Source organism: Chionomys nivalis, chromosome 2 (genome assembly GCF_950005125.1).
Source record: "Chionomys nivalis chromosome 2, mChiNiv1.1, whole genome shotgun sequence".
In the NCBI taxonomy this organism is placed as follows: Eukaryota; Metazoa; Chordata; class Mammalia; order Rodentia; family Cricetidae; genus Chionomys; species Chionomys nivalis.
Window position 1 is genome coordinate 26,887,495 of NC_080087.1, and position 144,179 is coordinate 27,031,673.

Consider the following 144,179-nt stretch of genomic DNA (forward strand, 5'->3'; position numbering starts at 1 on the left):
AGTTACCTTGGTTCATAGTTATTTAGATAGAGATCTTAAAATATGCTTTTTATAGGCTTTCCTTTTTAAACTTCTTGATGAGAGATTTTAGGTTATTTTATTTTGCCTTTTGAATGAATAGATATTTCTTTTGCAACTTTTAATATTGTTTTATTTTTTGTAGAACTCCTAAAATTTTAATTGTATATTTTTAATTTGGACATGTCTATTTGTGGTTCTGCATTCCTACACCTGGGTGCCTATAATTTCAAAGATTTCAAGATTTTTCTGGTATAATTTCCCCAAACCCATTATCAATATTTGACAGTCTTTCTATTCAGGCTAGTGTTCTAGTGTAGACTGAAATTTGGGGCAGTTAAGGGTAAGTTGTCCCCTGCTTTTCTGTTTTTAAACTTGAAACAGCCTGTCTTTGACTACCTGTAGTTAAGACTAGTCACAAAAGATTTTGTAGTCTGTTGAGACAGACATGTTTTTCACTCCTGGCACTTAGGGATGCCAATGGGTACCCCCATTTTTGTCATAGAACAAGGAAAGCAGACAGAGCACAGAGATAAGTACTGAAGTGAAGAATACCTGGTACTCTGCCTTCAAGTTTCTGATATTTCCACATCCTTACTAGCAGTGAACCACTGCATGAGATAAGAGAAGCTATCCAGAATCAAGTACTACACTTGGTTTGGACTCAGGTTGTTGGGCACATCTGGCTGCAAGGCTTACAGCTCAGGGGAGGCTGAGAAAACTGTGGGAATTATATTAATGGATTTCAGATGTTGTGGTTAGTCATCTTTCTGTGTCTGGACTGACTAAAAACCACAGAGTGCACAGCACTTGATAACCATACCCTTCACAGCTCAGATTCCTGTTGTTAATTTTTGTAGCATGCATCCTATCTGGTCCTCTGTCATCAGGGACCACCTCTAACCCAGACACTGTAGCAAGGTTTCCTCAGTCTCCTTGAACTGTGTTTGTTCCCTGTTTTCAGGTTTATTAGAGCAGCTCAGTCTCAAACAACACAAAACTTCTAGCTATGTTACTCTAAGTTATAGGGTGAAAAATTCAATTTCTACTCTAATGCTGACTTTCCACCTAGGAGAAGTCATTTTCCCCATTAACTCCATCATTGAATTCAAGGCTTGTAGGAAGAGCAGGTTAGTCTTTTAGTGTGATCCTACAGTCTGATTTTTCCAGAGACGTACTTTCTGGTGGTGATGTGTCCCACCTCACAGAGCTTCTACCTCTTTCTGTCTATGCTCTCAATCTCTTCATGCTGTTAAGCTGTTCTATAAACTCTTTTGAGAATCCCAAGGCTCTTTTCTCACTTTGGGATTTTATTCTTTGTTTCCCTGTTTCTTCTGAATCACAGAATCACAGGGAGGCAACTTCTAAATCATCCCTATCTTACCCTCCAAACCTGTCTCTAGCTGTTATGTGTGGATCCTTTGCAATATTATGGCAACTTTTCTGGAAATCCAAAGCTATTTTAATTAAAACAGGTATTAATTTTCTTTCCAAAAGTGATACACAAATAGAGACCAGAACACACACTCCAAGTAACATGTAAAACAAGATTTTTCAGTCATTCTAATTGGGAAGCACAGCATGATGGTTAGTGACTTGGTGACTATGGGAAGATAGTCACTATGGAGAGCAAATATCATTGAAAGTTTTTTTTTTTTAATTTTTTTTTAAATATTTATTTATTTATTATGTATACAATATTCTGTCTGTGTGTATGCCTGAAGGCCAGAAGAGGGCGCCAGACCTCTTTACAGATGGTTGTGAGCCACCATGTGGTTGCTGGGAATTGAACTCAGGACCTTTGGAAGAGCAGGCAATGCTCTTAACCACTGAGCCATCTCTCCAGCCCCCTCATTGAAAGTTTTTGTTGTTGTTGATAGAGTTTTGGGCATTAGCCATATGAAAATGGAAAACAACAGTGCTTCGAAGAATGAAGAAGTAAAACTTACGGCTTGAGGTATTTGGGAAACATTTTTATAGTAAATGATTTTACTTTGTGACAGAAGAGATAAAATTATACAGAAAATCCAGAGGCAATTCCATGTTCCTCCAAACTGGAATGCATCAAATATGTAGAATGATTTTTCAAACCATTAGGAATGATTTTCTAAGTAGTGAAGTCTTCCACTGGATTTTAGAACTCACAATTTAGAAGATACTCGCGTTCCACTAAACTACACCATAGCTTTCTGTCTGTAAGAAACAGAGGAGAGACATGAAAGAATTCATGCTTTAGCAGGAGGGATTAAAGGTATCTCATGTAGAAACTCTAAAGGCCTCCCAGGAATTATTACAAAACAGTCCTGAAAAGAACCAAATTCATGTTCCAAACATTGCTTGTCAAACTATCCTTAACAAACTCTATTGAAAGCCATTGGGAAAAAAAGAAGACAATCAGCAATACAATTTTTCACACAGTTCAGTGAAAAACTCAAAGCATACAAAGAAATAAGAAATTGTAATTCAAAGTCATTTATTTTTTTTAACGCCAATAGAAACTGACCACAAATGTCAAAGATGTTGATGGAACAAGTGAATAGAATTTTAACAGGTGTAATACTTTTGCCCAGATATTTAAATAAAAGATTTAAAATAGGAACAAGGAAAATGGGATTTGGAAAGAAAGAACTATTTTGTTCTTCAATTCTCATGAAAAAGGCCAGCACTTTTATTCTTTTTATTTCAATTCAATGTTGAACTGAATGTTCTAGCTAGTAAAATAGAAATATGGGTATAAAGTTGAAGCAGAAAGAAAAATATTACTTTCATTTTCAAAGTGCATCATTGCATTTGTAGATATTCTAAAGAATCTAACATACAATAGTAAATTCAAGACTGATGAGAAAAACCAGAAAAAAATAAAAGGTAAAATCAGGATGAGGGACAAATAATGCATACATAAAATATTTACAGAAATAATTTCTAAATGTCTTCATTAACCAATAATATAGAGTGATTTCTATCATAAAAATGTTTCTTTTTTATCTTTTGGATAGTATTTTAAATTTCAAATTCTACTTGCTCATTGTTGAAACAGAAAGCTATGATTTTCTTTACTATACTTGGGTGTCATTCCAAAGCTCTCTTAAGCACACTTGCTAGGTCTATGTATGGTGTGTGTGTGTGTGTGTGTGTGTGTGTTATCCTAAATCTTAAATACAATTAATAGGTATAGGCATGCTATGTGTGCATGTTTGTGTGCATATGTATGTAATCATGTATGTATGTATGTATATGTATGTTTGTGTGCATGTGTATCAGTGCATCTTGGCCTAAGTGTGTATTTGTTCATGTGTATTGATATATATATACACACATGTGTGTAGAGGCCACTGGCTCACTTGGGTGCCTTCTATTATGCCATATTTTGTTTTTATAAGAGAGCGTTTCTTTCTAAACCTTGAGTGCACTGATTGACTAGACTGACTTGTAAATGAACCCTAGGAAGCCTGTTGTATCCACCTCCTGAATGAAGGGGTTATATTTCTGTACCACCATGCCCATCTTTTTATTTATTTTATTTTATTTTATTTTATTTTATTTTATTTTATTTGGTTTTTCGAGACAGGGTTTCTCTGTGGTTTTGGAGCCTGTCCTGGAACTAGCTCTTGTAGACCAGGCTGGTCTCGAACTCACAGAGATCCGCCTGCCTCTGCCTCCCGAGTGCTGGGATTAAAGGCGTGTGCCACCATCGCCCGGCTCATGCCCATCTTTTTAGATAGATGCTAGGGCTCTCACCACAGGTATTTATTCTTTCATGGAAAGTGTTTTACAAATTCAGCTGTACCAGCTTCTATTTCAAGAACCCTTCCAATAGATTCCCAGTGATGTTCCACCTTAAAAAAAAAAAATCACATTTTGTCAGAGATATTTTATTGCTCCCATTTCAACCTAAATGCATTTCATTTCTTTTTCTTTCCTTAATTCCACTATGATTCCCAGCACAATATTGAATAAAATATCTGATGATGCACTATTGTGAGATCCAGAAAGAAAAAAAAACTCCTTCTTTTGTTCATGTTTAGTTTAAATCATTTTCTCTCACCATTTATGGCCACGTTGTTTTGATGCTAGCTGCTATGTTAACAGCTGTCTCATTTAAGTTAAAGAAATTCTTTATTCTTCCGGGCTTTGAAGAATGCTTTTAAATTATGAATACTGGATATTGTTGGGTACTTTTCTTCGATCTATTGAGGTAATCATGGTCCTTTTCATAACATTTTAATTTTAGATGCTTTTTCCTTTTGATATTTTCAATAAGATATTTTATATATAATGTTGTTAATGATGAATAGTATTGATTTTTCAAGTGGTGGTCTGTTTTGTGATCTTGTTTTCCCAAATCAAACTCATATGGACATAATTTATTCAAATATTACTTTTGTATATTGATGGGCTAACTTCAGTCACATTTTCTTCATCTTCATAAAGTTCATGAAGGCTATTAAAGTTTAGTGTGGTTGTGCTATTTCAAACATTTTACCCTAAACACATGTATGCAAGTGCTTGAGAACAAATGTCTCAACCTTTTTGGTAGACCTACAGTAGCTCAGCTGTGATTAGGCATGCTAATACCTTCAGCAAATCACAATCTTCATTTTGCTTTAGTGATCTTTTGTGTTTTGGCTTGAGACCTGGTTGTCAAAGGTAATTTTCTCAACATGAATTCCCTTCCTATGTTCAGGTCTTTTCCTTCTCCTAAAGACTAACTTTTCCCACTCCATGCTTATTAACTAGATGGTAGCAGGTCTTATAGTCTGATTAGGCCTCATCTTTAATCTCTGTATATCTGAATCTCAAAACATAAACACATCACCTTTCTTGCTATTGCTCTAAGAATATTGAAAATTCCTGTAACTCCTCCAGGGGAAAGAGATTTAACACTAATACTTTTCACATAAGTTGTTTCTACCCTTGACTTAGTGGGATTAGTTAGATAAATGGTACAGATACGTGTCTTTCTTGACATGTAAATGTGTGTGTGTGTATATGCACTTACAGACACAAAAACACATATATTAAACAGTCTTTTTCTTACAAATGAAACATCTGGTCTTTTTATGAAATAAAAAAGATTTGTAATGAATCTTGGTGGTGTTTGCCCTTCTCTCTGTTAACTAACAACACAGGAGATAATTTTTAAAGGTTGTTTCTCATTAACTGGTGGCACAAGCCCATAATCTTAGTACATCAGAGATGGAGGCAGGAGGATCAGGAGTCTGAGATGATTCTTAGCTACATAATGACTTTGACATCAGCCTGAACTATATGAGGTCTTGTCACTCTGCTCTCTCAACAAAATAAATATCCTTCCTCACATTTTTCTTTGAGTATTTGGCAAGACTCATGGGTACAAGTGGTGTGGGATAATTGTCTGTATTCTGCCAATCACGTTTTAAATAAAGGCTGATTGGCCAGGCAGCAAGTATAGGCAGGAAAACCAGACAGAAAGTAGAGATGGAGCAAAGAGAACAGGAGAATTCTGGGAAGAAGGAAGCTCTTCCAGCAGTCCAGCACTGACCACCGAAGAAGCAAGATGTGAGCTGTCCTGCTGAGAAAGGTACTGAGCCATGTGGCTAACATTGATAAGAATAATGGGTTAATATAAGATATAAGAGCTAATAAGTAGCCTGAGCTAATGGGCCAATCAGTTTTATAACTTATGGAGATCCCTGTGTGATTTTCTTTGGAACTGGGCAGGACAGAAATCCCCAAAAAGCCCGGCCCTCAATTTATATAAAAGTGTAAACCTCCTCTTATGTGAAATTTCTAGGACAAATATACTTGATTTTTGACCAGTTTTTACAAATCAGATGTATCTTCTTAGGAACTTATATAAAGTAAATTGATGTATATATGCTTGAAGTAAATTAAGTTCCGTTTCTTCATGCAAATGGATCTTTATTTATATTTATGGTCAGTGTTTGAACCAAAACCTCATTCTCTGGTGGCTTTGAAAGATTACTCATTTTCAATTTCTTTTCTTATTACAAGAGTGTGCTAACATGGTCCAGACTACTTCACTTTCATCTCTTCATTGTGTTTTGTTTTTGGATCTGTTCATGAACTGTTTGTCAAAATATACAGTAACAGGTAAGCCAATATATTAATTGTATTAATATTACTTATAGAACCAAATAAGTGAAAGAGCTGTAGAAAGGAAGAGTAACTATGATGCATTGTCAAATCTGATAAGAGAAATAAAGATTAAATAAAATTCAATATTTATTATCATTTGAATGAATAGAAATGCAGCAAGAGTGTATAAAATGCTTTGTTCTATTCTTGTTACTTTGAGTTAAAATAATTGTTTGCTCTATGGCTATTTATTAATGATAACCTTGCAAGGGCAGTAAAGGTTAGCTTATGTTTGTTCTCTTTGAAGTTAAGAAAGGAACTGACTGAGTCATGAACAGGAGATAAATCCCTCACCCACATGGCTCACTTAACAGCATTCTTCTCTCAGAACATCCTGCATTTAGAAATAGAGACCCTGGTAACCTTGAAAGACAGTGCTGAATGCTTTTATTACTTTCCTAAGGCAGTTTCTATTTTTATAATTTTACCCAACATTCATCTGACTTTAAACTGGGACACTGGCCCTCTGATTGTCTTGCTCAGCATCCAAATTTCCTTCTCTTAAGTAACAAAGGACAATCACAAATTTAACTGTCTCCTGACCACACACTAGCATTCCATTAAGTAATGAAATACACAAATACAGAAGTTAAATATTGTCCAGTTTAGCTTCTAAAAATGTAAAATTACTACTAATCAGCATCTAAGATAAACCTTGTTTATGTAATTTCTTATGCACAATTTACCATCAAATTTAGAACTAAACAACTTGATGTAGCATTTAGTGCACTTTGGTGATATATTGGAAGTTGGCTCATATTCCAATTTCTTTATTCATTTTAGTTGTGAATGACTTTGATATTTTATTGTCTTTGAAATAAGTTCTGAAATTCAGGATCTTTATACTTCAACTTCCTGAATGCTGGTGTTAGAAGATTATGCAACCATGACTGGCTTAAAGTACAACAATAATAATAAATTCCATATTGTAAAAGTTATCACTATAATATACCGTAAATAGTAAATTTGTTTCAAGACAAATGAATCTAGGAAATTTTTCAATGTATGCATATTTATTAAGGATTTGCCTGAGATTCCTTCCCACAGTGTTGTGTGTTCTTGACACTAGTTTCACTAGTGATCAAATGGAAAGTATATTCAAATGAAGAAACATGTAAGAAGAGAAGCCAAAGCCTTTAAATACATTATTGAGTATTTTGTTTATACTAGTTTTTAAGAAGCATTCTCAATCAGTTAACTATATTTAATATGACTTTTAGGTGTGGATTATAATGAGACAAAATTATGCTATACTTAATATCAGAAGCTTTTCATTTACCTATCTGCTTATTCTGTTTCTATGTGATTTTGATAATCTTATTTTTCAAGATATTTAGTTTTTTTTTACTTGCAAAAAGACTAGTAATTATTTTCCTCACTCTTACTAGCATTTCATAAGAATTACTTTAAATAATACACATATAATTAACAACATATTAACCTTAAATAATTTCCTTAGTTAAATTCTTGCTTTGTATTGTACAATAATATAAGATACCCATATTTTTGTTTTGAATGAGTGAGTTTGTTAAGTATAGGCCAAGTCAAAGTATAAAGAAATAACAGGTAATAAATAGATGGATGAATGAATAGATAGCCATATAGATAAATGATATATTAAATAGATATAGATAGAATTCAAAACATTATCTAATCACATACTAAAAACTTCTAGCAGAAATATACAGGGGAAGTCCCTTTATAGCAGTCAGTTGGAGCCAATGTAGAGTCCAAGGAAAAGCAGAGTTCTTGGCAGTGAGTTTCCAAAGTAATAGAGCAATAAAAAGTAAATTCCAAACAATTCCAAAGTAAAAAGAACACCAGATAAAGATGATGTTGTCAAACAAGGTATTAATGAAATCTATGAGAAACAGACTAGGGAAAGTGAGGCAATCATCTTTCTATGAATGAGCTTCAAAAAGATGAGCATTTCATTGCTAAACTTTCTATGGTTGAACTACCAACTGCTTTTCTACTGCAGACAGTTTAATAGCATGTCATACACATTGGGATACTGATGAGAATAACTTATAGCAATTCTCAAAAACATGATATATTTACTTTTGGATCATTTCTTTTTTTCTCTTCTCTATACTTGTTCCAGAGGAAGAGGGACCAGCCCATCGTTGGAGAAGACACTTTGGAAGAAAGATTGAGAATAATATGCTTATGCCAAAATAAATGGTGGAAGAAAAAAACACCTTACTTTTCAAGTAAACTTCTAAGTGAGTTCACATGATAATTTACCAATATAGCACACATTATAATTATATACATAAGTAACACAATGCATAGAACTGACAAATAAGTATGCTATAAACATTGTAACTATGGGCAAAGTTTTCCTGAGTGACCTTCTCTGCAAAGGAGTCAAGCATATTGCAGATATTTTAATTTTCATAAAATTTACTCTACTATATTTAACATGTTATTAATATTATACCCCCAAAATATAATTGAACATGGGAAAATCAAGGTAAAGTGAAAGCTAATGATTGGAAGTGGAGGATATGCTAGATATGGTAAACAAAAAGCTTCTGCACAGGGTCTAACATCTGTTTAAAGAATTCTAAGAGAAGAAGTCATAAAACAAAGAGCGGAGAAAATATGTGACCCAATTGAAAAGTGGGCTAAGGAACTGAACAGAAGGTTTTCAGTAGAAGAAATAAAAATGATTAGGCAATATTTCAAAAAGTATTCAACAGCCTTGCCAAAGAGGGAACTGCAAATTAAAACTATTTTGAAATTTATTCCATGCCTGTCAGAATGAACAAAATCAACCAAACATTGACCACAAATGCTGGCAAGTATGTATGCAGGGAATGGAAAACATAATTCACTGTTGGTGAGAATGCAAACTTGATGTGGGATGTTCTCCCATATATATGTTATTTTTATTTATTGATGAATAAAGCTGTTTTGACCAATGGCTTAGCAGAGTAAAGCAAGGTAGAAATCTGAATATATATATATATATATATATATATATATATATATATATATATAGAGAGAGAGAGAAGGTAAAGTCAGACAGATGCCATGTTGCTGCCAAAGGAGAAAGATACCTGAACCTTTCCAGTAGGCCACAGTCTTTTGGTGATATATATCTTAAATTAACATGTGTATATGTATATATATATATACATATATATATATGGGTTTAGATAGCTAATAGCCTAGATAGATTGCAGTACATCCTGTAAATGAGGTCATGCAAGTTGCCAGCTCTCCAGTCTCTCCTGTGTAATGAGCTGCTCAGAATATATGTAAATATATATATATATATATATATATATTAAATTAACCATATATATGCTAACTAGGAAGCATATAAAAGCTAACTAGGAAGACTCTGGAGTCATTGCTCAAACAGTGTTGCAATTAATATAGTTTCTGTTTGATTATTCCTGTTTGGGCACCCAGAAATGAATGAGCAGTCTCTGCTTACAAATGGTGCCCCACATGGGGCTTGAACCCGCAAACTTGAGGTTAAGAATCTCATGCTCTACTGACTGAGCTAGCTGGTCTTAGACTTTTCTCAACTGTGAGACATCTCTGCTTCTGACAGCACCATTTACTTCAGAGAATGAATTGATGGGTGCTGAAGAAATTCATGGAACTTGTCTTCAGTGTGGCAAGGCTAGCCATTTGGGTAAGAAACTGCTCTTGCCCAAAGTGCTTGATGGTACACTGTATGAACTGGATATAAAGTACCCACAGAAAAGTAACTGATGAACCTTCCAAAAGACAGGATGGCCATTCATGGTTTCTGCTTCACAGAAGAAACAGCAAGACATTCTGTAAGACACAGAAGAAAGTGACCAATAAACTGCCATATATAGGCAAAATAGTCTTTCAAATTTCTTGCTTCATGTAAAAGTCTGCCAGATACTATGGGCCTGTAGGCTATGGATGGATGTGTCAACATTGCAGAAGAACTTTGAATGATTGTGCAAGCAGTGAGACATGTCTGTCAATTCTATAGTTTGGAAAACTGCTTACAATGAATTTCCCAATTACTTAGGTAATATTATATCCTCTGGGGACTTTAATGAAGTTGAAATCAGATAGTTATAGCTGTAGACTTCCCTTGTTATGATAAAAGATAAATTGGATATGAAGCTTTAGACTCAGAAAGAACTATTGTAAGTGTAATTCTTCCTTGACTGTTTTGTATATATAATTTTACTATGTTAAAGTTGAAACTTTTCTTTTTAATTAGACATAAAGAGGAGATGATGTGGGATATCTTTCAGTATATGTGTTGCTTTTGTTGGTTGATGAATAAAGCTGTTTGGCTAAAGGCTTAGCAGAATAAAGCCAGGCAGAAATCTGAACACTTTCTATCTGTCTATCTCTATCTATCTATCTATCTATCTATCTATCTATCTATCTATCTATCTCTCTCTCTCTCTCTCTCTCTCTCTCTCTATATATATATATATATATATATATATATATATATATATATATGTATATTGAGGAGGTAGAGTCAAAGAGATGCCAGGTAACTGCTGAAAAAGAAAGATGCTAGAAACTTAGGAGTAGGCTATGCTCTTGTGCTGATAAGTAGATTAATAGAAATGGGTTAATTTAAGATATAGGAGCTAGCTAGGAAGACATTTGAGAAAGTGGCCAAACAGTGTTGCAATTAGGATAGTTTCTATGTAATTATTTGAGTCTGGATGGGCAAGAAATTTATTAGCAGTCTCTGTTTACACAAACTAATACAGTCACCACAGAAATCAGAGTGGTGAACCCTCTTAAAGTAAATCTACCACATGACTCTTCTGTATCATTCCTTGGTTTATGTGCATGACACTTGACATTCAACTACACAGAAATTGTTCACACATGTTTATTGCTCCTATATTCTCAATAGCTAGGAAATAGAATCAACTTAAATATCCTTAAATGTATGGGTGAATAATGGAAAGGTGGAACATATATAAAAATGAATGCTATTAAATTGTAAAGAAAATTGAAATCATGAAATGATTAGGTAAATGGATAGAATTGGAATATATTATATTAAGTGAGTACATCAGAACAAGAAATGCAAATTTTGAATTTTCTCACTCATCTGTGGTTCCCAGTTCTAAATATTCATATGTGAGTAAATTACTGGGAGTAATTGCAAAAATTACATGCAGTTAGTGAGGTCATGCATTGTAAAGGGTGTTCCTTCTACTAACACTTCACTGGGGTAGCATTATTTTTAATTACATGTGAAAAAATATTCTTGCATCCACAGCTGATATTAAAGACAAATCCCTTTTTAGCACATGAAGATGATTACAGAAAACTATATAATAGTGAAGAAATAAACTGATTTTGTGAAGCCAAGCCACAATAGATTCATCAATAACACAACTCTTATACCTAAGACATAGAAAACATCAAGAAGGGAAGCCAGAAATCTTGCAATTATGGGAAAATAAAGATATCTATTGTATGATTTAGAAATTGAGGGAGGTTACACCCATGATATTTCAACAATATGGCTACCTAAATAAGACCTGGATAATAGCAATGTCAATATATATGCTAATAGGAAATTGTTAAACCTCATTGATACTACCACTAGACAAAAAGAAACCCTAAAGAGTACTAAAGACTGATAAGAGAGGAAGAATTTGCCCTTTGTCCTTCTTAACTATCCCATTCCCTCAGAGATAAAAGCAAGGAAAGAGATATCTTGATTGAGGAAGCCATTATAAGGTTAGCAAAAAACTTGGCTCTAGAGAGATTCTCAGGCATCCACAAGGAGATCCCAGCTAAGACCCTAAGCAATGGAGGAGAGGGGGCCAGATCTTGACTTGCCCTGTAGTCCGACAATGAATATCTTAAATATCACCACAGAACCTTCAAACAGCAACTGATGGAAACAGAGGCAGAGACCCACATTGGAGCACTGGACTGAGCTCCCAAAAGTCCAGCTGAAGAGTGTGAAGAATAAGAATATGAGCAAAGAGGTCAAGACCATGATGGAGACACCCACTGAAATAATTTACCCGAGCTAATCAGAGTTTACTAACTCCAGATGAACAGGGAAGGAACTAGCATAGGACCAAGCTAGACCCTCTGAATGTGGCTGACAGTTGTATGGTTGGGGCAGACTGGGGAGCCACTGGAAGTGGCACCAGGATGTAGCCCTACTTTTTGGAAATCTATTTTCTTTGGATGATACCTTGCCAAGCCTATGTATTGTAGGGAGGGCCTTGGACCTTCCCCAAAGCAATGTGCCTTACCCTTTCAGAGGAGTGGATGGGGGTGGGATGAGAAGGTATATGGGGGGAATGGGAGGAGGGGAGGGAGCAGGGACTTGAATTGATATGTATAATAAAAAAATATATATTTCTTTTTAAAAGAGGAATAATTTGTTTCACATGGATAAATTCTCTAATTGGTTATTCAGTACAAAGTAGATTAGCTCCGAATCATATACACACAAGAAATGTTAAAAGCACTCAACAAGTTGTATTTGTATGTATGTACACACACACATATGCACAAAATAGAGGCTGTCAATTTGAGAGTAATCAAGAGGATATGGGACAGGAGGGAAAACAATGAAAGAGAAAAGTAAGGAAAACAAACAGGGGAAGTAATGTAATTATATTTTAATTAAAATATAAAATAGAAAAAACATAACATTTAGTGCTCAGAGTATAAGCACAGTCCAAAGACACAAATAGTTTAAAGTTTTAAAATAAAAATGTATATCTTTTATGAATGCAACTCCCCAGTAAAATAAGTGAAATTTCCACTGAATCTTCAATGATTATAAAGAAGTTAAATTTTGCAAGGTCCAGAGACCAATTACAATCATCTTAGGCTCTGCAAATTTGCCAACATCTGTATTTGACCTAAGATTAACAGGGAAAAGTGTAGGAGGAGGGCCCACCTGTTCATCTAGGCCACCCTGTAAGCTTATCCCTGAAATAATCACAAAGAAACTGTATTAATTAAAACACTGTTTGGCCCATTAGCTCTAGCTTCTTATTGGCTAAATCTTACATCTTAATTTAACCCATTTCTCTTAATCTATATATTGCCATGTGACAGTGGTTTACCAGCAAAAAGATTCAGCATGTCTGACTCTGGTGGGAGTTCTATAGCATCTCTCTGACTTGCACTTCTTTCTCCCAGAATTCATTTCCATCTTCCCTGCCTAAGTTTTGTCCTATCAACAGGCCAAGATAGTTTCTTTATTCATTAACCAAGAAAAGAAACACACAGACAGAAGAAACTCCCACACCAGTAAAGCCTTTCAGAATGTTCTCAATAAAAACCCATTTACCACCAATCCAAAAGCAGATTCCATTTGCCCTTGCAGAATCAGGTAGTTTAGATCCTACCCTGATGACTTAGTGATTCCATCAATGTATTTGAAAAGTACTTTGATTTAGAACTTTGTTTTTCCAATATAAAATTTTTACCAAAATGTTCCATTCTGGACCATAGAATTTTTGGGTAACCTAAGTCTGTTTTTCTTGATCATGGACACACATATTAGATTCAGAGTTAATATCTCTTATTATCTATGAGAAAAGAATTCTTTTATGGCTCAATAATATTATCTCTTTATAATAAAGGCAGAATGGTTTTCTAAATACCAGAATTATCAAAGTAAATTTTAGGTCAGAGCAATGTATCATTAGTTATGCATCATTTTATAATGAGTTCAGTTTATCTAGAAGACTTTATAATTCTGAAATTTATTCTCATAATAATGTAACTTGAAATTACATGACAGAAAATTAATGGAACCAAAAGAATAATAATATTAATGAGTGAATTCAACTGTTTCTTCACAATAATTGATAGAATGGAAGATACAGAAAAAAGAAAAATATATAGAAAAGTCAGATAATGTTTTCACTCACTTAATGGATTGCTACAAAAAATCTTAATAGCAATAGAGCATATATGTTCACACACACACATATATATATATCTTATGTGCATATGGTATATGTTGGTAATACAATAAGTTGAGTGAATGTTTGACACTCTAAAATATATAATTCCAAATAGAAATAAAAAGAATTACAAGTAAATAAAATAGAACCAGGTAGAGTGTTTTATGCTCAAAATCCCAACATTTGTGAGGGAGGGGAGAGAGGTTCAGGTGTTCAAGGTCAGACTGGTCTACAGGAGACTCTATCTCTGAATAAACAAGCAAAATATTCAATAACATAAAGCAAATAAGAAAACCATCTATATATTCCAAATTTTATAATGCATTTTAAAATAGTTCATGGTTCATAAATATTATTTTTATATTTATTTATTTATTTATTTATTAAAGATTTCTGCCTTCTCCCCGCCACCACCTCCCATTTCCCTCCCCCTCCACCATCAAGTCTCCCTCCCTCATCATCCCTAAGAGTAATCCGGGTTCCCTGCCCTGTGGGAAGTCCAAGGACCAACCAGCTCCATCCAGGTCTAGTAAGGTGAGCATCCAAACTGCCTAGGCTCCCACAAAGCCAGTACGTGCTGTAGGATCAAAAACCCATTGCCATTGTTCTTGAGTTCTCAGTAGTCCTCATTGTCTATTATGTTCAACAAGTCCGGTTTTATCGCATGCTTTTTCAGACCCAGGCCAGCTGGCCTTGGTGAGTTCCTGATAGAACATCTCCATTGTCTCAGTGTGTGGGTGCACCCCTCGCGGTCCTGAGTTCCTTGCTCGTGCTCTGTCTCCTGCTCTTGATTTGGACCTTGAGATTTCAGTCCGGTGCTCCAATGTGGGTCTTTGTCTCTGTCTCCTTTCATCGCCTAAATGGTTCATAAATATTGACATGGTTCATAAATATTGACATGCATGTATTTGTCAAATTAAATATAACCATGTCATAAACTTTGCCCAGTTAAAAGGAAAATAAATTAGATACTAAAAACAATTCCATCAATAAGTAGCTCTCTAAGTATTTTTAACTATTCTTTTTTAAAAAATTATTTGAAAAATAACATATTCACTTCTCCCAACATGTAAAGGCATCCATGGGGAATCGACACAGTTTCACAGCAGTCCATGCAGAGTTCATGACTTTTTCACAAGCTTGGTTCAGCTATCTCTGTAGATTTTTCCACCATGATCTTGATCTCATTTGTTCATGTATTCCCTCCTTTCTCTGTTTGACTGGATTCCTGGAATTTGGCCTGGTGCTAGGATGTGAATCTTTGCATCTGGTTCTATCAGTCATACCACAAGAATGCTTGCTTTACAATATTCATAGCAGCATTATTTGTAACAGCCAGAACCTAGAAACAACCTAGATGCTCATCAACTGGTAATAGAAAAAAATGGATATAGAAAATGTGATACATTTGTACATTGGAGTATTATTTAGATGTAGAAAACAAAAATCATATAATTTACAGGCAAATGGATGGAACTAGAAAAACCATCTTGAGTGAGGTAACTTAGACACAGAAAGCCAAATAGAGTATTTACTCATTCTTAAGTGGATATTAGATGTAAAGCAAAGGATAACCAGACTAGAGTCCACAGCTCCACAGAAGTCAGAAATGATTGAATGTTCCACAGGAGCTGTTTTAAATGGCAGAACACCCTTGAAGTAATAAAAACAAGGAAATAAAATCAACAACAGCAACAAAAAATGGCACAAGGAAAAAGCTGTGATTTAAACAATCTTTTTCTTATTTTGTGTCTTTGCAGTTCACATACTTACTATTTGCTTTATGTATGTTTGGGCCATTAGTTTATTATCAGATACATTGTCCTTTCATTTTTGTATGTTGTTTTCTACCAATCAGTTCTTAGGACAATTGTAGATTATCCCTTTTTCCAGGATTCGAAAGATTCTACTTGTCCCCACTGGCCATTGAAACCTTCAACACTGGCAATGTAATGACTAATTTATGTATGACCATACCCAGCATCTGATGTCACTGGGGAATGTGAAACCTGTAAAGTGAAAGGAAGTCCCTACACTTACTTCTATTAGTTCAGGTAAAACCTGAAGAACTGAACATATCAAATGCTGGTGAGTTCACAGAGTCAATAAAGCTCTTACTCGAACTGGTAGGGTCATTTCTTCTGAAGGTGTTTCATACTTTCTGGACATATCTAATCTTTTATTTTGATATATATATATATCATATAATTATATAGTATACCATTATATAATACACAAATATATATTATATCTGCTTATTTAATTGTGAGTCTCACAATATCACTAAGTATGCCTGGATCTTGCCTGAAAGCTGCTTTGTTGCAGCCCACACCCTCTTTGAATTCAAAGCTGTCCTTTTGCCTCAGTCTTCCCACTGTTGAAACTAGACATTCCTTTGATTTCCTACTCACCTAAATATACTTATACTATATAATACAGACCATCCCTTGGTATTGGCTTAAAGGTTTAGACTTTTGACATTCACACAAAACCTACACATGGATATTAGTGGGCATTCATGCCTGAAAATTAATATGAAAACTACCAAAATATGAAAGCAACCAAAATTACTTTTAAGTACATGGAAAAATATGGAATGTGTAATAGAGAGGTGGGTCGGATGGAAGAGTAAAGTGGGATTTTAGCATTGATTTATTTTTTGTTTATGTTTGTATCCTGACCATAGTTTCCCCTCCCTCCTCTTCACTCACTATCATTTCCCAATATTCCTTCCACCCCATTTACTCCTCCTTCTCAGAAAAGGGCAGGTCTTCCATGTTATTATAATTTTTCATTTTCTTTTGTGCAGGAGACTACAAAGATGGAGGTCAGAGGTACAAGGAGTGGGAAATGAGTGAAATTGGGGTGGATGATGTAAATTTCCCAAAGAATAAATAGGAGAATACGTTTAAATAAGCAAATAAATAAATGAACCCTCTGGAAAAACAGGAGATTTGTTAATGCTTTTGCTATATTTTCAACTCATTTTCTTTAGTCTAGCAAGGCTCTTTTCCACAAAAGAAATCAACTAGGTATTATGACTTGTAAACATACTAATTTTTCTATGTATTTTATGTGTTTGAGCATTTCTCCTACACGTATGTGAACCTTTGACATCCTTAGTAACTTTAGAGTTCAAAAGGCATTAGACACTTTAGAATTGGAGTTACACAGAGTTATGAGGCAACATGTGGGTGCTGGCAGCTAAACTTGTGTCCTATGCAAGAGTGGCAGGGACCTGTTAACTGTTGAGACAATTCTATAGATCCTAAAAAATCTATTGTTCATCCTGGAAACTTGCCTAGGGTGGTGACATACAACTTTATTCCCAATACTTGAGAAACCAGAGGCAGGTAAACATCTGGAAGTTCAAATTCAATTTTGTCTACATAACGAATTCTAGGAGAGCAAGAGCTACAAGGTCGTAATCTATCGTAGGAGGATAAAAGTAAATAAATGCATTTAAAAAATTTAAGTGTTTTATTTCCCATTGGTCATCTCACGGCTTTAAGTAGCCCTGGGTGTAATATTGTGATTAAATTAAAAAAAATATTTGATAACAGATTAATTCACTGTATAGCCATAAAATAGTTTATTGAAAGAGCCATTTTTAGGTATACTGACAGATGCTAATGACAAGAAAAAGTACACTGCTGGTCAGGATACAGGGAGCAGAGAAAGTACAGGCATTTATGAGTGTCGGGTATGCCTATTCAAGAGAGGCTTGGGGATCAGGTAAGAGTGCATCTCAAGTGAGACCTACAGAAGCCAAAAGAATTTGGAAGAGGATGGCATGATCATAATTTCTTTTTTTAGTTGAAAAAATGTTTGTCATAGAATATGTTTTGATTATGCTCCCCCCTGCCCAAATTCTTCCCATATCATCTAGATATACCCAACTTTCTGCCTGTTTTATCATTTTATCTTCAAAGAAAAAAATTAGAAAACCTAGAAACAGATAAAAAATACCCACAAAAAGCATAAACCAAACTTTACAGCAAAAGAACAACTAAGACCCCCCCCAAAAGCCCAAAGAAAGCAAAGTGAGACAAAATGTCTACAAAAAATACCACTGAGTTCATTTTGTGTTGACTAAGTCCTCCTACGCATGGGACTCATCCCAAAATATGGTCAATACACACATTGATATGCCTATGGATAAACTTAATGTTTCTTTTGCAAGTGGATATCAATTATGGATAGCTTCTTGATTAAGGGTAAAGGCTAGTTTTTGTTACTTTCTCACAATGTTGAGACCACATCTGCCTTCAACCTGTTCAGGCCTTCTGAATGTTGCCACAGTCTCTGTAATTTCATGTGCATCAATCTTGTTTTGCATGGAATGCACTGTTTCCTTAGAGTCATTCATCCTCTCCGGCACTTACACATAGATCCCCGAGTTTTGGGAGGACTTCAATGAAAACGTTCAGGACTGAATGCTCTAAAATCTCTCATTCTCTGCACATTATCAAGATATAGGTCTCCCATCTACTGAAGTGTAAGTTTCTCTGATGATGGCTGGATGAGGCACTGATCTAGGCACATAGAAAAATGTTATTAGGAGTCATTTTATTGCTATATTTATTTAGCAGAATATGGTGGGTTGAATATAAATGGCCCTCATAGATTTATATCTTTGGATGTTTAGTCAATAGCTAGTAGCACTATTTCAGAAAGATCAGAAGGATTAGGTGGTATGGCTTTGTTGGAGTATGTGTGGCTTTGAAGGAACTGTGCCACTGGGAGTGGGCTTTGAGGTTTAAAAAGTTCACACTAGGCCCAGTGTCTTTCTTTCCCTCTGCTACAGATCAGGATGGAGCTTTCAACAACTGCTCCAGAGCATGCCTGCATCCCGTCCACCATGATGCTAAAGACTAAACCTCTGAATCTGCAAGCAAGTCTCAAGTTAAATGTGTTGTCTTATAAGATGTGTCTTGTTCATGGTGTCTCTTTGTAACAGTAGAATAATGACAAGAAATGGTCATATCTTATTTTCTCCTAGGCCCATGCTTATAGTTTGAGGTTCTGGGCTCCTGTGGCAGTGTCAGGTATGGGTTTCATCTCATTGATCTAAAATTTACAAGAAAAATGGTTGGTTATTCCTATGACATATGTTATATTATTTCATAAATATATCTTATAGGCATATCACCATGTAGGTGCCAGGATTTATAGTTGAGCTAACTATTACCTTTCTCCTCTAGTAGCATGCAGAGTACCTTCCAGTACCATGAATGCTAGTCAGTAGGGGTAAACCTTCTAGTTAGACACCATTTCAACTCCCCTGTGTTCGTGAGACATTTAAGTGTTGTCTTCAGCAATAAAGCTTTTGCCATCAAAATTTGGAGAGTAACCAATAGCCTTGTCAATAGCCTGTGATGTTTGAGAGGTTCCCATGGAGAATTTTTGGCCAAGCATAAACAATATGTACCCCTGTGGCGATATTTTGTTTGTGGATCTAATAAATAAAGCTTGCCTGAAGATCAGAGTGCAGAGCTAGGCCACTAGTTAGTAATAGAGGATAGGCAGTGCTGGCACACACTTTTAATTTCAACACTCAGGAGGCAGAGGGGTCTCTGTGAGTTCAAGGCCCCCTCTGGGCTACGTAAGGTTGATCCTGTCAAAAAGAGAAACAGTTTCAGATGGTGGTGGCTCATACCTTTAATCCCAGTACTTGGGAGTCACACAACTTAAATCCCAGGAAGGGATATGGCTGAGAAGAGAGAGTAATACTGATGTGGGAGGGTCATCTGGCTATTGTTATTTTCATTGGTTAATAAAGAAACTGCCTTGGTCCTTTGATAGGACAGAAAATTAGGTAGGCGGAGTAAACAGAACAGAATGCTGGGAGAAAGAGGGAAATGAGATAATCGCCATGCCTCTCCTCTCTGGGCAGATGCAATGGAGCCAGCTGCCAGTTCAGACGTGCTGAATCTTTCCCGGTAAGACACCACCTCATGGTGCTACACAGATTATTAGAAATTGGTTAAGCAAGATATGAGAGTTAGCCAAGAAGAGGCTAGATATAATGGGCCAGGCAGTGTTTAGATGAATACAATTTGTGTGTTGTTATTTCAGGTGTAAAGCTAACCATGCGGGGAGCTGGGCAGGACAAAAAGCAGGCCTGCCCTCAGCTCCATCTACTTAATACAAGGTGGGAAAAGACAGGAGTTCAAGGCATTCAGCCTGAGGATTTGTGGAGATAGGATGTTGCCACTTTTGTCTGAAGATTCAGTAGCGGTGGAAGGTCTCTCAAGTGACTGCTTCCTTTATACTTCTCCAATCTTTTAGCATTTGCCCTGACATTTGACTTCAAGTTTCTATTAAGGATAATTAGAATTTGCTCTACATACCCTATTGAAGAAATATAATTTGAGCCAGTTTAAAATAACCATTCAGCTGAAATTCAAATAATGTAAATAGAGAGAAGGTATCACAATTTTCCTACAGAAATTTTTGCTGACGATAACAGAACAACACAGATGGCATTTAAAATGTGGTGATGATTCAGAAAGATTATTATTTTCTTGAAAAAAAACAGATCTTAGCTATACAAAATGTTTCATTTTCCAAGACAATAACATAAAACATGGATTGGGTTCTTAAAGGATTAGACAAAGTATATTTAGCAAGAAAGTAGCAATTACTTGGGATTGTAAATATGTGTGAAAAAAACCCAGTTATTTCTTTCTTTGATAAATAAATAAAAGAATCAACCACTTCTAATCTAAATATAATTCAGAACAGTTGTAAACTTGGAGATGTCAGCGATATTTGCATAATGATAGAAGAGAACATCAATATACCTTTTTCTGAGACTTACCAATTAACATTTTCATTTTCTGCTCTCTGAAACATACTCACAAATATGCATTTTTAACTAAATTGCATATATTCTGACATTTCATTCCTGAATATTTCAACATATATGTCATAAAGCACGGTTTAACAAAGAAATAAAAATTTTAATTTATTCAAGAAGTGTAATACTGGTCAATACATTTATACAGTATTAAATTTAGCCAGTTATCCTAATTATGCCTGTTACATCTGTTTAATTGCTCTTATATTTGTGTATATCTAGAAACACATACAAAAGTTATTTTTTCAGTGTTATAAAGAATATTTCGATATATTTCTTGCTTTAGAAATTGTACATGTAGGTGTAGTCCTCACCCCTTGCTGACTGAGTTTTCTGTACTACCCAGTCCTGCAGTCACTCTGCCCCAAAGAAATACACAGAAGTCTACATTAATTATAAACTGATTGGCCTATTAGCCCATGCTTCAAATTAACTCATATTAACCCATAATTCTTGTCTGTTAGGCACGTGGCTTGGTACCTGCTATTGCGAGGCAGTCACACTTTGCTTCTTCTGTGTCTGGGTGACAACTGCAGACTGAGTCTTTCCTCTTCCCAGAATTCTCCTGCTCAGAGAATTGCCCCACCTCTACTTCCTGCCTGCTTGCCCTGCCTATACTTCCTGCCTGGCTACTGGCCAATCAGAGTTTTATTAAAAAATAATACAAGTGACAAGATAAAAGACCATTGTTCCACAACATCCCTCATCAAGGAAACTTCTTTTATGGCAACATACAGAAACTGTTACAAAAAACCACACCCAATCAAAATGAAATTTGTGTTGCCCAGTTGCATGAATACATCTACAACTTAACTCCTGAACCCGAGGCTTAGGGTTCATTGCAGAGTGTGTGGAATGATTGTAAGAGCCAGAAGATCTGGCCATTTCCTGTAAAATTATGTCTTCTGCACTGCCAGAAAGCTCTAGCATGCAGTTTCATCATGACTGGCTATCTGTGACTTGAATAAGGACCACGTCTATAGACATGTTAACATAAGATCTCAACCATAGACAAAAAAAAAAATTCAGGCAACTAGAGACTGCTAAGAGAGAGAGAAATAGTTTTCCCAATGTAAAAGTGTATTAATTGGTTATACTATTATGCTTTGTAATTCTATCCTTCCTGGCCATGCATTTTTGATCAGATTTATAATACCATAAATTTAGCACATGTGTGTGCAGACACACATATTATATATACATGTATATTATATATATAATAAATTTAGCATTTAGCATATACCTTCTTGCAATATAAAAGATAGACTGCAAAGAGCAAACTTTTAGCTCAGGTGTGCTCTTCAAAAATAGTGTCTTCTTATAAAGTAATGGTGGATAACCTTGAAAAATAGCAATAGCTTTTTTGTTTGGGGAGCTTTTGGGTCCTCCCTGAGTAATGATGCCTAGACAGGTGTTTCACACTTGACACTTGAGTTTTCATTCAATAAGCAATGGCTTGTAAGAGCACTATCATTCTACCTTGCAGGGCACTTCCACTAAAACTCTTATAAAATTTTAATTACCCTAAAACTAATACAGCTCTCTATCTTTTTCATATAACTTAACTTTTATTTACTGCCCACCCTGAGCTAGTTCTTTTCCTATCACCCTAGTCCCATTTCCCACTAATCTTTTCCACCCCCTTATTACTCCCTCTACATGAACTTTACATGTGCTCTAATATCAACATGCTTTTAATGGTCCTCACCTTGCTAAAATCCTGTTTCTTTCTCCTTGGCCTCTAGAGACCCTCCAAGTAAACATAAAACAGAAAGTTTGAAATCACTAATAAGAAAAAAAGCATGCAACATCTGTCTTTCTGAGATTGGGTTTTCTCACTGAATAATATTTTCTAGTTTCGTTAATTTTCCTACAAATTTCATGTTTCTTTACAGATGAATAAAATTCCCTTGTGGATATGTACCACATTTTCATTATCCATTAATAAGTTGGTGGGCAGATAAGCAGATTCCATTTTCAATTACTGTGACGAGAGCATCATGGATGAGCCAGCCAAGAGTAAGTACTAGAGCTGTAAGATGGTAGGGTGGTGGAGAAGTATGGCCCAGAGTTACACAATTGGAATGTACAGTGGCTATTCTTTTAGCCTGTGAGAAATATCTGTACAGATTTGCACAGTGACTTCAGCACTGATAATCCCAATAAATATGTTGGTAATTCTCTTTTCCCCAGATTCTCACTAGAATTTTTGTCCCCATACCAAGACCCCTTCAATGCCTTTAAAAAACAATAGTTGTGATGACTTGAATGAGACTGAATCAAAGTGATTTTAATATTCATTTTTGACAGATAATGATGTTGAAAACATTTTAATATATTATTAACTATTTGTATTTTTCTTTTGAAAATACTCTGCTGAGTTTCATTGTCCTGTTTTTTCATTTATTGCTTATTTTTGAAAGGTTTTTGATATTTTTATTTGATATTACAGTTATTAATCCATCAGATGTATATACATAAATTCTTATACATATATGGCAAATAAAATTTCTTGCAATACTATAATGTTATATGGAGTGCTTCTTGTTGGTTCCCAACTGCCCAGCTAGCTTAGACCCAAGATAATCACACAGAAACTGTATTAATTAAATCACTGCTTGGCTCATTAGCTCCAGCTTCTTATTGACTAATGCTTACATATTTATGCAACCCATTTCTATTAATCAGTATATCACCACGAGGTCATGGCCTACCTACAAATATTAGCATGTCTATCTCTGGCAGCGGCTCCATGGCATCTCCCTGACTCTGCCCTTCTTTCTCCCAGCATTCACTTTAGTTTCCCCTGCTTACCTAACTTCTGTCTTGCTATAGGTTTCAAAGCAGTTTCTTTATTCATTAATGGTAATCACAGCACACAGAGGTGACTCCTACAACACTCTAACCCATGTGAAATACAAAATTTTCTTTGGAAATAAATTAATCCACATTTAGAAGGGAAGGATAATGGTGTAATTTGTAACGAGTATGAGCAACATGATTCAGATCCAAGCGTTCAACTGAAATATTAAAATTACAAAAAATCCACAAAAGTATTTTAAGGTTTCTTTTGCTTAGACTCATTTGTAGACATTTGCATATTCTTTATGTTTGATATCAAGGTAGACAGGGTCTTTTTCATGACTTTCTGCCCCCAACATAATCCTTTCAGCTTCTAGAATATAAATTATAGAGTATTCAACTTATTTTTATTTCTTCTGCTTAAATGGTCAGATTTCTATACTCATTATTTTCAGACATATACATGCATATATACACATACATACAGAGGTAAATATATGTCTACACACAGACACTCCCAGTATTTAGCAGTTAATGAAAATTGGTGATTAAAAAAATAATGATGTTTGAGTTTATGTGGGAATTACAAGCTGTGACTATTCAAGTGCTGGGGTTACAGGCACACAAAATTCATGCCTTTCTGTATTGTGTTTTAAACAAAGATCTTTGAAATGTGTGTTTAGGAGTTTCTTATGTATTAAATATATCTTACATGATTCACAAATTAAAAATTAATTCTATAAATATTTTCATTACTTATATTTATTTTATTTTAATTTTTTAAAAAATATTTATTTATTTATTATGTATATAATATTCTGTCTGTGTGTATGTCTGCAGGCCAGAAGAGGGCACCAGATCTCATTACAGATTGTTGTGAGCCACCATGTGGTTGCTGGGAATTGAACTCAGGACCTTTGGAAGAGCAGGAAATGCTCTTAACCACTGAGCCATCTCTCCAGCCCCACTTATATTTATTTTAATTACTTTTTCCTTTTAAATATTGTTCATGTTTGGCAATTTCATATGACATTTCTTTTGATTCATGAAGTCAGAAAGTTTTAACATGTATAATCACTTATCCTCAAATAGTTTATTAATAAGTCACTCTTGCTAATTTAATCCTGACCTGAGGGTACACAAGCTAAATTTCTGGTTCCCCTAAATGTAAAATGATACATGTCTTAATCTACTTGTCAGAATTCATCAAAATGTACATTATAGATAATTAACTTTATGTAATATTGTGTGCAAGTTTTATATTCGGTTAAGTTGGCCTAAAATATCCATAGGATACTATTGCACAATCACAATGACTACAAGTTCAAAATAATTGCTTTAAGAAATGGGACTTTTATTGACTCTTAAACATAATCATAATTACAAGGTATGTACCTCTACAGAAACTCACTACTACTTTATTAAAGATGAAACCATTCAATTAAATAACATATATTTCCCAGCACTGCTGATTTTTTTTCACGCAACTTGATAGAACTTTTCTACTCTCTAAATATATTCCTTTGTTTCTTAAGCCTTAGGATGTCTTTCTCTTTCTAGATACTTGTTAAATAGCATACCGCTTACTACCTTGAAATTAAATTCTAATTTTTATTATTCTCATATTTCTTTTGTGTGGGTGTATGCATGCACCATGTGCATGATGTATACCTGTGTCTGTGTGTATATGTTTGACTATGGTCAACATGGCACAAAGGTGCCGATAGAGGACAACAGTGACTGTAAGGCCTTACCTTCTCCTTTTTTTAGACAAGGTCCATTTTGTTATTTTCCTGCTGCTTATATTGAGTTAGTTGGCCCCCAAGCTTCTTGGGATTCTTCTGTTTCAACCTTCCATGTCTCCATATGGGTGCTGAAGTTACAGATACACAAATCATGATTTTAACATGGGTTTTGAGTTCTTTGAATCCAGATTCTTATTTTTGCATGAAAGACACTTTTACCCACTGAATCTTTTTTCAAGTCTGACTCTCACATTTACATAGGTTAACTGGTTTGGGTGCTTACTGAAGTGTTTTGCTGATGAAGCCACCCAGAGAACTCTGAAGACTGTAGCCACAATAGCTTATCCTTATACAGCTGGACAAGTTAACTCCTATATGGAGGGTTACCTATATTCCATTTCTTTCCACAAATCAAGAAAATCTATGTACATACTTAAAAACATAGACTAAGGGCAAAGGAAATTCTCAATTGATAAAGTACTTGCATAAAATTTGAGAATCAGAGTTCGATTTCCCAGAACTCACATAAAAAGCCAACAGAGATCCTGCTCCTATAATCCTACTTCTGAGGGAGCAGAGAAAGGAGGCTCCCTGGAATTCTGTTCAATGAGTCTATAGCTAGACCTATTCAGCCATTGAATCAGTAATTCATGGGTTCAATGAAAGACCCTGTTGTTGATGTCTGGTCTCCATATACATGTGATATATATGCACATGTATGAACTTCTAAACACACATAGTATAAAGTAAGTCCTTGGATGATTCTTTGCCTCCAAATAATAAGAGTAATAGAAGGTTTGTGGTCACATTTAACTGGACAGAGTCTTTTCTTTGCCTCTATTACACAGTACCTTCATCTGTAGGAACAGATTAAAACCTGCATAGACAGAATATGTTTGGGATTCTTCAAAATTTGCTGTTTTTATTAGGACAAATATACCTGCTCTTTTCATCTCTTCATCCATGCTCCTGTGCCTCACACCTCAGTCAGTTCTATGAGATAATGAGGTATCACATAGTTTTGTCTTCTCTTAGGATTTACAAATGGGATACTGCAAAAACACTCTGGAGCACATCTTATTTTGAGAGCATACTGCTGTCTAGAGATTGTTAAAGATCAGTCAAGCAGCTCTTTTCCAACCCAGCAAATTCTGTATTGTTTGGGCTTTCTAAATTATGCTTAGAAAGACACTTAGAGGTCATTCTTAGATTTAATGGCTTTTGTTACTGAAAAGGCAGATCTTTTTTGACTCAAATACTTATTAGGTGAACTTTTTATCTAAAAATCCTCATGTGATAATTTACAAAATATTATTACCTTGTAGAATATGTGACTTCAATCTTTTATTCTCTTATAATGGTTCTGGTGATGTTTTATCTTCCTCTCCTAATTATGTCCTCAGGGTCTAAAGCTTGTTGCAATGGCAGTGCCAGCCAACTCTGCCTCTTAATAATGACAGCACCCTTGTCTTGATGTCATTTCTATTGTAAGGTAGTCATTGTTTAGCTTCTGTATCTGCAGGTCAGCAAGGTATTGGTGCAACTCAGCTGGATCTGATCCTTGAACCAGTGAGTTTGTCATGCCTTCCCTGGTGCACATGGCTACATGCCCGTTTTTATATTCTATCACATTATCACATTAACATGTCATCATATAAAATGTTTTGATGTAAATATAAGGCCCCAAACAACAGCCCATTGAAATGTGAAAGAGCAAAACATCACATCGCTCCATGAGTGTAAATATAAAAATTAATGCGGTTAAAACAACAGCCAGTTTCCCTTTTGACTGCAGAGGCATGTTTAATATAGACATTGAAAGGGTAGAGATAGAGCAAGCATTTCTTCTCTTTGGAGAGATGATCTCTGTAAATAATAGAAATCACATGGGAAATGTGTGACTAAGGTAAATTTATGGAGTTGTGCACAGTAAGATACTTCAGATGAGGGTTAGCGTACACTGATTAACAAATTTATAGCTAATAACGTCAGCTAACACAGAAACCGCTTTAGTCCTTTTATTTTCAGTTATTGGGGTTATGCTTTTGAAAATTATTTTTTCTCAAAGTAAAATATAATAGTAGTTAGTCCATAGGGTTTGTATCATTATCAAATTAATGTATATAAAATCCATAAGTGCTTTGTATTGTGATGTACCATGTTCTGCAGAGATCACTCTGAGCAGGTGATGTTTCAGTCTAGTGGAATTATAGAAGGCACTGCCTAAGGAGATGCAGTCAAGAACTCTCTCCATAGTTAAGTCAATAGTGTAAATGTCTGTTAATGAAAAAAGACCTAGACATCACAGAATAACAAGAAATCAGTAGAGTATTCATTTATTCACATAATACCTTGAAGACCAATGCTGCGTTAACATAGTTAACATCTTAGCATTAAATCTACCTTGGGATTTAATTAATTCCTGCCATACACTTTCTTTCTTTCTTTTTTTTTTTTTTTTGGTTTTTCGAGACAGGGTTTCTCAGTGGTTTTGGAGCCTGTCCTGGAACTAGCTCTTGTAGACCAGGCTGGTCTCGAACTCACAGAGATCCGCCTGCCTCTGCCTCCCAAGTGCTGGGATTAAAGGCGTGCGCCACCACCGCCCGGCTCCTGCCATACACTTTCATGTTACTGTCTTTACTCTCTTTAAAACCCAGAATGTTGAACATTGAAGTTATCATAATTTCCTTATCATACCCCTTTATTTTTCCCATAACCAAGATGGGAATAATGTTCTTCTATTTCCATCACCTTACTCTGTTCAGGCAGCTGTATAGAATGTCTTGAGACAGGAAAACTGGTAAGCAATAGAACTGCATTGCTCATTGTTCTGGTGTCCTAGACATCCTTGTAGATTTGATGTTGAGGGCTCCATCTTCCTGTCTAACATTTGGCCCTCTATGTGCCACAAGGATGAAGGGGTAAATAAACTTCATTGGATACTTAATTTTTATTTTTTAATATTTATTTACTAAATACTATCTTGTATATGTGTATATGATGTATGTGTGAAAAGGAGATGGAGGATTTTCTCAAGGTATTGTGTGTATAGAGGTCAAAGGACCACTCTGCAAAGCCAGTTCTTCCAATGTGCATTTCCAGAGTTGAACTCAGCTTGCCAGGCCTTCTTAGGAATCACCTTTACTTGCTGAGCCATCATTCTGTTTTTTCTTATAAAGGATCCTTGTCAAGAATTAGATTCCAAATATATTTTTTTCTTTTTGAACTATCGTATTAGAGATTAGGCAGCAGAACCTAAGTTCTAGAAGGGCATAAATGTTTTCTACCTCATTTGCAAAAATTAGTTCTTCAGATTTCCTTTAGTTTTGAGATTTATCTGATTTATCTCTTTGTTCACCATATCACATAAATTTACCTTCTATCTCACTGACTCTTACCTGGCTTTGAGTCTTCATTTACCACTATGATTCAGTAGTGTTTTCATGAATTGTCTGCTGTCTTTGATTTTAAGATCGTTAGAGTGAATATTTATGGAGATAGTGAGCTACAATTCTTCCTATTGTATCATTCCTCTAAATTCTATCTCTACAGTTCGTATGTACTTAAGCTATTTATTCTATGAGATATTTGCTAGAGTGAGACCATTAGCTTCAATCTTTCCAACAGTCACAATTAAGAAAGTTAATGCCTTAAGGCTTAATGTTTCCTTTTTTCAAAGGAAGAAGAAATATTTTATTCATTTAATATTTCATTTATTCATTTTTTAAGATGTTTTTTCTGTTCGCTTATAAATATTTGTTAAGTATTTACCTATTGTACAATCATGAATAAGATATGAAAAATGAAGAAAATGTGTACATAGGAGTGCAACAATCAGGAAATATTTACCAAGGCTTCAAGTTTTTCCAATTGAGTGAAAATCCAACAAAAAGCAAATGATTGAAAATATATGAGTCAAAGTAATGTTTGTTCCTGTTATAAAATACAAAACCTAAAAGGAATTATTTAAAAAAATACATTCTCAAGACATGCCTTCAGAATTTTATTTTTGACTGGCTAAAAACTTAGTGTTTTCTGAAGTACTTGATTAAAGTTTCTTTTTATTGAATTAAATCATTAAGAAATGTACTATCTATGTGGTTTCCTAATTTTGTTCCATGGAATGTTCTTGTAGGAAACTAAAGACAGGCTAGTTTGGAGCATGTTTAAGCTTTAGGTCTGGCTGTGAGTAAGTAGAGCTCTGTTTAAATAATTAAGTAATTTGGTCTTTGCCAATTCATACTTTAATTAAATTTATATCAATAAAGATAATGCAGCATAAAATAATATTACAGTGGATTTAATGTTCACTCTCTCCTATACTATTTAGATTGGGATAATTAAACTTGGCATATTTATTAAAGAAAAAACATCACTTTAAGATTCATCTTTAATGAATCCATTTGATGGTAAAATCTCTTGCATTAAAAATTTAAAACCGCTTATGAATATATTTTATTCCCTCAAATATACTAATGAATATTTAATATAAAACAAATGTTCAGTTTTAATTCTTTTTGAAGTGTGTGTGTGTGTGTGTGATATGTAAATGTGTTAGTACACCCTCTAAAACTGTCCTTCATATACAATATAAATAAGTGAATTCATTCAAGTGATTGGTATTGATGGACATCAAAAGTTTAAGACTTTTTCCATTTAGGTAAAATATGGAATATCAAATTTATAAACTTAAAGAAAAATCAGATGAATTTGAAAAGTTTCATTATAATGTAAAGTTCAGGAAACCTATATCTTCAAATATTCTGCCTTCTTCAAAGAGAAGCCTTTATGTTTTAAGTATTGAAACAGTCATATGAAATCCTCATTTCCCTTAGATTAACTTAAGTTTATGCTTTAAAATAGCATTGAGTAAAAGAGTCCTTAAGGTATTTCGCCAAAATGTAAAAGACACTTTAAATACAATCATGAGTTAATCTGTTTCTAAACAAATTTGTTTACATAGCATAGACTGGTCTCCTCCCTCTCAACACACTTTGGAGAGTCATTCAGATATCTGGAGCCTGCTCTTCATTATGACACCTCTCTATGACTATATTGACTCTGCTTCTCCTTTCTTGTCCCCTTGTTCTTAGGCCAAGTAATTTATATATATTTTTTATTTCTATTAGTTATGTTAAACTATGTGATTACTTCTCAAATTACATATTTGTTTCCAGAATAAAAATTATCTTTTCTTTAATTAGGACTCAAATTCTATTCTGCTAAGTAGAGACATTAAAGAGAAAAAATACTAAAAGTCATATGGCACACTTGGCATGTACCAGGTACCCAATTTACCAAGCTTAACATTCCTTGTTTTTATTTATGCTGTCCTTCAGTATAGTGAATTTTAATCAATCTCTATCAATTTGTGGCCTGATAGATAATTAAATCACTCATCTTAATTCATTTTTAAAACTTAATTGTTTTATTTAGAAAATAAAACATCTGAACTTATCTAGCAAATCACAAGACACTGTGTTGCCAATTTCCCATCCTCTGCTGATCTGCATAACTTATCACATTTGAAAATTTGTGATGTATCTGTCAGCTTTTCAGGTAAAGAGCTGAACTTCAACTAATATATAGGACATATTCTGAATACAAGGGCACTGATGGGTTTATCTTGCCACAAACTTGGGTTTCAAATTGACTTTACTTAGGTCATTTTGGGAATTGGTTATAATTATTCTCACAGTTTAACAGCCCTTTGTATTTAGCCTGCTTTGAGTATGTAGGAAGTGCCATCAAGCAGCTTCCAAAATGAGCAGTAGATGACAGAGACAACTGGCTACTGGGGCAATCTCCCAAAGTCTCATTTGCAATGTTGGAGCAACCAGCATTGGCTAAGGCCTAGAGTAACTGACAGACCATTTCAGAGGCAGGAATTTTTTTCAAAAGTGTCTTACCCTTTGTTGGCAAAGTTTGGCAGTCTTTTTGCTTGTATCCTGCTTGTCCAGTATAGACAATGTGCATTTTGTCTGTGATCAATAAATGGGCAGTTCCTTGCCCAAAGGCCAGTTTTGCCGAGAAGAAAACAAACTCCAAGTAAAGTATCTATGGTGCTCAACATTCTCTTGGGAATAGATCATTGATGCTAGGAGCCATTTTGTCTCACATCAACAGAACACTAACTTATTTAAATTCCATGTTCTACAGTTATTTGAAGTGGTTGAATTTTACCTATCTATGCAGAATATAATCTCTATGTATCAAAAGAACCTGATTAGTTTAACTGTAAGTATGACAAACATAAATGACTATTGACCTATAATACTTAACACCTGTATAACTAAAGAGTAAGAATTCATATTAGACTATTAAACAATCTTTAAACAATTGTGCAGCAGTTGAGGACAATGACCTCAAAATGTAAACAGTGTACAATTATTATTATTATAAGTTTGAGTAGGCTCACACTAATATACCTATTATCCCATTCAATTTCCCCCTTTTTTTCCAAAGAGATCTCTGAGCCTACAAAATTTCTACCCCAAGCCCCAACCCTATACCAGTAATAATCAATACCTAAATGATGTTCTTAATCCTGAGTACAAACTTTGTTGAGAGAGGAGGGCAACATCTTCTAGAATTACTTCCAGGTATTATAGAGGTGATATTTTTTCCTATGGGATCTTGTAAAAGTAAAATGATAGTTAAATCTCAAAATTACAGACTTGGAAAATTGCAAATAGTTTCTGCACAGTCAATAGTTTTTTTGGGGTTTTTTTTGGTTCATATTTGGAGTTCTGGCCAGAACATTGTGAGAAGGTACACCATTTCAGCTAACCAAGTTGGAAACATCTTGAGCAGTTGGTACCCAAAACTGGTCTTATAGTACGTTTATCAGCATCATGAAGCCATTTCAAACAGCTAGAGTCATTGTGTTGGGGCCCCATTTTCTTCCTGGAAACTTAAAAGATATAAAGTACATAGAGGCCACTTGTTTGTCCCACTGCCCACTTCCTGGCTGCCTGGCTAGGTTAGCCCCAAAATAACCACACAGAACCTGTATTAATTAAAACATTGCTTGTCCCATTCACTCTAGCTTCTTACTGGCTAACTCTTACATCTTAATTTAACCCATTTCTATTAATCTATATATCACCACATGACACTGATTTACTGGCAAAGATTTGGCATGTCTAACTCTGGCGGCCTTCCCATAGCATCTCTTGACTCTGCTTCCTTTCTTGCAGCATGCTATTTAGTTTTTCCCACCTAGCTCTGTTCCCCTACTGTAGTGAGAAGGCAAGGGGCTGCGGTCCTGCCACCCGGCTCCTGGCTGCATGGCTTATGCCCCGAAATAACAACACACAAATTGTATTCTTTTAAACACTGCTTGGCCCATTAGCTCTAGCCTCTTCTTGGTTAACTCTCATATCTTGCCTAACCCATATTTAATAATCTGTGTAGCACCAGTCTAACTAGGAAAGATTCAGCATGTCTGATCTGGTGGCTTGCTTCATAGCGTCTGCCCTGGAGAGGAGAGGCATGGCGTCTGCCTAACTTCCCTTCTTCCCAGCATTCTGTTCTGTTTACTCCATCCACCTATGTTCTAACCTACCAGGCCAAGCAGTTTCTTTATTAATTAACCAATGAAATCAACAGATTAATATATGACACTCCCACATCACCCTACACCTTTGCTATAGGCCCAAACAGTACCTTTATTAACCAATGAAAGCAACACATAGACAGAAGGACCTCCTACACCATTTCCCTTTTTCTGTTTAAACAAAAAGGAAGGCTTTTACATAGTAAAATTATATATAGCAAAACAGGTATCAAGCAAGAACTACAGTTACAATATTTATATCAACTTTATCTTTTATCATAACTAAGGAAAACTATATAACTATAAATTCTTCAACTCCATCAAAGACTCTAGAAAGATATATTACCTAAGTAAACAGGAAGTACATTGTAAGCAGCTTCCAAAACTCTAATAATGACATAGACATCTCACTGTCTAGACAGTCATCCAAAGTTTTTTTGTATCATTGGAGCATCCATCCTCAGCCTACAGCCCATAGTATCCAACAGATTTTTCCACAAAGCAGGAAATTTCAAAGACAGTTCCACCTATATTGCCAGTTTTCCAGCCACTTTCATTTTTATCCTGCAGAACATATAGCAGACTCTTTCATGAAGCAAAAACCCCAAAGGATCATCCACATTTAGACAAGTTCAACAGTCACTTCACCGTGGATCCTGCATGTCCAGTTCATCTAACAAAGTCCATAAGGAGCCTCTTTGATGTCATCTTCTTCTTGAAGTAGATTGGTGCTGCTAGGAGCAAATGTGTCTCACTGGCATGAAAAGTCCTAAATTTTTAAAACATTTAAATACCATATTCTCTGAAAAGATTTGAAAGATTTAAAGATTTGAATTTGGTCTCTAAAAGATTTGAAGAATACCTAACTGAAATATATCTCTATATATCTAGAAAAACTAACATGATTACAATCTTGACTATTACAGATGATTATTTGTTAACCTATATGTCTTAATTATACATTACATTTTTAAATGACCTACATGATCACAATACCTTAATCAAGAGTAGATATGTATATATATACATATAACAAAATTGACCTTAAATTTGTATAAATAAACCAAGATCCATACCAATTCAATTATTCATATTTATATCATATCCCCCTATAAATGTAAAAAAAACCATTTTACACAATTTAGGAATATGGGTGTAGTTATTTCTCTTCAAACTTCTTCCTTCTGTTTGGGGGGCACTGTTAATCAAATCTTTCATGGTGTATCCTATGTGCTAGGTTCATCTCAGTCAGCAGTTGGGCAAAATAATATTTTGAGGGTATTCACATCAACCTTTCAGAAAAAAAAATTTTGAGGTCTTCAGCACATTTTCAACCAGTAAGTGATCAATTTCTGCATTATCTTGTGCTAGAGGACCTGGCATACCTGTATGAGATCAGATGTGTGTTAATTATATGGAACAAAGCCTATTCCTGATTGTATCTTGACTCTGAATGAATAATGAAGCCAATTCTGTAACATCTGGTTTCAATTCATTGGTTTCAATATGCAAGAAACTCTTTCTGCATATTGTAAATCAATAACCATATTGAGTTCTTTAAAATACCTTATTACCATCTAAATAGCAAATAGCTCTGCCTTTTGGACAGAATTATAAGTATTTTGTTGCCTCTTATTTAAATCTTCTGATTTACAACCTTCCTTTCCTGATTTATCTTCATCAGTATCAAATTTATGGGCTCCAATTATTGGTGCATCATGTACAATTAAGGGAAGAACCCAAGTAGTTTTTTTTTATAAGATTAATTCTACCACATTGGGGATAATTACTATTAATCTCTCCTTAAAAATTAGCACAAGATTTTTGCCATGTGCCATGTGCCATGGTTCATTGTCTTCCAATAATTTTTTGGAAATTATTGGTAAAATGCACTATCATCTCTGCTGAATCTATACCTGCTAGTTGGCAAAGTCTCAATTTTCCTTTTATAATTAATTCAGAGACCTTTTCCACATAAGTTTTTAATTTTTTACTCTGTTTATGTGGTGTAAAGATCGATTCTAAGATAATATCTTTCCTCTGCATTAAAATTCCTTAAGGTAAATTCTGGAAGGCAATATGATTAGAATGCATTTAATATTTGGATCTATCCTACCAACATGAGCTTCCTGTAATTTCTCTTCAACAACTTTTAATTCTTTCTCAACTTCTTCTGTTAATTCTCTGGGACTATTTAAGTATTTGTCACCATCTAAGGTTTTGTGAAATGAAATATTAGATTAGGTGTTATGCTGACAGTAGCCAGAAACTAGAAATGTCTCCCAAAAATCTTTGAAAGTCATTAAAATCTATAGTAAGTCTCTCCTAATTTGTGCCTTTTTTGTTTTCATTTCCTGCACACTTATTTTATAACCTAAGTAATTGACTGACATTTCTCTCTCTATTTTTTCAGGAACAATTTTATAATCCTTGTCTAGGCAAAACTTTCTTTACTTCTTCAAACATTTTTTCTAAAGTATCTGAATTTGAATCAGATAGCAAAATGCCATCCATGTAATGGTAAATTAGATTTAGGAAATTGCTTATGTATTATTTCCAATGGCTGACTTACAAAATATTGGCACAGGGTCAGGCTATTTAGCATTCCCTGTGTAAGAATAGTCCAGTGGTATTTTCTAGTAGATTGAGAATTATTGTAAGTAGGCACCGTGAAGGCAATTTTTTCTATGTCCTTTTCTTGTAAAGGTATAGTGAAGAAACAATCTTTTAAATCAATAACTATGAGAGGCCATTATTTAGGTAATAGAAAAGGAAAACAATTCCAGATTGTAGAGGGCCCAAAGGTTGAATTACCTTATTGACAGCTCTTTGATCTTTCACCATTCTCCATTTTTCAGATTTCTTTTTAACAACAAATACAGGATAATTCCATGGGCTGGTTGATTCTTTAATATGGTAAGCATCTAGTTGCTCCTGTACCAGATGTCTAAAGCCTGCAGTTTCTCTTCTGTTAAAGGCCATTGTTTAACCCATATTGGTTTCTCAGCTAAACATTTTTAAGGTAGGGCCATTAGTACCTCTGAAGTTTTGCTAGTTGTTTTGTGTTCTTGTAGAGCCTAAATGGCTGGTGACTTTTGTTTGTAATACCTTATAATATCCTTCCAAGAAATATGAGTTTTGGGGAACTGTAGGAATGTTAATCTGGGTATTCCATTGCTGGAACCTGTCACGGCCCCATAAATTTACTGCAATATTAGCTACATATGGCCTCAGCCTTCCTTTCTGTCCTTCTGACCTTATGCATTTAATCCATCTCTTGCTTTGTTTCACTTGAAATAGGGTTACAATTCCTAGGAATTGAACATCTGCCTCTTGAAGAGGCCAGTACAGATGCCAAGATTCTAGAGTAATGATAGTCATGTCCACACCTGTTTCTAGTAATTCCTCCATTAGAATGTGATTTATGTGCACTCTTAGCTTTGGTCTTTGATTATTTATCTAAGTCTTCCAAAATATACATTTCCTATTTCCTACTGAAGTTTTTGATTTGTCCTCCAAGTCTATTCCATCATAACAGTATGGTTATTTTATAATAGGCATTGGATATTTTTTTAATGTTCCTGGTGAGACATGTTCTCCACAGTGACTGGGAATGACTGGACCATGTTTGACATGGGGCCTGTGAGAGGCCCCCCAAGGAGTTTCCCGATGTCATCACATTAACTTGTCTATCTTTTGTTGACCTTCATTGTCCCAATGTCAGCCTTTGCCACAAATCCTATATATTTCAGAAGGTTGAGACCACCTATTCTTGCTATTCTCAGAGAAGACATTATGGTATTTTGTGCTAGATGGCTTCTCAGAGGATATTACTGGATAGGCAGCTAAAACTCTGGATAAGTCATCCTTATCCAGAACTCTGATATGTACTGATGAGGCTAAATCCTGTCTTTGTACCTTCTCTTCTTACTCATCAGTTTTGATAATTACCTCAATCTTTTCAAATCTTTTTACCACTGCCTTTTGTAAAGTCTGAATCTCCTGTCCAGTGTTCCACTCTAATGCCCTCACTGATGATTCTAAGTATGAAATTTGTCCAGTAAAGATAACATCTCATCCTTGGACATAATTTTGATGGCATGCAATTACCTTCCTGGAGAAATATACCTAATCCACTAACATGTCAAAACTTTTCAATAAATTCTGATTGTTAAATTCAACAGCATGAATTCTTTCAGATAATGTCTCAGCACCCTTCAACAATGATTGAATTTTGACTTTCAAATTAATGTTATTCTTTTCAATAGTATTAATTTTTTCAACCAGTTGTTCATTATTAGTCTATAAAGACTGTATCATTTTTTATTTTTTAAGTGCCTCATTCTTGGCTCTGTTATCAAACCAATTTCTTAACAATATAATATGAAAAAGAAAACTAATTTTCAAAATCAAATAAATGGATGTATATGGAGAATCACATAAGCCTTGCAGAATACCATACATAGGGTAAGCAAAATGGGTATTAAATTACTGAATGGTAATATTTTCAGCAATCTTATAGCTTTCAAATTTATCAGTTCACTTACCTTCCTTAGGCAATTTCAGTGAATTGGAGTAGGTGTGATAATATTTTATGCCTAGCACATGTTGCAGTTACAGCCTCATGGTGGAGGGATATGGAGATTGTTTGTTCTCGTTCGCTCTGGTTCTGCACTTGTCATCACCAACTTAGATACTGATAAATATGCTTTGTTTAACAAATTAAGAGCAGTTATTAAAAACAATCAAAGTGGGTTGTAGGTTGGTGATAGTTGAAAAGGGTCAAATTGAGTCTTGTCATGTTGACTGTTTCTTGCAGTTATACAAACCTAATACTTTCTGTCAGGGTACTCAATGTCACTCTCCAAGTAAAAGTGAATAAATAAGCACGTTATTTTGAATGTAATAAAAGATGTTTTATTTTATTTGTAATGGCTTCACTTTTATTAATATGTATTGTGCATGCCCATGATTATGCATGCTACATGTATGTAGGTGCCTCTGAAGATCAGAAAAAGTCACCAGATCTTCTAGAGCTTGAGTTATAGCCAGTTGTGAACTCTCTAATGTGGATGCTGGGAAGTAAACTCTGATCCTCTAAAAGAGCAGCAAGTGCCCTTAGCCACAGAATCATCTTTCTAGCCCTACATTGTGAGTTTTTATGAGGCGTTTTTTATCAAACATTTAGTCATACTTTTATGTGTAAGCAGAATCTGAACAAAATATTGTAAGCAGTAGGGATTTAAGGAGTCCATATGAATAATAATGAATTATTTGTTATTTGTCACCTTTGCTAGATTTAATAATATAATAATCCATAGGCATGATGTTAAAGATGGCTACCATAAGTTAAATTACTGTAAATGATCATTTCACTTTGAATTCTTTATTGAAATACGTGTCTTTGTGATTCTTATTGTCTCCTTTCATGATCCCAGAATTAGCTGCACTCTGTACCAAAAGATTTCTTTTGCTTTATGCATGGGAGGTTTTTGTAAATGATGGTTTTCTTGCTAGATGATGCTGATAGGAAGACCACGGCTGCCTTAAGGCACTGGTAGAGGAATAGTCAGGCTACCCCGGTGCTTATGGGCAGGAGTGCCTTTTATTTTCCTTCCCTTCCCTGGTATTAATTAGCATTGGTGATTCAGGCTGGTTACATTTTTCATCCAAGTTTTTCTTTTAAGTTACTAATCAATAACTCGTTAATGAAGCCAGAAAAGGAGAACGAAGCATTCTTAAATGTCCACTCCCACTTCCAGAAACAAACAAACAAGCCTGGAGCTTCACAGAAGAAATCATTCAGTTGGCAAAATTGTGTGGTTGATAGGAGGGAGGGCAGTTGATTTAGTGAGGAGGTTTGTAAGATCTTTAAGTATTCAATTCCACATATAGTATATCAAATGCTGCTTTAAGTAGTATTAATATTTGCGTCATGATTTTCAAATTCATCTTCATGAAATGTCACATAATGAAGTCTTAATAAAACGCTTCTGAAGCAATCGTTCATCCTAGGAGCCATTTATTCAATTTTCTTTGGATTGAGTTCTTCAAATGAATATTAGACTTTGGACCATCAAAGGGAGCAGAGCCATGCGGGATGCTGATCTTTAGTATTCATGCAGATACTAGAGAAGGTCATTTCTACTTCTGTTCCAGACATTTCAAAAATACAGAAAAAAAAAAAAGAGGTCTCAGTGGATAGTTCAGAGCAGTAACCACTAGGTGGCAGAAGCGCTCCTTCCGCCAACTCGGCTTCGCCTGGTGTGGGCTGTAATTAGGTCAGTGTAAGTTAAAGTAGGGCTGAGAGAGGAATAAAGTAGATTTTCTCCTCTGGAACACACTGCAGTTTAATTTCACTTCTTTCTACAATGTGCGATGAAGGTGGACTTAACTTTTAAAGGCAAAGAGACAAACCACTGCCAGGATAAATGAAAAGACGCAGAGGGGCCAGCTGGCACCACACAGGCAATGAAATGCTTTCTGGCTGTTTCCTAATTTTCATATCCGGGTCATCTTCAGAAATCATTTTCAGAGGTAAGGTGATGAATGTTTTATGTAAGAAAGAGGTGACTTCCGAAGCAAGGGGTGGGCTTGCTGGTTGCTTTTGAAAATTAATTCCCTTTATCCATGCAATAAACGTATTTTATCCTTGATGCTGTTTTTTATTTATTTGTGTTTTTTTTTTATTTTTCCTAATTTTGGCAGCATCCAGAAACACGTTAATCTGAGGGAAAGCTCCACACACCCACACAGACTTCCCTTTCCTGCTGAGTGAGCCAAGGAGGAGGAAGTGGCACTGAAGGGGAAAGTTGAAACCTTCTGTTCTGCAGTCTTGGAGGCTCTGAGAAGGGCAGAAATGCCTTGACACAGGGATCCAGCTCTAGTGTTAAAAATGCAGCAGGCCAACATGAGAGGCCTCCCTCTCCAAAAGCATCAAGGGCCACTGAAGTCACTTACATGAAGGATAGTAGGAAATGAGGACAATCACAAGAAAAATAGACCTGTTACCAGGCATTATATGTCCAAGATTTTTGTTGTTGTTGTTGCTTGTTTGTATTTGTTTACTTGTTTGTTTTGTTTTTTTCTCAAGCAAATAGGAGCAAATAAGATTTAATTTAGACATACTCTAAGTAGAAACATTTCCTGATTTTAAATTCTCTAGAGTTTGAGAGTATCTAACTGAATTCAATGTTGTTTCTTTAAATTACAGATCATGCCATAGGTAATGCCAAACTCAGAGAGAGGAGGGACAGATGTCAGTATGATGATGATGATGATGATGATAATAATAATAATAATGTATAAACTATTGTGATTCTGAGAGAGAAGACCAGCTAAGCACAAAGAGGTGTTTCAGGCAGGCTAAGATTCCTCCAAATCATTTCTAGGTTTTCAGATAAACTAGGAGCTGAGTGTCTTGCACAGGTCTCTACCATTGCCCAGTTGATAATGTCTGGGTTACCCCCAAATTTCTTCCGCCTTTTTGTCATTACCTCATGTTCGTTCAGACTACTTTCCATCTGTAGCCACATATGACACAATGGCAGAATCGCTGTGCTATTCTGTGTTCGTGTTTGCATCCAGAATCACAATCACATTAAATCCACATGCAAGCATGACATATGAATGAATTCTGTATACTGTAAATGATGTCTTCCACATCTCTCAATAGTGTAAAAAAAAAAGAAAAGAAAAAGAAAAAAAAATGAACGAAGACTGACAGAGACTAGACTAAAAAACAAGTGATAAAAAATCTAAGAAAACATCTTGAACTCCTGTTTTAAAAGTATAACAAGTATTCTGTAGCCGCCCCTTTCTAATTATCCTAACAGCTTGATTTGCTGATAGACAGTAGATAGATATGAGACAGGTCCTGTACTGTTGAAGACATTAGAAGCAGAAGGCACTCAACAAATTATAATTTACAAAAACACTGGACTGATCTCTGAAATTCATACCTCAGAGATCAGATATAGTCTTAACCTGAAATATCATTGCCAGTTAATCAGAAGTTGATGAAAAAAAATGGAGTATAACCGATGGAGTATACAGAGACAACCTTAATTCTAATGTTTTATTAGAAACCATTAAACCATTATTTCTTTGAGAAACATATCATGTCCACTTTTTCATTTGTTTGTTTTACAAAGAAATATCAAATAGAATTTAAGGCCATAAACACTTTGGTCATTGTGAAGTGCATAATGCATTCATTGCTTTTGAAATTACAAGCATATTTTAACCAAGTCTGTAATATAGAGCTAGAAATGCATGGATTATTCTTGAAAGTATGATATACAAGAATGAGTGATTTTGTAAGAGAGTAAGGTACAGGTAGTCTTTGCTGGCCCTCTGGCAGCTTGTTCTCAGGTTTCTTTGATAGTTATTATATGGATTCCTTGTTTCTTACCGCCTCCATTTTTAATGTATGTGTCACATGCCTTCCATTGTTGTTTCTAGTTGTACTTTGTTCATGACTAACCCTGAATTTCATTTTATCAAGTGATTCTGGCTGTACTTTCACATATAGAAAGATTCTGAAGGACATACTGGGTAACAACTGTATATTTCAAGTTTTTAATACAGAGAGAAAGTATAAATTGGATTCATAGGCTATCATCTTTAATAGTGTTTTATAAGCACCATAATTGATCCTTACCCATGTTATCTTTTTCATTTTTAACTATTCTATCTTTATAGAAATACCAGTTAGATGTTTAAGATGATACAGATGGTAGAGTCAGTTAGTTAGCTCAAAGTAGCTTACTTGTTTTCTTTCAAAGAATTGGTCAACTTTGTTTTGTCTGATCACATACTGTCTACAAAAGAGTGTTAGTTTTTTATCTTAAATAACAGTAAAATTGAAATTTTTAAAGGAAGTGAATGGCCTTGTATTCTAGTATGCTTTCCAGTTGGTTTGAAAAGCCATCTGACTAAAATCAAGTTGGGGTAAGAACGAGTTTTTTCATTCATATTTCCAGGCCAAAAGGTATTATTGAGGGACAAAGAACAAGATCTCAAACAGTAATTCAAGTGGAGACCATGAAGGAATGCTGCTTACTCTTGTGCTCACTGGTTTATGGTCAGTTAGTATAATAGGAGCTGTGGGCTGCGTTCCTGCCCCCCCCCCCCCAGGCTCCTGGCTGCCTGGATAGCTTATGCCCCGAAATAATTACACGGAAACTGTATTCTTTTAAACACTGCTTGGCCCATTAGTTTCAGCCTCTTACTGGCTAACTCTCATATCTTGATTAACCCATTTCTAATAATCTGTGTAGCACCATGAGGTGGTGCCTTACCAGGAAGGATCTTAACATGCATCCATCTCGGAGAGGAGAGCTACAGTGACTGTCTAACTTCCCTTCTTCCCAGCATTCTGTTCTGTCTACTCCACCCACCTATGTTCTAACCTATCAGGCCAAGCAGTTTTCTTTATTAACCAATAGACAGATGACCCTCCTCCATCAAGTTAGTTTACTTCTACAGACTAGTCCTACCTGAAAGGGGATGTTGCCAATCACAATGGGATAGGCCCTCCCACATCAATCATTCAACACATTTGGCCACAGACAAAAGAGGTCTAGGGATCCGTCAACTGAGAGTTCTTTAGATGACTCTAGACTGTGTAAATTTGACAGCTAAAGTCAACTAGGACTACTTAGTTTTGTTTTTAAAATAAATGATAGATTTCCTTTGCTATCTAGTCAGAAATGACAATAAAGCTGGTTAGAAGATAAAATTTAAAAATAAAGTTCATTATGTCTCTACAACTCATTCTAATTAAATTGAATGCCAAGAAAGAAGTGAGTCTCAAAGATCAAGAAACAATTTTTGTTCTATGAGACTCACTTGAATTCTTTTTATTCCTTTGTTATATATTCGTAAACAGAGGTGAGGGGTGCATAAGATGGAAATGTCTGTGGGCAAAGCAATATATATTCAATACACGTGTTGATTCTCTACATAGAACTAGCACATAATGTGTGTGCTGATCAATACACACCAACATGGCAGATATAAAACTGTGAGATTTAATTCTAGTTCTTTTTGTAGAACTGAGGTTTCCGTGATGGAACAGGCTATTTCTTTGTTTGAAAACATATTCAGCATAGTTTTTCAAAGGTCTTCCATGTGACCACTGGTGTCTCCTGGCAAGAAAATATTAAGTAGACAGTGGCAACATTCATCACCACTATCAGAGTCTTGTTCACGAGTTCGTGACATAACACTTCATGGTGGGCAGGAAAAATCCCCAGAAAGACACATGTGTCTATCTGGAGTGAAGGGCAAAGCCCAGGTGTGACTTACTTATCCCTCTGTGTCACCTGTACCAACATACTCTGACTCACAGAAGACATTTAAGGACAGTAAAAGATAAATGCTTAGAGTACACTTAAGGAAGAATTTTTAAAAGACACCTTTAGAATTTGCACTCTTTTTCATGAGGAATGATGACCTTAACCTCAAAAGATCATAGAACATTTAATCTAATTTCTTGAGAAGTCACAATGGGAATTTTCATGCTATAATAGAAATATTCCATTTATTTCTTATTGTGATCAGAATTTTATGTGATGAATACTTTACATATTCCTACATACAATTTTGACATATATAAAGTCATTAAACTAGCCCTGGAGTAATTTGATGCTGAATTACATTAGTTATAAATGACATAAATTACATATTTTCTCTTTTAAAGCCTAAGTAGTTCATAAATAACATTTAACTTATTATACTATAAATAGTTAGAGTAAACATAAAATAGATATGTGGAGATCCTAAGAAGAAATTATTTTAGATGAAATATTTATATACACATATATGAAGAAAATTTGATGTTTTTATAAAAACTCTTTCTATATCTATGTTGCTCTATTGCATATTATACAGAGATAAACACAATATTTGAATAATTAATTAAGTCTTAAATATTCTATGTGCCTTAATATGAAATTTAGCAAGAATTTATTGTGTTATATTCAAAGCACAGTGTTGGCCATATAAACCCATGATTTATTGAGATCATATTACTGTGAATAATTTGTAATGCTCCTGAAACAATTGTCATTTTAGATATCTAAAGTCTATTTATTCCTGTGTCTCCTATAAGAAATTTGATTTATATCATTTGACTCTTCAAAATATTTAAATATGCCAAGTACTTTTTATTCAGTTATTTCATATTCATTAAAGATTGAACCTTACACTGAAGACTCACAGATAGAGAATGAGCACATAGACAGCTGTGCTTCAAAGCTATGGAGAGAGGTATTATTCTTTTATGGCAAAGAATTCAATCAAGTTTCAAGTACTAGGAGGTATTTTATTAGCCCTTATAGGCTTAATCAAGGAGTCAATGTCAAGTGCTAAATGAAGGACATAGCAATTCAGTCTTTTCCTTATTGCTGTGTCTCAACTTACCATTAAAAATCATCTCAATGTTAATACTTTCTAAAATTAGATTAATAAAAAAATTTGAAAGTGAATCAGCATACTTCATTCAAATCTTCAAAATAAATGAGGAGTGTGTAGACAATTTTTGTACTTTTTTGCCTGTATTTGCAATTTCTGTCTGGAACCAGAATTTCTCATTGCTGAGTAAGCACATTAGTGAAAATTACATGTAACTAAAATTACAAAGTCTTTTAATTGACAACAGTCATTCCACAACTTATTACCCTTTAAATGGTATGTGTTTGTGTTTGTGAAAAAGGTAAAAGTGTGAATTTAAAGCCTCTTCTTGAGGAACCATGTCAGTAGTTTTAGGATTAGCAACCCTCTTCTTAAAAGGCAAAGAAAGCTTTCTGCTTTTATTATTCATTGCCTTTCATCTAATTACTTAAGATTTTCATAAATAAGACATCACAGTTTAAAATTACTGATTGAAGGAACATGCTATTGACAACTGGGATTTTCAAAATTTGATGCTCCGATTTTGATGAAACATGATCAGTACAACAAACATGTCCTCACGTGCAGCCTTCAGCATTCTCTGGAGATTAAAATGACGCTCTGAAAGATAAACATCAAACTGAAATCTGATCTCCAGGCAGGCTGAATTGTTTCTGTCCTCTACTCCCATATGGTCATGATAATTGTTACAGAATAAAGACTTTATTATTTTACAACAAACATTTTACTTACAGATGTAAACTCATTGCACCTATGTATTGGTCTTATTTTTAACTATTTTACAAAAGATACTTTACTGTTAACATATTTGAGGAATGCTTCTATTCTCTCATCTGCATAAATCTCTTTTCTTTTGCTTGTCTTCCATCTGCAGACATTAGTAGTAAATTACTTTGTTGATATTCTTTTTCAAGTCCAAGAGACTGAATCTTGTATCCATATGCTCAGTGTAATTATAGGGTGATTCAAAAATATAAGTTCAAAAAGTCAGCCCTGTTAACTCAGTTGGGAAATCATTCACCCGTGTTCTGAAACGTTAAGTTGTATTTTTTAAATCATAAAATTTCATATGGACAAAAGAATATAAAGTAGATCTGTGTAACGACAAACCAATTGACATGCTAGTGCAAATGTGCCTCACCCAGGGTTAGACTACAAATAATTAATGGTTATTGAGAGAATCTGTCCTCTCCATTGATAAGATCCTCATAGGCTATCCAATTCCATGCAGTCAGTCTGAAACACATACAAATATGAGCAACACTAAATTTGTATGTGTGCATTTGAGAGTGTAAAAGTTACGAAGAAGTGGTCATGAAGGAATGGAGGAGATAATGAAGGGAGGGATGGGGTAGGAAGTGCTGACCACAAAACTTCTATGTTATATTTCCCCAAGATAATTAAACTGATTTTAAAAGAATATTATATTTTGGATAAACATTAATACAGAAAGTATAAATGACAGCTAAATAAGGAAGACACAATGTAATCATAAAATTCTCAATAAAAACAGGAGTTAGGAAAATAAAATTGAGACAAATTCACAGAACAGAAAACAGCAAGCCAGCTGGCACATTTTGATCTATGTTCATAATTACTTTAGATGTAAACACATCACTTGGAAAATAGGACACAAAAGCAAGACTAAAGTATGTCCTGTCACAGAAGAGTAAAGATGCGTGAACGCTGAACACAATGCAGTATTTTGGATTTAACCCTGAAAGGAGACATTAGCTGAAAAGGATTATTGCTTGCTGGAGAAAACCTAAACTAAAAGACAAAAAAAGTTGTTTTCTTTCTCAGATGAAAATTACAGAGTAGTTCAGAAGATTTGCTTTGTTTTATGTCATTACTTTCAAACAGGGTTGTTTTTTTTTTTTTTTTTTTTTTGCAAATAGTTCATTTGAATAAAGCTTTGCTTAAATACTTATTTTAGAACAGGAATTTATTAATGCCTAATTAAGGAACTCATCAGGTGTCTCTCCTCTAAAGTTATTAAACTGAATAAAACTCAGCAACTGATAACCAATATAGTCTGAGACACTGATGTGTGAAGTGTAATACAGAAAAAGGTAAACAACAACCTAGCTACAAAGTCTCCAGTCTACAAAGTCTACAAGGATAACATACCTGCAAGATGCACCGATCCAAGAGTGACGCAAACGTTGTGGGATTAACCAATCAATATGTGGTTGGATTTAAAACCCAGTCCATGGGATGGAACCTGTCCTTAACACTGCTTGGGTGGACAATAACTAGAGACCAAATAGGGATCTGGAATAAAATCAAATACTACTGTTCTGCTAAAGGAATGTAGCAATTGGATGTCTCTTAACAATGTTCTGTTATAGATCCGAGTCTTGCCCAGTCATCATCAGAGAAGCTTCCTCTTCAGTAGATGGGAACAAAGGCCCATAGCTGGACATTGTGGGGAGGAAGAGAGAGAGAGAGAGAGAGAGAGAGAGAGAGAGAGAGAGAGAGAGAGAGAGAGAGTTCAACATTCAATCTTAAGTGGGATGTCTATCAAATTCCTCTCCTCAGAGATCAGGGAACACTGAGGCAGAGGAGGCAGGAAGATTGTTACAGCCAGAGGGGATTGAGAAGAGCAGGAAAACAAGTCTGTCTAAACACAGCAGTGTTGACACACATAAGAAATCACAGAGACTGTAGCAGCATTTATAGGGTGTGCTTGAGTCTCTGCCAGACAGAGTACCTGTTTTGAGAAAAAAGGACACAGGATACCATCTGTAACCCAGAAGCTATGTCCAATTGATAACAACTTGTAAATAAAAAGATAAGTTTCCGTCCACAGAGTCTCACTGGGGTTATAAGCCACTCTTGAGTAGAGGCCCATGTCAACACAGATGGTCAACAAGAAACAAATTTAATGCCATCATTGGAATTTCTTTGTCCCATAATATTTTGACAGGGCATTTTTTTGTTTTCAGTGTTATGGGTCCTTTGCATAAGCATTATGTCTTCCAGTTTTGTGTTTTTAGGGGATTCCTTTGAGAACAAATGAACAAATGTGTGTTTCTGCAAAAAGCAAAACAAAAACAATACAATACAAAAATAAACAAAGCAAAACAAAACAAACAAAAAAATGAATGTTTGTCTAGATTAGAAAGAGAGAGATGATATCCTAAATGTTTGGACAGAGGTGGTGACTGTATAATTTATTAAGCTCATTAGAAGATTTAATTTTGTAGAGAAGAGCAGAAAAAAACCTATTCATCTTTATTTTCTGTGTGTGAATGCTTTGCCTACATGTTATGTGTGTCCTGTACATGCCTGGTGCCTGCAAGTGCCAGAAAAGGGTGTCAGATTGCTGAGAATTGGATTTATAGGTGGTTGTTAGTCGCCCTACATGGATGCTGGACCTCTGGAAAAAAACTATTAAAAACCTTTAATCCATGAGGCATCTTTCCAACCCCTAGAAAACGTAGTCAAACTGTACACTTAGTATAAGTGAATCTTATCAGTCAGTCTGTCCTGTCAATATTGCTGTACAGTGCAATAATAAAACAACAAACTGATGAAGCTTTTAACCAGTGTAGCTTTTCCAAGTGATTAATTAATGCAAAGTTTCAAGTTTTACATTATTGCATTGTCTATTTTCATGCTCTATATATCTGTGATCAGGGTGTCATTTCTAAACATGGGTGTTCTCTTATACACATCTGGCATTTTTTCATCCCTTTGGTCTGTAACATAATCTATTAGAAGAGTCTATGGAAAGCATTCCATCAACGTCGCCAATTCCTGAAGATTTATACTTTCCCTAACTAGAAATATTTCCATAGTGAATTATTTTGCATGTTTAACTATTTATTTTGCTAATTGGACTGCAGGTAAATACTTCTGTAGGCTACTACCATAAGCCGATAATTAGAATAAATGTCGAAATAAAATTTTCCTTGTTTTTTCTTTATTTTTTATTTTAATTTTCTATTGACTTTACATAACAATTTCAGTGCCATTTTCCTTCCTTCCTCAGCTACCCACCCATACACTCCTCAGAGAGGGTAGGGCCTACCATGGGGAGTCAACAAAGCAGGGCATATCAAGTTTTGGCAAGTCCAAGCCCCTCATCTGTGTATCTAGACTGAGCTAGGACCTTTTTTAAACTATGAAAGGAGAATCAGAGAGTGCTTCAGAAGCATACAGTGTGGAGAGCGTTTACCAAAAAGCCAATGGGAAGCTGTTTTTATATTTACAAGACTGCATTATTTGGTGTACTGCAATAACTCTCAATACTTAGTAAGAAAGAAAACCAGGCTCTAACCTTCCTTGGAACCAATCAAAATAACTGATGTAAACAAACTAGTAGTATATATTTGGTGGGACATTTTTTTTTTTTTTTTTTTGTGGTGAGTTCGTCAATTGATGGATGGCTCGGTGCCTTCTGGGAGAAGAACAGATACATTTTTGTTTCTGAAAATGGCATGTGCATGAGTAACTTATTTAAAATGCAGTTATAAGGAAAATTTACAATGAATCCATGTTATAACTGAATCTTTCAAATATTTTCTTAACTTTTTTGGTACACTGGTAAAACCTAGACAAGTTGAAAATGGTTAGTTATCTGAAAAATCAAAACACAATGTGCTCAGAGATTAAAGCATACTTAAATGTGTCATTGCGTAAAAGTGTTCTGGAAATACAAATCATTGCTTTGAAAATATTGTCATGCTTTTATAACCATTACACTGAGATGCCATGTTGTACCTAATGTGGTGCTCTTTGAAAACACCCACCCACATGGCTCTTGACGTGATTTTAGCATTTATTCCTGACATACCCAGAACATGATGAGAAACTTCCTGATAGCTGGAAGGGAAGTATACTTCAATTATGTTATTGCCCCCTTCTATTTTTTTCACTCATTTTCATTCAGCATTCTGTTATGGGTATATTAATCATGTAGAGATTCACCAGTAATTTAAGTTTAAATGGGTTTTCTAAAAGAATAAATGTGACTTGCCTACTTTTCATTAAATTGTGTTCATATATATATTTGCATATATTATCCCTCTAAACAGGATTCAGCAATGGTATAATTTGAGAATAAATAAAGGAAATATACATAATAAAATGATTTTTCATTGTCTTTAAATGGGGTAAACAATTGTGTCAAAATGTCAGGATTTGAGAACTGGAGTTGAAGAGATATCTCATAGATGAAAATACTTGCTGGATAATCATAATATCTCAATTTCAGATCCACAACAGATTGCTTTAGAACCTGTAACCTAAGTGCAAGGGGAGTAAGCAGCAGAGAAAGCAATTTCATAGGATCTCTCTAGCCAGCCAGCCTGATAGGAGACAGAGAGAACCAGGGTCACCAAGAGACCCTGTTTCCAGAGAGGCAATTGAAAGTAATAAAGGAGTGCTCCCAGCATCCTTCTCTGGAGCCTCTGTGTAGACACATATATACAGATATGCTGTCTTCACTCAATTCATAAAAGTACTTTGTCAACTGAGCTACATCCCCAAATTAATAGTTTTTAATTAAATTCAATGACAAAATATTGGAAATCTTACCTTAGTTCTGAATTATCCTTACAGATCATGTTCTGTTTTGAGAAAGCACATGCCAAACCAGAGAGAACAATTTCAGTATACTGACAAGCAACAGTAACAAGATCTTGAGTAAACATCTCACTAATTATTATTCCACTAGCTCTTTGACATGGAAGTTTCTATGTCATCCCTAATAGTACAAACTAAATTGACCAAGATTCCTTTACTATGACTACACAAATTAAGTTGAACACTCATTAAACTTAGAGTCATAAAATGAAAACTCATATTCATTTATTACACAATATCAACATATCCCTCTTATACATACATGCCTGCACAGACACAGAGAGAAAAGAGAGAGAGAGACAGAGAGAGACAGACAGACAGACAGAGACAGAGAGAAGGAGAGGCTAGTGGTTTAATGTCTTTTGAGAAATGTATTTTTCTTATTTTTATAGTAGTGTTTTGAGAATCTCATGCAATGGTTTTTGGTCTTATTAACTCTCTATCCACATTCTTCTTCAATTACTATCCCCTTCCTAACGTACACAACAATGTATCATTTAAAACAAAAACACAAGCAAAACCCATCAAGTGTACTTAATATTGCTCATATACTTTTGAATATATGACCTTCCAATGGAGCATGGTCTACCACTTTTACAGAAATCTGAATACACCTCTCTTAGCAACTATTAACTTTCAATAGCTCCTAATGGAACTAGGTGCCCAACCCAACCTGAATCTCCATTCAGGAATTTTATCTATCTTGGAGTTGTTCAGCTTTTCTGTTTGCTAACTAAACTGCCATGAATTAATATGTGCTACTTCCTTGCTTTGTCCTGAAAACACTATTTCCTTTTAGTCATCCACCATCTTTGGCTTTAAAAATAGTTCTGCCACCCTTCCCCAATGTACTGTCTTTATGTTTTATTTAAGCTTTGTAACATTAATTAAAAATATTGTTAGTGGCTTGGAGTTCCTTTAAATCGGGATTATGCTAGAGTGTGGGTTCCACAATAGCAAGGATTTTCTAGTGATTTTACACACTGCTGCAAGCCAAGAATGTAGGAATGTACTTGACATATATAGATGTTTAAAACGTGCTTGTAAATTCATGCTGAACAATTGATTCTGGCTGAAAATGGGTCTTATGAAATGAAACCATCAAATTTGGCTGTTGTCTATATTTCTTTTAATAGGTTATATTCTCTCAGTAAGGGTTTATACTTTCAGATGTTTTTCCCCTCAGGTCAAATTTCTTTTATCAAACTGATCAACAGATTGTAAGGGCTGAGGCATTCCTCAGTGTGTGAATGCCAACCGATGAATGGGGAATGTCATGGATTAAGACTTGGAGAAAATAATAATCACAACCAAAGATATCCCAGCATGCACGGCACCTTTCATCACTATGGCAACCAGACCATAGAGTGAGGCTTTCAGGTCCATATCACCTTGATTTCTCTGTGTCCTATGATTCAAGCATGAGGTATCTTTAGGAATAGGGTCTTATCAAGTTCGGGAAGGTCACCAAGAGCAATGGCAAAAACCTGTAGAGTCTGAGGGTCCCTAAGACCTCACTGGCCAAAATTCATTCATGGCACTGGCCTTTTTATTTGTTAGTTTGTACTGCTTAGTGGAGATACTATTGTCATATAGTCTTATGAATACAATGTTGGTATTTGATAACATTGGAATTTGAAATTGTATGTAAACAGTACAAATTGAGTTTATATAATATGTAAATGTCAAATTAGATCCAAAGTCATCTCGTAAAATGTTTCACAACAGTAAAACAGAAAATCTATCAAAATTCACGTATTTGAACCCAGTTGTAAAGCTAAATAGAAGACAATATATTACTTTTTGAAGTTCTCATTGATTTTCTCAGAAGAGGCAATTATTCAGTTTGTGTGTGTGTGTGTGTGTGTATGTATGTATGTGTGTGTGTGTGGTAGTTGTTTATGTTGGTATAAGTGTGCATGTCAGAATGACAGGAAATAACATGTTTCTTTTGGTTACATTATAGGAAAGTGTAATTCCCCTAGTGATGAGGACAAATGCCCCTTGAAAAATTTCATAGACTCCTTTTGTGACGAAATATGTTATAACATAATTTTCTATATCCTTTTAGTAAAACCAAAAGACAGAAATTTGTGAAATTCTCATTGTGAACAGCTATGCTTCTGTTTGAAACTCCAGATTGGACCATGATCTACATAGATAACTTTAGACTTTTTAAGGCAAGAAAAATTCCTTCGTTTATTTCAAAATATGTCATTATAACTGATATAAAAGCAGTTCAAGCCCTGAAGCATGAAATTTCATTGCTAACTCATCTACTTTCATTGCTCCCTACACAGCATCATGATAATGTGTCTTTGAATTTTAGTGAGAGATTTATTTCCACTACAGATTAAAAACCAGCCATTCCCTCCAGAAACACATTTGCCACTATCCTTTTAGATTAGCAAGAATTTTGTTAATAGCATTTAATGTGGCTGCGTCTGGATACAAGTTTGTTTATGCATTCGGAAATCAGGAACACCGTAATTAGACATTTTGGCATTTGTAAAAACCCCACAGAATCCGAAGCTGCTTGCAGAAATGTGTTGTAACCAAAAGACACTTATGAATATCATATTATTCAACACAAATGGACCCATTGTATTTCATTCACACCAGTCAGCCTACTTTAGGCCCCATCCCAGAAACTTCAGCTGGAATACACAAGTCTCAGTGCATATGCTTTAAAGCAGGTCCTGCAAGCATAGCTTCTGCACCAGGAAAAGACATTTTTGAGCATAAGAATAAAAGTGATTGTTAATGGTGCACACACAGAGAATCCATATTCTATCCGTATTCATAAAAGAAGAGATTTATATAGATGTAGAAAAAATTGAAGACTAGACATCTTAGCTACTGGACAGAAAGAACATAAATCTTTTTTTAAAAAAAATCACACACTTTAAAAAGAAATATTTTATAGGCAATGCCATATTAAATTCAGAAGAAATTAAGAATTTAAAATGTATGATACATTAAAATTGATGTTATTATGGTAATAGGATTCAAATCTAAATGAAAAATTGTTGTAATTCTTCATTCTAGAGATGAATAATTAGAAAATACTATGGGCTGAAAACATTTATAGCTTCAAAGTATAAAATGTTAAGGAACAAGATTTTCACTTAGAAAATGAAAATATTATTGAGCAAGTTAAATTAAATATGAATAATTGCCAAGTCAGAGCATGGATATGAATTGGAAAAGTTTAGTATTACCAATGCATCACTTCTCAAATTCATTGATTAATTCAGTGGTAATTACAAGGTGAGGGTATGTTTTGTGTGTGTAAATTGACTTGTTAATTCCAACTGTGTTTGTAAAGTAGTCCACAAATTAAAGTGAGTTTGGAAAAGTGAAGTTGAAAGTACTATACTTCCTAATTTCAGAATTACTGTCATGCATTTGTAATACATAGTATTATCTAAGATAAATGGCTAAATTAATGTGACAAAATTATCCTGACATGTGTATATTAATTGATCATTTTGTGTGAGCTTTGGAAATCTTGACTCAGTTCAGCAGGCTTGCATTACAATTATTTTATGGACTGAGGTAGATCCCTAGTGCCAAATTCTGTTACTTTGAATATTCTTTTTATTTATTTATTAATTTTGAGATAGTACCTAGATATGTAGCCCAGGTGATCTAGAATTCACTATGTGAATTACTGATAAGTCATAATGACTAGAAATTGCCATCATAATTTTTTTCCAGAGGCTTGCAAGGTAGCATATTAGAAAGCTTTGTCATAATATTTTTGTATTAGGAATACAATGATAAAAAGAAGATAAATATAGGTTAAGCAAAAAAAAGTAAATTTGAGCTATGAAAGTTATTAGAACCTGTAGGGGAAGCCCCAGCCAATCACCTTGCTTATAGGGCGGGGTCCCCTGAGGATATTTTTTATTAATAAATATTGCTGATGTGCTCCCCTCTTTCCCTTTTGCTTTCCTGTTCTCTGCTGGAACTTCAGTTCTGTAAGTTTTTTCCTTATTAAAGCTGGATATTTTATTATAATTTCTGTCTGCCGTTCATTTACGCCATTACATTTTGGCGCCCATATTCCCAAATATTGTTTACAAATGTTCTTTTAAATTTAAAGGGGGATATAATATAGATATGAATAATTTGCATTGGTATGGATTTTAAGGTCAATTTTGTTATATGTATATGCATATTTCTTTTTTTGTATATGCATATTTCTAATCGTGATTAAGGTATTATGATTGTGTAGTTCATTTAAAATGTAATGTGTAATTAGGAAATATAGGTTATTAATGGATAATCATTAATAATAGTCAAGCTTATAATCATGTTAGTTAGATTTTCTAGATATATAGAGATATATTTCAGTTGGATAGGCATTCTTCATATTTTTCAAAGACCACAGAATATGGCATTTAAATGTTTTAATAATTTAGGGCTTTTCATGACAATGAGACATGTCTGCTCCTGGCAGTACCAATATACTTCAAGAGGACAAAGAGGCTCCTTATGGAGTTGGTTAGCCATTTGGGCAAGAAACTGCTCTTGCCTGGACTGTTGCATAAATTGGACACAAAGAACCCACAGAAAGAGGACTGCTGAACTTGCCTAAAGGTGAGATGATTCTTTGGGATTCCTGACCTATGAAAGAGTCTATGAGACATTCTGTAGGACACAGCTGAGAGTGACTAAACTGTCTTTGGAATTTCCTGCTTCTTGGAAATGTCTGCTGGATACTATGGGCCTGTAGGCCGAAGATGGATGCCCCAACGGTACAAAAGAACTTTGGGTAACTGTCCAGACAGTGAGATGTCTCTGTCATATCTAGAGTTTGAAGTTTCTTATTTCTTATTTACTTAGATAATATTATATCCTTCTGGAGTCTTTGATGGAGTTGAAGAATGGATAGCTATAGTTTTCCTTAGTTATAATAAAGGATAAAATAGATATAAATATTGTAACTGTAATTCTTGCTTGATAACTGTTTTGTTATATGTGATCTTACCATGTTAAAGTAAAAGCCTTTTTTTTTTGTTTAAACAGAAAAAAAGAAATGATGGGGGAGTCTTCTGTTTTGTGTTAATTTCATTGGTTACATAAAGAGACTGCCTTGGCCCTTTAATAGGACAGAAAATTAGGTAGGCGGAGTAAACAGAACAGAATGCTGGGAGAAAGAAGCCGAGTCAGGCAGTCGCCATGATTCTCCAACCCCAGACGGATGTAGGCTAGAATCCTTCCTGGTAAGACACCATCTCGTGGTGCTACACAGATTATTAGAAATGGGTTAATCAAGATATGAGAATTAGCCTATAAGAGGCTACAGATAAAGGGCCAGGCAGTGTTTAAAAGAATACAGTTTCCGTGTAATTATTTCAGGGCATAAGCTAGCCATGCAGGTGGCCAGACACTGGAACACAGCCAGCCATTCCTATAACAAGAAACATGTAGCATATGACAGTAGATTCTAAATATTCCATAAAGAGTGCATTCTCTATGGGTACACTACGTAGAATTTTATGATTTTCTTTCACTGTTACTTTAAATAGGAGTTTTACTTTCTTGTGACTGTGCTTTCAGTACTTTTTTTAAATCTAACCACATTTGGAAGAAGAAAAGGAAGTCTTAGTTATCTTAGTTTTCATTGTCAACTGCTGTTATAAAAAGTAATTTATAAAAGAAAGTGTTTAATTTGATGCTCATGTTCCCATAGGGTTAGCAACCATGACCATCATGGTGGAGAACATGGCAACAGGCAGACAGGAATCACACTGGAATAGTAGGTAAGACCTTACATCTTTTAACATAAAAACAAGGCAGATAGAAGTAACTGAAAATTGAATTGCTTTTGAAACCTCAATGTCCAACCCTAGTGATACACATCTTTGTAGGAAGGTCATTTCTCCTATCTTTCCTGAACTGTTCCAACAACTGGATATCAAGCATTCAAATATATGAGCTTATGGGTGCAATTCTCATTTAAATCACCGCATGACATATCTTTTTTTCCATACACTTATAGCCTTATCGTAATGCAAAATGCACTTAATCGAACTTCAAAAATCGCCATAGTTTTTCACAGTCTCAACATAGTTCTGAGGTCCCAAATTGCTTGTGAGATTCAGAGAAATCTGTTAACTATAAGCCTGTGTAAAGTCAAACCCAAAAACTGTATTATATTCTTCCAACATAGAATGTTCCAAAATATACATTACCATTTCAAAAGGGAGGAAAGGGGACATAGTAAGGAAATATTGGACCAGAGTAAGACTGAAATCCAACAGGATGAACTCCAAATACGCTAGTTCTATATTCAGTGTTAAAGAGCTTAGATGGCTCTTCCATCCAAGTTTGCTGACTGTAACACAATTCTCTCTTTGGGCTGTTTCCACTCTTCCCCATGTGCAGATCTCATTGGCACATATTTCGTGACTCTGGCATCTCCAATGTCCTGGGAAAGTCAACAAAATCCAGACATCATTTTACATTTTCATACAATGCCTACTTTGGTCCTCAATGCAGGGACTCCTCTGCAGCATGTTTGGTTTCAGCAGCTTCAGATAGATGAAGAGGAACTATACACACACTGTTTTACTCCTGTATCTTTCCACACTTTTAAGCCAGAAGTATGTGAATGAAGCTGCCAAGTTGGCTGCCTAGTTGGGATAGATGTTGGCCCCATTGTTGAATTACATTTCTTTTTCTCTTGCTTCTTAGCAGTAGGAAATCCCTCAGGCCTTTTCCTTTCAAAAGTTGCAGGGTTATCAGGGTAGGGTATTACCCAGTGAGCATCACTCTCTATTCCATATTGTATCAGGCCTCTTCCTTATCACTTTGAACACAAACTTTTGCTCTAACATTAAATATCCTGGTGCTCAAATTGTACAGTTTATATATATTTGATCTGTTTGCTCTCTTTAATTTTAGGGCCCAAAAGAGTTGTTGCTAATAACCTACCAACAGAATCAATATTAGGCTGCTTTAAAATCTCTCTCAATGATATTAGTCCAAAACTTTAGAATTTTGCCTTAGACAGATTTTTAGGATAAGGACAAAAGGAGCCACATTCTCTGCCAATATATAATAAGAATTGTCTCTAGTCTAGCTGCTAATATTGTTTCCCTGTGAAAAATTCTTGAGATGGGCCTCTGTAGTCAATATCATGAATATCAGTACTACTGTATTCCAAGTTTCAACTGGGATGGCCCATTAAACCTTGCTTAAAACATTCAACCACTTTTATCATCCCAACTTCCAAAGACTTCTATATTTTTCAAAATATAGGATTAACCTGGTATAACAATAGTCAACTTTCTGATGACAACTTCTAAATGATTTATTTTTCTATTGCTGTGATAAGACACCATGACCAAGACATCTTATAAAAAAAGAATTTACTGAGGTTTGCAATTTCAGAGAGCAAGTCTACAGTTATCATGTACCAGGGAGACAGCCCCTGGAACTGGTATGGGCTTTTGAAACATCAAAGTTTATCCTTAGTGAGATACCTAGGTCATATCTCCTAGTCCTTCAAAAATATTTCAATCAATGTGGAACCAAGCATTAAAAATTATGTACCCCTGGAGGTCATTCACATTTGAACCAACACAGGCTGTGATATTAAAGTATTCTGGACCCTCAGTATGCTCAGTATGCTCAGTATGTATTTTTCTCCTTTTCTTAGGTGAGCTCATAGTATGCTCAGAGACTTACTGTGTTAACAATATAGGCACAACTTTATAAGAGGGAGAAAGAAGAATGTAAATGACCAAGTAGGAGAAATACGAATACTTAAAATCCCTTCTGCTATTTAAAAAAATGCTGACTCTGTTATATTCCTTAACAATATTATTCTATAAATATGGTCTAAGAGAAGACAAGAATACTTTACAGTGAGACTTTCACAGAGGGAAAGATAGAGTACATAATCTTTAATCTAACCCTATACAGCTCATCTGAACACATATTTAAACCCACATAGGAAAACATGGGAAGATCCTAAAAAGAAAGGAGACCCACCAGTATTTCTTGATGTAAAAATAATCATGCTAATGGACTCCCTGAGTCTTTGCTTTTTGCTTATGTGTATTGTAATAGTAGTGGAGAAACCAGAGGTGAGAAATGTAAATATTTGCTAACTGGAAAAGCTTTATAAATCTTACTACATTTAGGAATAAGGAAAACCTATCTTCATGAATACTGCTATTTTAAGAAAATAAATAATTTTTCCAAACAAACATTGTAAAACATCCTCTGTAAATACTATTGTAACATCCTCCTTAGTAGGAAAATGTCAAGCGGGGAGTTTCCAATTCTACTCTTACAGGTGATGAAGTGATTCACCCCTTTTCCAGAATGGTACCAGAGAAGGAAAAAAATCTTAGTTCAAGTATTTGTGGTTGCTTTGTGTAACATAAAATTTCTCTATTCTGTGTTCTGTCCACTAAGTATGGAGTTTAAACTCCTAAACCCATCTAAAAGTAGTGAGATACTTCTTGCTAATCTTCCAGTTTGTTTTCTGAGTAGGTGTCATCATCACCATTTGTGTAACAGTGAGTCTACCCTCCACTGTTATAAAGTCAATGTTGGTCACATGGAGACAGTCAGTATGTCATCTTTTGCTCAAATGACTTAGGTGTTGCTAGTGGAGTCCTCATGGAAACTATGGGATTGATCCTCAATAATGAGGCTCTCCTCTCCTAGAACCTAGAAACCAGAGGTGTTGGAGTAAGCTCCTGAATCCCAGCGGTTCTAGCAAGCTAGTCTTGCCACCAATCATCACCAGGGCAATTAAACAGATAACATCTTGGAAAACAAAGGAAATTTTTTTTCAATCTAACCATATTTGGAAGAAGAAAAGGAAGTCTTTGTGTAGGGGTCTTGATATGAGGCTTAGGTTTGAATAGAAAGCAAGAGTTTTGCAAGCCCATTCACATATCTGTTCAAGACATGTTACATCATTTATTTCTCTTCCACGGTGTTCTAAGGAGTGGTGTGGTAGGTCCATCTGTCTATGTGTTGCTTTTACTGGTTAATGAATGAAGAACTGGCTTGGCCTATAACATGTGAGGAGAAAAGCAGAGTTAGAGAGACACCATTGATCTGCGCCAGAGTCAGACATGCTGAAATTTAGCTGGTAAGCCACTGCCACATGGTGATACACAGATTAATGGAGATGGATTAAATTAAAATGTAAGAATGAACCGATAAAAAGTTAGAGCTAATAGGCTAAGCAGTGTTTTAAATAATATAGTTTCTGTGTGATTTTTTTGGAGGTCGAAGATAGCCTATTGGATGTGAACCAGCAAGTGGCCCCCTCCTACAACAAATGAGGTTTGGTAAATCTAGAAAATTGATTTCCGGGAGACAAGCTATTCTCTGACTAGTGTCAGAGCTGTAACTTTGCCCTGTTTTGTTTGTTTTAGCATCTTTTAAGCTCTATTATTCAATACTCTAGTAATCAAAAGGAAAGATCTTCTATAATATCTTTCTTCAAGAAAGAATATTTACAAACATAAACCAAATAGCAAGCCTGTCTCATGAAATAATAAGACACCACCCTTCTCAAGTGGTGACTGCTGACCACCAAGCAAAGATTTAAAGTTTCACAGTAATTGACCTCATCTTCATTTTTTCCTGAGCACTAGTTATATTGAATATTGGTAATATCTAAAATAATTGAAAAAAGAGAGCCATCAGAAAATAATCCTGAGATAAATTCATTATAGCATTGGCTATGACTGGTTCAGTAATAAACATCATAAATTATTTGTTTTGTACAGTTTACATAGGAGAAATGCCAACAAAGTAAAAAGTACCTAAAAAATACATGAATACTATAACATTGAAAAAGTATAATAAGTTGAAACTAGAATTTTAAAAAAATCCAGGGAATGAGCTTCTTGTCAGAACTAAGAACAAACAGCTCAGATTAACTGCACAACTTTACCTAGCAGAAAAGATCAACAGAGAGCTACTACTTTCATGTCATCCCTGAACTTTATGTTAAAGTAGTAAGACAGAAATCATACAACTTAATGAGATTATGGTTTAGATTAATTGCTTTCCTACTGCAGTGTTTAAAATGCCCTAACATGAAATCAGGTTAAATCAGAAAAGATTCCTTTGCCTTATAATTCAGGAATAAAGTTAATCATGTAAGGGAATTCATGGTGATAAAATGTAAGACAGCTGGTCTGCAATGTGACATCCACATTCAGGAGGCAGGGAGTGATGAATAGTGATGCCTTGCTCCTTTTCTCCCTTCATTTAGTCTGTGATTCCAGCCTTTGGAATGCTGTTGCCTACTGTGAAGGTGGGTCTTCCCACATTGATGTAAACTAGATTGTACCTTTCAGGCAGGCCCAGAACCTATCTTCTAGATGATGCTAGATCCTGCCAAGTTGACAATCAAGATTTACCATTTCAAGAGTGTAAAAAGAACACAGTAGATTTATTTTGCATCTTCTGTTTCTTAAATTACATGTGAAAGGCGAAGAAAAAAATTAATCATATGGATAGTCCAAAATACATGAAAATGAATCATTTAAAACAATTATACTGTAAACTGAGGAGGGCAAAGGCCAGTAAGAGAAATTTTATTACATAAAGTGATAAAGGCTGAAACAATAATCTGTGGTAAGTTGTGCATATATAATAAAAGAGTTAAAGCTATTTCTATAAAAAGTATTGAGAAAGATATATTAAAACTCTATTAGGAATTCCATAAATTATAAAATACATTCAATAGGACCACAAGAAGGTGAAAAAAGTAATGAAACAATAAAATAAAAATGGAAGGAATAAAAACAAAACATGTACCCCAGGAGATTTTATTTTGGGTTATAAAACAATATACTACAAATTTACAGGATTTGAAATCCTGTGGAAATGTTCTTTTACCACAACAGATTCAAACTATAAATCAATAACAGAGAGCTTACCCGAAATTCTTCAAACACCCGAAAAGACACCTGTAAATAATCCATGAACAAAGAGGAGGTCTCCATGGAAATAAAAAACACATTGCGCTGAATGAAAATACAAAGTAACATATGGAAATTTGTGGCATAGGTAAAGCATTGCCTTTGTGGGAATTTATTAAATGCTCACTTTAGAGAAGAGGAAACTTAAAACAAAGCTCTAAATTTGTATTTCAAAAGTAGAAATATGAAAACAAGAATAAACCCCAAGCATACAAATGGAACAAGAAAGGGAAGACACATGAAGGATGTGTGAGATGAACAGAGTTAAATGTAAGGGAAATCAATAAGAAGTTGACTGAAGTCCTTAATTGTTTAATTCTTAATATGTTCAATGTGATTAGAAATTTCATGGGGTAGAGAGAGAAAGAGGCACAGAAATCACTATCACAAGTAAAATATGGGCATTACTAGAGAGATCCATAGTAATTTAATAATGGAATTTTTAAATATTCACAAATCTTTAATTTTATAAATGTGATTAAATAGAAAAATCATAAGAAGTAGAAAACAAATTTTGCCTTTCATCAAAGGGATAATTTGAATAGTTCTACACACTTTAAAAAATTTTAAATATACAACTTAAAGCATTTTTTGTATAAATTTTTAGATTCTAATAATTTTCAAGGAAAACATTTATAGAAGATTTGAAGAACTGATACCACTTCTCCATAATTTTCTTCAGAAAATAAATAAGAAACTTATCAAATTCATTTAGAAATTTAATATTAATTGCATAAAAGGAAAGTAATAGAAAAACAGAGGACCAAACATGAGTATCTATAAAAAGCTGGTGCAATGATCTCAACTACTGATTCAATTATATATCTATCTTACCCATAAAATGTGTTCACAAATTTTGGTTAGTCTCAAATGTACAAATAGAAATGTCAGTGTGCTTTGTTCTGGCCGAAATGTGATGTTTCCATAGAAGGATCACACTTTGAACAATTGATACCTTGCTTGTGGTACCATTTTGAACAGTATAGATTGATGGAGGAATTACTTTCATTTAATAAAGAAACTGCCTTGGCCCATTTATAGGCCAGCCCTTAGGTGGGTGGAGTAAACAGACAGAATGCTGGGAGAAAGAAGCCGAGTGAGTGAGTCGCCATGATTCTCCCACTCCAGACAGACACAGGTTAAGATCTTTCCTGGTAAGCCAGCTCGTGGTACTACACAGAATATTAGAAATGGGTTAGATCAATATGTAAGAGCTAGCCAATAAGAGGCTGGAACTAATGGGCCAGGCAGTGATTAAAAGAATACAGTTTCCGTGTAATTATTTCGGGGCATAAGCTAGCCATGTGGGCGGCCGGGTGCCGGGGACGCAGCCCTGCCGTTCATATTTTAACAGAGTGGCACCCAACGTGCTAATGAACTCCACGTAAAACCTGAGAGGGCTTAAAAAGGACAGAGAGAGAATTTAAGACAGCTTTTTGCTGTTTGTGGGTTGCATGCTGCAAAGAAATTGTCCTGACTCAGCAACAGGAAAAAACTGGCTGTTTTAAAATGCCGGCTTTCTGGGCTGTGCCGCCATTGTGATCTCTGTCTGGCTCCTGCGGGAGAAAGAGTCTTTGAATGGAGCATTTGGAATAAAGTGCTGTGATTTGTTTGATGGCAACTAGACTCTCTGTGTGCCTAAAAGGAAGTCATTCCCTGCTGTGGTTCAGGGGCACCAAATGGCTCTGAGGCAGGAGCAGCTCAGCTCCGCCATGCTGAACTGTGCTGGTCTCAGGCAGGAACGACCATAATTACTATAATAACAGCGCTGTTAAGGTTTGGACTGAGCAGGACACAGGCAGTACCGTATTATCTGTACATGGCGCAACTTAAGTTTTTAAGAAGTGCTTAACATTTTAAGAAATGCTCCTGGATAGTAAAAAAATTACAGATTCACAATAGAACTGATTCAGACACTGTTGGATGAATGTACATAGGCTTGAGAGAGAGAAAAATATATATATAAAGAATAAAGGTAATGTCTTAAAGGGTAAAGTCTTTAAAGAGACAGAGTACAGATAATTATAGATTAAAAGAAATAAAGAAAAATAAGCCACGTAAAAATGGAAAATTCACAGAGAGTCTGGATTCTTTGTATTATTGTGTTTTCTTTAAAATTTTTAACTGTAAAGGAGCTAAGTACAGAGAGACATTTCATTATATGGGCTGCCAAGCTAAACCACAATGGATATAAGGGTATTATGATTTCAGAATTTGGGTCTAAGGATATGATGCTTTGGAGAGGGTCTTCTTTTGTTTTCACAGAGGATGAGACTCTGTGGATTGCATATATCCCAATATGGTATGATAGACCACGCCCTCCTGAAAGGTTGCTGTGAACACCTTCAGAAAATTACTTCACTCAACTGCCGACTGAGATGACCCTGACACACAGGTTACACCATGAAAGATCTAAATACAATGCTCCCATTCAGCAGGAAGCAGTTTGGAGAAAAAAACTGCGCCCATGTTCCCAAATATGGTTTATAAATGTTCTTTTACATTTAAAGGGGGATATGATATAGATATAAATAATTTGCATTGGTATGGATTATAAGGTCAATTTTGTTATGTGTATATGTATTTCTGATCTTGATTAAGGTATTGTGATTGTGTAGTTCATTTAAAAATGTAATGTATAATTAAGAAATATAGATTAATGGATAATCATCAATAGTCAAGCTTGTAGTCATGTTAGTTAGATTTTCTAGATATATAGAGATATATTTCAGTTAGATAGACATTCTTCATATCTTTCAAAGACTGCAGAATATGGCATTTAAAATATTTTAATAACTTAGGGCTTTTCATGATAATAAGACATTTCTGCTCCTGGCAGCACCAATCTACTTCAAGAGGAAGATGGGCACCGAAGAGGCTCCTTAAGGAGTTTGATAGCCATTTGGGCAAGAAACTGCTCTTGCCTGGACTGTTGCATAAACTGGACACAGAGAACCCGCAGAAAGAGGACTGCTGAACTTGCCTAAAGGTGAGATGGTTTTTCGGGGTTCCTGACTCATAAAAGAGTCTGCGAGACATTCTACAGGACACAGCAAAAAGTGACTGAACTGTCTTTGGAATTTCCTGCTTGATGAAAATGTCTGCTGGATACTATGGGCCTGTAGGCCGAAGATGGATGCCCCAACGGTACAAAAGAACTTTGGGTGACTGTCCAGGCAGCAAGATGTCTCTGTCATTTCTAGAGTTTTCTTAGATCTTGTTTACTTAGGTAATATTATATCCTTCTGGAGTCTTTGATGGAGTTGAAGAATGGATAGATAGTTATAGTTTTCCTTAGTTATGATAAGAGATAAAATAGATATAAATATTGTAACTGTAATTCTTGCTTGATAACCATTTTGTTATATGTAATTTTACTATGTTAAAGTTAAAGCCTTTCTTTTTGTTTAAACAAAAAAAGGGGAAATGATGGAGGAATTACTTTCATTTAGTAAAGAAACTGCCTTGGCCCATTTATAGGCCAGCCCTTAGGTGGGTGGAGTAAACAGACAGAATGCTGGGAGAAAGAAGCCCAGTGAGTGAGTTGCCATGATTCTCCCACTCCAGACAGACGCAGGTTAAGATCTTTCCTGGTAAGCCAGCTCGTGGTACTACACAGAATATTAGAAATGGGTTAGATCAATATGTAAGAGCTAGCCAATAAGAGGCTGGAACTAATGGGCCAGGCAGTGATTAAAGAATACAGTTTCCGTGTAATTATTTCGGGGCATAAGCTAGCAATGCAGGTGGCCGGGTGCCGGGGACGCAGCCCTGCCGCTCATATTACAACAATAGATCCTTTAACTTTGGCTCTCACCTATGGTTTGCAATATCTTTGGGTTTGCATATCAGATATTTACATTATGATTCATTAAGTAACAAAATTGCAGTTAAGGAGTTACAATAAAATAACTATGGTTGGGGGTCACCATAACACAAAGAACTATATCCAAGGGTTACAGTATTAGGAAGGTTGAGAACCACTGCTTTAGGAGGTGGGTTGTTATGGATAGAAGTAGATCATTAGAGGTGGGCTTTTCCATTCATTATTTATGTCAAGTACTTTATTACACAATACCAAAGTAACTGAGTGCCCATGCCTTAGTGGCAGTCAGAGAAAGAGAATAATGAGAGCATTATTGTAATCAGATTTAGGGGTATAACAGAGGAGAGGAACACTGTGCTTTAATTGTTTTCAAAAATATAATTGTAGTGGTGGTTATACAAATATGTACATGTGGTAGATTGACACAGGATTATCTATATATGTGTCTCAGAGAAAACAAGGATGCTGACTTTCAACTAGAACTCAGGGTTCAAAAGCCTTCACTGTGTTTTTCTTCAGGTAATCTCAGAAAAGAGGTAAAGATATTCTTTATGAAATTTGATTTCAGTGACTAACGATTTAAGCTGAAGGCTAACTGATCAAATATAAGTGCTTTTTATATTGTGAAATACAAATATAATCTACACATACTAATTTGAAAAATCCTAAAGTCCAAATGTTAGCATAAACCATTAATATATCTTATTTTACTGGTATATATTCATTAACTAGGGGAAAGATAATAAAGTATCTCTAGTAAAATCATCAATGAGACTAATATATCCATTTCATTTAAATAGTAGTGTTTATATTATTAGAGCATTAATAAAGGAGAAAGAAATGTAAGTTAAACAAATAGGAAATGAAAATATCAAATTAGCCCTATTTGCAGATGATATAATTCTATACATAAGAGGTATAAAAGACTCTACCAGAAATCTTTACTATTGATGAACATTTCCAGTACATTTGAAGAATTTTGTTTTTAATGGTTGATAGGACATAATGCCTTCCACACAAGAATATAATATAGCTCTGGGAAGTCATCATAAGCACCATTTTGGTGAATTTAGTTACATATGTTACTGCACATTTTACATAAATATGTAATTTCAATTCCAAGAATTTCTAGATTTCTATCTTAAAATACATTAAGATATATACTAAGTGAAAGTTCTTAGCACAGAGTTTTAAAACTTGTCCTTAAATTTCCATGAAGATTTGTTAAAAAAGAAAGCTTAAGAATTTCTGTTTTAACTAATGGATTAATAACACACACATGCATGTACACATACACACACGTGCACATATGGATATACACTATTTCATAAGTCTAATTTACCAGTACCTTGACTAACACCTATGGGCACAGATCTTCTCTTAAACGTTTCATTATTTTCTAATAAATAGCATATTAAGTTTAAGTATTCTCCAAATGAAATGCATTATCTTACTTGCAATTTATGTTATAAGGTGTTGTGGTAATCACTAGACTGGATCCGCAACCACCCAAGACATTGTTTTCGGTGTGTCTGAAGATTATTTTCCTGGAAGGGTTAACTGAAGGAGGCAGACCATCCCTCAGAATGAATGACACTTCCTGTTACAACCTTGAAGGAAGGAGGTCTGAGGGAAAAGCTATTGCTGTTTGGCTACTTGCTGTTACCTATTATTTGTGAGTGCATGTACTCTGTTGCATGCATGGTGAACTTACTGCTGCTTCTATCCTTTAGTGAAATACAAACTCATCTTTCCCAGTCTCAAAAAACAGAGAACAAATAAGTCTGTCTCCATGAATAATACTGGGACTACTGGGACATCTGCTCTTAAGTGGTTACCAGGTTTTTAGTCTTTCTAATGTGAATCCAGTCATTGTTTAACCTCCCAGATTGTATTGTGTACTTAAGTCTACTAACTTTTCTTTTAACACATATTTTGTTCAATCAGTTATGTTCCTCTAGAGAATATTGACTAACACACAGCATGATGATAAATGTCCTAGTATATTACCACTACTAATATACTGTGGTGGAATCCTCAAAAAAGATCTTGAATTTTATATCAACTCTAACAGATTTTCATATAGGAAAATCATAAAGAATTTTTCACATATGTTAATTTTAGAAAATATGTAATCTAAGTAACATTTAAAAATAATTTTGAAACATTTAACTTCAGAAAAGAAAAAGGATCTTATTGTTTTACTATAGAATGTCTCTAACAATTTGAAGAAATTATTTTGTCTCATAATGAATTAACATCCATACCAGAACAAAAATTAGCTATGTTTGTGTCTGCTTCCTTTGTTACAGCTGGAGACTATGTTGATGTCTGTTGTCTAAACAGCCACTGGAGGCCATGCTGAAGTCCATAGGTCCATGGTTCAGTGCCCCCTGTGGATGTCCTTTGTCTGTGTGGCTGCTGACTGAAATGGACAAAACAACTTCTATCACATTAATATCAATGACTGCAGACTCACAGTTGAGAATGAGAGACTTTGAACGCTTCTGAAACAATCTGTCACATCCATCCCATCTAAAAGAACCATTCAAGGTAGGAAGTAATTTAAGAGACCACTTAGAAATTGTGACAGGAATGTTGAACTGTAGTTCTTCACAGTGGATGGCTTCTTGTCAGATCTCAATTTTTTAAGGAACTGGCCACTGGAAGTTTCACCATGTGCCAATGGACAACACAAATTTTACTAGATATATTTTTTCTTTTTTCTTCTTTTTTGTGGGGTGGGGATGGAGGGCACAAGGGTGTGCTATTAGATCCTGGAAGACTGGGAAGTGAGTGTGATCAGGGTGCATTGTGTGAAATTTTTAAATAGTCAATAAAAATATGTTATTAAAAGAAAAAATAGCTAAAAGAGAATGCAATATATATTTTAGATTATCAAACAAAAATGTCTCTATCAAAAATCTATATTATAATTAGAAGTAATTGTAAAGCTATTTCCTTGGATTTAAAACATTATTTTCTTTATATTGAAAAAGAAGTTTCCTAAGATTCAGGAAGTAAACAAAACATGTAAGATGCAGGAAGTTTCTGAAACTTACAGGATTCACAACATATTTTCCAATGGGCAATATAAGCAGTAACAATAGCTAGAAAGAAAAAGATGGAATGGGATCCACTAAGATGTAGGCAATTGCTCAGTGAGCTTTATGCCTGCATATTTCATGTCACCCTTCTATCCTAAGCTTTCAAGGGATACTGCTGCCCTTGAGTTACTCATGTTTTTTTAACTCCCCTCCACACTCCAATATGTAACCCAAAATGACTCACTGACTCACAAAGCTAGTCTTGGTGAAATTTTTATTTTGTCTGTTAGGATAATCCTATCTGGGGTCAATAGATGATAGATGTGTATTAACATTTCTGCATTAATGATTATACAACAGCAATAAGTTTCAGAGCCAATCCAATCAATGATAAAATTCTACTTCCTTTGATCACTGGAAAAGTGACATAAATGTGATGCAGTGGGATATAGTGCATAGCACCCTGAATTTAGTGTTGTTTTCACATGGACACTGTCAGTCTCATCAGGTTTTTGATTATTAAGTGATGATTTAATAGTTTATACTATAACTGTAATATTCTGTTAGAGCCTCTAGCTTGTTCTTACATGTTCCAGATAGCCCTCCTCCCCTCTCTCTTTCCAGAGCCTGCTTCTCAGAGAGCCTTCCCCTACTCTGCATTATTTGTTGTTACTGTGGCTTCCTTCCATAAAAGTTGCCAACTGCTCAAGTCCCCACCAAAACATTAAGTTTTTGACTATACATTGGCACAAACCCAACTTGGGGTGGGCATGCCATTACCCCTTGCCTACAAATCATCAAATATCTCTGCTTCCATTAGCAGTATGACTACCCTTGCCTTACTAATCTCAAGGATCTGAGGACCTGTCTATTGGGACCTGCTGTCAATAAATGTGTTGTTATATTTTAATTTGTCTTGATCTGGCTTACTGCATTTGCAGAGAAACTGATTACAGGAGTGGGGGTAAAATCCTCTTAGTAATAACAACATGAAACTCTAATGAAAATAACTATTCACAGTAATTGTTGGTGTGATTGTTACCCCTGGTATAGGTTTTGACCTACCTGAACTAAGAAGATACAAAGCAGGATACTAACTATATAATGTAGTATAGAATATAATATTATGTTGACAGCCAACAAGCTGATAGAAAGTGATGTGAATAATTGGTAGAAATTTGACTTTCATTACACTAAACCTAAGCATTAAATTGACTTGGACTGGATAGTGTTAGTTTTCTGTAATTCTTCTGGTGTAACAGATTTATTTGATAAGAGTTGTAGTGTAGAGGGCCACTGCAGGGTATGTTCTGTAATGACTAATGTTATTTTGATGGCTGTCTTTATGTTTAAAAGTTTAAATCTCTGTGCTTAAGATAACTATAAAGCAAAATTAAATCTCCAAATATTAAGGGATGTTAAGGGCTAAATTTTATTTTAAATGTTGTTTCTGCTTTTATAGACAAGCTGGTTTTGCAGTGAGGACCTTCTTCTTATCTTATACAATAATAAATTGTAACTTTGTATTCCTTCTCTTTCTAAACCCCTGACTGAGGTGGGTGGGCATTATGTTTGGGGCTCCCAAGTCTCCCCTGTAGATCTGGGACCAGTATCTGAATAAAAGCTTCTTCTTTGTTAATTTTTGTTATGTTGTTTAATTGAAAATAGATTCTGATCTCATACAATACATCCTGACCACAGTTTCCCCTCCCTCTAATTCTCCAAAATACTCCCACAACTCCCTTCTCTCCAAGTTCCCTTCTCCCTCCATTTCTTATTAGCAAATAGCAGGTCTACAAAGGGACAACAACCAAACAAAACAAGATGCAATAAAAAAAGAGCCCGAGACTAAACAGCCCAGAGATCTAGGGTAGAACCAAATACATCTATAAAAAGTATCAATGATTCCTAATGATGTTATGCTATACTTATAGATCTTTATTTCATGTCCAGGCATCATCAGAGAGGCTTCTTCCAACAGTAGATGCCAGTACATTATGTGGATAGAGTCAAATTTGGAGGTCTCCATCAGGTTCCTTACCTTAGTGATGGATAATCATGTGGAAGAGAGGGAGGAAAGATTGTAGGAGTCAGAGGGACTGAAGAACACTGCGAGAACATGATACATCGAGTCAACTAGGGATGGTTTATATTGACTCACAGAGACTGAAGTGGCATGCAAGGTTCCATACCACATTCTCTGTATATTTATTATTGCTGTTAGCTTGGCATTATTGCTGAACCCCTAACAGTGGGAGTAGGGGTGTCTCTGGCTCTTTTGACTGCTCTTGGGAATCTTTTCCTCCTATTGGGCTATGTCCAACTTGCTTGTTAAAATTTATATTGGGCTGACTGCTGAATTTCTGTATGACCCCAGACCCATTAAAGTTTATTTCTAAGAGTAACTGCAGTAGATGTGATAACTAAACCATGGTTCCCAATAGACAAATCATAGTTCACATAAATATCTTTTTCACAAATCAGGCAAAGAGTTAGAAAATGGAAATAAATGCAGAGAATTGAATGTCCTTCTCAAGGAAGGGCACATTAGATAATATTATAAGCAAACACAACTGCTAGGGAAAAAGTACAGGGATGCTACTCAAGCATTTGTGTAAGACAGACATGAAAGTGTCCATGAAAGGGGAAAGTTGTAAAATTGGGTTAAATGTTGGTAATTGTTGTAATGAAACAGGCCCTTGTTTGTCCCTGCTGCCTGGCTAGCTTATCCCGGAAATAACCACACAGAAATTGTATTCATTAAAACACTTCTTGGCCCATTAGCTCTAGTTTCTCATTGGCTAGCTCTTACATCTTAATTTAACCTATTTCTATTAATCTGTGTATCACCACATGATTGTGGTTTACCTGCAAGATTCTAACCAACATCTGTCTCAGGCAGAACATCTATGATGTCTCTTACTCTGCTCTTCTTCCCAGTATTCAGTTCTGTCTTCTCCACCTACTTAACTTTTGCCCTATCAGGCCCAAAGCAGTTTCTTTATCCATGAACCAATGAAAGCATCACATGAATAGAAGAAGCTCCTACATCAGGTAATTTGCATATGTGTCTCTAATTCAACAGGATATTGCATTGGTTACTAAAAATACTGTAGAATTTCATTAGTCAGCAGCAATGAATGTCATTTCTACAACTTGACATTCATCAGGGACAGAGTAATTCAAACATAGCTCTGGATTAGCACCTAGCCTATGAAATAAAAATCATGAGGCATTTTTGTAATTTGTTTCATTTTGAATAAGTTCAACTTCCTTAGCTATCAAGGAAAGGTAAATCAAAAGAACTCTGAGATACCACCTTACACCTGTCAGAATGGCTAAGATCAAAAACACTAATGATAGCTTATGCTGGAAAGGATGTGGAGTAAGGGGAACACTCATTCATTGCTGGTGGGAATGCAAACTTGTACAACTTTCCACTTTGGAAATCAGTATGATAGTTTCTCAGAGAATTGGGAATGAACCTACCTCAGGATCCAGCAATATCACTCTTGGGAATATACCCAAAAGATGTTTATACACACTACAAAAGCATCTGTTCAACTATGTTCATAGCAGCATTATTTGTATTAGCCAGAACCTGGAAACAACCTAGATGCCCTCCAACTGAAGAATGAATAAAGAAAGCATGACACATTTACACATTAGGGTACTACTCAGTGGTAAAAAATAATGACATCTTGAATTTTGCATGCAAATGGTTGCAATTGGAAAACACTATCATTAGTGAGGTAACCTAGACCCGCCAAAATGAATATTGTATGTACTCACACACAAGTGGATACTAGCCATAAATAAACGACATCAAGACTATAGTCCATGATCCAAGAGATGCTAAGTAATGAGGTGAACCCAAAGAAAAACATATATAGACCCACCTAGAAATTGGAAACTTAAAAGATCTCCTGACAAAATTGGGAGCATGGGGGCAGGGGGTAAAAGGAAGGGGAGAAGAAGGGTTGAGGAGAACTTGAGGGAATGGAATAGTCAAGATGGAGGAAAGACAGATATGAGAACAAGGAAAGAGGTATCTCAATTGAGGGAGCCATTATGGGGTTAACAAGAAACCTGGCTCCAGAAAAACTCCCAGGAATCCACAAGGATGACCCCAGCCAAGACCCTAAGCAATAGTAGAAATCAGACTGACGATTATCTTCAATATCACTATGGAACATTCATCCAACAACAGATGGAAAGAGAGGAGCGAGAGTCCTAAATCAGAGCACTGGACTAAGCTCCCAAGGTCCAGTTGAAGAATAGAAGGAATGAGAATATGAGCAAAGAGGTCAAGACCATGAAGGGTTTATCCACTGAAACAGTTTACCTGAGCTAATCGAAACTCTCCAACTCCAGCAGGACTGGGAAGGAACAAGCATAAGACCAAACTAGTCCCTCTGAATGTGGCTGACAGTTGTATGGCTGGGACCAACTGAGGAGCTACTGGCAGTGGCACTGGGATTTATCTCTACTGCATGTACTGGCTTTTTGGGATCCTATACCTTGCTCAGCCTAGATGTAGTAGGGAGGGCCTTGGACTTTGTACAAACCAAAGTGCCTCACCCTCTCTTATGATTAGAGGGGGAGGGGTGGAAAGGTGTGTGGAGGGAATGGGAGGAGGGGAGGGAGTGGGAATTTGGATTGGTATTTTTTTAAAAGTAATCTAATAAAAAGTGTCTATGTTAGATATATCATTTTCAAATATGCCCATAGGCATTTATTCTTCTCTATTTTATGGTTGCATACTATAAAACAGTAGAAAACAGCTAGGGTTATATTAGTAAAATGAACTATCAGAATTTGAAAGTTATAAAGTTATACATTTTTTATTTATTTATTAAAAATTTCTACCTCCTCCCCTCCTCCCATTTCCTTCCCACTCCCCCGACTCCTTCTCCCTCTCCCTCTCCAGTCCTAAGAGCAGTCAGGGTTTCCTGCCCTGTGGGAAATCCAAGGTCCTCCCCCCTCCATCCAGGTCTAGAAAGATGAGCATCCAAACAGACTAGTCTCCCACAGGGCCAGTCCATGAAGTAGAATCAAAACTCAGTGTCATTGTCCTTGGCTTCTCAGTCAGCCCTCATTGTCAGCCACAGGACCAGATGGTTTCAATGCAGAATTCTACCAGAACTTCCAAGAAGAACTAATACCTATACTCCTTAATGTATTTCACAAAATAGAAACAGAAGAGTCATTGTCAAACTCCTTTTATGAAGCTACAGTTACCCTGATACCAAAACCACACAAAGACTCAACCAAGAAAGAGAATTACAGGTAAATGTCACTCATGAACATTGATGCAAAAATTCTCAGTAAAATACTAGCGAACCAAATCTAAGAACACATTAGAAAAATTATCCATTATGATTAAGTAGGCTTCATTCCAGAGATGCAGGGCTGGTTCAACATATGCAAATCTATCAATGTAATCCATCATATAAATAAACTGAAAGAAAAAAATGTGATCATTTCATTAGACGCTGAAAAGCATTTGATAAAATTAAACACCCCTTTATGATAAAGTTCTTGGAGAGATTAGGGATACAAGGTTCATGCCTAAATATAATAAAAGCTACATACAGCAAGCCAACAGCTAACATCAAATTAAATGGAGAGATGTTCAAACCATTCCACTAAAATCAGGAACAAGACAAGGCTGTCTACTCTCTCCATACCTCTTCAATATAGTGCTTGAAGTTCTAGCAATAGCAATCAGACAACATAAGGAGATCAAAGGGATTCAAATTGGAAAGGAAGGAGGTAAACTTTCATTATTTGCAGATGATATGATAGCGTACATAAGTGACCCCAAAAACTCTACCAAAGAACTCCTATGGCTGATAAACACCTTTAGTAATGTGGAAGGATACAAGATCAACTCCAAAAAATCAGTTGCCCTCCTATACACAAAGGATAAAGAAGCAAACAGGGAAATAAGAGTAGCATCACTTTTCACAATAGCCACAAATAGCACAAAATATCTTGGGGTAACTCTAACCAAGGAAGTGAAAGATCTATTTGACAACAACTTTAAGTCTTTGAAGAAAGAAATTGAAGAGGATACCAAAAAAATGGAAGAATCTCCCTTGCTCTTGGATTGTGTACTGATAAGCTGTGGGCAGGCCTGATTTCATCCTGCCCGGCTCCCACATGGTTAGCTTTACACCCAAAATCACAACACACAAATTGTATTCATTTAAACACTGCCTGGCCCATTAGTTTCAGCCTCTTCTTGGCTAATTCTCATATCTTGCTTTAACCCATATTTAGTAATCTGTGTAACACCACGAGGTGGTGGCTTACTGGGAAGTATTCTAGCCTATGTCCATCCTGAGTCAGAGCTTCATTGTGTCTGCCTCACTGCCTTCTATCCAGCACCCTGTTCTGTTTACTCCACCTACCTAATTTTCTGTCCTATCAAAGGGCCAAGGCAGTCTCTTTATTAACCAATGAAAGTAACACATAGACAGAAGGCCCACCTACATCAGGATTGGGAGGATCAGCGTAGTAAAAATGGCAATTCTACCAAAAGCAATCTATAGATTCAATGCAATCCCCATCAAAATACCAACAAAATTCTTCACAGACTTTCAGAGAACACTAATCAACTTATATGGAAATATACATTTTTATAAAAATGTTTCAATTTATTATTTTCCTATGTCTCTCTGTCTCTCTCTTCATGTGTTGTGTGTGTGTGTTTGTGTGTGTGTGTGTGTATGCTGGTTGAGGACAAAAGGGAGTGTACGATTTTCTGGAGAGGGATTTATAGACTGTTATGAGTCACCTTACTAGTGTTCTGTGAAATAAATTAATTTTCCTTGGAAGAGAGCTTAGTGCACTTAAGTGGTAAGACAGTTCTCCAGTTCTCCAGTCCAGAAAATTATAATTCTTGATGGAAAGTTTGATTCAACTCACCAGAACACTCAACACTGAGGAATAAATGGGTGTAATTGAAATAGGTCTCATTGATTAATTGTTGAAGAAAAACAATCAATGCTAATATCTTTACACTCATTGTACAAATTACATATTCTGTGTCCAACACTGGAAATTTGTGTTATTAACAGAAATTTGCTTTGAGATAATGGTAAAGAACAGTAGGGACTATGGTTTCTGCTGATGGTCTTCCAATATGAACATACTGCTATTTAGTATAAAAAAATTAATAAAAGTTTCCTGAAAAATACATTACATGCACCCTCCCTAAATCAGGTCCATTTAGCATTATATTTCTTCTTTTTAAATACTTTTTAATCTATGTTGCATATATGTTTCCAAACATTTTCTTTTATAGCAACAGTATAAAATTTTTATTTTAATGTATAGCAGATGACAGCAGTCTTTCACAGCCAATTTGAAAATAAACAATCACCCTTTAAATGATTGTTCACTTTTGCTCAAAAAATTAAAAACACCATTATATATACTGATTTTTATATCAAAAGTAAAGAGTGTTGCTTATAAGAATAGTTGTAGGCAGAGACTGTGTGCTAATTTCCAGACTGCCAAATAATGAAGCCAAATAATGGCATTGAGACTATACTAATTACTACACTGATCAATAACCTAGGCAAAATTTTATCTAACTCTTATATCTCAAGTTAACTCATTTCTATTAATTTGTGTATTGCCATGAGGCTGTGGCCTTCATAAGATTCTGGCTGGCTGGTGGTGTCTTTCTCCTTTGGCAGTTACAAGGCATCTTCCTGACTCTGCCTACTTTCTCTCTATATCTCTGAATTTCCCATCTGGCTTTACTCTACTAATCTATTACCAGAAACAGCTTCTTTAAAAACCAATGGTAATAAAGCATATTCATAGCATACATAGGGGAATTCCACATCATCTCCCCATTTCTGTCTAAATAAAAAGGAAGGTTTTAACTTTAACATAGTAAAATTACATATAATAAAACAGGTATCAAGTAAGAATTACAGTTATGATATTTACATCTACCCTATCTTTTATCATAACTAAGGAAAATTATAATGATAACTATCTATTATTCAACTACATCAAAGACCCCAGAAGGGTATATTACATAAGTTATCAAGAAGTGCCTTGTAAGCAACCTCCAAAACTTTATAATTGGCAGAGAAATCTAGCTGCCTGGATAGTCATCCAAATTTCTTCTGTAACACTGGGGCATCCATCTTCAGCCTACAGGCCCATAGTATTCAGCAGGCTTTTCCAAAAAGCAGGAAATTTAAAAGACCTTTTGCCTCAGTTGGCAAATTGTCAGCCACTTTCTTCAGTGTCCTAAACAATATCTAGCAGATTCTCATGAAGCAGGAACCTTGAAAGAATGTCTCATGTTTAGGCAAGTTCAGCAGTGATTATTTTGTGGGTCTTCCCTGTCTAGTTCATAGAACATACCATCAAGCAGTCCAGGCAAGAGCAGTTTCTTTCCCAAATGGCTATTCAACTCCATAAGGAGCCTCTTTGATGCATATCATCTTGTTGAAGTAGAATGATGCTGCCAGTAGTAGATGTGTCTCATTATTTAGAAAGGTCTAAGTTCTTAAAATATTTAAATGCCATATTCTGTAAATCTTTGAACGGTTTGAAGAATAACTATCTATCTGAAATACATCTCTGTACATCTAGAAATCCTAACTAACATGACTACAAGCTTGACTATTATAGATTATCTATTAGCCAGTATTTTTAATTATACATTATATTTTTAATGAGTTATACAAACAATATATTAATCAAGAGCAGAAATATACATTTAACTAAATTGACCTTAAATTTGTATCAATAAACCAAGATTCATACCAATGTAAAGTATTCATCTCTATAGCATATCCCCTTTATGTGTAAACAAACATTTATAAACAATATTGAGAAATTTGGGCATTATTTTTAGATTACTTCCTGTTGATTGGAGGTACTGTTAACCAGGTATTTAATGGGCTATCCTGTGTGGTAGGTGTATCTCAGACAGAATTCCTGAAGTTGTCATAAATGTTGGACCATCTGGGCCATTTCTTCAGGGGTTCTTGTTTGATCAAATCATATTAGTCAGTAAGGAATCCATAGCTTTCTATCCTCCATAGAAACAAAAGCAGGACTTCTTTCCCAAAGCAACATATCCTTAGACCCACATTTTGAAGTCAGAATACCTTTAAAATATATATGTTTGTTTGGCTTAGCAGCCTGTACAATGAAATGTCTCTCTGTGCTTAGCTCATTCACAATCAAAAAATTAAAAGAAAACACAATAATATATATAATCCAGACTCTGCATATTTTCATCTTTACACCTTATTTATTTTACTCCTTTAATTCTTGATTGTTTGCATTCTATCTTTTAAAAGACTTTATTTTATATTTTAGAACTATTTTTATAACTGTTTATACTTTTTTCTCTTTCAACTTTATGCACATTTTTAAACATATTTTCACTGGTTTAGAGGTTTATTTTTGTTTGTATCTGTCTTTATTGTGTACCTGTAATCATTTTCTGAACAAAAGAGCTTTAAAGTGGTAAGCAGTGTGGTTGGAGCAGCCCTGGATGATGGCTTCACCCACCTCTCTTGGCCTTCTAACATGACAAAGGCAGCTTATGGCCAGCTTTGGGACCACCAGGAGGGAGCTGTGCTCACCACTTTCACTCTGGAAAGCAGTTGGCCCATGTTTTCACTAAGTAACTTATATCACACTACCCACAAATCACATTCAAATGCTTGGGCTCCTGAAAGATCCAAAGCTGTTTGTTCAACTAGAATGAATCAGGAAACATTCTTAAGGGAGCCCTGCAGTTTTTGCTGCTACCTTTGCTTGCTTCTAGCAACAGGGCAAATTTAAAAAAAAAAAAAAAAAAAAAAAACAGCTACCAAGAAGTCATGCTTAACTCTGTTCTTTTGTGTCTAGAATTCTTTCCCAAGCTCTCTCAGATTGGCATGCCATTTTGTAGGCAGAGACTGCTTGTTCATTTCCTGGCCACCCAGATCAAACTAATAACACAAAACTATATTAATTATAATACTGTTTGGCAAATAACTTAGGCATATGTCTAGCTAACTCTTACATCTTATATTAGACCATTTCTATTAATCTGTGTGTCACCATGAAGCTGTGCCCTACTGGTAAGTTTCTGGCTGGAAGCTGGCATCTTTTTCTCCTTCAGCATCTACATGGTGTCTCCCTGACTAGCAGTGATATGGCTCATCTTGGTTGTCAACTTGACTATATCTGTAATCCACCAAAAATCAAGCAGCTGGGCACACCTGGAAGAAATTGTCAAGGCTGGATTGTCTGAAGCAGGAACACCTACCAAAGATTTGGGCTATAGCTTCTGGTGGCATCCCATTTATAAGGACATGGACATTAACCTGCTTAACCACACTCTCAGTGGCAAGTAATTTTCTGTTTCTGAATTATCTCTTTATTGATATTACAATTACAACCTACTTATTCATAAATTCCAAACTAGACTCAGGACTTCTGGGACTCCAACACCAGATTGGGGATACTGAGAGATATAGTCTCATGAACTAAACAACTACTATTTTCTTGACTTTATACTGTGAGACAGCTATTGTTGGACTAGGAGACCACAGCCTGCAAATTATCATAAATAATCCTCTATAATATATGTGTATATATTTGGCATCATTCTATCAGTTCTGATTCTGTCTATTGAGAGCAGCCATTCTCAACATGTGGGCAATGACTTCGTTGGAGGTCTAAAAACCTTTCACAGGGCTTGCCTAGTAGAGAGCATGCATATCTGATATTTACATTATGACTCATAACATATACAAAGTGCAGTTAAGAAGTAGCAATGAAAACAATTTTATGGCTGTGGTCAGCAAAACATGAGGGATTATATTAAAGGGTCACAGCATTAGGAAGGTTGGGAATCATGCTTTAGAGAAACTGATTAGTAAAATCTGCCATATATAGTAATAGTTTATAGGTTTTTAGAAGAACTAATACTTTGCAATAACCAACTTATTACATAATTACTAATGATTTCCATGCCTTGGTATTAATTTTTTTGTAATCTACTCTTAATGATGATAGTCTAAATACATTGACTTGTTTTTAATAAATGGAATAGGGCAAATGAAAAGGGATGTTATTTTTCAGATTAGACTGTTTGAGATTGTGGTGTTGACTTTACCAGTATCTGCAGTTGTCCCTGTGAAGTTAGAATATTTGTCAAAAGACTTAGTGAATCACTAGCTAATGGCTAGTGAGAAACTAAATTCATTTAGCACATGTAAAATATAGATGGAGAGCATCCATAGTGAGAGAACATATAAATCATATTATAGGTTGGGTTTGGAGATGACTGCTGCTTTCAAAACTTTGACTATTTCGAAAGGGGGATTAGAGAAGAGGGAAAAAGAAAAGTGATAGCAGGGACTATGATCCAAAGAAACTGTGCTATTTTAAGATATTTGGCTTCATAATAAATTTATTAAGCAGAATTTAATAAGAAGCATAAATAGGTAGGCCTATAGTATTTGCAGTAGATGGTATTGATCCAGGATGTGACCAATGCTCAAAGGTAAACAGTGTTTCTGTACACCAAAAGTTCCCTAGCATTATACCAATTCAATCAATGCATCATTGATTCAGGTTGATTTTAGTGTAACAGCATGCTACAAACTTGTATTGTAAAGACATATTTACTTCCTATTTTTCCGCAGGCTAGACATCCAAGATGGCATTATTGTTGACTGGGTTGCTGATGATGGTTCTAGCTCCACCTCCATATGGAGATACTCTTTCTCTCTCTGTGTATCTTCACATGGAGGTGTTCCCTTGGCATCTTCTTGATATAGTATCTCTCTCTCTCTCTCTCTCTTCTGCCTTCCCTCCCTCCCCCTCCCCCCTCTGTGTGTATTTTCACGTGACTAATTCACGTGAGAGACACATATAGTACACCTTCGCAAATTCTCTTTTAAAACACAATGACTTCTTGAATTTTGCATACAAATGGACGGAAATTGAAAACACTATCCTGAGTGAGTTAAGCCAGACCCAAAAAGAGGAACATGGGATGTATTCACTCATATTTGGTTTCTAGCCATAAATAAAGGACATTAAGACTATAATTCGTGATTCTAGAGAAGCTAAATAAGAAGTTGAACCCAAAGAAAAACATATAAGCATCCTCCTGAATATTAACCTTCATCAGGCGATGAAAGAAGACAGAGACAGAGACCAACATTGGAGCACTGGACTGAAGTCTCACGATCCAAAGGAGGAGCAGAAGGAGAGAGAGCACGAGCAAGGAACTCAGGACCGCAAGGGGTGCACCCACACATTGAGGCAATGGGGATGTTCTATCGGGAACTCACCAAGGCCAGCTGGCCGGGGTCTGAAAAAGCATGGGACAAAACCGGTCTCGCTGAACATAACGGACAATGAAGTCTACTGAGAACTGAAGAACATTGGCAATGGGTTCTTGATCCTATTGCATGTAATGGCTTTGTGGGAGCCCAGGTAGTTTGGATGCTCACCTTAATAGACCTGGATGGAAGTGGGTGGTCCTTGGACCTCCCACAGGACAGAGAAACCTGCTTGCTCTTTGGGCTGAGGAGTGAGGAAGACTTGATTGGGGGGGGGGGAATTGGAGGTGGTGGCGGGGAAGAGGCAGAAATCTTTAATAATTAAATAAATTAATTAATTAAAAAAAAGAATTATGTCAGAGTCATGTGCCTGTCTAAATAGTGTCAAATCTATAATCTGGAAAAGTAAATTCTTTCTCTTGATGTAGAGAATTCCAGACTAGATTTCATCTCTATCTATATGAAAACACCATTACAGTGGAGACTGTGTATATTCCTTTAATTTCCCGGGGACTCTTTCCTTAAAACAGTGTTACAGATTCTCAGATAACCTTATTATGGTCAAAGGGATTTTAAAAACAGATTCCTAATTTTGGTAGATATTTCACTAGATGGCTTTTCTTGGTTAAAGACTGTGTATAAAGCTAAAATGGAATAGCAAAATGATTTTGTAATTTTTATGAGCTTCTTATTTGAAGAAAGTGGCTTTTTAAATCTAAAAACAATTTATTACATTAAAATACTGTATTTGCAAAATGTGGGAGTTTGATCCTAATGATAGAGTTGATGAATGCAAATTGGATTCTGAAGTAATTATACTTTCCAGTCCAATAATCATAAACAGCTTTAACAACTTTCCCCTTGCTCTGGATCAAAGTGAGCTATATTTAAGTCAGTTATTTGGGAAAAGCATGCATAAAGAATACATGTATAGGAAAAGAAAATTGAAATTTTGATTATGAGGCAGAGACAGCTCTTTTCATATGGGTAAAATATTCATCTGTCAGGACATTTGTGAAGATATTCCTGTACTTTTCCTTGATTTTCAATCATCACTCTCAGGAAAATTATTCTGAATTTGCTACCTGAGTTCCTGCCTAAATATCACATGTCATCAACTTCATGAAATTATACTATTGTTAACAATCTCCCAAGATGAGAATGCTAGTAATTATTTCAATAACTGCTTTAAGGTAAATAAATTGGGAACATGCTAACAAATCATGAACGGAACCCATTTAAACTCTGTACCTTAGTTCCTTCCAATTTAAAATTGTTGATCCTCTGCCTCATTGGAGGTTACCCTTTGAGACTTCTGTAGCTTCAGACTGATTGTTCTGCCAAGCCAGTATCACAGGAGACCTTCTAGCTATTCTGATGATAAAAAGTTTTCCTCCATGCTCGAATTTGTACATGTATATAATTTCAAAAATGACTTAGTCATTACCCTAACCATGCCTGCTTGTAATGAAAGCTGCCCACACAATTTTCCACTGAAAATTACAAACTTTAATTAGATTGAGTTAGAATCTACATCATTTACTTTGTGGGTAATTACAGATGCATTTCAACATATGTATGATGCTTTTTCTTCACTTTAAACATATGCATATTTGTGTCCTTTTTAACTTCTTTTATCCCTCACTGAATGTATTAAATTTACAGTGACAGTACAAATGCAAATACAAAATGCTGTTCAATTTGATTGGATGCAATTTCATACATTTTGAAGTGGAACTGCTGTATGTGTTTTGGTAGTTGTTAAGGTTATTTTGACACAAAACATACAGATGGAGGCTAATTTAGATTTTCTTTTGCATTTATCTCAGGGCTACTTATTCATAAATCTCCATGCTGTTTTAGAAGCAATGCTGGCATCTGGAGCATAGAAAGCTATTTTTTTCCCTTTAGAGCAAGGTACCAAATTCAGGACTTCCTGCATACCAGACTGGCATGCTCTGAGCCAGTGAGCTGCATCCTCAGTCTGTTTAACAAATGTATTTACAGAAACATTAGGACAAAGAAAGTAAATTCATTCAAAAGAAATTTAGATGCTATTATTTCTGCATATTAATAATTGGCTTTTTTGGTGGAAGATATTCTTAAGTCTTCAATCACAGTTTACATAGTTAATGGAAAGTTTACTTAGCAAATTTATGTATCAAGGATGGTAATCTTAAGGCATTTGTTAGTAGCACAAATTGTTAGTAGCACGTTTAAAAGAACATGGGATGAAAAGCTAAGAAAAAAATGCCTGTTACCCATAGACACAGCACAACCCTGAGAAGTCAAATGAGTCATTGACTCCAGGGGTCACTGGAAGGGAGATGTAAGGTCATAAAGAGAGTTACTTTTTTAGAGTTTATTTCATCAACAAATGTTCTTTAATTTAACAAAAAAATTTATACTGTTGTTTAATACACTGTGTTTCTGGCTATGTAAATACACCCAATGTGTCAAAAATATACCCACAAAATATTGCAAATTAAAAAATATTTTCAATTAATGGGGTCTGGTTCATTTTTCTCTGAAATTATTGCTTGATAAAAATTTCATTTACAATGATGGTATTATGACAGTTGTATATATTTCCTGACCTGTAAGTATTCATTTTTATTTTTTATTCAGGAAGTTAAAGGAAAGATATCTTTCTCATAGATACAGGTGCCTATTTGAGCTAGGTATAAGATAAAAAAAGATGATTTGTCCCTATCCTTTTCTCCTAAATTTTAGAGTATAAATTTGCTTTGGCTTTAGAAACTGCCATTAATATTATGATTATGGCAATAACTCAGATTATTGGTATCTTCAGGATCAACATTATTATTTAGTTAGAGATGGTAACCAAGAACACTCGTAATAGCCTTTATTATTGTGTGATGTATGGTACGTCACTGGCCAAACACTCAAATATTAGTAGCCCTTTTCTCACTCTGTATTGTTTTCTTTTTTTTTATTTGCTTGTGATGTTTGCTAAGGTTGCTGATGACCCATTATAGGATAACTCCATTTAGTTACCTTTAAAATATGTATAGGTATATATTTTAGAAAGCATAGATAATAGGAAGCTTCCATATATATTTTTGAAATGTGTTTGATGTTAGTTATCCCTCTTTATATAGTATATTTGAATCATAAAGCTCAGAAAATTCATTCTGAGAGTCAACTGGAAGCCTCATCCATACATTCAGAGTGCTGGATGGTTCAATGAATACTACTAGAGGCAAAAAAGTAACCACCAACCTTACCCAACTCTGATTTTGAAAAGTGATAATAATAACCAGCCTGTGAGACATGCGTATTGGTGCAGTAATAGAACAAATACCATGGTAGCAAACAATTACTTTATTATTAGATTTGAGGCCTACACAACAAGTTGAAATTCATCTCTGTCACACTTAGGGCCAAGAACCTGTTGCTAGACAAGTCATAAGTCTTAAGAGGGTGTCGCAATACTACTGCATTGCTTAATAGGCAATATATTAAAGTAGCCCCTAGTAATCTGTTATTATACTCATAAATTAATACATCTCTCAACCATCATAGAGAGGGTTCTTTTTGTTGTAGGGTCAAAATCACACAGCCACACAGAACTGGTAAAAGTATAGATATGCTCAATGCTAAATGGTAATTTATATCCTTCTATCTCCTCCAAAACAAGGATCAGGGATCATTGTCAAAAAGAGTACAGAAATATTTTAAGTACCAGAAGTGTGGGTAACTACAGGGAAAAGGCGATTGACACAGCAGGGTCATTGCGCATGTAGAGTCAAAACACTTGTAATAGCCTGCACAGACCTGCTCAGTCCTGGGCAGACAACAATCTTCGCTTGGGAAGGGGTGTTGGCACCAAGTACCACCACTAGCTCAGTAGCTGTGGGCAATTGAGGGCTCCTGGGCAAGGGACAGTCAGCCTTTTAAAGGTGTGACCCAGGTCAAGCACACTCCAGTGGAAGACTTCACAGCAAAGAGTATATGATCTGCACAAGTTCTATTTGATATATTAAAAAATTAGAGGACACAAAGTTTGGTAGATAAAGAAGTGGAATGGGTCTGTGGGGAGTTCACCAAGACAAAAGGGTAGGCAGGCTATTCTGTCTCACCAGCCTGTTCCCAATAATGAGAGAGAAGCATTATTAATTATAAATGCTCGGATAATAGTTCAGGATTATTACTAACTAGTTCTTATATTTTATCTTATTTACCTTTTCACACGGGGGTACCTTTTTTCAGTATGGTAAGTTCATGTTGCTTCTCTTTGTGTTTTCTCCTGACTCCTGAGACTCTCCCTCCTCTTTCTCCTTAACATTCTCTTAGTCTGGTTTTCCCACCTAACCTCTGGCTTTCCAACTACTGGCCAGTCAGCACCTCTATTAATGCAATCACAGTGACATATCTTAACACAATGTAAAGGAATATTCCACAGGAATGGATATGATCAAATATTTTATAAAATAGTCAAAGAACAAAAAAAGAAAAAATAAATATAATAGCTATATAAGTCAATTATGTTATCCTAACCTTTAAAAGGTCTTTTGAAAAATGGTAATTTGATCTATATTCTAAGAAATTAAATTAATAAATCAACAATAATTTCTATGCCTTAGTTTTCAATGAATAATTTCATATTAAAAGCACTATTATTATACAAGTAGAACTTCAGATTACTCGCAGACTTTTGAAATATTTTTATTCAGATCATGAAAATTTGGCTTTAATAATTTTGTCCTGTAAGATATCTTATATGTTTAATTTTTTCTTTATCTTTTTTTTTACATTATTTTAGTATGACAAAGTGTATTTCTGTTTGTTGAAGTGGGAGCTGCGGGGCTGCGTCCCATGCACCCAGACACCCGCATGGCTAGCTTATGCCCTGAAATAATTACACGGAAACTGTATTCTTTTAAACACTGCCTGGCCCATTCATTCCAGCCTCTTATTGGCTGGCTCTTACATATTGATCTAACCCATTTCTAATATTCTGTGTAGTACCACAAGCTGGCTTACCAGGAAAGATCTTAACCTGCATTTGTCTGGAGTGGGAGAATCATGGCGACTGCCCTGACTCAGCTTCTTTCTCCCAGCATTCTGTTCTGTTTACTCCACCCACCTAAGGGTTGGCTTATCAAATGGACCTAGGCAGTTTCTTTATTAATTAACCAATGAAAGCAACAAATTAGAAAGAAATCACTCCCACATCATCTTTTTCTAGAGTGTTTTATTGAATCAAAACTATTCTAATATGAACAATATTTTTTGCATTTTTTGAGGAATTTCTATCTGTAGAGAATGCATGTTGGTTAAATCTAACCTCCCTCATTGCTTTCAAAATTTTCTGCTCTCCAGCACCCATAATTTCCCTCCAAAACTTCAGCAAATTACTACTTATGAAGTAACAAAAAAAATTATTGTTGGTGGGATCTCTACATCATGAAGAACTGTACTGAAGGTTTCACTATCAGGATGGTGGAGAATTAACAAGTATTGGAAGTCTCTCAGAGGCCCCAACTCTGATTAAAAGTAACTTTGCCTCCCCCAAGAGGGATTAGTTGCCAATGGCAATGACTTCATGAGCCTCTCCTCTGCGCATATTGGAATTCTGAATGGCTTGATCTCGTGAAGATCTTGTGCTTGCTCTCATAGCTATCATCAGTTCACACTTGTACTCACCATGTCACGTCCACTAAATGCTGTTTTGATTCAAGAATGCTATTATTCTCCGACCCTTACAACTTTATTCCCCAAATTGATAATCCCTCAGTCTCTGGAGCAGGGAAAGTAATATAGCTGTTTTATATAGACCTCATGCTGAATTCATTATTGTGAGATGCACTGATCTAGGACCCTAAAGATAAGAATGGAGTATTAGCCTTTTGTCGGGATCCTGTGTTTTAGCTAGTCATGGATCCTTGTTCCAGTTAACAGTAACATGAATTCAATTTCAGCATACATCAATCAGTGTATTTGTTTGGGTTAAATTGAATTAAATTTAGTGAAAAATAAGTTAATTTTCCTGAATTCTATGAGTGATTTTAAAAATTATTTCTTAGGACAAAATGATTAAAAAATTGAATTGAATAATTTTTCTGTCAGTGCCTCTTTAGGATGTTATACAACCAAAGGTTATTTGAAGCATATTTCAAGGAGAACATGGTACTTTCTTAAAATTAAATGTAACCTCAGTTCTCACACAAAAGTCCATTTCCAGTGAAATAATAACTTGTGTGTATTGAGCTAATATTGGTCTATGAGAAATGGCTTTTAAGATCGACATTTCATATGATTAGATTGTATCCCCCACAGAATATGACTGTACTTTTCTTTGGTCAGCCTGGAGAAAGGAGTAACCTTAATCTTAGTGTAAATCTACAAGGCATTAAAATGTAGTCTTCTAGAACTAAAAATCATCTGGGACCTCAGGGTCACTGAAAGGCACTATCTCACTACAAATACTATGATATCACTGACTTACTTCGATAAAGATTTGTCCTTTAGCTTTATTTGAAGATTTAATTGAGCATTTGCTGGCAATTTATTTCAAGTAGAGAAGTAAATTGAAAAGAACTCCTCCTTTTCAAATCCATATAAAATAATAATTTGTATTTCTCCTCTCCTCCCCTCCCCTCTCCTCTCCTCTCCTTTCCTCTCCTCTCCTCTCTCCTCTCCTCTCCTCTCCTGTCCGCTCCTCTTGTCTTCTTCCCTCTCTTGTCTTAGTGCTAGGGATTGTTGCAGAGATCTGCAAATTAGGTAGGCAATTGTTCTATCCCTGACCCATATTCTATTCCTGTATTAAATGTTCAAATTTCTTGTTCTAAATTACTACTGACTGGTGAATTTTAATCAGCATTGCCCGTTTCCCCATTAATTCTCAAAAGCTGTCAGTTATTAGATTTCTCAATGTCATTGTCCTTTAGGAACCTCAAGTTTATTATAAAAAAAAACTAAAAAAAATTTCCAATCCATTGATTCATTCTTAAGTTATACATCCATTATATTGCCTCAATTAAATTCCGAATTATATATCTACAAAGAACAAGAATATATATATTTTTCAGTTCTGAGTTGGGTCTTAAGACGTCATGTATGATAAGCAGGTTCTCTAACTCTGATCTGTCTTCAGCCCTTACATTATTTGGGAATAGATTTTTCTGGCCTTAAACATACTCTGTAATTTAAGCAAACCTTAAGTGGATTTTGCTTTACCCTCTCAAGAAACTGACTGCACCACTGGGTTCCACTAGGCCTGCACACTTTTGAGAGTGCTTAATATTATCAGTCTGCTCAAATATTTTCAAACTGTGGAATCTTTGTTTTTACATTATTTATATTGCTACGCATATGTGCACATTGCTTGTTCACTAGAAAACATCTTGTGTTATTCTATGCCCAGTTCAAATGACCTCCTCTGACACTCTGGTTTATTGATGCACTTTAAGTCTGCAGTGGAGAGATTCTTATATTTGTGTCAACAGCATTATTTTATGGTGAGCCTACATGAAGGGTTCAGGACACCATTTATTTAGGTACCAACATAAATCTTAATACTGCTATGTAGAAGGATGATAAATTAATGAAATTATTAGCATTTTAATCATATAGTCATTTTATATGTTTTGTATAAATTTCTATGAGAACTATTGCAGCCAAATTCTTGAAAATCCTTCTGCCAAATAAAATACAATAATAGTACATTTATTATTTTCTAATATGTACTTCAAGATGCTTGAGGGATGAGTTATTAATATTTTATTCTTTCTTCCACATATTTCTCTCCTTTGCCAGTTACTACTCTTCAATTTTTTCTATATGTGCTTACAGCTTAAAAAGACACACTGAGAGAGAGAGAGAAGAAATCAATGCCACATACATAGACAATCAGAATCCAATAGCTGGACCCCAATTATAGATAGAATTTATAAATTTAAACTTGATTTGCCTGCTATAATACTTATATCAGTTATGGTTTAGCCAAGGAAGAACACAGTGTGAGTAATATGAAAAGAAAGCTTAAGATAAGGATGAGAATTACAAAGGGTTGGGAGATGGTTAAAAACTCTACAGGGTGGAACCAAAATTCCTGTCAGTGTGGCTGACAGGCAGTAAGTGTTAGACTCAAAGGTGCAGAAAACATAAGACAATGTGGATCAGAGAAGAATAAATGAGAACCTGGATTTTTGGGAATAAGTCACAGTCATGTATGTCAGAGCTAACTGAAGACAACCATAAATATTTACATTCACACACACACACACACACACACACACACACACACACACACACACACACACGTCTTTGACCACTGTCAAGTTCTAGTTTAGATCAGAACACTAAGTGAAGTTTCAGGATGAGAAGTTTGTGCTTTTTTTTTCTGTCTTCATAAAAAATACTCGATTGTGACCACCATGGTCCCAGAATTAGAGAGAAAAGGGAGGTCTGATCATATAACTAAATTGACTCCATATAGCTATATCCACAGGGTTCCTCAGCCTGATTTTATTTCACCTATTTTGAGTTTATTATTTATTATTGCTAATATTTGAATATTCAGCAAATATTTCAAATCAAGATATGAAAGGAAACATTTCAACAAAGTTTAGATTTTCCTTGAGTTAATATCTTGTAATTTTATAATAGAAACTACAAATAAAGGTACATTTTGTATATCAGGAATCATGCATTATTCTTCTATATCAACTTCTTTCTTAGGAATATTATAACTATACATCTGAAAAGCCTAGCTTTAGAAAACATAATAAAATACCTTTTCAAAATCTATAAATGGCTTTGATATAGTCAGAGGTTAATTCATATTTAATGTCATGTTAAGTTTGGCATTAATGTATACGGACTCTAATGTTCTCTAATACTCATGTTCTTTAATACAAATATGCAAAAAGTACCCTCCACTAATATTTATGTGAAAATAGACGCCTGAATATTAGTAATATAAATACTATATTATTTAAAAATAGAACAGACAAAAAGTAATGTAACCACAATTTTCTTCAACAAATTTCTGGTATAAAATGTCATCTTGTGTAAAGAAAATAATCCATTATCTTTTGCCACATTATGGAAAACTTTGACTTTGTTTTCATTATCAGTGAGTCACAGTGTTACATAATTCAATATTTAAGCTATTTAATGACCTGTTGCATGCCCAGCAGTAGATGGACAGCAGAATCAGGACTCAGGGATGTCTCTGGAAGTGTCTTCTTTCATGATGCCCTATCATGGCCCTATCTTTATTTCTTTTCTAATTTTATCTTTTAATTTATTTTTATTTTTACCTATCTCTGTGTCTCTATTTGTCTCTCTCTGTCTCTGTCTCTCTCTTACAGGTCCTTTGTGCTTTCTTACGGCATCTGATCTTGTTGTTTTACACAATTCCAGAGTATACAATGAATGAGTCCTTGTATCTATATCTTATTTTCATGCTTTCTTTTCTTGGCCTCTTTCCTTTTGTTTTGTCCTATTCCAATGGCTTTGGTTTATTTTATTTCATTATTATATTTTAGAAGACTGTTTATTTTCTAATGAGATACAGAAAGGGGTGGATCTGAATGAAAGGGAGCTAAGGAGGAAATGAGAGAAATAGAGGGAAGGGAAAGTGTAATCAGAATATATCATATATAAAAATTCATTTTCAATAAAATAAAAAATTAAATCAAGGAATAAAGTGCAATTAAGTCTTCCTCAATACTGTACACTATTAACAGCTTTTTATAATCAGAGACATTAGTTAATTGATTTCTTTATTTCCACCTGGTTATAATAATTAAGATAATTTTCATATTGTTTTAAGACATTCTGTGGAAATGTAAAAGCTACTGATTAACCTCAAAAAAAAATCAAAAATTTAATTCCTACTTTAACTAGAAGAAACATAGGTAACAAAAATAAGCCACAATGATTCTAGCTTAAAAACACGTTTTCTATAAGCCTATCTGTTTGATGCTATAACACAAATTGCTCAAAGGAAACCTCAGACATTTAGACTCCCATATTATTACAAACATACTGAAATTAAAATCATTATTATGGTAAAATAATACTTTATCATTTATTTAAATGTTTACATACAACACCGGACTGGAGTTCTCTCTAGTTCTCATTTTTCAAAGAAAAATTTCAATGAATAGAAATTTTTACACAGGTTTTATTGAGGAAAAAAAAAAGAGAGAGAGAAAATGTTATACTCTATAATGCCTAGAGCAGGTTCCCCGAAAGAGACATAACAAGAAGAGATTTTGGATTTTCTGTCCTGGCAGAGGTTTTGTGAACATCTGTGAGGCAATGGCATGTTCATGGGAGTAAGATCTTTCTTTACTTCTTCCTAAATCATAGTGGACAAAGTCTTTCTTTTAAATCATGTGTTCCCAAGATATACCTGAAGGCAAACAAGAGAGCAAACCCACAATGCAATAGATATTATAAGAGAACTTGAATCTGTGAAAGATCTATAGACCCTTACTGCACTTGACTAGCATTTGTCTTTTTACCTTTATTTCTGATGTAGGAGGGAGCACCTAACAGTGGATTTGAGGATGCTTATGCACAAAAAACTTGTTTTGACTGTTATCACAGCTATGAAGACACAGCTGCTGTTTCCTTGGTTACCTTGTATCCAACTCCTTGTCTACATGGTTTAAGCTTTAAATGCTACATGTCCATTATTTTCCTTTGATGCTCTTTGGATATTCCTTTCACTCAGAGTGAATTTCCCCCTTTTGTATCTGGGTAAATGAATGAAGACTGGAGAAATGATTGCAAGTTAGGTGAATAAAAACAAAATAGTTCCATTTGATACTGTTGAGATACCATTTCTTGGAATTGAAACATATTATTGTATGAAGCTCAGGTAAATGGATAGGTTCACATGAAAAGAATGAACCCCAACCTTAATACACACACACACACACACACACACACACACACACACACGTACCACAAGGTTTCTGGATGAATACACATACTCTACCCAGTACTATTGTATTAGCCATATATAGGTGAGTCACGTGACATAGAACAATAGGGTTCCTGTCAGGTTACCTCAGAAAAAAGCCTCATTGAAACAGATTAACCAACATCACTCAGTCCAAGTTCTGACTTCTAAACAAGTAAGTGGTTGTCATACCACAAAACTAGATTATGGTAATTGATGTTCTCATCAGGTTGTGGTTTGAGTATCAATGTCTCCCACAGGTTAACATGTCTGGAATTTTATGATTCGATTTATCTGGGAAGTGATTAAATATTGACTATTCTGACCCAATGTGTTGATAGTGAATCCCTTAATGTGTTTACAATAATATAGCATCATTAGTAGGCAAAAAGTAAGAGGCAAGATGTACTTTGGGGAAGCAAATTTCTTGGAAGAAAATTCTAAAGAGTTTTATCCTATCCTCTTCCTTTTCCTCTGTTTTCTGCATGTTATAAGGTGAGCTGCCTTACTGCACTTCATTCTTTCATCATAACTTTAAACATCAGCTCAAGCTCCTAGCAACATAACCAGTCAAACATGGTCTGAAGCTTCTGATACTACAATACAAAGTGAATCATCTTTTCTCTTTTTAAATTGTTGCTATTGGGTAGTGTTAAAACTTACCCAGCATATTCGAAAATTTAACTTGGAATATTCAACGTCAAACCCATGAATACCTTGCAATGAACACAGTCTCACCATGATGTTAGGAAGCTTAAGCTATGAAGAACACCTGAATATAGGTGATAGAGAGGTTATCTAACAGCTAATTATCATCCCATGTGAGTGAGATATCTAGTGACAACAAGGACAATCTAGCATGCAATCCATACAGATAAGGAAATCTCCAGATACTATTGCCCCATCTAGCTGTCCAGTGTCAACTTGTAACTCCTTTACACTGAACTTTTAGTTAGTAAGAAACAACAACAAAAATCCCCTGTGTACCTATCCTGAATTGCTTTTTTTCCAAAGTCAGTGAGTTCAATAAATGAGTTGCTTAAGTCATTAACTTCTAGAGTTACTTGTTACACACAAAAATATCAGAAGTAAAGACATAGAAAGGAATCATGTACAAAGTCTTAATGGGCTGATTGGTAAGGGATAGAGGCAAGAAAAGCATTGTGGAGACTCTTACTCAACGTATAGAGTATGAAAAAGAAGACTTGCTTAATGAAAATTGAAATGAAAAATGAAAGCTTGCATAAGGGGCCTGGGTATAAGTGGGGACATAAAGAAAAATGCAGAAAATTCTGTTAGGAGTTGGAAAATAAGATAATTTATAGGAAGAGGCCAAAAATATAAAACAAACCTTTCTGCATATAATAAGCATACATATAATGAACTTGGTGATCTAGCTATGGCTGTTTCGAAGCAGCATTTTGAATGTACATGCTATCAGTTTCTACCTGTGAAGTACAAAATGAGAGGAAAAACTTCAGAGTAGCTGTAACTGGTCCCAGGTTTGCTGGCTTTGTCCATGAAATTGTCTTTCCTTAGTTCCTCTAGAAGAAGATCCTTAAAGCAAGAAATAGCCATAGGATATGATCAACTCTGGGTTACTATGACAAAAAAATTTTCATGGGAAAAACTGAAACTAAGTCTAAAAAAATATAAACTACTTATTAAGTAACTATAAGATACCATATACCCTTGAACACAAAAATAGGCCTTGAAAAAACTTAATAGAAAGCTCTCTGCATCTTGAATACTCTGTAAATGCTTTCTTCCAAGTGGAAAGGTTTCAAAGGGCACCTCCAATGAAGTTTTCTGGTTGTAGCTTTTTTTTAATGTATTAGGTTACAACTGATATCCATAAAGATCACAAGTTTTTAGAAAGACATCATATCATCTTGAATTGGAAAGTAGGAGTTAGAATATAAAAACAAAACACACAAACCTTTTACAGTCCTTTGTGGGAAACAAGCAGAAATCAACTAGAGAAAGCCACCAAGTTGCAAGAACAGAATAATGTTTAGGAAAGAAAACTGGTGCCTCAGAGATCCAAACCCATAGCTTAAAAAATGGACAACATATCTGCTTTGAATTTTCAGGCAGAAGGATCTTCATCCAATTGTGCACTGGCAACGCATGTTTATATAGTTTCTGAAAGTCTATTAACGTCTAACTATTAAAAAGACCCTTTCTTGGGTAGGGGTGTCTATTCTTGTTAATTTATTTCTTTCCCACAATTGGGTTATTTCTTTAGCTTTGTTTTATATTTAAATTATACCACAGAAGTTCTATGCGATGGTTATAACCTATGAGGAAACATGTAGAGCTAAATCTCATTTACCTGATGAGCTCTTAGATGTCAATGACACAATGCTGTAAGAGGATAAGACAGCTTTGGGGAGCAGGCACTTAAATAGTTTGTGTATATGTGAGAAAAAAAAATTTTTTTTTTGATTTTCGAGACAGGGTTTCTCCGTAGTTTTTGGTTCCTGTCCTGGAACTAGCTCTTGTAGACCAGGCTGGCCTCGAACTCACAGAGATCCACTTGCCTCTGCCTCCCAAGTGCTAGAATTAAAGGCGTGCGCCACCACCGCCCGTCTATGTGAGAAAATTTTAACAAATTAAATTTCAACAAAGATGTCCACAAGAATATATTCCAATAGCATGAAGTCTTTTGAAAGATATAATTTTATAGTTTCTTAATTAATTGTAGAGTACATTTGATCCAGTTTGGTTGGCAACAATAAAGACTTTGGTATGTCCAAATATTGATCATAAAGATTAAAATAACTTCTGTTAGGTATGCTTCCTTTGTATACACACAGTGACAGTCCCAAGCAACCATGAAATATACCTGAAATGTCCATGCTCTGACAAAGCCAGGACTGTTGAGGTGCTTTGGCTAATTTCAGGAAGACAGACTTCAATCGTGTTGCATATGTATTAGTATCAGCTCTATTAATACATTTTTTCTCATGCTCATTGCACTCGTTCCTTTTTCATTCTAAGAAACAAATGTCCCTTTTGCTGATTTGAACATCTTACATACTGTTTTTAGTACTGTGATTATTCATCAGGTGTGTAACTTATGCACGGTTTCCCCTATAGACTTTTGTCATTATCTGCAGTTTTCTCTTGAACCAGACCAGACAGTACAAGATTCTCTTGTCAAATTTTAGGCCCTCTACATTACAATATTGATATTTAGTATGATTAAGCCTTATCATTATGTCAATATAATTTCTATTTTTTCTGTGTTACTGTTTGCAGGTTTCAGTAATTTACATAAAATTGTTACTCATCTAAATTTTCCATATTTCCTTGAATAAATCTCAATTGATTTTTATATGTTTTATAGTATATGCTTAGGCTAGTACTTTTGTATATAAAACTAACTTTTTTATTACTTATTTTTAAATCATCTTAGTTACCCTGTAAACTCTGGTTTTATTTCATTTTTTCTCTCTGAAAACATTGGTCAGTCAGTTTCCTGCCATTGGTGTTCTGAAGGAAAGTTTAAAGAGGGCTTGCCATTTGACACCCAGAAGCCAGATTGCGTGGTAGTGAGTGCTCTATGAACTGACTGAACATCTGCAGGAAGATAAAAGTGTGCATTTTGAATTTCTGTTTGCTAAATTATTTCCTAACAAAATGGTACTGGCTGATTCTTTCTGTGCTGAACCCATGAGCTATAGATCTAAATTTATCTTGCAGTCATAATTCTGTAGAATCCAAGAAACCCCCGTAGTGCCCTTTCCTGTATCCTTAAGAAGAATTTTAAGCTCTGTCCTAAAAGGACACACCCTGATGTCCACTGGAATCTGTGACCTAAAAATGCAATTCAAAAAAACAAAAACGAGTTTCTTTTTGCCAACCAGAGGACCTGAACCACACTATTTTTGAAAATGTTGCCTATAGTTCCCAGACTGATTTGATTTGAATTGCTTATTGTTCTGAGATTCTTTGTTTCAAGCTGTGCTTTTTAAAAAGATTCTCTCTTTATGCTATGGGAGTTTCTAACATGAGTTTTTTTTTTTTTAATTTTTTTTTGCCTCTTTAGCATTTGGATCTGTTCAATTTTTACAGCATTTACATTCCTTCCTCACTGTATATATTTTTACTCCTTATTTGACTCCCATTTAAGTCAGTTGCGTATCTATTTTTGTCCTTTTAACACCATGAGTTCTAATTCTTCATATATTTTATTCTTTCTTGATTGTTTCCTGAAGGGTTTTTAAGGTCCATATTTTTGTTTAATAAAATACTGCATTGCATGGGAACATTCTGCAGTACAATCTTTTATTGAATCCTGTACGTTCAGTATAAATCTAGTTTTTATAAAGACTGTTTCTCTTTCATTCTTTGTTACAATTTCATCATGTTACTTTATGCCACAAAAACGTTTTGTAGTAGTTTTCTTTCCTGTTATCCAAATGGTTTATTTTTTTCTCTATACAATAACAGTTTCTAATGTCTGGAGGATTATCAACCACAAGAGCAGAGAACAATATTCAGATATAAACAATGAAGCCAGAAACTGCCTAATCCAGGGGTTTTGATGCTGAGTTGAATGTAGTTAAGGATGGAACAAGTGCACAGAGACTTTTCTACTCTATGCTGTTTCCCACACTCATACAATGGTTGTTTTAAATGGTATCTGGAGATATGTTATCTACCCCTATTCACTGGATTCATCCAGTGTTTGATATTCTTCTGACTATGGATAACTATGCCAAAGAAGACACAAATAGGAACCTGGTGGTTTGGAAGACTACCTTGATTTTAATTTGCCATACTTATTCTCAGGGTCAGATTTTAGTAGCAGCTTGATATTATATATATTAACATTAATTTATGCTAAAATTACTAAATATTGGTAAACATTATATTCTTCAGATTCCTGGTTTATCATTTAATTAGACAATTTCATAATTTAAGCTAATGTTTCAATATCTACACTTCTGTTTTCATATCAATTATTTATTTTTTTCTTAGAACTTTTGGGCAATATGCATAAGGGGACAAAATTGGAGGAGATCAAACCCCAGTTCCATGTTGTGATCTTGAAAGGTTCTGCTGTGAATTAACTAATTTTTCAAGAGTTTTTGAAAATCATTAATTTAATATATCCAGTAGGATTTTTTCCCTCTCTTTTAGAGATAAAATTTGATTGCTCAACTTTTTGGGTTTGTCTGTCTTCTAATAAACAAAACTCATTGAAATAAAAAAAAATGTCTTTAGTGTGTAAAGTTCATAAAGCAACTCAACTTGGGGGAAAATGGAACTTATTCATACAATAGAGACTAATAGCACTTAATAGATATTATTTCATGAGTTTCTGATTAAATCTTGTCTTCTAGATATAGAGTGAGATGTGTAACCACTCAACAACATTTAATTGCTAAAAAGACCGTCATAATCCTGAAAGAACAAATGTTTTGTTCTCTGATATCTAAGTATACAATAGTCTGTAATAGATCTAAAAACAATTCTCTGGTGTATGATGTGGGATTTCCCTCTCTATGCTTTGATTACCATTAATGAATAAAGAAACTGCTTTGGACTTATAGCGGGGCCGAACTTAGGTAGGCTGGGAAAACTAAACTGAATGCTGGGAGAAAGAGGGGCAGAGTCACAGAGAAGCTATGAAGCTGTCACCATATTCAGACATTCTAAAACTTTGCCAGTAAGCCACTGCCACATGGTGATACACAGATTCATAGAAATGGATTAAATGAATACATAAGAGTAAGTCAATAAGAAACTAGAGCTAATGGTTCAAGCAGTGCTTTAATTAATACACTTTTTGTTTATTTTTTCAGGTCTAAGCTAGCCGAGTGGCTGGGAACCAACAAGCAGCCTCCCACTACAGGTGTAAAAGATCTTAAAGATTTTAGACACATTTCTTGCAATGATCATGTAATGGATTTATGTTCTATGTTCCTTCACACTAAGATGGTGGAGTCGTACAAATTTAATTACATTGAACTTTGGTGCTATGTCTCAGACATCTCACTAAAATTCCAAATGTTTCTAAAATGTCACATCTACATTTAATATAAACAAAATATTAAAGGATTTATTCAGTGGTATCTTAGAATCCATCTCATTATCAAAAACAGCAAAAGGAAAATAACTCAACCTCTTTAAGACTGAAATGTATTAGATTAGAATTTATTATAGCCTGGTTCTGGCCAGGTCTTCATAATAAATCTCCCCATTTCCCATTCAAACACGAAATCTTTAATTTTCACACTGGTAAATGATAAAAGTGATTTAAAGGGATCTTTCTGTTTATTTTTTTCTTTAAGGGTATGTTCTGAGTTGAGCTTACTCAATCAATCAGTAATAAGAAATTAACTTCATTCCTAGAAAAAAAAATAAGACAAATCACAAATTGCTTTCTTGAAGTGCAAAGTTACTGAGATCACACACACACACACACACACACACACACACACACACAACACCTAATGAACACTGCTATCCAGAGGACAGACACCACACCCAAGAAAGAAACAGACCTTCTGCATGCGCCTGCCAGCCATTGCCATCTAAAGTCACCTAAGTCAGGAACAGAAAAGCTTGAAAACTATACCCAGTCACAGAAAAGACAAAATTTACACTATTGCAAGCTCTGCACTCCTCTGATGCTCTGAACAATGATGAATACCACATCATGGTCAAAGCATCATTTAGGACAATTATGAACAATCTTGCATCCTTGTGCTAGATATTAGAATCTACCCATTGATCTTTCTTCCCTATGTGTAGAACACTATTATTTAGATAAAAGTCAGCATTCCAGTTTGGTAGACCTAGTTTGGCTTGGGAAGAAATGACAAAAAGACAAAAGAAGAACTTTTGAAGACCCTGTCTGTGACTATGCTCAGAATGTCCTCCGTTCTTCTCCCCTGTAAGGAGATAGTAGCACTGGTGAGATGATAATATGGATTGGAAAGGATTGCATGTTCTTTTTTTTTTTTTACATTTTTACTAAAAAAATTTATGTTCCATTTTACATACAAAACCCAGTTCCCGGGAAACCGAGAAACCCTGTCTCGAAAAACCCAAAAAAAAAAAAAAAAAAAAAAAAAACCCAGTTCCCCCTCCTTTTCCTTCTCTGCCTCCATCCCATTCCCTATTCACTCCTCAGAGGAGGTAAGCAATTTTAATTGGTCTTAATAATAAAAACCTGGAGTTGGATACTAAGGCATGAAAGCTCAAAGATCAGAGAAGCCAGCCACTAGATCCTACCTCTATGAAATCCTGCAACTAAATGGGGTAACCTGTCTCTACAAGTCCTCAGATTAAATGCCTTTACCTTCTATCTCCTCCTGTCTTATATTCCTCTCTCCACCAAGTCATAACCCTTCCTGTCTCTACCTCCCTAGTGTTGGAATTAAAGGTGTGAGCCATCATTGCCTGGCTCTGTTTCCCTTTTACACTGGATCAATCTCATGTCACCCAGAGTGGTTTTGAACTCACAGACATTCCTCTGCCTCTGTCTCCCAAATCCTGGGACTAAAGGTGTGTACTACCACTACCTGGCCTGTATGGATTACTAGTGGTTTAGCTTTGCATTCTGAACTCCAGGCTAGCTTTATTTGTTAGATGACAAACAAAATATCACCACAGGACATCAAGGAGAGATTCTCAGAGGAGTAGTATAAATGGAAGGTCCAAATTGAAGAACAAACATTCCAGATTTTCTCAAGTAGAACTCAGACTTCAAGACATGCCCAGCTCTCTGCTGGTAAAATGGATCATTGTGGTAAATCCTCGCAGAGAAAGATGTCTCACTTCTTTAGTCAACTTATTAGATACTAGAGTTTTATACATACATGTGCATATATGTCAGATTATATATACATGGTTAGTGTAGAACACAGAAACAGATCATAGGAGAAAACTAAGAGGAAACCAGAGGAATAACTAGAGTTTGAGTATTTGACTGCACTCAGTGAAGATCATTGAATTCTCTGTAATTAAAAACTAAAATATTAATTTCATATATACAATGTATATCATAAATATAAATTGGGGCTTGCAACATATTGTTGAAAGTTTCAAAACATGTATGAATTATGCAAACACTTGATAAAGTGCTTTATGTAAGAAAACAAAGAGAGATGAGAGACCAAATTGTGAAATTTTTGTGGTTAGTGTGTTCAAGTTTGTAACAGAAAACGTATAACACTTGAAAAATTAGATAAATTTGGTGTCAAGATAGAAATAGTAGAAAGTAATTAAATAAAAATATTTTAGAATTCAAGAAAATTTAGTATTTTTATGTAATTTTCAGTATCCTATGAATATTTTATGAGATAAGTAGCTAGCGTGAACATAAATCAGTAGAAATTCCAGAAGTTTTAGAAATTCAGATACAAGGAACAATTGAAGAATAGCAAAGAAAGTAGTATCTGTGGCCTATAAATATTTTTTAAATTTCTAGACAATTAAGATAGAATGAATAAAAACAAGGAAACATACTGAAAAAAAAATTAAGGTTAATGTTTTAAGTGGTAACAGACACAAAAGAGCCTCAGAAACCAAGCAGGACAAATATAAAAGTTCAAGCAATAAAAGAAAAGAAACTAATCCACAAATTATCATATTCAACTCATTTCTGTAAAAGACAGAGAAAATTCTTAAATAGCAAATAGATGTATTTTTTCAAATGGAGCCATGCTGAGACTATAACAAAGTTCTTTGTTATAGTCCATAAACAAAAGAATACTGGAATGAGATGATCAGTGCATGGATGAAATAACAGTCACAGCTGTTTCTTAAAGTCTAGAGAAGTGTCTTTGTTTTTCATATTTATGAAGCTAATATAATTTTAAAATAATTTAAATAAAAATTTGCAAACATAAGGAAAAATGCAAATGAATCTTATTTATAATCTAACATAAAACTAAATTTATTACCAGAGATAATTTCTTATTAGATAATTGGACAATTATTAGAAACATACATACACTTTGTAATTGTCCATGGCAGTTTTATGCCTTATTGCCTCAAAAGGAAATAAAAGGTGTCTAATTATGAATTTAAAATGATGTCATTTTAGTATCATTTCTAAGGGATCATGTGCTATAAACCTCTTCTCACAAGGTTCCCAATGCAACTCCATCAAAGAGAATGGAACTTTTATGAGATGGACATAGTGAAAGATGATTCAAATGGATTAATAAGTTGGTATTGGAAATTGGGTTCCTATTCATGGAAATGAACTATTATAAAATATAAAGAAAACAATTCCTTTCTCTCTTTTTTTTAACCACTTAATCCCTTTCAATGCTTTTCTGCTTTCACAATATTGTTAGTCATGGATAAAACCAATTATGGCACCTGATATTGGACCTTCAGATTTATGAGCTAAATCAGTCATGTTTCTTTTACTTTCTCAGACTGATGCATTTCATTATAGAAACATCACAAAGACTAATACAACAGTTGATAGTCCAACTTTCATACAATAGATATTATATTCAACAATAAATTCATGAATTATTGTTGCAAGGGAGTAATAAAATGGATGGAAATTAAATATACTTTTTCTTTGTGAAAAACACAAAACATAAACTCAGTATATTGGATAATTTAATTCATGTAAAATCTAAAATATTATAACCAAAACAATGTCAAATTAGCATTTTTAAGGAATGGATGAGGGTTTTCTGCTAAACAGATTGCCAATGAAAATTGTATAAAAAATAACTGTTCCATGCAGTGGTGGTAGACACTTGACTACAATTTTAAAGACAAATAGAATTATATAATACAAGAGTACATATTTTTAAGGCTTAATTATTGTATTGTGGGATGCCAAGTGGAAGGAGACTATGACACATGAATCTGTTCCTCATATGTATGTATGAACTCATAAACTATGTCAAGATAGAAAGGAGCTTGTTGACCAATGTTTCTGTCTTGTCCAGTTCCTGCTGTAGTTAAGTCCCAAAGAAATCACACTGAGGTCTACATTTTATAAACAGATTGGCCTAGTATCTCATACTTCTTATTAACTCTTATAACTTACATTAGCTCATAATTCTTGTCTGTGTTAGCCATGTGGCTTGGTACCTTTCTCAATGAGGCAGTCACATCTTGCTTTCTCTGTGTCTGGCTTCCTCCCTGTCTGGATGATGACTGAAGACTGAAACTTCCATCTTCTCAGAAAAGTAGTTGCCTCACCTCTACTCCCTGCCTGATCACCCCACCTATACTTCCTGCCTGGCTACTGGCCAATCAGCATTTATTTAAAATACAAGTGACAGGGTACAGACCATTGTCCCACAGCAGGACCTGACTGAACTGAATTTGGAATTCATTGTTTTATTAAATACCTTCTAGATAAATAAACAATGAATTATACATACTATTACAATTACATTATACATAAACACTGTACTTGATACTTTTCTCAGCTTTGAGGATTTTCATATATGCTACAATTGGTTGATTATAAAAATGAGATTATACATAATTACATCCAAAACCATGGGGAAAAGTTATAATAAAAGATTTTGTGTTGTGTGCTGTGGGAACTCCTTCAGCCAATAGCCCTTAAGATACCAGCTCACTTTGGGTGTGGTCTTATGTAATATAAATGCAAATAAAAAATGTATGTGGGCCTCTTTGTTGCTGGATTCAGTTCCAGTTCCCAGCACAAGCAGAGGACTGCTGATCACTACCTTTTCTGGTGAATTTATCCCCAAATAATAAACCTTTGATATACTCTATTCAGGGTTATTATGGAAGTCTTTTGTACACCAACAAAATGGCACCCACCATCTGGGGCATGGATCCACATGCCTAAAATACAAAAAACTTAAGAAAAGAAAGAGGGCTTCTAGACACAACAAAAACGGATCCAAGCATGCCTTCTTGGTAGCCACAGTTTTTTTTTTTTTTTTTTTTTTTTCAGATAGTCTGTTTGCTGGCCACAAGCAGAGATACAACTCCTTTAAGGCTTTCTGGTTTGTACTGGCAGCATCGATCTATATCCAAGAGAATCTTGGGCACTGAAGACACTCCACTTGAAGCTTGTTTTCTTCTTGGAAAAACTGGCCTTTGGCCAAAGCACTTATCCTGTTGTGACCACTGACAAAATGCATGGTATCCAGGCTGGACAAGCAGGATAGAAGCAAAAAGACTGTCAAACCTTGGCATGATGCAGTATGAGGGTGTTTTAAAATTTTCCTGCCTCGGAAAATGGTCTGCCAGTCATTCTAGGACTCAACTAAAGTTGGGTGCCTCAATGTTACAAATGAGACTTTTAGTGATTGCCTAGGTAGCCTGATGTCTCTGTCATTACTTACACCTTTTGGAAGTTGTTTGATTGCACTTCCTGTTTACCAAAGTAATGTTATTTCCATTCTCAGGTCTTTGATGGGGTTGAAGACTAGATAGTCATAGTTACTTTTATGACTTAGTCAAGCCTATTTATTTATTTATATGAAAATTTTCAACCTCCTTCCCTCTTCCCATTTCTCTCCCCCCTCCCACTCCCCTCCCTCTCCAGTCCAAAGAGCAGTCAGGGTTTCCTGATCTGTGGGAAGTCCAAGGTCCTCCCTCCTCCATCAAGGTCTACAAAGGTGAGCACCCAAACACACTAGGCTCCCACAAAGCCAGTACATGCAGTAGAATCAAAACCCAGTGCCACTGTCCTTGGCTTCTCAGTCAGCCTTCCATGTCAGCCACATTCAGAGAGTCTGGTTTGATCACATGCTCCATCAGTCCCAGTCCAGCTGGCCTTGGTGAGTGTAGACATGTACAGGTAGATATTGACATGTAAACATATATAGATATATAGATAGATGATACAGTTATATATATATATATGACAGATAACCCTGGTAACTCTACTGTAACCATGACTTACATTTATCAAGCATAAATTTTATATGCCTAATCTGTAACATAATTTAGAAAGACAGTGTGTTGCAGTCTGTGGTTCCCTTGTGAGTATGTAGCTGACTCAGAGTTTTTACTTACTGCTGCTGCCCATCATCTAGAGAAGCAATGTGTCACATTTTGCATGGCTAGAGAAATACCATTATTTAAATTGTTTAGTACAGTTTCTTTCACATGATTATTGCTGTTGCACCTATGTGAACTAATATATATATATACAAAACTATGATTGTGTATACACGAGGATACAGGTAATCTGTCTATGTGTTTCACATTACAAATGTGGCATTACACACACATATAAACAGAATGACTGCATATGTAATGATGACAATAAAGTGAATGCAGATAAACATAATCGTGCAAACATATTCTCTAAATATGTCTGCTCAGAGGACCTGGCACACAGTGTGGAGCACTCTTATCTTGAGATGTTAGCTTTAGAAAATCATTCCCAATACAACAAGCCAGCCTGAGACCTCAAGATTCCAGACTTGGCCAGTAACACTTTGACCTTATTGAGAAATAGAAGAAGCTGGGCCATGATGGCTCACGTCTTTAATTGCAGCACTCAGGAGAAAGAACTCTTTGAGGTTGATGCCAGCCTGGTCTATAGCATGAGTTCCATGACTGGCTCCTTAGCTACTGGGAATCCCTGTCTCAAAATAAGAAAAAAGGAAGAGGGGAAGAAAAGAAAGAAAGGAGAGAGAGAAAGAGAGGGAGAGAGAGAGAGAGAGAGAGAGAGAGAGAGAGAGAGAGAGAACAAAAGAAAAAAAGACAACAATATTGCAGCATAAATGAATACCCATTATTTCAAAGTAACACACATTAGGGAAACAGGTGAGATAGGATGTCTAAAATTAGAGAATTCTAAGCATAAATGTGGAAGGGATAAGGAGGAAAAGATAGTCATTAGAAAATCAGTTATGGCTACAAACAAGGTCCACTGATGCCTTCTGTACAGAGGCAAAACCCTAAGGATGAATAGAGATTAACTTTAGTTTAGATATCTTTAAGATATATTAAAATACATCAATGTTAAAGATATGTTTTTAGGTTCTATGAAAATTCTTTGTACCACTATTGAATTTCTGGGCAAGTGTAACATGTTTGGGAAAAATAATCTGCTAAATTGTGGCACCATTAACCAGGTTATATTTGTTTTCTGTATATATCTTCAGAAGAGAAAGCATTAAAATATGAAATGATTCAGTTTTTTCTCCTTAAAGTCTTTAGAGTTCTGTACAATTAAATCGTATAGCACACACAGTAATAAAATATGCTTCTTACAGTGACCCAACTAGGCTAGTAAGCAAAAGTATTTGGTTTACAGATATGCAAAATTTGGCGATGAAGTTACCTAAGTTTTATTTAGAGATTCTAAAAGACCTCAGTTTTTTTAATAATAATAAGTCAGTCTTTGACAATGTACACTTATCCAAAGAATATTGAATTTTTTCTCATTGGAGCATATGATTTCATTTTCTTTAAGAGGATTTATTTAATTAGGCTTTCTTTTATACAATTAATCAACATACAGAGAGACAATAAACAGAGGTAATCAGGAAAAGACTCTGAATATTAAAAGTATGTAAATTAATAGACTAAAGAGAACAAGAAACACATACCTACCTACTGGGTAATAAGAGAGTCTAGGAAACAAAACACAAAATGCAATTAAGTTTACAAAAATGATGGTCAACTCACTAGCATTCAGGTGATCACAAGTCACAGTAATAAGTTGCTAGAAACTTAAAACGTCAACCAAATGCAAATACTGGTAAATTTTAATCTGCTAGATTTTCATAGCTTTGTTGTATAACAGTCTTTGAGCAGCATCATTGTGATATGGTGTATCTCACAATGTCTTGTAAAATTGTTATGTAGCCTTAAAACTACTAATGATGTAACTACTAGGTAGATCCCTTAAAGAAACTTTCATATGTATTCTGTACACTTTTGATGTGTTTCTGTCTTTGCATTGGCTCACCTCTGCTCCTCTAGTCATATGATCTGCTGCCAGAGCAGAGCCTTATGTTCTAACATCCCTCTTTCTAGGAAGAAAGATACGATCATTCTGCAGAAAAAAAAATTCGAAAGAGAAGTGGAGATCATAGAAACAATCAGGAAGCCCCTCTGTTAACAATGGGATAGCTCTCATCTAAGGGAACTGGGAGTCAGTTTTAATGTTCCATGCTCCTATTAATCTTATGGAACTAATCTAGGGTGTGTTTCATAGAATCCCCAGTGGGCTTCCATCCCTATTGCTCATGAGTACTAGAATTGTCTAAGACATAACTTTCTTATCCGTTCTCTTGTGCCTGCTTTTCCTTTTTTCCTTTCATTTGGAGAGGCTGGTATCACCTCCAAAATAAACCAAGTATATCCAAGCCTTTGACTCACTTGTGTTTGTCAGGGCAAGTTCTCAAACTAAACAAAATATGCACAAGGTCACTCCAGTAAGATGTGCACAGTGAACGCACCAAAACTCACATGACCTCATTTTATTACGCTTCATTTTTTTAATTAAAGAAATCTAGAATTTACTTGTACATCTGGAACTGAGAACTTGCTAAGTTTCACATTCTAGACTGGGAAAAAGAATTCTTTAGTTAAATGTATAATATTTCTAATGTGGAGTCTAACTGGGGTATCACTATTATGCAATCTAGTGACAAGCATAGAGTAAGATTAAAAACATGCTTGGAAATACACATGTAAAGTTCTGAAAAACATTATCCCAGATAATTCCAACAAACCAGCTGCAATTTATGGTATGAGCTTTATACATCAACAATTCAATTTTATTTTCCTCTGATTTAGACTCTTCAAACTGTCATAACAAAATGCCATAGGGTTGGTCACTTTCACAAGAAAATACTTCCTCGCACTTTTAGAGACTGGATACACAAGATGAAGGAGATATTGGATTTGGTATGTGATACGGGATTGTTTCATGACTGTGTGCTTATTAATTGTATTTTCTTGTAATATTTTCTTTGTTAAATGAAATACATGGAGGTACGTGAATCACAGTAGACACCACACATGATTGCATACAGATACAAATTCACACTTGCACACACACACACACACACACTCACAATTCACATGCATGCATGTGCATGAGCTCACCATGGTGTACTTTCTTCAAATTCTATTGGATAAAGTCTACAATTGGATGACCCAATCTTATCTTATTAGCTTCCTAATAGGACTATAGGACCATTTCCACATATAGCCCATTAGAGGTTATAGCTTCTACAAATGTATTCTCAGTAAAGTGCACAAGCCTTCAACTCACAATTGTCAGTTATACACTTAACTCTTTATTAGAATCACCAAAAAAAAAAAAAACCTGTCACCCACTGAATACTGAGAACCTTTGAAAACTATATGTGAATAAATTATTTACAGCTTGATTCTTTTAAAAGAATACTGAGGACCTTTGAAAACTATATGTGAATAAATTATTTACAACTTGATTCTTTTAAAACTTTAGATGACAGGCTTACTAATCATAGTTTACGAATTTGGATTATTCACTGGAACTGCTCAATAGAAAGATAGTACTCTGTGCATCTTAGCAAGATGCAAAAATGATACTCTATTTCCAGACACAGTAAACTATGAATTACATTCACTTAAATAATTTAGAATGCCTTCCCTAAAAGTAATCCAAAGTATTTCTTCATTCATTTCCAATGGTGATAAGAATGAGACTATCCCCAATAGTCTCAGCATTTGAACCCACGAGTTCTGTTTGGGGAGGTTATGGGAAGGTGCAGCCTTCCTAGAGAAAGTCTGTCACTAGGGTGAGATGGAGATTTCATATCATTTCTCCACTCACACTTTCATTCCTCTTCTTGGCATTTGCAGTTAAAGATCTGCTCTTGTTCCTGCCACCAATCCTGCCCTTGCTGCCTCTGTTCACCATGATGGAGTTTTATCTATCTGGAACTATAATTCAAATACATTCTATCTTCTTTAAAATTCTTTTTTTTCTTTTTATTTATTTAATTTTTTTCCCTTGCTGATTTATTTTATTAATTAATTAATTTAATTATTAAAGATTTCTGCCTCTTCCCCGCCACCACCTCCCATTCCCTCCCCCTCCCCCAATCAAGTCTTCCTTCCTCCTCAGCCCAAAGAGCAAGCAGGTTTCTCTGCCCTGTGGGAGGTCCAAGGACCACCCACCTCCATCCAGGTCTATTAAGGTGAGCATCCAAACTACCTGGGCTCCCACAAAGCCATTACATGCAATAGGATCAAGAACCCATTGCCATTGTTCTTCAGTTCTCAGTAGTCCTCATTGTCCATTATGTTCAGCGAGACTGGTTTTGTCCCATGCTTTTTCAGTCCCCGGCCAGCTGGCCTTGGTGAGTTCCCGATAGATCATCCCCATTGCCTCAGTGTGTGGGTGCACCCCTCGCCGTCCTGAGTTCCTTGCTCGTGCTCACTCTCCTTCTGCTCCTCCTTTGGATCGTGAGACTTCAGTCCAGTGCTCCAATGTTGGTCTCTGTCTCTGTCTTCTTTCATCGCCTGATGAAGTTTAATATTCAGGGGGATGCTTATATGTTTTTCTTTGGGTTCACCTTCTACACCGGTCAGAATGGCTAAAATCAAAAACACCAATGATAGCCTCTGCTGGAGAGGTTGTGGAGAAAGGGGCACTCTCATCCATTGCTGGTGGGAATGCAAACTTGTGCAACCACTTTGGAAAGCAGTGTGGCGGTTTCTCAGGAAAGTCGGGTTCAACCTACCTCTTGACCCAGCAATACCACTATTGGGAATATACCCAAGAGATGCCCAAACATACAACAAAAGTATATGCTCAACTATGTTCATAGCAGCATTGTTTGTAATTGCCAGAACCTGGAAACAACCTAGATGTCCTTCAATGGAAGAATGGATGAAGAAAGTATGGAATATATACATATTAGAGTACTACTCAGCAGTAAAAAACAATGACTTCTTGAATTTTGCATACAAATGGACGGAAATTGAAAACACTATCCTGAGTGAGGTAAGCCAGACCCAAAAAGAGGAACATGGGATGTACTCACTCATATTTGGTTTCTAGCCATAAATAAAGGACATTGAGACTATAATTCTTTAAAATTCTTTTGCTGATTTTTTTTATCATAGAAACAGAAAAATAACTAACAAATATGCACAGACTAGAACTACCATCTGGAAAATAAAGAGTTTATGTGTCTGAATACCAAATAACTTAATTTGCTGATAATCCAAACCTACAAAAACTAGGCTTCTCAAACTGAACACTAATATAGATATTTCTTGTCAATTTATTTAAAATTATACTTACAAAATGTGTTAGCATAATATAGAATTCTTTGTAAATTTATGTCACATAAAACAAAATTACATTTCAGAATTGAATTGTTATTACTATTGTTGGGATACAGGAAAATGAGAAAAAGCAAACATATTGTTTGCACATCTCCCTTGAGTTTTCTTGTTGCTGATACTGATAGCTGATAGAAAGTACAATTAGAAATACATAAAGTAAGGACATTTCAGTTATTGCTATACTTGAAATATCATTATTATTGGTTTCTGACTTTTAGTAGTGAATTCCTGTACACTGAAGTGGGGTATTCCTTGTTGCCGTAGTTTCAACTCTAACTTTCTCAATTCTTTTAATGCACTGGGATATGAGGACTTGAAAACGTACATTGTGCTTCTATTATTAGTGTTCAATATAGCTTAGTGAAGGAAAGGCAAGTGAAAGGTATTGAATAGCAACCTTCCTTGTTCTCTGAGGGTAACTTTGCAGTTTCTGATGAAAGGAAGATAAGGATTTTTTTCCCATTGATTCGGTAGAACCCTTCTAAAATCCTTTTAGTTGTTACAGATAGCTGAAATCATTGTTAATAACATTAATGTTTTCATACCATTTAAACAACAGATTTCCTCACATTCTGTTGACATTCTGACATTGCTCCTACTTCCTAGTAATTATATTGGCTTGTGGTTCTGAGAACTAGGTATCAAATATGTGAAAAATAAAGGTCACCTTTACAGTTTCATTGATTGAACTCTGAACTATCCACTAGTGCTTGTGTGTTACTTATTCATGTTTATCTTAAATATTTCTGGTTCCTTTGGTCAGGTGAAAAAGAATATACTGTTTTAAAAATTTAATTTGGTTCAATTAAATTAGTTGTTGCTTTAGTCACTGTTCTATTGCTGTGAATAGACACAATGGCTAAAGAAATTCTTATTAAGGGTAGCATTCAATTGAGGGCTTGCTCACAGTTTCATGGGCATAGTCCGTTATCAACATGGTGGAAAGTTTGACAGCAGGCATGTAGTAGAGTTTAAATGAGCAAACACTCATTCAAAATCTCTGAGGGTAAGTGTGCAGCTTTTTTTTTATTAAATTTTTTTGTATTAAAAATTTCCGCCTCCTCGCCACCTCCCTTTTCCCTCCCCCTCCCCCCACCCTCCACGCCCCACTCCCCTCCCCCTCCCTCTCCAGTCCAAAGAGCAGTCAGGGTTCCCTGCCCTGTGAGCAGTCAAAGGTCCTCCCCACTCCATCCAGGTCTAGGAAGATGAGCATCGAAACGGGCTAGGCTCCCACAAAGCCAGTACATGCAGTAGGGTCAAAACTCAATGCCATTGTCCTTGGCTTCTCAGCAGCCCTCATTGTCCACCATATACGGAGAGTCTGGTTTTATCCCATGCATTTTCAATCTCAGTCCAACTGGCCTTGGTGATCTCCCAATAGATCAGCCCCACCGTCTCAGTGTATGGGTGCCCCCCCTCGTGGTCTTGACTTCCTTACTCATGTTCTCCCTCCATACTACAAAAGTATTTGTTCAACTATGTTCATAGCAGCATTATTTGTAATAGCCAGAATCTGGAAACAACCTAGATGCCCTTCCATGGAAGAATGGATGAAGAAAGTGTGGAATATATACATCTTAGAGTACTACTCAGTGGTAAAAAAACAATGACTTCTTGAATTTTGCATGCAAATGGATGGAAATAGAAAACACTATCCTGAGTGAGGTAAGCCAGACCCAAAAAGATGAACATGAGATGTACTCACTCATAATTGGTTTTTAGTCATAAATATAGGACATTGAGTCTATAATTTGCGATCCTAGAGAACCTAAATAAGAAGGTGAGCCCAAAGAAAAACATACAGTTATCCTCCTGGATATTGGAAGTAGACAAGATTGCTGGGCAAAAATTGGGAACTGGGGGGTGGAGTGGGATGAGGGAAAGGGGAGATGGGGAGAGAAAAGTGAGAAGGGGAGGATAGGGAGAACTTGGGGGAATGGGATGGTTGGGATAATGGAAGGATGGATATGGGAGCAGGGAAGTATATATCTTAATTAAGGGAGCCATTTTAGGGCTGGCAGGAGCCTTAACTCTAGAGGGGTTCCCAGGGGTCCATAGAGATGTACCCAACTAGGTCCTTGGGCAGCTGAGGAGAGAGAGCCTGAAATGGCCCGATTCTATAGCCATACTAATGAATATCTTGCATATAACCATAGAACCTTCATCTGGCGATGGATGCAGATAGAGACAGAGACCCACATTGGAGCAATGGACTGAACTCCCAAGGTCCAAATGAGGTACAGAAGTGTGCAGCTTTTGATGGAACCTTCTGAACAAGTAGAATTACGAGAACTTGGTTCTATAAGACAATCAGCAATTATTTATGGAAAGGAAGAGGCTGTGAAATATAGGAGTTCGATTGAGTTTGGAGTTTGAGCCTAGAGCTTGCTTTCTTTGGATATAATCTGATCAACTCGTAGTCTGAATAGGCTGAAACTTGGCTTGGGTGACTGATTGAGACCCACAGATCAATTATTACAAAGTCCACTCAAAGCTGGGTGTGGTGGCACATGCCTTCAATCTGAGTGATCAGTAAGTGGAGACAGGAGGTATTGAAGGTTAACAGCATCCAGAACTACACAATGGGTTCTGGGTCAACCTGGGCTACATGATACTATTGTCACAAATAATTATAAAGCAAACAAAAACTGAAAACAAAACAAAACTTCATCATCTTATTTAAGCTTTTCTGTTTATTTAATCAGACTGAATAATTTTTAAAAAATAGTGTAGTCATTGTAAGTACTGAGGCAGGATGAAACCAAATTCAGCTTAATTCAATAATTACCACTATAATGTTAACATTTGTGATGGAAATATTAAACTATAATAGGATATGGAACAATCTTTTCCTTTTTCCAAAGAAAATAACACAGTTAAAACCACACTACTTCAATAGAGGAACTATAAACATTACTTTTCTCATCAGATTAAAGAGTTTGCCACGGGGCAAACAGATGTATGCTAACTTGTATAAAAAAAATAGCGAACATTCAATAAATAACAACAAAGAGATCTTCCCCGCATGGTACAGTCCAGACTTTCATCATTAAATGGCTATTTTTAAGCCATGGCATTGGGAAAATACAAAGTTATCTGAAGATTACCTGTAAATTTAAGTAGATTTCTTTTAATATTCCTGATTCCATATGAGTTACAGGAAAGATTAATCAGAGAGTCTAAACTCTGAAGGACAGAGTGTTTAAAGAACTCTTTCACTAACCACAAGTCCTAGAAAATTCCCAAGGGCATCTTTCACTTTTCTGGCCTTGGTTTAAAACTGAAATTATTTTGGAAGAAATTCTGAAGAGTTTAGGAGAAGCATCCAAAATTTCAATTGCTTCTCTGAAACCTTGGAATCCTGCCTGTTAATAATCTCCATGCTCTTTGCTTAGAATTTACCCACAGAATCAACTGACAGGAAACTGCCCATCACCCTCCACCCTCCCAGCAAGACTGTGCCAAAACATTCATCAGAAACCGCATTGACAAAAATAGATCCAATTGAAAACTGTACAGTGACTAAGAAACGGATGTATGGGTTTAAGGTGTCTTTATTATATTTCCTTGTTTCGATGGCATGATTAAAAAAGAGAAAGTTATGTAATAATATCTGGTCAAAAATTTGCACACCCAGCTTGCACTGCAGTCCAGCCCTTTATAATTTAAAGTATTTCAGGTTTTAAAACATAGTTGAAAAGCCTGGCTCTTAATCCAAACACTATCGACATGCAGTTGAGTCTCAAACGATGGTTAGTCATACTGCTGGGCAAAGCTCACAGAGCAGCAACAATAATGAAAGAAAATTCCCTTTGAACAGCTGAATGGCTGCACTAGAATTTTCTGTGTTCAGATGTAATTAGAAAACAGCTGTGAGGGAAAATCAATTGTTCCTGGTAGTCAATGGCTAATTTTCTACAATCAAAATAAAGAATGCAATATGACATGTTTGTAATGAGCAAGTAATTGTTTCTCTTTTGTTTATTGTTTTAACATTTTTCCCTTCATTTGTGGGAGCTGTCATTTGCTTGCTTCAAGACTACTTTTCACAGTCTCTGCTGCTCCTGCCCATAGTGAAATGCTAGCAACTGCCAAGGAGGCTCTGCAACTAAACCATGCTTATTCAAAACAGTCTTATGATGATAATTTGTAGACCAGGAAGGCAATGTTGACCTTGCTTCTATGAATGATCTAGTAGGCTATCATAAGTAGAATGATTATTAGACATCAGCATCAATTCATTGAATTTAATGTTGATCCATTCCACAAAGGTCTGATGTGTCAAAAAGATGCAATTGCTGGAATTTATTCACCTGGAGTCTACAAGCAGTTGTGTATATTTTTCAAAACGAAACAATGCTGAAACTGCCCCCCTCCCCCGACTCTTCTTGTTATTTCCTCCTATAATTAGCATGGAATGAAGATGTTGGTGCAGCTGAGGGGTAGAGAAGTAAATATCTACTGTGCACATTTGGAATTTAGAGGATGGAAAATAAATAGATCAATGAAAGTAAAGTTGTTTTATCATGCAAAATATGTGACTGAATAACATGCTTCTGCTTATTTCAATAGAGAAAGAGAACATTATCTACTGAAATCTATATTTCCCTGGAATGTTCCTTGAATGTGAACACAAATGTCAACAGTAATATGTGTTTCCAGAAATTTAAAGTTGAGGAAAGACATTCTTTAAATTTTCAAAGTATCATCTAGTCACTAGCACCAGTAAATGATAACCAGCTTCTTTAGTCCCATATACAGCTGTGAATGACAAATGTCTCTTAATATAGATGTTCTCTTCTCTCTTCAGAACATCTGTTTCTGAATTGTTACAGCATTTGTTAAATAATTATATATAAGTCCTTGAGAAAGGCCTTAAGGTTAAAATCTAGGATTTGAGAGGAGTCCATATTTTTAAGAAAATATGAAACTTTTGAGTGAAGTCAATTTTAAGTTGAAATTTGAATATGAATGGGGTAAATAAATATTATTGAGGGATTCTAAATTTTAAATTGAAATCTGTATTTTAAATTTTTAAGGGGCCATATAACTGAGATTAGGAAATTCTTAGAGGTATGTGATTGTTCATTTACATATCTTTTGTTTTCCCTATTTTATAACTTGTTGAGCACATAGCCCTTTATAGAACTCATACCTCCACATTTGTCATATTCGACTACCCTTGCCAGAAGACACCGATTTGACAGTTTAAAACTTTTAAGAGCACTATAGTTCTGTTGAGGGTGTCTCTTTGATTTTTAGTTTGTTTTATTTGTTCCCAGATTCTGGCGTACATTATTTTAACCTTTGTGTACTAAAATCAGTATTGGACAGGAAGATGGAACAGTAGAAGACTGATGAAAATATTACTACACTATGAGACGTGTAACTAAACAAAATTTAGTAATATAGTAACAACATATTATAGGACCAAATAATCAAGAGGAGTAAAGAAAGGAGAAAAAACGATTTTTTATTTCTCTAAATTGTTCATGTTGGTGTTGTATTAAGTCTGAAACATATTTTCTAAGTGCAAAGTAGAGCTCTTTACCCACAACATTGGCCACATGGCTTATAGAACTCTCTCTTACCTTGGCAACAAACACAAGCAAATGAGTGATCAGTGTTAATCAAATTTGAAAAGTTTGAGACTGTGTATTAAGTGTCAGGTTGTTAACAGTGAGTCACTGCATGGCAGTGTGAATGTGAGGTGGCCATTAATGTCTGCTACTGAGCATCCGTAACCTCCCTATCTATTCTTTTGCTCTTCCCAATGGTAGTTTCTTCTATTTTTTTTTTTTTTTTTTGTTTCTTCTAGTAGTTCATTCTAGTTTCTTGGATTTTACAGTGAGGTCAAACACTCTTCCAAAGTACCTTCTTTACCCACAATTCCCATTTATTTAATTTATATGAATGCATCATAGTCTTCAAATGAGTCCATGCAGCGCAATGAGTTACACAAGATGCTCTTGAATAGAGATCATTCTGTAGATCTTCTCTTGTATAAAAGAGTAGCAAGAAGCAGGACCAAAGTGAAACCTGACTGAATTTTGCTACAATTTTGCAGAGATTAACCCAGCACATTATTCAACCAAGTCTGTTGGAATTAATGTATAGATTACAAACACTAAGGAGCCACCTATCCTGGGGACATCAGCATAGACAGACAATTGCCTTGCTAGATTCACAAAACACAAATTTAACTAGATCAAATTAAATAAAAGACGGTATTAACTTTGGAAAAGAATTATATACATAAGTAGTTGTAGGAATTTGGTAATAAATGTCAGCCAAAACCAGATGAGCCTGTGCCCAGTGAGAGTAAATATATTCTAGATGTTCTGTTCTTGTTCTGAGTATCCACTCAATGAATAAATGTGATTTTGTTTGGGAACCTGTGTAGCTAAAAGCAAACTATAATTAAGATTCATCTATACTATGTTACATATTTAAAAATTCAAAATTCTCTAGGAATATAGAAAAAGGAGGATAATAAATGACCTTGGGAAATGACATATTGAATTAATTCTGTCTTCCACAAACCCTGTTTGGTGTGTATCCAATTCCTGCATCTAACCCCATATGCTTTCCCTTTGCTTCTCATGCATATGCTGAATCATGTCCAGTGCAATGTGAATGAATCCACTCACCCAAGATGCAGAAAGGATCCTTTCTTGCTCCTTTATCACTGAGATTCTACAACTCTTAGTCTTGAAATTAAGCCTGTATTCTTAGTCATCTATATCTAAGTTTGTATGGAGTTGCATTACTTTTCTCACCTCCTTTCCTTCCATTCTCTCTTGCAGCATCTCCTCTTTAGATTGTATTCCAACAACTCAATAGCAACACCTGTTGTTAAAATCATACCAATTGAAGGGCTTCTAGGTTGTTTCCAGGTTCTGGCTATTACAAATAATGCTGCTATGAACATAGTTGAGCATATACTTTTGTTGTATGATAGGGCATCTCTTGGGTATATTCCCAACAGTGGTATTGTTGGGTCCAGGGGTAGGGTAATCCCAATATTCCTGAGAAACCGCCACACTGCTTTCCAAAGTGGTTGCACAGTTTGCATTACCACCAGCAATGGATGAGTGTACCCCTTACTCCACAACATCTCCAGCAAAGGCTATCATTGGTGTTTTTGATTTTAGCCATTCTGACAGGTGTAAGATGGTATCTTAAACTTGTCTTGATTTGCATTTCCCTGATAGCTAAGGAAGTTGAGCATGACCTTAAGTGTCCTTTGGCCATTTGAACTTCTTCTGTTGAGAATTCTCTGTTCAGCTCAGTGCCCCATTTTATAATTGGGTTGATTAGCATTTTACAGTCTAGTTTCTTGAGTTCTCTATATATTTTGGAGATCAGACCTTTGTCAGTTGCGGGGTTGGTGAAGATCTTCTCCCAGTCAGTGGGTTGCCTTTTTGTCTTAGTGACAATGTCCTTTGCTTTACAGAAGCAGCATTATTTCTAATAGCCAGAACCTGGAAACAACCTAGATGCCCTTCCATGGAAGAATGGATGAAGAAAGTGTGGAATATATACATATTAGAGTACTACTCAGCGGTAAAAAAACAATGACTTCTTGAATTTTGCATGCAAATGGATGGAAATAGAAAACACTATCCTTACTGAGGTAAGCCAGACCAAAAAAGAGGAACATGGGATGTACTCACTCATATTTGGTTTCTAGCCATAAATAAAGGACATTGAGCCTATAATTCATGATCCTAGAGAAGCTAAATAAGAAGGTGAACCCAAAGAAAAACATATAGTCATCCTCCTGGATATTAACCTTCATCAAGCAATGAAAGGAGACAGAGACAGAGACTCACATTGGAGCACCAGACTGAAATCCCAAGGTCCAAATCAGGAGCAGAAGGAGAGAGAGCATGAGCAAGGAACTCAGGACCGCGAGGGGTGCACCCACACACTGAGGCAATGGGGATGTTCTATCGGGAACTCACCAAGGCCAGCTGGACTGGGTCTGAAAAAGCATGGGATAAAACCGGACTCACTGAACATAGAGGACAATGAGGACTGCTGAGAAGTCAAGAACAATGACCCTGGGTTTTGATCCTACTGCACGTACTGGCTTTGTGGGAGCCTAGGCAGTTTGGATGCTCACCTTACTAGACCTGGAAGGAGGTGGGAGGTCCTCGGACTTCCCACAGGGCAGGGAACCCTGACTTTCCTTCGGGCTGCTGAGGGAGGGGGAGTTGATTGGGGGAGGGGGAGGGAAAAGGGAGGCGGTGGCAGGGAGAAGGCAGAAATCTTTAATAAATAAATAAATGAAAATAAAATAAAAATAAAAAAAATAAAAAAAACTAAATAAATTCTAGGTTTGCAGTAAAAAAAAAGTCATACCATTTATTGTGGAATCAGGGAACTCATCTAATCTGGTAGCTTAGTAAATGCATGTGAATGTGCATTTATTCTCTATATCAACTTATTTCCAAATAATTTTGTGAAATCTCTTAACTTTAATACTATACAAATAGTAATGACTTCTAGGCTGATGGCTTTTTGGTAATAGTTTCCTGGATTTCACTGTTTTATTACCATGCACATACTTACATCCACTTAGGTCTACAGTACAGCTAATAATATTAACAAAAGCCAAACGCCAACATTTTATTCCTAAATCTTCTGTGAATCCTTTTGCAAGAGCTATTTTTCTCTTAGCAATATGTCAACATATCAGCAAAGCACATTTGTGGTACCAGTTACATCATTGACAGGTATTTATTTTCCGTTATTTGAAGCACATATTCATATTGACAACATGAAATGTTTGCACAGTTTTCTGATTACCATAGGTATATAATTTGAAGTAGAATTTCTTGTCATACTTAAGGTTAAGTATTAACAGGTGAGAGTCAAATATCCCTATAAGGGCACATATATTGGCAGTGCATGGGACTCTTGGTTGAAGCAGATCCTGATAAATACCTGGCCCTATGTCCTTTTTATTTTGTTGTTTTGGATGTTGCATAGAAGGCACTTACAGTTTCTACATTTCCTACATCACTACAGTAATTACACAATTTTATGAGTGTCATTGGTGTCATGGTAATGTCTTAAGTATTCATTCAATTATCTGCTGTATATTTTAATGTCTGATAATTATTTCATGAATTTAAACTGTACATTTTCTTTATAAGTCCTTAATTGGAGCTATAACTACTAACTTTTCATTCTCATTGTGTATCTTATTATTCTTTTAATGGGTATAATGAACAAGTTACAATTTTCTTTTTGCTATTAATATTTACATTCTATCTAACAATTTATTCTTATGCCTAAAATGATTGTTTTTGTATGGCCAGGTTTTGCCCAGAATTACATTGATTTTATATATCACTTTTAGGACAGTGACAATATTATCATTGAATCCTCAAACCCATTGGTTTATTCTTTCATTATAGGATATGTAATTTTGTTCAATATTATTTTAAATTTTAATATCGATATTCATTAATCTGTCACTAATGTTATCAGTAGCTATTTTATGATGGCAATGACTTTATAAACTGATTTACTTTTAAAGTTTATTTTTTAATATTTAATATGGCTGGTATATTGTTTTTCATAATTTTTCTTTGATCTCAACAAAATACTAAATGCACTTACTAAAATAATTTGAAAGTTCTTTATAATTTTTAGAACTATAGCCATATCTGTGTGAAATTTGATTTTGTTCTTCATTTTCTAACTCTTAGAAATTCAATTTACTTATTTACTTAGTTTACTGTTCTAACAAAAATTTTCAGTTCAATGTTATCTGACAGTAGTGACTAACAGTATCCTGTAGCATTTCCAACCACAGAGATAATTTTAGCTTATCATTATGAAAACTTCCATGAGAAAATCAGTGTTTAATGGAAGATTTCTTTGCCTTACCTTGTGAAAGCATAATTTCCCAAAAATCCTTTTATGACATGATTTCTGTTTTAAAATTAACACTTGTTAAATTACATAAAGCACTTTTGCAGCTACTAAAAGGAAAACATTAGTCTTAAAGCTTAATCTTTTGAAGAGATTCACTGATTGAATTTTAGTTATTATCAGTATATGACATTTCTGAATTATAGCTTATTATTTTAATCTTTATAGACATTAGTGGTATGTTAATATTTATTACAAAGTATTTGTATTAACAGCAGGAATAATATATGATTTTTCTGTAATATTTCTACCACATTTCAACAACAAAGTTACTCAACTTCAAATAATTTTTGAAATATTTCATTTTTCTAATCTTAATAGTTTAAGAGTTCTGCAATTTCCTTCTTAAAATATGAAAGCATTAGGACTAAGTGGTTTTGTGGGTGACGTTTTGAGTGATTTGAAAGGTGCAATTTCTTTAATAATGTCTTCTAATTTTCTATCTTCCAAGCAAATTATAGAAAATTGTATTTTTCTAGGAATATAGTTATCAAAATTTTACAGTTTTACGTAACTATGTTCAGATCTTATCACTGGGAGGATGATTTGATTAATAATGATATATTCTCTTTGAGTTACTTATCTATGATTTATATTTTTTTTCTAGTTTGTTCTTGCTATATAATTTAAAAATTATTTTAAGTCAATCACTGTAGCTTTAAAATTGGTCTACATGCTTCATTTTCTAGAGGAAATCCTGAACTAACGTATCAGTTATTGCAGTTTGAATGTGACATGTTCACACTGGCTTGTATTTGAACACATGGTTCTCAACTGGCAGTGCTGTTTTTGAATGGTACAGAAACTTGCAGAGAATGTGGATCACTTTCAGAAAATGTGGTTCGCTTGAGGCCAGCATTTAGGTTCTATAATCTAGTCCTAAATGTTGTCTGCTTTCCCCCAACCTGCAAGAAAGTGACAAATCTCAACTGCTCACTTATGCCATCATGGCTTCCTTTTCCATCAACTATACCTTTGAACGGAAGAAAAATTTAGCTATATTTTTGTGTCGTTTTTTTTTTTTTTTTTTTTTTTTTGTCAGAACAATAATAATAGTAGCCATTCTTTTCACTCATTTCTGAGCTGTTTCCTTAGAAAGATGGTTTGAGGAAACAGCTGTCATATTTGTGGATATCCTATGATGAGTTTGATATAAATGTTTTCATGTTGCTTTTCCACTTAAGATAAATGTCTTTGATACCAACATAACATTTACTCTGTTAATGCTTATTCTGTTATTTGTCTTCAGTCTTTTTGAAATTAAGTGGGTAATTTGCAGAGTTCAAGGCTTAGTCTACTTGTTGTCTTGTCCTTCCTAGGCATCTGACATTTTTTTATATCTTGGTTTGAATGGTCACTCTTACTTTCAATTTTGACTGTTTGTACATTTAAGATTTCCTGAAAGCATTCTGGCTTTAACACTTTGACACTGGCCCTCTGTAACAGAATTGCCTGAAATCTGCAACACTTGTGAGAAGAAAAAAAAATGTTGAATTCCAGGTCATGTCTCTTTCACTGTTATATCCTTATCTCTCAAATCTTGACCTTATTTTCAATTCTGAAATGCCATCAGTTCTTTTATATATCCAGTTTCATTTTTTTAAATTACATTCTGCTTTTCTCATATTTGCTTGGATCATTGGTTCAATAAAAACTGTTTTATCATGGACAGGAAAAATGTGTTTGAGTAATCAGTTAAAAATGTCTGATCATAAAATTCCCGTGCTGACAATAGTCATATCATGTTCACATTTAAATCAGTCACGATAACCCAGGAACATAATATGATGAGTACGGTGAGATTTGACTAAATAGCTCATAGAGTACTTCTACTTTTTTCACTCTCTGAAGAACTTAAGCTATTTTGACAAGTTTTCCTACAATTTTTTATATTTTTTCTTTCTTTGAAAATATAATGCATTTTTGTCAAATTCACTCACCAGTTCCTTGTTTCAAATTCTCCTTTTCTCCAGCACTATTCTCTAGACAGAAGTTTCTGTCCCACTCAGTCCTGCAGCCTTTCAGTCCCAAATAAACACACAGTAGCTTATATTAATTATAAATTGTTTATCCTATTGCTAAGGCTTATTACTAACTAGCTCTGACAACTTAAATTAACACATAATTTTTGTCTATGTTTTGCCGTGTGGCTTGATACCTTTTTTCAGTGCAGCATTCCTATCTTGCTTCCTTTTCATCTGGCTGGTGACTGCAGACTGAGACTTTCCTCTTCCCATAATTCTCCTTGTCTGGTCACCCCATCTATACTTTCTGCCTACCTATTGGCCAATCAGTGTTTTATTAAACCAATATGAGTAACAAATCTTTACAGGGTACAAGAGCATTATTCCACAGCACTTTTCCAATCAAATTTCATGTACTCATTTTATTTTAAATACAAGGTTCACTTAATTCTGCCTATTTGTGCAAGGATCACATATTCTGTCATGGGTTGTCTCTTAGGGACAACATCCCTGAAGAAAACTTACTCTCTTTCTTTTACTCAGAATCAATTAATTGCTAATAGATCCCCAACTAGGGGAATAGTTTCATGGACACCTCCAAGATCCATGATGCATTTTGGCTCTCTTGATCATGTGCAGATTTTGTGGAAAACAAAACAAAACTTGAAAACCAAATCCAAGGATTCATAAAGAGATTGTCCACAATGATCAAATAGGCTTCATCTCATAGTTACAGGGATGGTTCAACATACGTAAATCAATAAATATAATTCACCACATAAACAGACTGAAAAACCAAAGTCACATGGTCATCTCATCAGATTAAGAAAAGAATTTTGACAGAATTCAATATCCCTTCTTGATAAAAATTCATGTGGAATGATTGGGGATACCAGAGATATTTTTATCATAAAAAAGGCAGTTTACAGCAAGTTCATAGCCAACATCAACCTCAATGGAGAGAATCTCAAAAGAGTTCTACTGAAAACAAGATTAAGTTATCCACTCTCTTTATACCTATTCAATATAGTACTTGAAGTCTTGACTAGAGGAATTTGATAACTGAAGGGGATCAATGGGGTGGAACTAGGAAAAAAAGTCAAGTATCTTTATTTCACATGATACAGCTTTATAGATAAATGGTCCTTAAAAACCATCAGAAATTATCTACAGCTAATAAACATTTTAAGCCAAGAGCAAATAGCAGGATACAATATTAACATACAAAATCAGTAACCTTCCTATATCCAAATGACAAATGGACTGAGAAAGAAATCAGATAAATAATATAGTCACAATAGCCAAAATATTATCTTGGAATAACACCACATTTGGGCTACTATTGCTATGATGAAATGCCCTGACCAAAACAATTTGGAGAGAAAAGAACTCATTTGACTTGCACTTTCACATCTGTAAGTCCATTGCTGAAGACAGAACAGGAAATCAAACAGCTCAGGGACCTGGAAGCAGTAGCTGATGCAGAGACCATGGAGGCATGCTGCTTGATGGCTTGTTCATCACGACTTGTTCAGCCTCCTTTTTTATAGAACCTAGAACCACACACTCAGGAATGCACCTGCTTACAATGGGCTGGGCCCTCCCATATCAATCTCTACAAAAAGCTCTACAGACTCTCCGATAAGCGCATTTTCTCAACTGGGGTTTCCTTCTCTCAAATGACACTAGTCTATGTAAAGCTGACACAAAATTAGCCAGCAAAAACAGCAACTATGCAAGTACAAGCTTTGCATGTTAAAATGTTAAGACATTAAAGTAAGGAACTAAAGGACATATTAGAAGATGGAAAGATCTCCCATGCCCATGGATCTTTAATAGAATTAATATTGTGAAAAGAAAACTGTTAATACAGCTTCCAAAATCCTTCTATCTTCTGCTGATGCTATTTCACTTTTCTTTAAAGCCTGGATCTTCAGCTTTCCCAACACATGTTAGTTTGTACTGTCCTAGTGTCTTCCACACTTTAGTAGATTATTTTCTACCTGGAAACTGGTATCTTATATAATTGGAATCTTCATTGATATCAAGCACTGTGTGTATAAATACATACATATTTATGGCATGCAAACATATATATATATATATATATATATATATATATATACATACACACATATGACAGCTGTGGTTTATTTCCACCCACACTTTCATTTTCCCCTGCTTTGTTTTGGTTCTCAAATTATTTTCTTTTAATCTAGGTCACACATAAAGTGGTAGCTCTGAAAATCTTAAAAACATTTTCAAAATAATAAGTAAAGACCAACACAACATCAATTAAAAATTTTAACCCTAAAACTAGTATGGAATCAAATGCACTTTACAGTGTATCTCAGAAAAATTCTGCTAGAGATTGACATTAAATTGTAAGGTTTTGAAGAAAATAGTATCAGTATAGCTGATAAATACCACTTATCACAGTAGGCAATAATTTGTGCTCTCAAGAAGAAAAGGCATTTGAAAGCAAGACATACAGATTTGAAAAATAAAGAAGAACTTTAGAGAAAGTAAACAGCATTTTATATAATTAAAAGGAAAAAAGAAATGTGCGTTCTCTAATGAAATAAAATATTCACACCTAATTTATATATAAAGAGATAATATTGGTGCAATTTCAAATACTTTCAGCTAAAGGTAGATTCCAATGAATTCAGAAATAAACACATTCTGCACAAATAGAATGAAGGCAAAATTCTCCCATTCAAATCCTTTCAGTAAAAAATAATTGTGCAATTTCCCTCCTGATGAAGACAGAAGGATAATTTGGATTAACACTGGTTTCTACGTGTGTAAGTACACAAATTTATTCCTCTAGAATTCAGATGTTGAATTCTTAATCTTCAGTTCAGTAGAATACAATTACATTTACAGGTAAGGTCTTTAAAGTGTTAATTAAGGTTATGTGGGGTCAGTGTAATGGGTTTTTCCATCATGTAATTTTTTTCCTTTTAAGATAAAAAGATTACGTAGACTTTCTAAGGGAGAAATACATAGAGAGAAAAGGTAGTTACATACAAGTCAAAAGAGTCCCTCGAAGAATGTGTTGACATCCAAATCTTAATAATCTCATTGTTGGAACAGAGAAAACAGAGCTCTGTTGTTCAAAGTTACCCAAACAGTAATAGATTGTAGAACCCTAAGAAAAATAGTGCAGCCATGTTTTTGAACTAAAGGAAAAATAGAGAAGCATCCGGATGAATGAAGCAATGCAAAAGGGAGATGATTTTTAAAGCAACGACAAAATTTTGTCATATTGTGTATCTAGTAGTGTGATGATGAATTAAAATTTGAGAATATTTTTATAATTTTAGGAAAAATTGCATTCAGAGAAATATACATAGATACCTCCAAGTTCTACATATTCACCTTAAATCAGGACTATAAAAGTAGAAGTATTTAAAGACTTAACAGAATTAAGAACAGCTAGAAAGAAAAAATATCTAGTAAGCAATATGTACATGTTTTTTTTGTTTTCCATATATATGGTATATGCAGGTATTAATATAAGGTATTGGTATGAGAGCATTGTATTTCATTAGAAGAAGGTGAGCATAAAATTTAAGAATGTTGGTTGAGCTGCTATTATAAGCCTAGAAACTCTATCTTTACTCTTCACTGATATGAGGAATCCACACAGTTGCACACAGTTGCACATTTTGCTTTTATGTGCACTTTGAGTATTTTCATTCATTTTAGCCTTATGAATTAGTCACAAATTCTTAGTTGTAGTTTGAGAGATTGTAGAATCAAGTATTTAAATTATTACTTGTAAAACTAAGATCTTACTTTCATTTTATTTATTCATTGTTGTTTATTATTGGTACTAACACATTAAGAATAATACAGCCATTGGACCCTGAAAAATTCCTTTTGTAGAGAAAACAGCCTTAGTTTTATAGAAATATTTGAAACGTATTTTCAGCATTTCTAATAAATAGCTACATGCATCAATCAATCAAGGCTTTCAAGTTCAATGTCCTGTAACTTCTCTGTTTTCTTAAAGCAAGTTGACCTCTGTCTTGCAGGAAAGGGTATTTAGATTACAAAATGCTCAGAGGGCATTGTAATTCTCTGCAGGCAGTGAATCTCCAGCCATTGATCTCGGTGTCACTTCTTTAGCTCCCTAGGCAGAGCAGCGCTAAGGTCTAAAAAGATACCCTAAACACAGAAAACAACCTCCTATTCTGATTATTAAAAGAAAACAAATTCATCACATTTGTTTGCTTTGTGTTGGAGGTTGTTCGTGGTTGAATATATTTATTACCTTTTGAAAATCAGTACAAGTATGAAGCTTATTCCTGCAGCATTTGGATACACACACACACACAGACACACACACATTAAAAGATGGAAACAGCATCAGCAAATAAACACTGAAAATGGTGTAAAATAAAGAAAGCATGGGTGTGGGGCGTAAATAGACACTTGAGGAAATTTCAAGCATGATTCTTTGTCTTCTTGAACTCTGATTTAAAGGTTGCTTAGCAACAGTGGCAGTAACAGCTGGGACACCCTTGATCTTGTTGTGTAAACTATTAAAAATAGGTGATGGAAAGTGGCACCATGGAAACAATGACTCCATGAGGCAGGTGTTTGCAGTGTTGCTTTACCGGCTAACGTTAGAGGTGTAAATTACAGAAAAACAAACTAACAAAATCAATTGGCCTTTATTCCTCTAATCTTTGCGTATCGTTAAAGAAGGTGTTTATTCTTCCTTTTCAAATTTTCTCTAAATTTTTCCAGCATTTTAATAAAATAAACAACCAGTAATTATAACTGACTAGTGGTACTAAAATAAATAGCTGTATTCCCAAAACAAATTATACATTTTAAAGAGCAAGAGTTGCATAGATTCTAGAGCTCATATATTTAATTACGAATGAATTGACAAAGATGGCTGTATAAATCACATTGTACGAACTCTTTTTGTATGTTTTTCATGTACTGGCATTAATTTTTCAGAGACTGAGCATCTTGTGCTTATATTACATGTGATAAGTTTTAACCAAATTTAAATTAATACAAATAATTTTAATGTTTCCTTATGTTTCATTTCACAGTTAAATTTGTTTTAATTAAAAAAATTTGATAACTCTATGCATGAGTTTGGTTGTATTTACATCACATCACTTCTCTTTCTCTTTTCTGAATTCCACCTATGTACTCCTCATTATACCTTTGATCCATGACCTCTTCTTCTCTAATTATTATTATTGTTACACACACACACACACACACACACACACACAAATTTGCTTAGTCCACTTACTTATTTCTTTATGTATATGCCACTTAGGTTTGGATGACCTATCAGGGAACTCATTCCTGTGGAAGACTGATTCTTTCTCTCTCTGGGCAGCCATTTCTAACCTGCTCTTCATCTAGAAGTGGAGCCTTGTAAGATTTCCACTGCTCAGGAAAGAGGTATCTTGATTGAGGGAGCTATTATGGGGTTAGCAAGAAACCTGGCTCTAGAAAACTTCCCAGTAATCCACGAGGATAACCCCAGCTAAGACCGGAAGCAATAGAGAAGAGGGTGCCCGAACTGGTCTTGCCCTGTAGTTACACTGATGATTATTTTAAATATCACTATAGAGCATTTGTCCAAGAACAGATGGAAACAGAGGCAGAGACCCACATCAGAGCACTGGGCTTCTCTCCCAAGGTCCAGTTGAAGAGTAGAAGGAATGAGAATATGAGCAAAGAGGTCAAGACCATGAAGGGTTCATCCACCGAAAATGTTTACCTGAGCTAATGGGAGCTCACTAGCACCAGCTGGACTAGGAAGGAACAAGCATTGGACCAAACTTGTCACTCTGGATGTGATTGAAAGTTGTATGGCTGGGGCAGACTGAGGGGCCACTGGCAATGGTACTAGGTTTATCTGTGCTGCAGGCAGTGGCTTTGGGGGATCCTATTCTCCTTGGATGTATACCTTGCTCAGCTTATATATAGTAGGGAAGGCCTTGGACCTTCCACAAAGCAAAGTGCCTTACCCTCTCTTAGGATTAGATGGGGGTGGAGTGGGAGGGTGTATGGAAGGAATGGGAGGATAGAAGGTAGTGGGAATTTGGATTGCTATTTTTTTTTTTTAGGAAAAAAAACCCCTAATAAATAAAAAAAAAGAGAATCTCAAAAACAAAAACTATTTCCTCTGTCCATGTTGGCATATCAACTGGTATTGTAATGGTGATCATCCTGTTAAGTGATTAGGTGTTGAGATTTTATGGATACATACATACAGAAGTCTCTATTGTCCATCAGGAGACTTGGAGCCATAGCTCTTACAATATTTTCAAGTATTTTCTAAGATGTTCTCTGAGGACTGTGGTGTATCAACTGACATCAGGCACTACATGATCAGCAATTCTTTGCATTTGAGCAGTTGTGAATTTCTTTAATAGGCTCTGCCTATTGCTGCAAGGAGCTACTTTTATGAGGGTTGAGAGCTACACTTAACTGTGAATAAATATAAATATTTAGAATACAATGTGGAATTAAACTGCTTTTGGAACGTGGCTGTAGTCGGTTCCCTTTTAGGGTCTCTATACTCTATATAGTTCTCTGTATTCTGTACCAGTTGCAAGTAGTTGGTTAGCTTTAATACTAATCATACTAATCATTAATTCTCTCTTATTGAGTGTGTCTTAAAACTAATTAGGTGGCTATTGGTGAGCTCAAGATAAAAATGTTGATATTGCATCCTTGTGCTATCTTGCCATGCTAATAATTATTGTGATTTGTAGGCTTTACAGTTGAGTGTTACTGTTGACTGCTCTTCTCTGGCAGCTTACAACTCAGTTTCTGCTATGATAAGAACCAGCCCTCAAGGGGAAGGTTTACAGGGAGTTCCAGTTCAATTTCTCCAAGTTTTGAGTCTAAAGTTTATTTGGTCTTCAATGTGTTGTCTTCCTTCTGGTCTTGGAAGGTGTGTGTGTGTGTGTGTGTGTGTGTGTGTGCATGTGTATGAATGTATAAGTACATGTGATAGAGTGTGTATGTGGAAGTCAGAAGTCTTTCTGTCTACATTTAGGGGTAGACGGAAGGATACAGATAGAGCTTTTTATCAGACTACTGCTGGAAGAGCTTTAATTACTGAACCATCTGGTGGTTATAGCCATGTTGTGTTTTGAAAGTGTCTCTCATTGGTTTGGGGTTTGCCAAGTAGCTTAGGCTTGTTAGTCAGTGATAACCAGTGCTCCTTCCCTCTTATCCTTCCCAACACTAGTATTAAGAGATTATAAGCATGTGCTTGACTTTTTTTTTTTTGTGGATGGGTTTTAGGCAATTGAACTTAGTTCCTTACACTTAAAGGAAGACACTTTACCTTATTGCTGCTACTCTAGCAGTATAGTTACATGTTTTTAAAAAATCATCATTTAAATATATTTTAATATTACCTAATTTTCACAGAATGTACTATGTTTAATAGAAAAAAAATAAGGAAGACTATCTTCAGCCTATTGACTTTTGTAAATATTGTGAAACAACATTGCAAACCCCATCGTTGGTTTAGAAGAAAAGGAATCTAATTTTACAGTGTTCCCTAAATCAATCTTTTGCTGTCTGTTTGTTGTATTTTGTTTTTCAGAGACTCAAGTATACATTATTACAGAAACAATAAAAATTTTTGGATATTTAAATTACCAAATATATATGATAAAAGTTAGAATGGTCTATAAGTCATTGTCATCATTATTTCACATGTCAGCTACTGAATAGCCAAACAAAATGACCAGAATCAAAAAGAGGCGGGATAATCTACAAGACATCCTATTATGGAAAGGCTGTGATTTGAACATTTGTTTCTTTTAATTTAATTTTTTAAAAAATATTTATTTCATTTTATGTGTATGAGTGTTTTGCCTGAGTGTTCCTGTTTTTGCCTATACCACTAGTGTTTCTAGTGACTACAGACATTGGAGAATGTGAGCTGCAATGTGGTTCTGGGAATAGAACATGGGTCCTCTGCAAGAACAACTATTCTAAACTTTTAAGCTGTCTCCCCAGTAGTTGAAACTTTTACTTTTCTTCACCAGTGTTATGCTCACTGACATATGAAACTAAATTTAGATTACTGCATAAATGGCTTTGAAACATTAAGAGGTTTTAATGAACAGTACTTATATAATACATTTTATGGAAATCCCTGATCATTTCAACTCAGTGAACTCATATATATTAAATCTCTACCTTCATTTAAACTCATGAAATGAATAGAAAATATCAAAGTTATAAAGTGTTAAGGAAATGATACTACTTAAACCCATGATAATGTGTGGGCACAAAATTTAAGAAAATCCTAAAACATTAGCAATGCTAAGGTGTTCCTATTCTGAACTCTGAGACTAGAAAGAAGCAGATAGGACTGATACGTTGGATTCTATAGAGCAGTGTGATTGTGGTTCTACACAGAAAGGCATTTGGAGCCAGGTTCTTCTTTGTATCCAGGACAGCACAAGGACCTCTTTATGAAAAACATTAATTCACACAGATAGCCACTAAAGAAAACAACAGGAACTTTAAATTCTTATGTCAGATGAAATATTAATAAAATGATTTATATAAATTTTATCTATGACAAATATAAATAGATTAGCTATATAATTTCATCATTTTTTTAAAAATGTAGTGACTCCTCACTGTGACTTAGTTCACTGAGCCATTTTTTTGGGGAGTGGTGAGAAATGTTCAGTAAGTGGCCTGAGAATAGTTTAGTTCAAGTCCTAGATCTATACCTTCAATTTTCTCAGCAGCAGTAGGGATATAATTACAGTATTATATGACATGGTTCTGTGAGCCTCACGGAAGGATGTGTGGCACAGGACATTGCTTTGGTGTCACCTCAGAAGACACTACCTGATGAAACACTGCTGATGAAACCGAGCTACATTAGGCATTGTCTTCAGGAGCCCCTGAGAGTTTTAGGACAAATAATCGAAAACAAATAGAACAAAATCAGAAACTTCTTAGTGGGCCAACTCTAAAGATTGTTATCTATCTATCTATCTATCTATCTATCTATCTATCTATCTATCTATCTACCTACCTACCTACCTACCTATCTATCTATCTATCTATCTATCTATCTATCTATCTATCTATCTATCTATCTATCTATGAATGAATTGGTAACTATTGAAATAATATATATGAATTGATTTTAATCATGGCATTAAATTCAGCACTTTAATTTTTATTTCTATAAATTCAATTTGTACAAATCGTTCATTAATAAAAATGCCTTAATACACAGTAACACGATAAAAAACAGATGTGGAAATGTATAAACATGTCATTAATATTCCCTCACAGCAATTGGTAAATACATAACAAAAAACATACATGCGTATGCTCGTGATGAGCTACAAAAAATATCTTAGGTATGAAATTTTAGGATTTCTTTATATATATTTTAAATTTAGGGAAATCTTGGGAGGATGTTTTTCATACAACATGTAACAGTTATCCAATTTCTTTAGCATTTCTTTAAATAATAGTATTCTTGCTAAAACTAAAACAATCAACATCAGTCATCAGTGAAATAGTATTCACAAAACAACTCTATGACCATTTTACTAGATTTTCAGATAGCACTTCGGTTTGAATACCACAGTTTCAAAGCCAGCTCCAGGTTGGTGAAATGATTTGGAGTGGTTTTGTAACCTTAGGAAACAGGACTATCTGTGAGAAGTAGGTACTGAGGACCAGCAGTGGGTCTACTAGTCTTTCTGCTTCCTGCTCTACTGCCATAAAAGCAGCCTCTATCACATAATCATTATGACTTCCCTACACTAGATTAAAATCATCCGAAGTCATGAGACAAAGTAAATATTTCCTGCCTGAGTTATTATTCACAAGAATTTTTACCACTTTGGTGGAAAACCAGGTAATACAAATCACATTCTTACTATGCTCAAAAATTGAGTTAGGTGCTCATTCCATTTAGTCATATTTGTTTTTCAATATCCTCTGCTAGTTGATTAATTATTTTTGTCTCATAAAACTAAAGTTTTAGGCAATCGAGAGATGGCCTAGATTTTGGCATTGGTTTTCCTTCCCAAGGATCTGGTTTTATTTCCCAGGATCCAAATGAAGGTTCATGTCTGTAATTTCAATTCCAGGATATCTGTCATCTTCTTCTGGTTGTCATGAGCACTACACACTTGTGCTGCACAGACATACATTCAGGCAAAACACCTTTATGTATAAAGTAAAAATAAATAAATATTAAAAATAATTCTGATGTTTCAAAAGATCTGACCAAGGCTTGTGCTTATATTTTAAAATCATCTTGTCTAGAATCTCTACCATAATTTTTTGCAGATATTTCAACACAGAATGAAACAAGGGAAAAATAGAGTGCTTCTAAAATTTTCTCTTCTCATGACCAACTTAGGAAAAGTAAAAATGCGAACAACTTTACTACTAAAATCAGTAAAACACAATAAATAATACTATGCCCTTGAAATTAGAGAAAAATAAAAGCATATCTAAAACTTTTAGTTTTTACAAACTAAAAGTAATATTTAACAAAAATTTGGATCTCTAAAATCAGTTCATAAAAGCTAGTCCACAGTAGATTAGAAAGATTCAAGTTGAATCTGACAATAGTGCACGCCTTTAATCCCAGCACTTGGAAAACAGAGGCAGGCAGATCTCTGTGAGTTTGAGGTCAGCCTGGTCTACAGAGAGAGTTCCAGGACAGGCTCCAAGGTTAAACCCTGTTTTTAAAATCAAAAAAGAAAAAAAAAAAAAAAGATACACTGTACTTTCAATGTGCACTTTAGGAGGTTTGAGTTTCTGTTCAGAATCATAATTAATTAATTGGTATGTTAACCATAGGATCCTTATCTTTTCCAACAGTAAGAATTTGCCTATGGTCCTAAAAAATCCATACATATCAGTGCACAGACAAATGACAAACAACTGTGAAGGAGCTGCTGTTTCAGGGAATGTAGCAGCAACAAAAAAGGGACATGGTTTTTTTCCCCATTAGCATGAATTGTAGTAATGGATACTCACGTGTTCATAAAAACCTCTTTGCTATATTGTACAGAGTACTAATTTATACCCTGCGGACAGAAGCGTGAACAAACCACCTCTTTACTGAGATCACCAGCCTCCACACTGGTATAGCAAGTGAATACTAAAGAGCTGAGGACACATATGAAATGTGATAGATGACGGAAAGTGATAGGGAACTGTGCAGCAAGGCAATCTGAATTGATTTATATTTAAATTAGGTTATCTGGAAAGACTTCTTAAGTAATGACTTTAGCTGATATATGAACATGGCTGACATTTTTAATGATGAGAAACACAGGAACTTCTAAAAATGAATTAAGAGAAATTCGAATAGCAAAGGGGAGGCATGAAACTTATTTTGTGTGAAGAATAGTTGCTAGAAGCGCTATATAACTGCTGGAGTGTGGAGCATGCTGGAGATTACTGGCAGCCTGGGTGTTTAAATGAAAACAAATTTTAATCCTTTCAGTAGAATGGGATGATACATTTATTGTAAAGAAAACAACATATAGTAGATGTAACTACTTGCCACTATCTAACGATTAAAGAAAAATGTGCTTGTACTTACAAAAAAGAATTTAGGGTTTTTTTTTTTTCCTAAAAGAAAAATTTAAAATACCCAGAGTCAGCTAGACTTCCAATGGAGTCTAGTTCTAGCTGCAGTCCAGTCTGGAATTTGGAGATGATTTATTCATATCTGCAATATTATGCATAGAAAAACAGTAGGATAATATATTAAAATATACTATACTTTAAGGTACTGAATTTAAAATATAAAGCATTTAAGTGAGAAATGTTTATGATATAGCTTATTTATCTGCTAGACTACTTATATAGTCAATAAGTACTCCTTTAGTTGATTAGAAAAATAAACGCTGGTTTCAAAGAATTACAAAACAAAAGCTTGACAAAAATGCCCTTGGGTTTGAATTGTGTTGGCCATCTACTTCTGGGCATGAAGCCTGGCCTCCAGGGTGTTATATATACTCAGCAAGACTATGTTGGAAAAAAAATTCTAAATTTTCATTTGAGAATGGTTATTGATTGAAGAGAGCTTCTGAGTGGGGAACGTGGCCTTGTGTCACTTCTCCTCTCCGCTCTTGCACCCCGATAGGCCCAGAACTGTACAGGTCCTATGTATGCTGCCACAACCTCTGTGAGTTCATATGCATTTCTGTCCTGTGTATTTAATTGGTTTTGTTTCCTTGGTGTTCAGCAGCCCCTCTGTTTCCTTATAATCTTACAGTCTCTTCTGCAGGGTTTTCTGAGCCCTGAGAAGGGAGGATTTAATGGAGACATGCCTTTTCAAGGTATCTCATTCTCTGCACCTTGGTTGTGGTTCTTTATTTGTTTATTCCCATCTACTGCAGGAGGAAGGTTCTCAGATGATAGACTCCATTTATGAGTTTAGAAGAATGTCATTAGAAATCATTCAATTGTTCCTTTAGCAGAATATAATATTCGTGTTCCCTACATCCCTGGCCTATATAGTCAGATTCTTGGCCAACGATGTGTGCTTGGATCTTGTTGGTGGGGAACTGTTGAGAATCTAGAAGATTTTGAGGGAGGGGAACCATAATCAAATATATTGTGCATAATAATAATCTATTTTCTATTAAAAACTGATGGTTTCCACACAGAAATTCCCATTTGAAAGAGCGCCTATATATTTTCTCTTAAGTTTTCTTTAATTTTCTTTAGATGCATGTTGGGTCTTCCACTTTAAGTTTTCCTTCATAGAATGTCATATCCAACTTTATAATTTTATGCAATCTACGGTTTTTCCAGTATTGTTAATGTGGCATTATGAATCTTTATTAGAGCAGTGAAGGAAAACGTGATTTTTAAAGAACTCTATTGATTCAATAATAGATAATTACAAATCAAAACTAATTGAGGTCCACAGAGTAACTTCAATGCAGCTTCAGTTTAAGAATAATGTGAAAAATGCTGCGACTGAGATTTTAGTCCCCTGAGTACTGTTAAGAGAGTGGAATCTGAGGAATTTCTTCTGGACATTTACATTTATTTAACAAGATTGTACAGTGGCATTCAGAGATCTTATATAGTAGACACGGGCTATTTTTCATCTGTGATTTACAGTTATTCTGTGAATTGAGCAATGTCAGGAATATGCTAAGAACTAAACGTAAATATCATGTTGCTTTCATCTCCATACTCAAGACCATTAAACACATTTTTTTTTCTTAATTCCACTTTGTCAATTTGTTAGGTTACTGCTTATTTGACTTAAAATTTTTATAGTGATTCTTCTAATTTTAACTGTCTTTTGTGTTCCCTGTTCCACTGTTATTATCTTGTTGACAATACTTTTTTCTTTTGTTTATTTTTAGCTATTTTATTTTATGTATATGGATGCTTTTCCTACATGTATCTGTGTACCTCAATGTGTGCTTGATGCCAAAGAAGAATAATAGAGGACAAAAGATCACATTGAACTAGGTTTACAGATGGGATTAAAAACTGGGTACTATGGAAAGCAACCAGTGCTTTAACCAGTGAGGCAGTTTGCCAGTCCTGATTGGAAGTACTGTTTCTTTTATGTTCTTTTTTAACCTGGCAAAATACTTAGCCCATAGAAAACACTCACTCTGTAAGTATTCAGTTAGTGAGTGAATGGGTGTACATATTTAGTAGCATTTTAAAATTGTACCGTCTCTATTGTATCTTATAAATGGTCAAGTGATGCTATACAAAATACAACTATTTTGGTTTGTATGCTTATTTTTATGACATTTAAGTTTTTGATTTTTTTCTATTAGTAGATGAGTATTTTTGATGTTTTGGAATCACTAAATTACAGTATGTACAAATAATTCATACTCTGTAATCTAGGTTCAAGTGGAATTATGTAAGTGTATCACTAAAAGTAAGACAACTTTTTCTTGTGTTTCATTTTTTTAAAAAAATATAATAAGCTTCGCTGCTACTGGATATTAGGATTTAAAGAGGTTAACACAGAATATTCACCTGGGCAATGATGGAATCATAGACAGAAACTTAAGTTTTAGAATTGAAGACAAAGGAAATTTATACTGCCTTCCTAAGTTTGCTTGTTGATAAATTAAATTCTTTAGGTGAAGTAATAACTTGAATCAATTCCTAGAAGACTGCAAAAATAATTCTGCTTCTCAGCTAGTGGAAATCCTCACAGGCATGTTCTACTTTGAAAATCTAAAAATAATTTAAATAATGTATCATATCATAGTCAGGTGTTAATTGCTTATACTAATTGAACAACAGTAAATACACATTTCCCCTGAGCTGAAGAAATGAATACTTTATAATTAAACTTAAGTGCACATATAATCTTAAATAGAGTTGGTCTCAAAGAAATTTCAAGGTTCCTTGTGATAGTTTTAAATGAATCTTTGTTTTAAAAAGCCCTTAAAGGAGGGCCAGTGAAAGTCTCATAAGCTTAGTGCTCACAAGCCTACGAAGTTAAATTTGATCTTTAGACTCCATATAAAAATCGCAACAAAGAATTGTCTCATATAAAAATGACGTCTACCCTCAAGATCATAGCAAGTGTGTGCCCATACTTACATATTATATACGCATACACAGTCAAGATAAAGTAATTCAAAGCTATATTTTCAAAATCCCCCATGGAAAACATACATACAACTATATATGTGACTTTATGTTAAATTTGCATAGCCTATTTAATATACATATTCCTAAATTTTACCAAGAGAAACAAAAAAAGTATTTTTCCCATTGCCTGTGTGTATATCTAATTTTTTAACATAAGGAACAGATACTGTTTAGTCATCCAGCAAAATAGCTAATCTATAAAACAGGCAATTTCTAAACTGAGGACAGAAATAAAATGCTATCAAGCCTACAGTCTCACTAACTCTCTGCTACATAATTATCTATAAAGAGCATTTTTCATTAGAAAAATTGTCATTGTTAAACTTTAAATATTGTCAGTGTTTTTGTTAAATTAAAATTTCTAAGTGTTTATGGTTTTACCTGATTTTTTCCAACTCTCAAGAGACAAACAATTATCACTTATTTAACTTACTCCTATGCAAAAGAAACTGTGTTGACTGTTCATTTTATATGGCTAAAATAGCAGTGTTAACATTAATGTAAAAACAAAGCTCAAACATTAACATTTATAGCTATAAAATTTTTTTGACTTAGTATATGAACTTCCTTATACATGTAAATGAAAATATTGACATGATATATTTGAGAATAGAATGCTGATTCTCAGAGTACAGGATATGGACTAAGAAAGATCAATGGCTGCATATACTTCCTATTACACTGGGTCTATGCTGGATGTGGTGGTCCAGATATGAATAATAAACTATACATTTAAAATGCTACAAGAAGAATTTTGAACAGTTTTATCTTTAAGAAAATAGAAAGTATTTAAGGATTTAAAAGGTTGAATTAATTTGAACATTCAAGGAAACTAAAAACAGAAGGACGTCTCTTTCACATATTCATCAGTCAAGGTGTCCTTATACGTGGGTCAGAACAAATATTACCCACATTATAGACACATATGTTTTTGCATAGCTGGATGCTCAAAAATATGCTAATCAGTTTCGTCAGATAATCAGTACTTATGCTCTGATTGGCTGAGATTTCATGGACCTCCTCTCCTGCTTTGTAGGATGGCATTCAATAGACATAATTTACCATCTGCTGAAATAGCAGATGCTTTTGTATATAGCAGGGCATCAATTCCAACACTTTCTAATTGTATACTATGTAACATTTTGTTCACCTTCCTTTTCTTAAAGATTTTTAGAAACTGGCTTATTTTCCTCATCACTAGTAATCATATTTTAAGAGTCAAAATTGCTCCTTTGTTTATTGGTAGTTGATGACTACTGAAAGAGAGAATAGTGTTGAACATAGACAGCATTTTAAAATCAATGCTAATTGGTCCCACTAGTTAAATCATGACTATAATTTTAAGCAAATAATTAATGCTGATGAATAGTCAAATGTAGGTTATTTGTTAGTTTATTAACCATCTTTCTTCCCCCATCATTAAACCTCCACCTCAACATCTCCTCATGTATATAGAAACTAATTTTTCCCAATTGACTGAAGGAACACTCGAGAAAGATTTTGTGCATTCCCATCACAACCCATCATTTTACCATATCAGCTAATATCCATTTTATTCCCATGTATGCTTTTTGCTGCTTACTTCTCTTTAAAATAACTGAAGCTCCTCTATCCCCTTATGCACACTAATCTATCTTTTTATGATGACTGGTTCTTGAAATCCCGTCTCCTCTCACACCTTGATTTTGTTATGTGTTAAATCAGTTCTGTCACTATAGAAATCAGGTACAATACCAATTTTCCTCTTAAATAAAAATCCTTATTTTCAGATATCTCTCAAGTGATTCAGAAATGTCTCCATTTCGCATGAGAACAATTTAAAAAAATTGTTCATTTTCTATTTCCTTCAACTGACGGTATTTACAGCATCTCTCAAACTCAATTCATGAAACCGTACCATCACCACTGATTTAACATTCACATTCTCCATACCAGCATGTATTGTCGTGATTCTAACAGCATTACTAAAGAGTATCCCTTACCTCTATTTAAAGTACACTCTTTATATTGCCTTTAGAATAAACTGTTTCAAACAAGTATCCTACTGAATTATGTGTGTGTCGGGGTAGGTTGGAGAAAGAAAGATCTAATATCTAATATTCTACTAGTTCTTACAAGGTTTAATTTTCACACTGACTCTCTGACCTCATTTCTCATTTTACTTTGCCTGTGTTTTAGCCTCCTGCGTTGCTTTCTCTGTAACACAGCTGCAATTTGGTTACAGCTTTAGTCTTTTCGTTTACTATTCATTTTCTGCGGAAAACTTTTCAAGCAGAATCTTCACAGTCTCCACCATCATTGTGTCTCATTTCGTTCATACATGCCTTCATTGATGAATCTACAGGAAAGAGGTGTTCTAACACGTGTTTGTAAACAAATATTTCTTTATTTCTTTCTTATAATTCAATTATCTCGTTTTCTCTTAATGTTGTCACTTCTTATATTTGCTTCTAATACATTTTCCTTTAGCAGGAAAATGTTCTATGACACCAATATTTTATAAGATGTACATGTCATATCAAAGGCTATAGCTTTGGGTTAAAAGGCATGAAGTATACTGTAAAGCTGTTTTTCAGTACAGTTAATACATATTTCAAGTATACATGCCCTTAGACAATCCAAAATAATAAACTAAAACTTTAAAATAATAAAATCCCATTGAAATAAATCAACCAGAATGCTGAGGGAAATTAACATGATACACAGAAGGGCAAAAGAAAACATAAAGCCACATTTCAGATAGTAACATGCCACAGCAAAAACTCTAGGAGCAAACATATAAGATCACAAAGTAGTTCATGTTCTTTTTTTTTTTTTTTAAATTATTTTATTTATTTATTTATTTATTTATTTATTATGTATACAATATTCTTTCTGTGTGTATGCCTGAAGGCCAGAAGAGGGCACCAGACCTCATTATAGATGGTTATGAGCCACCATGTGGTTGCTGGGAATTGAACTCAGAACCTTTGGAAGAGCAGGCAATGCTCTTAACCACTGAGCCATATCTCCAGCCCAGTTCATGTTCTATACGGATATATAGGGCTCTGATCAGAAACTCTAGAGACAGAATGAAATGTATGTAAGTGCTAGACTTGGTGAATGAACGACACAGGTTAACAGTTTCTAAAGCATTATATGTGTAAATCATAATTGAATAAAGAGCTAATCGATAAAATAACTAAAGATTAAAAGGAATGCTGTCAGAAAGGAAGTTATGCACACGCACTAAATAAAACCAAATTGTTTACTGCTTACTATGTTAGTATCAGAGTTTGCTAATGAATTATGTTTAGCTTAATAGGAACTCAGAGATGAACAAGTACTAGAATTGTTATAAATGTGTATGTATACAGTACCTGTTATACATGTATATCATCTGACCACTGGGAAAGCTAGAAGGAAAAGGACCCAAACAATAATGATCCTAGTACTTAGACCTTTCTTTCTCAACTATTTTCTTCAGTAAAATGACTTTTTCTTCTGTGGGAAAAAATAATGAATTCTGGGTTTAGAGCAAAGATATTACAAAATGATCTTTGAGCATATTATAGCAACAGAAAATAAGGTAATGTTCAAATGGATGACTGTGTAGCACTGGAGAAGGGACAGAGTGAGCAACATAGAAAGTTCTCAATGCTGAGAGCCAATAGGCATTTAAGAACAAGGCATACAATCAGACTGCAGCTCAATGTATGCACTAAAGGTAAATGTGCCTATACTGATCTATTGAATAAAAAAAAAACTGTGAAAACAAAATTTCAATATTGTATAATGTTACATAATGTACTCAAATTGCACCCTAGGACAAAACACTTAATCTAACTGCAGCAGGCATATGAACGAAGTGATAAAATTTGTGAGCTACAAAGGACACAGGAAAAAAAAAAACGCTTTAAAGTAAGAACTCATGAGTTTAACCAAGTAATGAGAGTTGAGCACCATCAGCGATGCCCTATGGATTTTATGTAGCCCTTGATATATTATGAAGAGGTCACACACTCCATTTCCTTTTCTAAAAATCCAATACCCACAGTGTTATCTTGATATAGAATATAATAGAGTCACAACCCAGAAATAAAAATCCATAAACTATATTATAAGTCTTTTTTAACAATGAGATGGTTGTAAAAAAACATGGACATAATGAGTTGCCAATATTTGATGGGAAAAGTCAAGGATGAGATGACCTAGAATAGAGACTTGCACTGGAATATGGAACAGTGGGAGGTATTCCTAGAAACCTTGCTAAATATACATGAAGTTTCTGACTGAAGTAATTGTGATACACCTACAAAGGTTTTGACATCTGTAGAATGATGCCAATAATAGAAAAAAAATGAGTGATGAATGATAATTTGATACACTAACTTTACAACTTTAATTACTTGAATAAGTATTCTGAAAACAAAAATCAATGAAATATAATAATAATGATGTTGCAAAATAAATTATTGCAAATAGTGATTAACTTTGGAACTTAGGTTTAAACAGTATTAAACCACAATAATTAGGATTCATTTAGAAATCAGTTTAATTAATGGTTTAAAAAAATAGCAAAAGTAAATGTGGCTATTGCTGGACTGCAAAATGAAGCTCAATCCATTTGTGACTTCTAACTAATCAAGAATTACAAATGGCTTTTCAATGCACCTTCTCTCATTTGGAGGAAGATCATTTCTTCCTCTCTTTCTAAAGAGCTTTGACAGAAGTACAGTGTTCCATCTGTGCGCATCCAAAGAATGATGAAGTTCAGTTATCTGAGGACACTACAAAGGCCAGCAGATTGGCAAAGTGGTCCAAGCATACAGGATAAAACATACCATCTACATTGAATGAGTGAAGCAAGAAAGGGCTAACGACACAAAACTCTGTCCATGTCGATATCCATAAGAGCAGTGTGGCTATCACCAGGGTAAAGCTGGACAAATACTACAAAAAGTCCTTGGAAGGACAGCTAAGTCTCAACAAGTAGGAAAGAAGAAGGGCAAATACAAGGAAGAAATGATTGAGAAGATGCAGTAATAGTGGCATCTCATCACAGCTTTCATAAAGACTATTAAGTTAAAAAGATGGATCCTAGACAAAATATAACAGGTAACAATGTGAGAAATGAGGAGGTAGTCCCATGTGTTAGATCACTTGCTGAGCAAGCCTTGCACCTGAGTTTGGATCCTAGGAGCGTAATGTGTTAAAAAGACAGATGCAGTGGCCCTTACCTTAATCTCAACACTTCCAAGTTTATATTGGAGGGAAAACAGGAGATTCTTCCAAAAGCTTGTGGGACAGCTATCCTGTAATATTCGGTGAAGCAGAAGAAACAAGAAGAAAGACTAACCCAAAAAGGGAAGAAGTTGACAAAAAAAATATATAAAATAAAGAAGTTGCATTAATCAGTTTATTACACAAAGACATTTTTTTGGATGTCAAACAACTATACTAACTTAATATTTTATATATATACATACATACATACATACATATATATATATAGAAAGAGAGAGAGGCAGTTTTATACTCATAGAATAAAACTTATGTCTTATTGAATGTAGAGAATAATTACAAGTGAATTGCTTATCAACCAATAGGATAGCTAGCTATAGCACTCTCATCAATGCTTAGTGACTATCATGGAAGAGGTGAAGATTTTAAGAACCAAAGGTAGGGAGGAACCAGACTCAAACATGTCCTTTAGACATGACAGGGCGATTAGAGTCATGAACTCACAGAGGTTATTACCTGCATAAAACTTACACAAGATCAACCTAGTCAAGATTCTTACACGGAGGTGTATGGAATTCACAAACCCCAACTGTCTGAGGAGGTATTGAAAGTAACTTCTCCTGGAGTTTAAGAGTATGGTACCTAATAGGTCATCCATGCTCAAGTGCTTGGCACCACAGCCTTGAGTACATGAGCAGTACAAATTAAAAATGATGAGTTACTGAAAAATAACAAAATAGACATGAAGTCGAAACATTGTGAGGGGTAACTTGTAGCTCTTGTTTGAGTTAGGGGAGGGGCAATGGTGACAGTGCTTAGAATATATTTGTAAGTTATTCTCAAATAATTAATATAAATTTTATTTTAAGAAGCTCAACATTTTAAATTTTTAGAAGGATATCTCTACTGAAACATGATTGACAGTTTGAATATATTAAATATATACAACCGGAGGTTAGTTAACAACAGGATATATTCTGAGAAATACATTCTCAATTGTCCTGTCAAGGTGGGAAACCCCAAGTATCCTTACTCATGCCTAGATGTTACGACTCACTATACACTTAAGCAACGTTATGTCTCTAGGTACTCCTTCTCCATAATCCTCTGCAGTTTATTGCACTGAATACTATGTAGTCCATCACAACTTATGCTAAGTATTTTCATATCTTAGAACCAGAAAGGCATAGAGGAAATTCAATAGAAAATATAACATGGTGTAGCTGTCTAGGGCATATATGAATAGAGCTTACAGGACTATGAATCAGTAAGGTGTGAGTGACTGAAGAGGCCTGAGAACTCCGAAAACTACTATAGAATAAGTTTTAATGTCTAAGATTAAAAACATTACCTATGACAGCTCATGCTGGAGAGGATGCAGAGTACGGGAATACTCCTCCATTGCTGGTGGGATTGCAAACTTGTACAACCATTTTGGAGATCGGAATGGTTGTTTCTCAGAAAATTGAGAATCAGTCTATCGCAAGACCCAGCAATATCACTCTTGGGCATTTATTCAAAGGGTACAAACATACCACAAGGATATTTGCTCAACCATGTTCATAGAAGCATTATTCATAATAGCCAGAACTTGGAAACAGCCCTCAACTGAAGAATGGATAAAGAAAATGTGATACATTTATACAATGGCACACTACTCAGTGGAAAAAAAATTACATCTAGAAATTTACATGAAAATGGATGGAACTAGAAAATAAAAACATCTTGAGTGAGGTAACCCAATCCCAGAAAGAAAAACACAGTCTGTACTCACTCATAGATATTAGATACATAACAAAGGATACAGAGAAGCTAGGTGATAATGATCTCCCTAAGAGAGACATATATAGATCCCCAGGAAGCAGAAATAGATAAGATCTACTATACACTGTGTACTTGACTGTACAAGGAGGTTCCCTGTTTGTTGCAGCCACCCAGAACCAAAATAACCACATCAAAACTATATTATTTAAATCACTGCTTGGGCCATTAGCTCTAGTTTCTTATTGGCTTACTCTTACATATTAATTTAACCCACTTCCATTAATCTGTGCATTACCACAAGGTCATGACCTACCAGCAAAATTTCAGCACACAAATTTCTCTGGTGGCAACACCATGGCTTCTCTCTGACTCTACCCTTCTTTCTCCTAGCATTCAGCCTAGCTTTCCCTGACTACCCAAGTTCTGCTATAGATCCAAAGCAGTTTTTTTTTATTCATTAATGGTAATCACAACACACAGAGAGGACTTCCACACCACTTGATCAAGTAATTAAATCTTCTAACTTTTTGACTGAAAAAATGTTTAATATTTTGACCCACTGCACAGCTGTCAAAAATATTTTCCTTCTATGTTTCTTTTGAGTTTTTTTTATTGTTTTTAATTTATGTCTAAAAAAAAAACTAAGCAAGAATACAGTATCTTGATTGCAAATGTCACCATCATTGACATCTACAATGCCTCTCTGCAGTTCTTCAGAAACACTGACAAAGGGAGCGGTCATCTCTGATAATGCCTTCCCTGGATTTCTCTGAAGGACTTGCCTGAGGCGCTTGAGGAAGTGTCACTCTTTTCAGAACCATCTCTATGGTACTACATCTTATTATCTTCTTCCTTTATATGTATAAGGGATATCATGATCTTTACTCTCTACTAAAGGCAATTATTCAGGGATACCATTATCAATGACTTATACCAGCTTGTTGACACTTGCCAAAATCTCTGGTAAAGTGGTGCTTCCGGATTTCCTGAGAATCTCTACTTTCCTTGTATGGATTCATTTTATTTTGCCTTCTCTAAGACTATATCATTTCTGCTCTTTTCCTTTAATAATTTTATGGAGGAACTCTGGACATATGCAGTGTATTTTGTGGTCAACGAACATAGTAGACACAAAACCTCAACATTTCCAATGTTAAATTAAAAAATAAACAAACAAATATAAATCTATACAACTACACATATAAATGTGAAAAGAAATACAATTCAAAATATGTAAAAGGAATACTCCATTTATTCTTTAGTTGGAGAATAAACAAACATAGCATATCTATATGGTACAATAGCATTCAGAAACCACAATAAATGAACTACTGGTACTTATAAAACTTCTATGATTATCAAAAACATTATGCTGATTTAAAGGGGGCTGGAAACTACACATGGCCGATTTCTTTATATGACATTTATCTTTCCTTTTCCTCTAATCATGTCAACTTCTTTCTGTAAGTATATTACATAAATAATCAATTTATGCTTTTGAATTTAATTGTATGACAACCTGAGTGGCATGATGAAATCTCATATGATCTCTCTCCTTTATCTAACATAGTCACATGGTTGTGTAAGTCATAAGACTGACAATTATGCAATTTAATACCCATAAATCCTATGGTAGTGATGCAGGCAGTTCAAATATGGGCAAGAGAGAGTATGGAAGGATTTTATTTAAATAAAAAGGATTGAAGGTCACACATTATATATATATAAATTATATAAATACATTATTTACATAAATAAACAATACTTTTATTACAGAGTATTGTAAATATTCTGCTTTCTATCCTTTACTGTGGTTACCACCTTATGGTGCCTAATGTAAAAGATACAGATCTTCATCAATACATAGCATTTAAGAAAGGAACGATGTGCAGGCTTTAATATTATCTATGGTATTAAAGATAAGTTGGGAGTCTTCAAGTGTTAACTAAAAGGAAATAGTAAATTTTTGTATCATATTATTAATTCTATGGAATGTGTAGTCAAATTATTTGAAAGTGTAAAGATAGCTAATTTAATTTTAGTATTAAAAGCAGATTAGTATTTGGTAGGTGTCAGCAAATGAGTTTTTACTGAGGCGTTTGAAAAGAATATTTACATTTTATGGAGATAATCTAGTTAGTCTATTATT

At 34.9% G+C, this 144,179-nt stretch overlaps 1 long non-coding RNA gene across 1 annotated transcript; it reads left to right on the forward strand.

Annotated features, from left to right (window-relative positions):
* Positions 1 to 39,359: 39,359 nt before the first annotated feature.
* Positions 39,360 to 97,044, forward strand: LOC130869853 (uncharacterized). The gene is made up of 4 exons (XR_009056688.1): positions 39,360 to 39,585; positions 55,760 to 55,829; positions 67,170 to 67,410; positions 96,995 to 97,044. It is a non-coding gene; the product is annotated as an uncharacterized LOC130869853 (long non-coding RNA).
* The last annotated feature ends 47,135 nt before the right edge of the window (positions 97,045 to 144,179 follow it).